Source organism: Neopelma chrysocephalum, unplaced genomic scaffold (assembly GCF_003984885.1).
Source record: "Neopelma chrysocephalum unplaced genomic scaffold, ASM398488v2 Primary Assembly neopelma1_97065, whole genome shotgun sequence".
NCBI classification, from domain to species: Eukaryota; Metazoa; Chordata; class Aves; order Passeriformes; family Pipridae; genus Neopelma; species Neopelma chrysocephalum.
The window spans coordinates 1,637,689-1,776,793 of record NW_020925707.1 but is presented as its reverse complement, the minus strand read 5'-3'; the positions used below and the strand labels follow the sequence as shown (position 1 = coordinate 1,776,793).

Below are 139,105 nucleotides of genomic sequence, written 5' to 3'. Positions count from 1 at the left end.
CCCCTCCTCTCATGTCATTTTGCGGGACTATGGCAGTGAGTGATGTATAAATAGAAATTTTGTATGTAAAAATATGACATACAGCTTAGGACAGTGACAAACAGATGGCATCTGAAGCCTTGTCAGCAGAAGAAAGAACCTGTTGTCTAAGGGATTACATCCTGACAATGAGGTTCATTTTTGGCCCTACAGACATAAAACAATCCCGCTTGATACTTGAACTTCCACATAGACAATGTAAACATATCTATATGGAAGTTTGTTACAGCCTTTCAGTTCTGAAAGTCTTTCTTTTTTTCTTCATAACAGAATATTTTAATCCTCCTTTTTAAATTTTGAGTCTGTTTGGGTTTTTTATATTCTTTCTTTTCCATTACCTAGAAAAAAAATCGTAGGAAAAAGATAAAATATGAGGAAAGTCCATTAATTTCAATAGTTTATTATAGGATTGAAGTAGATGTTAAATCATATTTCTTTGAAGTGTCCAAGTCCAAGAAATTGCCTGATAAGAAGCTCCTAGACACTTACATCACCTTGTGTATTTATTTTTATTTTTTAGTTTTATAAAATAATTCCATATGTGTTCTGCTCTTTCTTTTGACTTTCTTAGATCAGTGGAGTGTAGACATTTTTCCTTTTACCAGAGGGGTAAAAAATCCAAATTATTTGAGTACACAAGATTAAAAAACTGCATTGTTTCACTGACTTATTAAGTCATAAGTATGGATCCGGTTTGCATGGAAACCCTGAACGAAATCTTGCTATTTCCATTGAAATAAATACAGATGAATATACAGCTGTACTCCTTAAAGTTTAGTTATAAGCAAATTCTCTAGGAGAGACTGGGACCCTGATTTTAAGTTAAGATCACTGCTGATTAGAAAGCAACACTAGACTTTATTTCTTTCACAACTGTATCTCACTTTGGCAAAAGATGTTTTTTAAGATCTTACCCTGTACTGAACCACCATCCATCAAGCTGACCAATATTTTTTCAGACCTGGAGGAAACTTATCTATCGTCATCATTCTTCCACAAATTTGTTCTCTATGGCACAAAATACATTATGGAACTTACCTACTTTTAGCAAATAAATAGGGAACTTTTATGCTAACATTCAAACTGTAGGACATCAGTTTCTATCCAGCTAAAGACCATGATTTAAAAACATTTTATTCTGTGTGTTGTTGTCATGTGTTGCTTCTCACTTCAGAGGGATTAGTTTTCACAGTTTTCTGCATGTGCAAAATTTGGATGATAGGGTGAATCCTTTACCTCATAATTAATTAAATATCCTGAAGTCAGTAGGTGTAGCCATAGAATTATGTGATTTATTAACCACCAGTGAAAAAAATGCTACTAAAATCAAATCGTCATATTGAAGTTCAAGAAAAGAAATTTTAGAATGGCCCATGACACTTTCCAGAATAATACAAATGGCAGCTAGAGACAAAAACCACCTTTTATATTTTATTTTAAAACCTGTGGACTCTTGTGAAGAGAGGATTTGAGGTTCAGTGTAAAACGGCAGAAATACTTACTTTCTTCTGAAAATATAATTAGATGTCAACAAACATTGCTTTTATTGCTTTTGTTTCAGATGTTCCTAGAAGACATTTCAAACAGAAGTGAGGATACAGTATTATATACTTGGTGCTTAAATTTTTAGACAATTCAAATAAGGAGATTTGCATTTTGGAAAAATTCTGCTTCATAATTGTGAAAGCAAGATGAGATTCTATTGAAAAGCCCCTGTGTCTTCTGCTCCTTCTCATCTTTGACATTTATGAAATATTTTAGAGATATTCTTGTAGCTCAGTCTTTAACATATTTCAGGAATCGTATTTTTATGTATAGAAGTAGAATGTGAGAAACATAAACTGCTGAGATTTCAGCATGTAACTGATCCCATCCTAGTACAATTTAAAGACTGACAAAAAAAGACATGAATTAAGAACCAATGTTCCTTATAGCCTAACACAAATGTTACCTAAGCAGTGGGTGTAGAATCAGTATTTATTTATGAGATGCTTAAATTGCTGCTTATGAAACATTGTGCTATTAGGGGAAATTATAGAGATTAAGCAGTACGAGAGACTTATTTTTTGGAGAGGGTTTGTTCTTTCTGCTGTTGCAGCTGGTGGTGCTGGCTCTTACTCTTTTCCAGTTCAGCTATATTCTAGCTACTCACCAATATAGTTAACAACAAAGATATATTATAAAGGGTTGCAATGCAGACCAGGATTGAGAATTAGGCATCCAAGAAGAAGGGGAATTTAGTGGGATATTTCATTTCAGTCTCAGAAAGAAATGGGTTGTAGAACAAAAATGAAACTGAGAAAGAACTTTGAGAGTGAGAGAATTTATAAAACAACTGAGCCAGAAGCAGCCTGGTGTTTGGAAACAGCGGAAAGCAATTCCTCAACAGTGCATATGATGCTGCCCTAATGCTGAGATAAATGTGATAACCTTAAAGCTGCTTTTATTTGTAACATTTGGCCCTGCTTCTCTTTTCCTCAATGGACTTCTTTAACTCAGATGCATCAATTAGTTTTTAATATATTTTCTGACATGAATTCTTGTAAGAATTATAAATTTACATTTCTGAATAGACGAATAAGGTATTTGTAGCACTAACAAACCATTGCAGCATAACCTAGATCAGAAACATCAGAAACAATAAAAAATGAAAAATAGCTGGCAGGCCAGCCCCAGCTAGAACAAGAACTGACATTCAGATAGGTGAGATATGGTAAACCTCAGCTTGTTCCTGCTGCTCTACTTTTTGAAAATAATAGAAAACTACAAACATAAATAAATTTCCTGGAATTTCCTGGAATCTCCTATACTTGCTGGGTAATTTCACAGTAATTATAAAGTCTGCATCATCCACTTTGTTGATGTTGATGTCAGACAGTGGAGTAAAGGGATTTTTTAAAAATAATTCCTAAGTAGAAGTCTGTTGAAACTATCAGCTCTTCATTTCCATTTTCCTCTCTTTTTTTCCTATCTTTTAGTCACTGCTAGAAGGCACATATAAAGAAGACACATACCAACCAACTGTAGAAGTTTTTTATCAGGATAGTGAGTAAATCCGAGCTCATCCGGCATCTTCTTCCAATGCGGTCGCACAAAGAGCAAAAGACAAAGGCACACACCTGCCTCCAAAGGTGTACCTAAACTAACTCTAGCATGTTGGAACATCAGAACTATGCTCCATTCTGTGAATAGCGGACGTCCTGAGCGACGTTCTGCCCTAATTGCCCATGAACTGGCTCGTCTCAACATCGACATTGCTGCTCTCAGTGAAGTTTGCCTTCACGAGGAAGGCAGCCTCAGAGAACATGGTGCCGGTTACACACTCTTTTGGTCAGGTAAGCCCAGAACCGAAAAACACCTCTCAGGTGTCGGTTTCATGATCAAAAACTCTATTGTCCCTAAACTCGAAAATCTGCCGACAGGTCACTCTGACCGCATTATCTCCCTACGCCTTCCACTAAACAACAAGCATCACATTGTCATCTTTAGTATATATGCCCCAACTCTCCAAGCTGACCCTGCTGAAAAAGATAAATTCTACACTGACCTGCGCTGCCTTACCCAAAAGGTGCCCGCAGATGATAAGATCATTATCCTTGGTGATTTCAATGCCAGAGTAGGTAAGAATTTTGAAGCCTGGAAAGGAGTATTAGGCAAGCATGGTATTGGAAACTGCAATGATAATGGTCGACTTCTGCTAGAATTCTGTGCAGAGCAACAGTTTACCATAACTAATACTATCTTTCAGCAGAAAAATAGTCTGAAGACAACCTGGATGCACCCCAGGTCTAAGCATTGGCACCTCATTGATTATGTCTTGGTGCGTCGGAGAGATGTCCGCGATGTCCTCCACACCCGCGTGATGCCCAGCGCAGAATGCCAAACAGACCATCGGCTTGTGCGCTGTAAACTCAACTTCATTCTCAAATTCAAACGCAAAAGGGGCAGTATCCCAAGGAGAAGACTTCAAGTTAACGATCTCCAATCAGCCACAGTAAGAGAAAGATTCCAGACAAATCTTCAAACCAGGCTCGAAAACCATCCCACAAATCCTGCAGATTCCTCTCCTGAAACAATTTGGCATCATATTAAAAGCTGCATCCTGCAATCCTCTGAAGAATCCTTAGGGTTCTCCCTCAAGAAGAACAAGGACTGGTTTGATGAAAACAATCAAGAAATCCAGGACTTGTTGAGGAAGAAGAGAACTGCCCACCAAGCACACCTTGCACTGCCATCCTGTCACACAAGAAAAATAGCCTTTCGTCTTGCATGCAGCAAGCTTCAGCAGAAACTCCGTGACATCCAGAACAAGTGGTGGACCGATCTAGCTGCAAAAACAACTATGTGCAGATGCAGGGGATCACAAAGGTTTCTATGAGGCCCTGAAAACAGCATATGGGCCTACGTACCAAGTCCAAAGCCCACTACTCAGTGCAGATGGTCAAACGCTTCTGACAGATAAAACCTCCATTCTGAATCGATGGTCTGAACACTTTCAGACTCTTTTCAGCACCAACCGTGTAGTACAAGACTCAGCAATTCAGTCCATCACACAACAACCGGTGAAATTCGAATTGGATACTGCCCCCACTTTAGGAGAAACCCTCAAGGCCATACAGCAGGTGAAAATCGGTAAGGCAGCTGGGGTTGATGGAATTCCACCCGAAGTCTGGAAACATGGGGACCTTGCACTCCATGCTAAATTTCATGAGCTTGTGGTGCGCTGTTGGGAACTAGGCGAACTACCTTCAGACCTTCGTGATGCAGTCATCATCACCTTGTATAAGAAGAAAGGTACTAAATCTGACTGCTCAAATTACCGTGGTATTACTCTGCTCTCCATTGCTGGCAAAATCTTGGCAAGAATACTCCTGAACAGACTAATACCCGCTATAGCAGAAGAAATTCTACCTGAAAGTCAGTGTGGCTTCAGAGCCAACAGGAGCACCACAGACATGATATTTGTTCTCAGACAACTGCAAGAGAAGTGTAGGGAACAGAACAAAGGTCTCTATGTAACCTTTGTCGACCTCACCAAGGCTTTCGATACTGTGAGCAGAAAAGGTCTTTGGCAGATTTTGGAACGTTTAGGTTGTCCCCCCAAGTTCCTTAAAATGATCATCTCACTTCATGAGGATCAGCACGGCCAAGTCAGATATGGCAACACACTTTCTGAGCCCTTTCTAATAAAGAATGGTGTGAAACAAGGCTGCGTTCTCGCTCCTACCCTATTCACAATCTTTTTCAGCATGATGCTCCAAAGGGCCACGGCAGACCTCGATGATCAGGACGGTATCTACATTCGATATCGTACTGATGGAAGCCTATTCAACCTAAGGCGACTGAAGGCCCACACCAAGACCCTAAACCATCTTGTCCGGGAGCTGCTTTACGCTGATGACGCCACCCTTGTTGCCCACACAGAAGCAGCCCTGCAGCGTTTAACATCCTGCTTTGCAGATGCTGCTGAGCTCTTTGGGCTGGAAGTCAGCTTAAAGAAGACTGAAGTTCTCCATCAACCTGCACCTCAGGAAGTCCTCCATCATCCCCACATCACCATCGGCCAGTCAGAACTCAAATCAGTCCAACAGTTTAATTACTTAGGCAGCCTCATCTCCTCAGATGGTAAGATCGACGGGGAGATAGATAATAGGTTAGCGAAGGCATATAGTGCCTTTGGAAAACTCCATAAAAGAGTCTGGCGTAATAAACACTTGAAGAAAAGTACCAAGATCAGTGTTTACAGAGCCATAGTGCTGTCTACTCTTTTATATGGTTCCGAATCATGGGTCATCTACCGCCACCACCTGTGTCTCCTAGAACGCTTCCATCAACGCTGGCTCCGTACAATCCTAAACATCCGCTGGTCAGATTATGTGACCAATACATCTGTTCTTGAACAGGCAGCAATCACAAGTATTGAGGCCATGTTACTGAGAACACAGCTGCGATGGGCAGGGCACGTCTCCAGGATGAAGGACCACCGCCTCCCTAAGATCCTGCTTTATGGTGAACTTGCCTCCGGCTGCCGCAAGAGAGGAGCTCCGAAGAAAAGATACAAGGACTCCCTGAAGCAACAACTCAGCCTCGGGCATATTGATCACCATAACTGGTCTACTCTGGCCTCCAATCGGGAGGCCTGGAGACAGACCATTTATAACGCTGCTGATGCTTTTGAGAAGGCACGCAGGATCACTCTTGAGGAGAAAAGACAATGCAGAAAGAATCGAGCCTTGCAGAATATACCATCTAAGGAGTCTTTCTGCTGTGTCTTTTGCAACCGGACGTGTCTATCTCGTATTGGCCTTTTTAGCCACCAACGCGCTTGCATGAAAAATGGGTAGAGCCCTTCCCAAATCTTCGTTCGCGAAGCCTAGCCATGAGATGAGAAATAATGCTTTGCCTGGTCACCTAGGAAATCCTAGCTCTCTTTTGCATGTGTTATCCATGCCTCATACTTTCAAAATGCATACACATCTTGCATACAGAATTCTCTTGCACACAGGTAAAGCTATTTGAGAAAAGTGACCCAAAAAGGAAGGGTTAAACATAGTCTTAGATTTTTTACACAAAGCAGAAGTCTTCAGAACAGACTCAGATCTTTAAGGCTGAACAGAAGATATTTTAACTGAGCTGAAAAGAGTCACATGAGATGAAAACACAAATGAGGATAATAGATCATATATGTGGGACTCATCATATAATTAGGAACTGTAAGACTGATACAGTAAGTCTATAAATAGTAAACCCACCATCTCTCAGGACAGGTCTGTCAACTGGAGAATCAGGGGAGAAATGTTTTTCTAACTAGCCTTCAGAGCTTTAAATACAAGGATTTGCATCACTTCCCTTTTCTACAGCTAAAAGAAATATTACCAGTTAGGCTTTATTTCTACGTTTCATCCATTAACCTTAAGTATTCATCTATGCAAAAGACTAAGCACTCAATTTCAACTGATTCCATCCCTACTTTTTTCCATATTATGTATTAGCTGTTACCTATCTCTTTCATGGTTCTGGTAACTCCCATTGCATTTCTCAGCAGTTTGCTAACTTTGCTAGCTTAACCCTTTCTCTTACCTCATAAACCTTTCCTTATAATGGCCTTATCACTTCAGATTTTTCCTGGAAGTAAGTTTATTTCTAATATTCTAGTAATAAACATTGAACAGAATGTTCCAGACATTATCAAGAAGGTGGTTCAAAAAGTGATCTTATATAACTTATATAACTTATATATCTCCTTGCTTTATTTTGTAGATTAAATTACCATAAAATTCTATTGAATGTTCTTACTGACACAACTGTTTTGTAAAGCATTAAGGCAAGCCTACAGCTTGCATCTGTGTGACCATGTTAAAAATTACTTCTACCTCTTCTGCAGTAAATTCTGCCTACATTGCAGCTGAACCACATATTTTGAAGCCTTCTCTTCCATGTCTATGACGTGAAAAGTGATTTTGGTTGTAAGCACTAGGAAATATGACTGGACATAATTAATTATGTCTTTGAAAACTCATTTCTCATATGATGCTTAGTAGCTGAAGTCATGTTTCGCAGCTTCACGGTCTCATGCTTCAAACTCATCTTAAAATGTAGTGGAGTTTATTTTTATTAGTTGAAACACCAGTATATATTTTGAGGTCTTTATTCCTTCTAGGTTCCTTTGTGGTATTCCTCTTTTTAAAAAGCTCATCACTCCTCCTAGCTTAGAAAAAAAATCTGCATATTTCCTCAATGTGGTGCTTGTTCCCCTTTCTGGAAAACTAATGAAATCACTGAATAAGATCATACTTAGCCAGTTACTAGTCTCCCACAGCTTGCCTATCTGCAGAAATCAGTATGCTGTAAACATAGGTGTTAATTAACTTCTTGATAATTGTTTTATATCCTTCCCTAGATAGATGTCCTTCATGCAAAATAAGGATATATTATACTGATTTCTAAGTCAGGGCTTGGGTGTTATTCTGAACATATCCCCCCTTACATGCCCCACAGCTGGTATTTGACAGGAGCAGATTTGTATAGCAGGCCTTATAATAGAGCAAAAAGCATTTCTGAACTACAGCTATCATACTTTACAGCCTGATTTTTTTTTTAAATACCAAAAAGTGTTAATAGATTGGGCTAGACAGAAGTGAGGATACATTTAATTTTGTCCCTTCAGTTATGAAAGTGGTAACACTCAGCAAAGGAATGAAGTAGAGAGACGGATGTGGTAATATCTGAAACTGCCTCTGCTAAATGAGACAGACCTTGAGCAAAGGCTGAGGTTGGGCCTAGATCTGGTATTTAAGAGTAATTGTAGCCATAATAAATAAAAAATTAATAAGTACCCTTCTCTGATGTCTTCACTAGGCAGAGGTAGGTCAGTCTACTCTATGGGCCCACATTCCAATCAGAAAAGCTACAGCAGAGTTTAATAATCAGAATTAAAGTTGAACTGCCAAGGATTCAGTTGACTTCTCCATTGATTTGGGTTACTATTGTGTCTACATAAATAGGCTAAGATTAGGCTAAGACCCGGCAAGGATTGTGATAAAAGTGAAAGGCAACATTAGCTTAAAAGACACAATTAAGCTTCAGGGTCAAGGTAGCAAGTTTGTTAACTCAGCAGACTACTTAGGGCTGGTAAAAGTAACCAGGTGAATTTTAAGGCCGTGGTTGGTTTTAGGATCCTCAGCAGATGTCACTGAGCAGACACAGCTTTTGTGACAGACAGTGTTTTAGGATTGGTGCTGCCAGGGATTGCACTGCACAGGTATTGATAGCTTATAAATTCACTTCCAATCATTAGCAGCAAAACAGCTGTATGGCCAGTCTTCACGAATGAAGATTTTGGGAAAGGTCTTTTACCTCTTGAGCCTGCGCAATGGATTTTTTTAGGTGAGACACAGCATGTGCTGAACTGAGCCCACCCTTTAATCCTAAGGTTCATCTGCCGGGGCCAAGTGAGCTCGGACAATGGCAGTGAGGTCCTCAGGACATAGGTTTATTTAGAGTGACCTTCTCTTAGATGGATGGCCTTACAGGGCTGATGAGCTCCATCTGCCCGGGGGAGTATCCCTGACCGGGAAACGAACCCGGGCCGCGGCAATGAGAGCGCCGCATCCTAACCACTAGACCACCAGGGGTCCCCCAGCAAAACAGCTACCACTATGGGTTTTTTTACCTGTTTACCACATTTCCAAAATTGTAGGCTTAGAATGGGACAGACTCACACATTACCTCTCATATGACTAAGGGTAGCAGCATTATCAGCTAAGTGAGATATTTGACAAGGTTCTGGAGTTCAATGAACAGAGAGAAATTGTCTCTAAAAATGAATAAAGATACCAAAGAAACAATTTTTAAATTCTAGATTGGAATCTTTACAGTTTATCTGAACATATTTTATATATAAAATGATGCCAAATGTAAAAATGTGACTTGATCACAAAAGTTGGGTAGTGTGAGTGGGTCTGCAAACATGAGGTCACAGCAGGTTCTTGAAAAATACTTGGTGTGCTCCCTTGACCACTCACTTCACAGTCTAGGTAATGGTGGCATTTTAAATTCTGAGTCCTAGCCCACGTGAACAGGATTTGCTAAGAAACTGAAAATATTCTGCTATTAGATCTGAACTCCAAATGGTTGTGAGTGGCTCCAGTCCTCATCCAGTTAACACTTGCTGACATCCAGTGGAAGGGCTGCTCAGTTCTGGTTGTGGAGGATCAGGTTATTTGGTGCCTTGAGATCAGGCCCATCCATGTATGGTGAGTGTTTGCTCACTGAATGCTCTGTCTCACAGCAGAATTTTTCATTATCTGACACTGGTCTCAGTGATCTCAGGATGGACTCTACCAAAGAGGTGAAACTGGCAGAATTAGAATTAGACTATTGGAATAAGTCTCAGCCTGTGCGAGAAGGACACTGTAAGACTCTTCCCAACTGATAGTCTCTTAACTATATGTCTGTTTAAAGAATTTGCGTTCTGATGGAAAAATTAATGAGACAATTTCGCTTGCTCCAAGACCTTAGATATGATGTTAAACGTTGTTTTGTCAGTTTCTTAGTTCTTTGTCAGTTGTTGGCCCTTACCTGTCATTGTGATACCTTGTGTGCATTACATGAAAATCAAAACCTTCTATAATTCACAAGAAACCAAATAGAACGCATTTCAATTAACAGGTTGTCCTGGTTAGAACGGCTGGGACCAATTCATCACTGGATGGGTGTAGCCCAAAACTGTGTATTCTATAGCCTTCCATGCCATTTCCCAGAAACTGTTGTCAGTAGAGGCCTATGTTCCTGTCCTCATGCCCTTTTATGGAATTCCCTGCTCTGAGGGAGGGACTGAGCACTCCCGCCTGAACTGGAGAATATATAAACTGGGAGTTTCGGAACCTTTCCACCACTCGTGGGATCCAGAGGAAGACTGCAGACCACTGCTCTCAACTAGACTGCAGACCACCGCTCTCAACCAGACTGAGACCACCACCCTCGACTGGACTGCAATCACCACTTTTGACCAGACTGCAACAGCTCTCCCACCAGCAGGCTTTTCCCCTCTCCCTTTACTTTGGACTCGGCGGGGGGCAAGGTACACCACTTTTGTTTATACCCCAGGGTGCTGCGTTATACATTTGGGTTTTGTGGGTTAAAACCAATTCTCTGTCTGTCTTACTGTACTTCTTGTATTATTTTAATAAATTGTTATTCTGACTTCTAAATCTCTCTTTTGAATGGAGTTCATTTCCCCTGCTGGTTAACTTTTAAACCAGCACACAGGTAAACGCTACGATATCTCAAATAAACAAACTTTCAAGATGTGGTATCAACTTGCAATATAACAGAAATCAGTTACAACATTAAAAGATTGTTTAGTAAACTTTCCCAAGGCAATATGGATGGCAGTCAGTTCCAGAACCTGCACAGCTTTGGTTCGTGGTCTGCGTCTGTCTTTCCCTTGTTCTGTAGCAGGATTTTACCTGAGTTATTGCAGCCTTTTATGCTGTTCCCAGATGCAGGTGTGAAGGCCCTGAAGCCTTTCACTGGTCCGTGTTTGCATCTGGTCGTGGCTTTTAAAGGTAGATTAGTGACCTTTGCCCACAACCTGTGTTTTGAGAGATGCATGAAAATTTTACCATGAAAGCTTGTCAAGGCAGCTTGGAACCCTGTGTCCTCAGCTGGCATCCTATCCAAATTGTCCTTCATAGCTGGCATGTAGATGATGGCAGGGTCCTCTCCTTCCAGTTCCTGCAGTTGTCCTCTGCCTTTAATGACAAGCTTTGCATACATCTCATTAACAGTCCACACAGTGTCAGATGGTGTGTGGGGCAAAATTAGCCACACAGTATTTGCAGAGGGTCTTTTTCAGTCTGATCCCACTGTAACAAGACTGCTAATAGTCGATACCTGCTGGGAATGAAGGCTAGGCAGATTTGCAGTTCGGGATTTCTTCTTCTGCCTATCCCTCTCTCTATTGCCTTGGTACGAATGCCCAACACCCTTTTGGCTTCTGGTATCAGTAACCTGTTAGACATTAGACTGGAGTCTCCCTTTGGCAGCTGAAGCAGAGGGTGTAACTCCTCTGAGGTTATGCCTGAAATAGGCCTTGACCAATTGACAGTCCCCTGATGCTCCTGCAATTCGCGTAAATATAAAGTGTTTTTTACCTCGAGCTGCAGCAGCTGTGGAGAATCTTTTTGCTGCATGAATTCCTGTCCAAGCAAAGTCCAGGGTAGTGATTGCTGGATTTTCTCCGCTGCAAGCTGCAACCCTGCATCTTGGACAGTTTTGATTAGAGCAGTAAGAGTAAATGGCAGTTCATTTCCTGTGGTCGTGCTCATTGGTGTGTTATCTGTATAATGATGTGTCGTGGTTGTTTGATACCTTGTCGGGCTATTTTGCATCCCCTGAGGAAGGACAACCCAGCAATAGCCTTGCATGGGCCGTGCACTGTTCAAGGCCATGATGGGAAAGGCAAGCCTTGGCACATCCTCAGAGTGTAGGAAGGTGGTAGAGAAACAAATCTTTGAATCAGTTACCAATAGCGGCCAACTCGTTGGGAGCATTTTGGGTGAAGGCAGTCCATGCTGCGATGCTCCTGTAAGCTTTATGACTGCACTTACTGCTTTTGACTTTGGCAGCACTCTCCACCTGTCACCTTTCTTGGGGGTGCAGAATATAGGGGTATTGTCTGGGCTGTTTGTTGCCACTTTGGGGCTTGCTTCAAGCTGCTTCCTCTCTGGCACATGAAAGCTGGTGGCACAGAGGGCAGCAAGCAACACAGCAACAATCAGTGCGATGCTTGTGGTAAGGCATCTGCCTCGCCCTCGGTATCCCTGGTACAACTCAGCCCATTCCTTGCCATTAGAGTATTTTTGGGGCATTGCTGCTAAGGGTCTCCAGGGGTAATCTCTTTGAAAGTGGTCAGTGCTACTACACCTGACACAACTTGCTCCAAGTCTGGCCTCTTCTTGTATTCCTAGCTGGGCTTCTAGGGCCGCAGCTAGAGAGACAGACTGGTGCTCCTCAGAGCCAAATCTTTGGTAAGGTTGAACCAGCTCAGCAGTGCCGTGGTCAACCCCTTCAGGAAAGGTTTGCAAAGCTTTCTCACAGCTTATTTTTGTCTTTTCAAAAGCCAACTGCTTATAGAGCATCTCTCTGGCTTCATTGCATTCAATTTGCTTGTCTAAAGCAGACTGCAGCCGATTTAAATATTGGGGATTAGGTTCAGCACAACTTTGTAACACTTTTGTGCTGTGCAAATTGCTGTTTTGGTCTGTGGTGAGAAGCCTTCTCATGGCTTTCAGCGCCTGTTTGATTATTACTTTGTATATTTCTCGGGGGTGATTTAATTAAAAGGTACTGCTGTGCTGTATCTTCCCTCTCCGGTTAATTGGTTTATTGTTATGTCTGCTGGGGTGTTTGCATTGTGTTTGGCACAATTCTCCCGAAAGTCAGATAACCAGTCCGCATGTTCTGTGTCATGTGGGGTGGAAAAATGGATGGAATTCAATGTCTCCGAATACCCAAAGGCATTGTTTAAGGATATGCCATCATCTCTTACCAGATGCCTCGGCCTCTGAGCGGCCCCATACAGGAGCTCAGGCTGAGGGGAGTGGCTTTGGCTAAATTCATCTGAGTATGCCCGATTATCCTCCAGGCTACTCGCCCGAATTGCCTTATCCTTATATTGTTTCCACCTGTTATCTGACTTTCCCCGTTTGGTTCCTCACTACCTCTCGGCGAAACCATTCAGGCTCCCCTCCCTCCATTCCCCCACTCCCCTCCTTCTGTGATCCCAGCAGACCCGATTCTCGGTGGGGGGGTGGGGGGTGGAGGCTGAGAGGGGGCGGGGTTGCCTCCCCTCTCATGCCTGTGGGCAGGGTGGGGCGGGGTTTGGGGCGGAAGAGACAAGTCTTTGTTTGGGCTATATGGCGGGCAAGATGGCTGCACCCACGTAGATACAGGTGGCTGATCATTTGCAGGGACGGGGGGTAAGTACACTGGGTTACCACCCCATCGCTGTAACGGGGTTCTCTGCAAAGGTCCCATGGGCTGGGATCTTGCATCGGAGGTCTCGTTCCTTCCCAGCTGCTTGTGTTCCCTTGGCTGTCGGGTCCCGATAGTGAGTTCAGTTTACGAACTGCTTTTTTCCCTTCCCCCTGCATGTCTATGGGCTGTGCTGCTTGTAGCAGTGTGTGTGTGGGGGAAGGTGGGTTACTTGTTTCGTTTGGCCCTGTGCTATGGCTGAGAATGTGTCCCAGTTTTCTTACGTGTATCTTTGCAACGGCTAGCAATTGTGTTTTAAAAGTGTTTCAATGTGTTGCGAGGTTTCCATAGAGACAGAGCTCCAGTGTTACCTTGGTCCTGCGGCTGTGGCACGTGTTTCTTGGTTTGGCTGCAGTTTAGTTTCGGTTTGTCGGTCGGCTGCTTCTCCGCCGCTTTTTTTTTCTCCTGGCGTCTCCGTGGGGGTCTGGGGTGCAACGGGGCGTCCCCCGATGCAGAACAGAGTCTGGGGGTGGCTCTGCCGGCGGCGGGGGGGTGCTCTTGGCGCGGCGCGGTGGTGGCTCGGTGGCGGCTCGGTGCAGCGGCAGCGGCATGGCTCTTCGGTGTTTTTTCCTCTACGCAGAGGCTTCACGCAGTGGCTACAGGCATGCGTGGGTTGGCAGAAGGTGGCTGCGGGGCTCTCGCAGATCACTAGGCGATGCAGGGGGTCCGGGTGCCGGCGCGCGTTTGGCTCGGCTCCCTCGGTCCAGCATGGCTTCTGGGCGGGGCGCGGGGCCAGTGGAGACGGCAGCGAACGAGTGCAGGGGCGGCGGGCTGCGCGGGCAGTGGTGAGGCGGCGCTGGCTCGGTTTGTCAGGTAGACCCGGTGCGACCGGTATAGGTCCCTGCAGTGGCGGGGCAGGGCGGCCAGCGCACGTGCATAGCACGGTCGTTTCCCTGGCAGCTGCAAACTGTGGCTTTTTGCCGGGTCACCAGGCACCAGGCGCCGGTCCCGCAGCTGGTGGCAGTCGCCAGCGGCGTGCGCGGGGGAGGGGGGGGCGGCGAGGCGGCACACGGGGTCTTGGGGTCCCCGGGGCTCCGGGGTGGCAGCACGGGGCGGTTCAGCTGCTTCTGCCCAGGGTCTCCGCTGCTTTTAGCCGCAGAGCTCCCAGCAGCAACTTGCGGATAAAACACAGCAGCTCCGAGCCCCCTTTGGGGGGGGCCGGGGGCTGCAGCGTTAGTAACTCACTCAGCTTCGCTGTTTCGCTGCCCGCTCCCGCCTGCTGGTCCCTGACTCCGGTCTCTGCTGCCCACCGTTCTGTTTCTTCTTTTCTTCTTTTTTCTTCTTTCTGTGCACTTTTCCTATACTTTTTTGAAAAAAAACTTTCCGTTTCTCATATGCAACTGAGACAACAGTTTTACAGACGTCTAAGTTTTTTCGGGTAAAACGTTCCCGTCTCCTAGAATTGAGACGATCCCGGAACGTACCACTCTATTACCTGATCCAGGGTGTTTTAATCTCCCTAATTTAGAGTCTGGGCCCCACGGATGGGCGCCATATGTATCGTGCATGCTGCCTTTATATAATAAAGAAATCATGTATGCTCCCTGTGAGATGGTAAACAAAGAGATTTATTTGAACCCCCTTTTATCCCTGAACACCACGTCACCTTCTTATCCAATAGGGTTGATAATCTCGGCGCATGTCCCTAGGCTTGCCTGCCTTCGATGCCCTCCTCCTGCACTTCTGGGACACGCCTCCTACAAGTAAGTTTGTGTAAAAGTATTCTTAAAACCAAATATAAAGTCTTCCGTGGGGGTGGTTCACCACTTCCTTTGTCCTGCAGGAACTCACTTAAGCAGAGAAGATAAAAACAACAGCTACATGCAGAATAGTTTAATGTTAATAATTACTCTGGAAGGGGATTTCTTGACACTGTGTACTGGAGAATGACATTGTCAGTTGTTTGTGATGCATATATAGGATACTCCACATTTGCTATAATTCATTGTGGATTATTTATTTCTCTGTAGTATAATTTTGAGTTTATGATGTGCAAGGACAGTTTCCACTTAGGACTTATATAAACTGCAGCATAAAGAGAATATTTAAATAGAAGATCACCGAAATAGAAGTAAAACTCATAAATCAGTGATTATTTCTCCAAAAAGCCCTTTGTATTTGCATCACACCCAAACAAAACAGCAGAACTTAGAATGCTAATCATAAATGTCTTCACTATCTTTTCTGTTATTTTCATATTAATGAATTTCCTCTTCATGCTAGAAGCATAATTGAGGACCACAGACAAAGAGTCATTCAAATGGCATTCCTTTTCAGGCAAAAACTATGACATAATGTTTATTTTGAAGGCAGCCTAAGGTGATTATAGAGTTTTCAGTCCAGACACTCAACCAGAATGAAAATTGCCTGGTTCTCTTAAAAAGAATTCACTCAAATCCTATGAAAGGCCATAAAAACCAGGTGAAATAATTACTCTTTGGAGAACTAAAATGAAACCTGGCCCGTGAAATAGGGAGAAATCACTGTGCTAACGTAAGGTCTGAATACCTTTGAAGAGACAAATCACAACCACAACTAGGAGTTAAATCCCAGTAAAGAAAGGGCTGCTTGTTACCATTAATTCTATAGAGAATATTTAAACTAAGGGAATTTGAATACCACTTGGTGTGATGCTCAGAGAACTCTTACTTATGGGAAGTTGAGACACAGCCTAAATGAGAACATCACTCAATGTAATTTTCAGAATACACTTTGAGAAGACACCTTCAAAAGCTCGAAAACAATTTCCCATTCAGGAATTTTAAGAGAATTTCTTTTCTGAAATACATATGTTACCTGAAGGAGGGATATAAAGTTTTGGTTGGTAATATACGTAACCCTTCAACCTCATATGGCACTGATGTAAAATCGCTGCCATTCAAACTTATAAGCTATTTTAAATTTAAATGTTATAATTTATCATCCCATGACCTTCCATTGTCTTCATGGATACTCAAATCCAATTTAGATACATGATCTTTGGGGAGAAAAAAAATAAAGAAATGGTTATTTTGGGCACATTTCCCACAATCACAGTTGGTAGATAAACATTTAAGGGCATATCAAACCTCCACCACAAGCACACTAACACTAACACTGGCACTTCAAAAGGGCCAGCTATGAACCAAAACCACACTAATTTTAACAGTTTTTGAGTCTTAATGCCAGGGCAACTGTGCTAACCCCTTAAGTCGCAGACAACCTGCCCTCTCGAAGGAAACACTGTGAATTGTAATTACCACCTGGTATCTAAATAGATGTCCTTCTCCTTGAATACCACATGTACAGCAGGTGATTTAGAGTTGCTGCTGGAATGCACCATGCCAGGTACATCAGGTTTGTATTCTTTTAAATCTGAACTCTGTGAACACAGAAATTCCGAAAGCAACCTTCAACAACCTGTTCTGAAACAAAACAAACTGAGCCAAAAATATTGCAATACCCCACAAGAGATTTGGGGTTATTTAATAGAATTAAACAGAGAACAACATTGACATTTACCATCAAGGCCGTACAAGAGGCTTCTCTGTAATCATTTCCACCTTTATAAAGGTCATTGGGAAGAAGGAAGATGGCTACAGGCATCTTGAAAACACTGCTCCACTCAACATGTTACTAAGGATCACAGAACAGCTCCTGCTGGAGGGGACCTCAAGAGATCACCTGGTCCAACCTTTCATGGAAAAGGGAGCCTAGACATGATTATCTAGCACCCTTTCATTCACATCTGGAAAATCTGTTGTGATGGGGAATATTCAGTCTTTTCTCATTCTCCAGCCCTTTGATACATCATGGCTTAGGTCGTATGCATCAAGCAGAGCTGTAAAGACAAGCTTAGCATGTGTTACCATGGTGGCTGAAGGCAGGACAGTCCTTCTGGAAAAACAAATATCATCCCTGGATGCAAACCTGGGCATTTAGATACAAATCTTTGAAAATTAAATGTAAGGAATATTGCATGTTTTGATGCCTATAAAATTACTGAGACATGCTGTATATAGAGCTTTAAAGTTTTCACTTTTCACCCTCAAAATATGCTTCTAGAGTTGTTACCACATGGCTCTAGCGATTCTGTTCAGTGTACAGATGTCCAGAGGCTGCAAATATTCAATGCAAATTTTTTGAGCAGTAACTTTTAACAATGTAGGTACATCCTACCTGTCAGCTGGTTGAGGCTTCAGAAATGCACAAGGAAAAATGAAGGAATGCATTTCAAAGATGTGTGCATTAAGACAAAAAATTCACATCCCATTTTTTAATGAAACTAAGCAGATATTTGTGCATTCCTTGCAGATTACTTTGTTAATCCAGCTCTTATCATGTGAATGGATTCAATACTTACACTAGCATTGCTGTGTTCACATAACTCTGAGACCAAGTCCTACTGCACAGTTGCACTGTAATACACAATAAAGCATCAGAAACCACATTATTTCCTCTTCTTATGGAAAGAACTCCTCTTTTTTTTTTTTTTTTTTTTTTACTTTTGGATCTTGTGAGGTAATTTTTATGTTTCCAAAAAGAGTCAGAGTTTTCTATACTGAATTCAGACTTCAATTCTTCATCTCTCTTAAAAACAGCTTTGTAAATTGGGAAAGATCTTTCTGCCCACATATTAAACAAAACAAACAACAGATTATTTATCAATTATTGCAGTTTGTTGTAGCAGCAAGAACTGAGATTGTGAGTATTTAAATATACATGTTGTAGTGGTTTGAACCAGGTTTTCCCCCTGAAACTAAGAAAGTGGTAACCCCCAGGGGGTGGTGACCCTTGGGGCTTGACCAATCAGTGCTCCTGCAAAATATAAACATATCTCTGGAGACCGGAAAAGAAGCAGTGGTACTTGTTAGAAGAAGAGGTGGCCATGTTGTAGAGGCCACGAGGAGAAGGGGCTCCGGCCCCTTGGGGGCCTCTGCCCCCCCCCCCAGCCCCTGGTTGGGGGGCTGCAGGGACTCGGAACAGTGTCAGACTGGACTGAGTGCCTGTAGCTAGGAGCTGGGGGAGTTCCTCCCCTGTAAATAGAAGTGGGAGACGCTGGGAGCAGCGACGGAGCAGCAGCGGAGACAGCAGCGTCCGAAGAGCAGTGGCAAAGAGCCAACTGATAAGGACCAGAAGGAGCAACATAAGCCAGTATGCAGCTGGGGCAGACAGAGAGATGTCTGAGGAGAAGGAAAAGCAGCAGCAGGACAAGAGACCCGAGCCAGCAGCAGGAAGAGAGTTTCGGAGGGTAAGAACTGGACAAACCAAAACCTCCAAACTCGCTAGAGACCCCTCTGAGAAAGAGGAGGGGGTGGTGGACTGAGTGGAGTCCTAAAGTGCAGTATGCACTACAGAGAGGAGCTAAGAAGCTCCGGCCTCCTGAGAGCTCAGCCAGGATGGCCAAAGGAATGTGTGTGGAGGGGGTGACCTTGGGTTTTCCCCCCCTTGCTGCAGCTTCAGAGAAGCTGGCAGCCATCTTTGAGGCAGAGCATGGGAGCTCTGCATAGGGGCTTGATTTCCCCTGAGGATACCAGACCGTCACGAAGACCCCCGTGCTTCGTGATATGACCGTGGTGATGCGACCTTGTCTGGGGTTACGTAGTCCACGGAAAGACCCCCGTTTGAGGACGGAGGGCCGAGGGGCTTGGAGACCCCCTTGTGTGTGCTGGCAGAGAGCCAGCAACTGCTTCTGCTGCCTGGAAGAGAAGACACAAAGAGCCTGCTGCCTAGAGAGAGCCTGCTGCTGACAGACTGGAAGGGGTCTTTTCTTCTTCTTCTCTCCTGGACTTTTATTTGGAGGGAGAAGAGATTTGGCCCACTGTAAATATTATTGTCATGGTAGAGATAGATATAGAGTTAAGATTGTTTGTAATATATTATAGTATTTATTTATGTGTATAGTCTTTGTAATATATTCCTTCCCCCATATTGAGTCTCGTGTTTTTGTCTGGAAAACCCATCTCACATGGGGTTGAGATGTGGGTGGGGGGCTAGGAATCAGAATTGGATTTTGGGCCTGCTCAAACCATGACACATGTGAATGGATTTAACTTCAAAATTGCATTTTATTAGCAATTTACTAGCAAAGCAAACAGCCATGCTCTTATCAGGATAACAAACATGGATATAAAATGGTGTAATAATCTTTCATAGATGATAGCTTTGTCAGTTCTTAGAGGAAATAGAAAGAATTTATAACTTTTCGTCTCCTAAAGGCCATATTGACTTCATCCTTCAGGTAAGCAAACAGCTGGACAAAAAAAAAGGACATAAAAATCTGTTGGGTTTTTCCCTCAGATTTTCACAGGGTTCTAGATAGAATTAAACAAGGACTAAAAACTCTAAAAATTTAAAATATCCAACTCCTTCAAGCAAGGAAAACTGTAGGTTCAGATTTGAAAATCTACAGGTTGAATTAATAGTAATTAACAGTATCAGCTGTTTGTGTAGCAATGTTCTGTGATGATTTATTCAGGTTATTCCACTTTTAGTGTTTCCTTCTCCTGACTTGAAAATAAGTTCAACATCAACTCTTGTATTCACCTGGATTTTTCTCGTTTTAAAAAACAGATAATTCCAGATGTTTTTTTAATGAGCTCTATTTGTATTAAACTAGTGCTGGTATAGGAAATACCACATTGTACATTGGGGGTTTGAAGTGGCTTTCAGATCTTATACTTAAATTTTTCTTTATTTTCCATTCTCTTGAACCCAATTCTTCAAATTTCTGACACTCAGCACTGAAACATGCTTACCATTTACTGAGAAGCCATAATGTTGCTAGCTGGAATAAACTTAAGTGTATATATAACATCAGTAAAGCTGAATCAGATGGATTTTAATGAAAGTCTAAAATTTTAAACAATAAATTGTCCCCAAGTCAGCAATCAGGAGGTTGTTACAACATCCTTCAACTGTGACAGACATAGTCAGCTGGGAAGGGACACAGCCAGGTCAGCTGACCCAAACCAACCAAAGTGATACCCCCTGCCATATGACATCATGACAGCATTAAACTTGGGCAAGAAAGAACACTTTTTGAGAGAGTTGCATGTCTGAAAAGACTTAGGACTGATCCAAATGATCAGTTAGTCTTACTGATCCCCTTGAAGCAAACATTTTGTAGAAAGAAGACAGAGGGTAACAGACACTTGGGCCTACCAATTAATTATTCGACTGATTTATTTTTCTTAATATTCCCATGGCTATACTACACTATACTATATAAATTAATATAAAAGGGAGTAAGCTAAAGACAGCCTTACACTGAAAAGTGTTAAGATGTGGGGAATAATGTCCTTCAGCCAGCATTTTGGGTTTCCTCTTAAGAAGAATAACACCATGTTAAGTGTAAGAATTTATTTTTAACTGGTAGCTGTTTGATAGCTTCATGAATGTTTTCAGTGGCATCCTTAGAGGACAAGGACTGCATCAGAGAAACCACTAGAAGAGCCAGATATTTCTTGAGGTTACTAAATAAAAAATGGAAGCTAAAACTTGAGAGAAAATGATGGCTGAAATATCAGAAAAGCAAAGATCATCTTGTTCCAACCTTCTAACCCCCTTGTCATTGGCAGGGACACTTTCCACTAAGTGTCTGCTTACTTTCAGTGAGTATAAAATAAATAAAATCAGAATCACATCATAATTGTACATTATAGAAGACACTGAAAATGAGAGAATGAAACTAACAGCATTACTAAAAGGTATGTAAGGCTGCACGCCATGCTTGGAGCAAACGAAAATACTTTCACTTTAGAAAAAGATGAAACAAATTTGAAGAAATTGGGCTGCATTCCTATGGGGATGTTTGCTTCTGTTTCTTGACTTTGATTCTCTTTCAAATATAAGTATTTGTGACACTTTTACAAAACAAGTGAATGAAGGATGATCTGCTTTACATTTATTGCTGTACTCCACCCAGACAGCTCCTTGGTGACTAACACAGACACGAGTTGATTCACCCTCATCCAGAGCAATATTTTCTCATTTGCTGTAATATGACATTCTAATGTTCAAGCAATCTAACAATCCCCAAAACATAAGGTCTCAAAGACAAATGATCTTATGAGATAAAGCTTTGACCAATTTTGTATAGTGAGCGCTAGTACTTGACACTATCGATGAATCTATTCACATGATCTCTTGCTAACATTTGAAGACAAGATTCAAAGCCTGCTGAAGTCAATGTAGACTTCCTCTTTTTCTGCATTTCGGTGCAGCTATAAAATCCTAATTCACACTCCATTATAAAAAAAAGTGTTTTCTCTCTTTTCCTCTCATCAAAACATCATGACAATAAGTAGTTTAATAATAAAAAAGAAATAAAGTTCATATTAGGTCAAATGACAGATTTTATTTTAACATCAATTTCACGTTGCCTCCAGGGAATGAGATAAAACACATTTGCCACTACATCAGTGCAAGACAATTTTAATACATAGCTGTATCAGCAGAAAAATCTGATTTCTACCAGCATGGTGAGTCTGAATGTGTCAAAAATAACTACAAACTCTCTGACAGCATTTTGTAAAGGTGGTGCGAATGACGTGTCATTTCTAATGACTCACTATTAGGTACAGGGTAAAGCCATTATCATTGAAATGCATCACAATCTGAGGAAAAATTAGGTATTTTTGAAAGTTACTCAGAAATAGCTAGCACATCTAGACTAAAACCCAATACTATATCCCCCCAATGAAACGGGCTCTCAAGTTTTAGATACATTTCTTTTTTCATTTAACTGAATTTTGTTCCTTTGCCATGAACCCTGTCTTTCCTGTTAATATCCAAGAGTATTAAAGTGTGGCAATTCCTGTGGCCATATCCACGTGTTGGGCAACTTCTTCCTTCTGATACAGAAACAGCCCACCCCTACCCTCACGTGAACATGAGCAAACACCCAGGTATGCTTCACCCAACTTCCAGAGAAAGCCAAATGCATCTTCCTGCCTTTGCCACAGAGTGCTGGGCTGTTACTACATGTCTGTGTGGGTGGCAAACAAGGCTGTCAGCTGACATGACACCCCAATTTCCTGCTGGTTTTGGGAGCCACCATCCCCGGCCTTCATTAGCCAGACTTGCTGGTCACGACAGATGAATAATCCTAAGTGGACTTTCCAGAACACAGCTATAAAATGAAAAATTTACTGTGATTCCTGGGTTTTTAAACAAGAAAATGTAGATAGGGTAGATTATGGTAACATTCTATTTGTTGGCGGTGGCACTGGTGCTGTGTGTGTGTTCTGAAAAAACCAAGAGACCTCAATGAAAAGTCATGTGCAGCAAAGTTCTCATGGTTGATCTTTCTCTGATATCTTTTATTTAGCTGTTTCTATTTAAGTATTTTACATCACCGAAGTCCAAATGCACAATGTATACTGAAAGATTTAAAAGTATATCATTGGTTTAAAACTTGCAAGATCACCTACAGAACTATTTGCTTTACAGTGGCCGGAGTAACATTCCCATAAACTATTTGAGGGGAGTATCCAAGTTTTGTTCATCTCATACACTACATCAGAATGCCCAATTTTCAAGCATACCTTACTCTCTGAAGCAAAGATCAAATATTGTCATATATAAAATGTAACACTACAGACAGTAATGTAATTGATTTACAGAAAAGAGAAAACTGTTACAAAGCAGAAAAGGATGAACAGCAATAAACAGAGTTTGACTGTCATTGCCAAATCCACGCCAAGCAACAAAGGGTGGTTGCACAGCAAACATTTCTCCACAAGAATGTGTTACCTTGAGTACATAGAAAGTGGCACTATTTTAGCCTTCCACTGTGTTGCCTAAAAGAAATTCAGGGAGAAAAAACTCCGAGACAATTTAGTTTTGAAGGTGAGATAAGGAAAGGATTTAATTTGTGCCTACACATAAAGTTACAAGACGCACACTCTCTGTCTCAGATGTTACAATTTTATAATACTCTCCATCCAATCAATGGCCCCCTGGCCTTTGCCCCGATCCACCCCCATCCCATCCCCTGGGAATTGGGGCTGGGGGTTTTTTGAGACCCGTTCTTCATCAATCTTCATCTTCTTTGGGGTACACAGGGTACATGGTCACCCAGTTTCTGACCGTGTTCTGCGGTTTAGGCTAAGATACAAGCATTCTGCAAACAGAACAGGCCTATCTTAGAGTGAGGCTAAACATGTTCTAATGGAATCCAGGGGTAGAATTGATATGGGGAGCATAGAATGGGGTTAGAGGGTAATTTTTGTGCTAAGGGTAAGGGAATAAGTGCTGCTGCTTCTCAGTCTACTGCTACTATATAATTTCTTATAAAACTTATAAAAATTAGAAAAGTCAAAAAAACAAATGGATCTTAAGGCATAAACTGTGAAATAACTGAGGTTCATTGTAGGGGCGTCTGAGGTACGAGGGGACGTTCCAGGGCAGAGACACCCAAAGGAGCATGCGCCGAGATTTACAACCCTGTTGGATAAGGAGATCACATGGTTCAGGGATATAAAAGGGAGCGTGAGATTCAAATAAACACTCTCTGATTCCACCACCTCCGGACAGTGTACTGTATTTCTTTATCATATAAAGGCAGCGACACGTGTACGCTACAGTTAATCAGCATGGTGTGAGATATTGTACAGAAACTGGGGGAATTGTACAGAAATTCTACAGATATTAGGGAAAAAATCTTCTTTGTCCTGTTGCTGTGGAATCTCACAAAAAAATTAGTGCCTTTATGTAGGAGGTGTGTCTGGGGTACAGGGGATGTACCAGGGCAGAGAGGCCCAAAGAGCATGCGCTGAGGTTCACAGCCCCCATTGGATGAAGGGATCACATGGTTATGGGATATAAAAGTGAGCGCGGAATTCGGATAAAGGCTCTCTGATTCCACCAGCTCCGGAGAGTGTGTAGTTATTCTTTATCATATAAAGGCAGCATCAGACGTGACGCTACACCTTTAAGCGTAGGATTGCCTCAATCTTTATCCTCTTCCAGATAATATTCTTAGTTATGAACATCCATTTCTTTCAGATCTGCCTTGGTACTTACATAGCAATTAAACACTGGATATTATTGAGTCATGTATCTAATTTATTACCCTGCTTGTTAGGCTTAGATAAGCAAGCACACTTTTTTTTTCCACATGGGTGGATTTTTTTTCCCCCATGTACTCATTCTAAGTAGCTTTTTGAAGACCTAAAAATGAAATGAAGAAGTAATTTTTAAGAACTAGGTTCTATGTCCTCAGTGCATTTTTAATTATTAACCTGCTCTATCAGCCTTTTAATGTATATCAGTCTTTCTAGAGCACTGCTATATCATATAATCACAGAATCACAGAATGCTCTGGGTTGGAAGTGACCTCAAGGTCATCTAGTTCCAACACCCCTGCTATGGGCAGGAACACCATCCACTAGACCGAGTTGCTCCAAACCTCATCCAACCTGGTCTTGAACACTTCCAATATATCTCAATACGCTACTAATGCAAAATACTATGTCTGTAAAAAGGAGAAAGAAAAACATCAGTTATTGTACTCTTTTCACATAGGCTGGGGACATATCTAATTGCTTTACTGTTTTTAGCTATGCACTCAAAACGCATGAATAGTAGCCCAGGAGATGCTAATGATTACTGATGTCATGCATTATAAAAACTTAAAGGTTTGAGTTAGTAAATATTTTTCTTTCTTATGTCACAGCTGAACTGAAGCTCCAAATGAGTTGAGAGTAGTTAGAGCTGAAGGCATCTGACAGAAACTCAGGCAGATGCCCAGCTCACTGGAATTTGAATAAAAACAGCAAAACTTCCTTTTATCTGTAACAAAGAAAGAGACATCACCACTGAAGTATATGAGAGAAAAGAGGGGGTGGAGGGTGCCACATACAGCCCTGAAATAACTAACTAACTAAAAAAAAAAAAAAAGCAGGACTTCCAGATTATTTAATACAAATAAAAAGGGTAAACTAACTTCAATTCAGCACAAGTGGCAGGAAGAAATTATTTCTTTCTTCTTATTTATCTTTTCTGTTTCAGAAACATTAAATGAACTGAGAGCAAGTTATTTTGGCTTCAAGCTCTGACTCATTACCTGCAACAAAAAAATCTCAGATAATGGAAAATTAAAAATAAATAAATAGAACTGGGTGCATGTTACTTTTATAGATCTTAACCTGACAGTGGCAAGAAGGTGAACAATTAAATTAAATTTTTTGTTTATGTAATATATTCGGTCCCATTAATAAAGTAGCTTCACAGGAAAGGCTAAATATGAATGCCATAAATTATATTTATATAAAATCTCAGACTTCACATTGCACTGAACTCTACTTTGGTATTTACTAAAATGTAAAAGTAATATTTCTTTGACTCAAAAAAATCTCCCCAGAACAAAAACAAATTAATAAAAATACCCCACAAAACTCCACAACACCAAACTCAATTAATTTCAGGGAGTTATTGCTGATTATTTTTACCCAATATAATCAAATTCTACGCAAGGTCTTTTTTTTCTTCTCTCTGAATGCCACACATAGAAATTGAAATATGCTTTCATTGTGCAGCAGCTGTATCAGCTCTTTGTGCTTTTTCTTTTGGTCTACTGTTTCTTCATTTGAGGCTTGTAAGAAGAAGCACAAATGAAGAAGTAAGCAGAGTGCAATGTCTCATGCACATTCTTCCCCACAAAGAAATGTGCTGCTCTGTAACTCTTCTGTTCCTAGAATCTGTTGGGGGGGGCATACACCTCTGAAAATTGCTTCCATGGCTTTTCAGCACAGGGATCATGCTTAAGCTTATCTGCTTGTTTTAAGAAATACAGTACTATGTGTGGAGAATAATTTATTGATGGAGATTTAACACGTTTGTTTCACAATGGAATTATACTTTCACTGTTTAATGCACTGCACCACAGGGTCTGCCACCTTCAGGAATCTAATGAACTTCAGGTCCTGACTTAGATTTCTGGGTTTAGCTGCAAAATACCTGTCCCAAATCTCTAAGCAGAGTACATGGTCATGGGATATATACCTCAATGACAGCTGATCTACTCACACTTCTTACACCTTTAGGCTACAGCATTTAAAGCAATACTGTAACTACCTAGAAACACTTTCCTAGAAGAGGAAGTTATATGTCTATATGGAAGGTTGGGCAGAAAGTTATACAGAGAGAGGATTCAAAGGCTGCACTACTTCTTTGTTCAATTGTATAGGGCCTTTGATATAAAAAAAAAGACAGTTAAGATGCTGAAAACACTAAAAGAGAAGGGAGAGAAGGGGTACTGGATGAAATTAAAAGAAGTTTGGTACTACTATCACACCTGCCATGTTTTGTTTCTATTATTATTATTGTTATTGTTATCAGTGTTATAGTAAAGAAGATTAACTAGTAGTGGTAGTTCAGTCATTGCATCCTGAAATTATCCTACCTGATTAACTCAACAGGTTTCTTGTTGATTACTTTTACTACTGCTGTAAGGAACAGCCTCCTCCTGTCAAACAATTGGAGACAAAGTGCCAATTCCATCACTGACATAACCCCAGTAAGTCAGATAACAATATGGGGGGGTGGAGGGGAGGAACAAATATCTACAATAATTCATAATATATCATATTGAGTGAGGCCACATCTTGAATATTATGTTCAATTCTAGTCTCCATCGTGCAAGAAAGACAAGGAGTTACTGGAGGGGGTCCAGTGGAGGGCCACAAAGATGATGAGGGATTTGGAGCATGTCTCTTAGAAGAACAGATTGTTAGAGCTGGGCCTGTTTAGTCTGGAGAAGAGAAGACTGAGAGGATCTCATCAATGCATATAAATATCTCAAAGGTGTGTGTCAGGAGAATGGTGCCAGACACTTTTCAGTGATGCCCAGTGGTGGGATGAGGAGCAATGGCCATGAACTAAAACACAAGTGACACCTCAGCGTGAGGCAGAACTTCTTTACACTGAGGGTGGCAGAGCACTGGAACAGGCTGCCTAAGGAGGTTGTGGAATCTCCCTCTCTGAAGACATTCAAAACCCACTTGTGAACCTACCTTGGCAAGGGAGTTGGACTAGATGATCTCCAGAGCTTCCTTCCAACCCTAATGATTCTGAGATTTTGTGATATTTTGCTTCAAAATGTATCTCTTTTTTTTGTTTTGTTTTTCTCTAGAGGTGACAATGGCATGATTTGGAAACTGAAAAGTGTGGTGTAGATAACTCATGTGTTAAGCAAACCACAGAAACAGCATCATGGCAGAAATTACATTCTGAGACAGACCCTTAATGACTCAGATATTCTGAATTACTTTTCAAAAGGAAGTGGTTATTTCTGTAGGGGAGGAAAGGATATCAACTGTCACATGACACCTCACCATATTTGTACTCAGGTCTCTAATGAAATCACTTAAGGTTGCAAAAAACCTGCATGAAGTACTTAGCACATTTCTCAAAATTGCAATTGCAGGAGTGGGAGAAAAGAAATTTGTACCTTATGTTAGTTCTCCTGCAACAAAATATTATCTTTTCCCTTCTTTGCCTGGAACTAGCCCTCACAGTGAGAAAGTTCTAGCTTTAAAGGAGAAATTGCAGACTCTTCTGATAAGACTTGATTCCTTCCCCTAACCATTTGCTTGAATAAACACAGGATCAATGGAAACACCAATGGGACATGGCTTATGTTGTTTTGTTGAACCTGCAGCCTGGTCGGTTTCAAATGTTAGAGCTCACAGCTTTCATATGGATGGAGGACTTGCTGAATTCTGTCTTGCACATAGACTTGGAGAAGAAAAGTCAGACATTCATTCTCTATCATTTAGAAAGGCATTGGACTCTGGAGGAAGACCCTAGTAAGCTAACATTATTATAGAATTTTGTATGATACAAACATCTTAATTTAACCTCAAAATCAAATGACAAACCAGCCAGTTATTATTGGTCTTGTGAGATTGCATTTGTATACCTGAATTCTTACAAGAGGAGGTAATAACTCATTAATTCAGTGTTTGCCCACTCTCAAGTCACACGAAAGGAGTTAAGATCTTTGTGTGGTGGGAGAGAGTGCACCCTCAATTTGCTGCTGCTACTACACTGGGAGGGCGGCTGATATTCGGAGGAGTGCCTTATATGCCAGAGGGTTGTTTTGTCATCCAGAGGGATGGAGAAATGGGCTGACAGAAAGACTGTGTAGTTCAACAAATGCAAAATCCTGCACCTGGGAACAACCATCCCAGGCACCAGTATGTACTGGGAGACACCTAGTTGGAAAGCAGCTCTGCAGTGAAGGACCCAGGGGTCCTGTGGGACTAGAAGTTGACCATCAGTGAGATTGTTAAAGCAAGCACCCCAGAGTCATAAAAGGGTAGAATTGAGAATAATGGTCCAAACTTTATTTTTTCTTTAATTTTTTTTCTTTTTAGTGTGTATATATGTTATGAAGTTGGTTATTAACTAGTTTGTACATTTTCTTCCCTGTTCCTTCTGGGATTTTACATATAAAAATTACATTGGAGCATTTTGCTCCAGTTTGTAAAATCTGCTGGCGGCTCTTAGAACAAGGAAAAGTTTTTAATGATTAATTATAAATATATAGCTCAGAATACAAGAAATAGTAGACTTGTTCTTATAAACAGAACTAACATAACCTCCTTTAATGCTACAGCGCTTCATTTTTTATGCCCTTGACAGCTTTTTCCCTTTCAGGTTAATCTCCCAAAAGCCAGAAAAATAGGTTATCTGTATTCCACTAGAAGCATTAGGCATTCCCTTGCATTTGTTAAAAGCTGGGTATATTTCACTCAGAATGGCTAGATTTGCTCTTTGTAGGAACTGATATTTCAATTTTCAATATTGTAAAAAAAACCTAAAGGTTAAAAGACATACTTAGCAAAATAAATGTTATCCACATAATAAAGAACTTCAAGAGAGAAGAGAGGACCTTTATTTCCACTTACTTTTTGCTTTTCCTTTAAAGAGCAATGAGATAGACCAAACTAAACCCATGAAAGACAACAAATGGAAAGAGAAATCACTATCTTGTTTGATTAGCAATCAAACAGTTATTTTAAGAAGGATGTGTGTGAACAAACACCTCCCTTTTCTATAATGCTAGCTCTTATTGGACAAATGGAACACTAAATAATGACAATATACCCGTACTGCAGTAAATGTAAAATATAAACAAATAAACATGTAAAAGCTACAGTCTTTCACCTGCAAATATAAAACCTTTACTGTTACCTTTAAAACTGAGTGGGAGAGAAAATATAAAGAACACTAATTCTCTCATCAGTGAGACACAGTGGTATTCTTCTGGAAGATAAGCATAACAAAAAAAAGTTACTGAGGTTTTCAGTGAAAAATAATGCCGTTGTTCAGTGGCACAGTAGCTGATAAATGAAGGCTTTGGGTTTTTACTGAGAATTGCAAAGCTGATTTAAAAGCATTCCCAAATAAAGGAATGAGTTAACACAGTGGCTTTAGTCATGGTTTCCTCTAAAACTACAGATGGACAGTGTGGGATATGGTTCTGTCAGACAAATGACAGACAGTCAGCTGAAAAAAAATCCTAAAACAAATACTATACACAAGTCTCTGCTATTTTTTACTATCAGCCCATCCACCTTCTGAACATGAAAGCTTCACCTGCCTCCCCCTTTTTACTCCAATGGACAGCTGTATTGAAGTACAGCCAAGTATAACCATATATATGAAGTGTGTACATGCATATACACATATATATAAAGTGTAGCCAAGATCGAAAGAGAAGCAAATACACTCTTCCTTTGGTGGAGAGTGATATTGCCTGAGTGAGAATCCTTAAAACTAAATTTCATGTGTCTGTTATAACATATATTAAATAGTTGCAGTAACATTTACTAATTTGAAAAAAATTATTTCCACATTTCACATTGATTAAACATGAAGTATTGTTTTTTTAATAAAACCAGAATTAAGTTTTAACTGCCAAAGCAGAAAAATAACTCAACATTAGTCATCTAAGATATATAAGATCTTTTTTTTGTTGTTGTCCTAATAGCAGCATATAGATTTAAAGCAGTTTATCCAGTCTCCTCTTTGTCTTTCTCAGTTATCTCCTTTTCATGTACTTTCTCATCTCCTGTGCTTCAAATGTACTCACAGCTGTTCAAATAACCATACTTATTCAAGACCTATTACATATTGGTTTTAGGGAATCTAACCTGCCCCTAGATGCACATTTCAATAGATTTTAGCATTGTGTTTCACTGCAAAGGATTTGAATGTTTTCACATAAATAGTTTTGCTATTTTTTTGTAGTTCAGATATACCTCTATCCAGTAAGTGACTACAGATGTACAGATGCTTGCACTCAAAGAATTCAGTTTTTTGAAGAAAAGGCTGTGATATAGTATTTCAGATGGAACATTTGTACATATTTCTTTCAGACAATATTTTGGATTATTTCAATCCCCGCTCTCACAACCATCTCTTCTTTTATTTCCATGTAAATGTCAGCCAATTTGACATGTGTGGAGAAATATTCATGGCATACTTCCAAGCAGTTTGTGTTATCTGCATAAGAGACAAGCTGATCTTCATGCAAAGAAAAAAAAAAGGCATGATTATACATTCAGAGGGTATTAGCAATTGTGTAACATATCCTCTGTAACCATGAGCCAAATTATATGTGGTTTTCACTACAGCAGACAGAGAAGCCTGTAGTGGATCAGACCCCATTTGAACAAACATTTTGACACCAGCTTATGTGAGGGAGAGGCTACGATGCCGTTTTTATCTATATTGAGTGAAAATCTAAAAAGGTTGAAATATTTCTTAAAATACATAGAGGCTTTGACATTTGGCTTTGCTTGAAGTCAGAATGAAAATCTGGCTCCATCAAATTCTCTGAGAAAGAAAATTCAACGGACTGATCAAAACTTTTCATTATGATAATATATTGTATTTGCTATGCAATATGAAAATCGAAACAGAACCAAACTATTTCAAATGAACACAGACATTTCTTTTCAAAAGCAACAGAATTGTGAGCAGTCAAAACCAGGGTGAGTCAATATCCATCCTTGGTTCCAGAGCTTAAAGATTTGAAAGTGCTCCAAGAAGCTTTTAAAATGTTTTAGTATTACCCATTTTGCATAACTCTGAAATGACTCTTCTAAATTGAATGGGTCTGTACTGGAATGCTGTTAGAAGGCTTTGTTCCTTATCTTACCTAATAGGTTTTAAGGAATAACACATCCCACCTGGATCTCTTGGTCACCCTTCATCTTGCATTTCTATGAGTGGTGTGAAACAGTTCTAGAAAAAAGAGATTGCTTAGAATAGGTTAAAAAATTACATCTTAAAAATGCTGAGACAGTCTAGAAATGTGTTTAAATTGAAACATCTATTGTTTAATCCCACATCAAGTATATGATTTTAGTGAACTGTTTTTTCATAGCTGATTGGCCATCATCCCACATGAATTTCTTATACACATTACCACGCCTTTTATCTTTGGCACTGAATGGCATATGGTGGTGACAGAACTGAGTAAGGCAACACTTTATATGTTTTACTAGTTTGTGTATGTGTAAAGTATTGGTTATATCAGTGAAAAAATAAACCGCATTTGAAAAATAAGACATGAAAAGTATAAATAGCTTTTAAAAGTTACTATATGCTCATATCACTTTGTATTAGTTCATGCTCAAAATTAATCTATTCCAATTTGCTGTGTATTAGCATCTGAGAAATATTATATATAGCATTATAAGAATTGTCTTTTGGTCATTAAGTAATTTATACACAAACTTCTAAATTAGAGGAACCAAATTATTCAAACTCTAAGAATTGCACTATAGTTCTTTAACAATGATTGCTTCTCCTGTTGTGGAAGGAGTTATACAGGATTACATGTGACTTGAGAGGGTGACATTTTTTGTACATTTTTCTGTACTTTCAAGAAATGGGAAAAACAGTTGAGACTGGTGGTCGGTGCATTATTCGAATCAGTCCATTTACACATGGAAAGAGCTTTATTGAAAGCATTGTGCATAAACCTGAAGCATTGCACAGATTTTTACATAATTCTGTGAATTCTGCCTACATACTCATCTTTATATGTAATCCACAGTGAAGAGATCTTAATACTCTATCCAACTGCATGGCAGTGAAATTACTTTAATTGTCTATTTTCCAATCTGACAATTAAAAAGAGATTACAGGCATATATCAGCTGTGTCATGATAGTAAATTACACTACTAACTGAACCAAAACATTTATAGTATTTCTATGCAGTAAAAACTTCAATTTTTTTCCCTTCTTTTTCTCCCCATTTTTTCTTCCACTTACTATAGGTCTTACTATACTTGGAGGAATACTTAAAGATATGAACACTAATGCCAGCCTTTGATCCTAGCTATCCCAGTCCAACCAAACAGCTGAGTTTATATATGAACTCTTTTATACTAAGGTACTATTCTTCAGTGTGTTCTAAAGCCTCATTTCTTTTATAAGTTCCATTAGCATTATTGCTCGTCAGCCTAAAAGCTCTGTAATTTGAAATTTCACAGCATTCTCACCTGTTCACCATAATGGAAAAAGACTGGGTTGTCAGCAAAAGTTGTACTTTGGAAACAAATGGTGTTGGCATCCTTTCACTATTCCAGAGCTCTTTGCCTGTCCTCCAGTAGTATGGCAGATGGAACCTTTTAATCAGATTAGAAAAGAATTAACTGTCACAAAATGAGATGCAGGATGATAGAGGGGTATGCTCTTGGGAAACTGATGGGTAAACAGTAAGTGTGATCAGGAATCTCAAGGCAGCAAGCAATACCTGCTTTGAAAAATGAGAATGTGCATCATCAGTCCGACGTGACATCTGAGAAGAAAAGGAGAAAATTTTGCAGAGCGGAAATCTGTTTTCTATGGCAGTTCTCTCTTGGCTAGTCAGGAGCAGGTCTGTGTACCTGCTTCGGAAAATAAGCATGGTTTTTTCAAATGTATTCACAATTTTACACTATGATGTGCATTTATGGCATTTATTTCCTATGACGTTTTTCAGTAGAGTTAACATGCCTATCAGGCTGCTGTTACTGAATCAGAATTCCAGTGAGGAAAATGGTGGAATGTGGCCCCATGGACCACAAACACCAAAATCAGTATTTACCTGCATGTCACCAGTACCCTCGGCTAACATAGTCAGCATAGCTAACAATTTTATGAGACAAGCAGCCACTTTCTGTGACCGAATGGGTCACATATTCATTCCCTTCCCCTCATTATCAGGGCCTGAGGGTCCTGTGCACCAAGCAGACAAACCCCTCCTCACTAGCCTTCGACTCCCTACTCTGCTCTGGCAAGACCCCACCTGCAGTACAGTCCAGCTCTGAGGTCTCCATTGTAAGAATGATGTGGGCCTGTTGGAGCTAGTCCAGAGGAGACCACAAAGATGGTCAGAGGGCTGAAGCTCCTCTGCTATGGAGACAGGCTGAGACAGTTAGGATTGTAAAGCCTGAAGAAGAGAAGGCTCCAGGGAGACCTTAGAGCCAAAAGGGGCTCCAAAAGAGCTGGAGAGAGATTTTTGACAAGTGCATGGAGTGACAAGACAAGGGGCAATGGCTTTAGATTGTCAGTGAACAGGGTTAGATTAAATATTAAGAAAAAATTCTACCCTGTGAGGCTGGTGAGGTACTGGAACAGGTTGCCCAGGGAAGCCTTGGTTGCTTCATCCTTGGAAGTTTTCAAGGCCAGGTTGGACAGGGCAACCAGGTCTAGTGGAAGGTGTCCCTGCCCCACGGCATAGAATTGGAATGAGGTAGTCTTTGAGTTCCCTTTTAACCCCAACCATTCTGTGGGTCTATGATTCTATGAATTGCTGAGCTAACTTTTCACATTCTTCTAAGTTTTCAGTAGTTCTATTAGCCTTTATTATGCTGTTGCCTTTTTAAAAGAAATGAGCTGCAGCTCACATTAGTGCTTCTCAGGATTTGGACAACAGTCTGCAATATTAAATTTCCATAACACTAAAGACTGAAGAATGTTAGCACAACTTTTATCTTCCCAGAACCTTGCTTGTGTTGCTTGGTTCTTTTGTTTGTTTCATTTGTTTGTTTCTAAATATTGGAGGTAAACCCCTCTCTACGTCTCTTTCTGTGTACTTTAAAAGCACGCTGTGAAACCATCTATCTCAGGGATATTGCCATTAGCTGAGTACAGCCTATATGCCATATTGGACACATTTGATTACAGATGTGCTGTTCTGCATTTAAAATAATGATAACAGCAAAGGTGGCACAGATCTTGGGTGCCATCTTTCAATTCAAAAATAATTAGAGCATGGCATTGAGTTAAGGGTAGTTTTCCTTCTGAGGCTTGATTTTTTAATCATTCTACATAATTCTTAATGTTGAGATATTTTCCTAATCCATGCAATGAAACAGCAAAGGAAATAAATCACTCTTCATGAAGGCTAAGGAAGACATGACAAAAAAATACAAGCAAAGGTCGAAAAATAAAACTCAGGAAAATATGGTTCCCAGCTCCCTACTTCCCCCTCTGTTGACAATGAAAAAAGTGTTAATGGATTTCATGACACAGCTGAGCAACGCTCCTTCCAGGTGTGGGCCCGTGTTGGCCCTTTGTACGAATTGCTATCACCCAACAGAATGCTTATGTTCTGAGTTGCTGGAAGGCATATTTGCATATTTAGGAACATGAAGATAGGCAGTTCCTACAGCTTTAATATGGCATTTTTTACATCTAAAATATGATATCCTGTACCCTGTAAGTGTATGTTACCAGGATTGTTGTTTTTCAATGAGTCTCAGAAATTTAGGATCTTAAGCCATTGTTAACATTTAAAATTCTCCATGTGACACAACACTGATATGAATTTTTCATATTGCTCTGAAAGCTTTTTAGTAAGTTAAACAAATACAGATGGGAATTTCTTTTGATTAAAATACCCTAAATTGATGTTACTAAAAGGTAACTTACTAAAATTTTACTTATTGATAAAATGTTTTGGATAAGTTACAGCAAATAACTGGAGTAATTCCTTCTATGATTAAAACCTGCAGGTACTGCATAAGCCAATACTACTAACTATAACATTCGACGGGCAATCATTTTTAGCCTTGCTCCCTAAGAATATATGATCATGCTGTACATGTTTGTGAAAACGTATGACTTCTCCAATAGCTTTTGAACCTAATGGCCCAATGCTGACCCAAGTCTTCACCAGGACTTGGAAGTAATCACTTTTCCACAAGTTATAGAGAAGCTAAGGCAAGGTGAAAGGACTCCTAAAAGCCAATTCTCCTTCCTCCTGCCCCCGAGGGAAAAGACTCAAGTCCACATGAGGCTTTCAAACAGTTCACTAGTAGTCCAGAATCCCCTACATCTTATCCCTTCTCCTTTGCAGTCAGTATTTAGAGAAGAACAAAAGAGATGGTGATCTTGTGGAAGTTGCAGGAGGCAGAGATGCATAGAACTGTATGGCAGAGATTCATAAGAAATTGCTGTTTAAGGAATTAATTTGCTGGTACACTACTTTCACTATAGTGAAAGCAGCATAGCAATTCATCTGAGGCCTTGCTCCTCTGTGGACATGCTACTACTCTCAAATATGCCCTATTTTCTGTACCTGCAGGATTTGCTTTAATTTCTTCCTAGACTCTGATATGATTTATGGTCTTAACTTAGGTCAAGAGGTATAGTAAAGGTCTAATGAAAGTAGTTTATTTTCTAGCTATGCTGGTATCAAAACTGAGGGATAGAAAAAGGCAGAATATGGCCAGATTCTGGCATTCAGACAAGGAGGTCATCTCAGGCATTCCTGTTGTTCTGGTACTCTGTTCCCTGGAAAACAGAGGTGATGCTAATAGGTGGATTGGCTGGTTAGGACAGTAAACTGGTTGAAAGGGTGAGAAAGTAAAGGAGGAAGACAAATGCAGAATTGCTAGAAAGTTTGGCACAGATGTAACTAAACAAGTTTATGTCAATGCAAATTACTTTTCATTCCCACAGGAATAAATTATCCAAAAGAAATCTGAGTTACAGAAATGTGAGTTCAGTTGTAGAGTGGAACAGTATCTTTTGCACTGCCCATAACTTTTTCAATTATCATTTGCTTTAACTGAGGCATGGAATATCCAGACATTCAAAGGCAAGAGAATTAAGGGTAGGAGGCTACTGTAGTAGGTGATCTGCCAGTCCACAACTCCCCTGTTCATACACAAACCCTCAGAAGCACCAATGTTAAGAAGCATTCTTTGTCAGTGAGAAGGGACACTTTGACTTCTTGTGCAGATATAACACAAGCTGATCTGCTGCTAGAAAGAGATCTCTCCCTGCAGGAAAAATCAGATTTTAAATGACGGAGCAGTAGTCACAAAATCCTACATAGATATGTGTAGGGAACATGTCCCGAGGTGCAACAGGTAGGCACCGAAGCTAGGGGACATGCGCAGAGCCAGGCACTCCTATTGGTTAAGAGTCACGTGGGATCAAGGTATAAAAAGGCGTGCGTTGTTTGAATAAACGTCTTTGTTTACCACCTCACAGAGAGCGTGCCATGATTTCTTTATTATATAAAGGCAGCATGCCACGTGCATGCAACATATGGCGCCCCAACGGGACCGAATCTACATTAGATCAGATATTTTAAACCTGTACCAGGTATTATCGGTGGATTTGCGGTTATCACTTTAGTTTTATAAAGTGGTAGTCCTTTACCGAAAAAAACATAGACGTCTGTAAACGTTGCCTTGGGGTAGACCAAGGAACGAAGTTTAGTGAGCTCAAAAAAGTATAGGAAAGTGCACAGAAACAGGAAGAAAGAAGAAAAAGAAACCTAACGGCGGGCAGCGGACACCGGAGTCGGGGACCAGCAGGCGGGAACGGACAGCGAAACAGCGAAGCTGAGTGAGTTATTAGCTTTGCAGCCCCCAGCCCCTGCCAAAGGGGGCTTGGAGCTGCGGTGCTTTATCTCGCGAGCTGCTTCTGGGAACTCTACGGCTAAAAGCAGTGGAGACCCAGGCAGTAGCAGCTGAGCTGCCCCGCGCCGCCACCCCGGAGCCCCGGGGACCCCAGGACCACATCTGCTGCCCCGCCGCCCCACCCCTCTCCCCCGCGCATGTCTCTTAAGACTGCCGCCAGCTGCGGGACCGGCGCCTGGTGCCTGTCGACCCGGCAAAAAGCCCCAGTTGCAGCTGCCGGGGAAGCAACAGCACCACGCACGTGCGCTGGCCGCCCTGCCCCGGCACCACAGGGACCTATAACGGTCGCGCCGGCTCTACCCGGCGAACCGAGCCAGCGCCGCCTCACCACCGCCCATGCCGCCTGCCGCCCCTGCAAGCGTTCACTGCCCCTTTCTCCGGCCCCGCCCCCCGCCCAGAAGCCGCGCGGGACAGGGGAAGGCACACCGAACGCCCGCAGCCCCCGGACCCACCTCGCCTAGCGAGCCCCCGTTACCACCTTCTGCCGACCCACGCATGCCTGTAGCCACCGCGTGAAGCCTCAGCGTAGAGGAAAAACCCCCCCGCGGCGCCTAGTGAACCGCGGGACCCCCGGAGCCGCTCCCCACCGACCCCCGGCCGTCTGTAAGGACCGCACCGACCCTTAAAATCGGGAAAAACCGCTGAAAGCCGCCGCGAACCCACAGAGAACCTGTTGCCACTTTTGCCGCTTTTGCCACCGCTTCCCCACTGCTGCCGCCGCGCTGAGCTGCCACAGCCGCCGCCCCGAGCTGGCGCGGAGAGGAGAAGGACCCCGCGCACCGCCGCCGCAGCCGCTGCCGCAGCACCCCGAGCCCACCGTGCCACTGTTTGCAGCCACCGCCGCTGAGCCGGGAAACCAGCCGACCAGAACCAGCAGCCAGCAACTACACAAAGAACTTCCGCCCGCGCGCATCCAAACCGCCGCGAAAAGGTAAACTGAGGAACTTTTTCCTCACCGCAATTTCAAAAGACACAGATACACTACATACAGCCCACGAAAGGACAACGCAAGAGCATAACACCCACAAGCACCCCCTCAATAACACTGCCCGCAGCAGCCGCCCAACTTTTAGGCGTAGGGACACAAACGCCCGAAGTCTGGCGGGGGGGGGAATGGGAGATGTTCGTGAATTGAGCACTGAGTCAGAAGCCCAGAGCCAAAGGCACACGGGCCGTTGGGAGGGGACTGAGCCTGAGATGTGAGATCCCCACTCATGGGACCATCACAGAGGGCTCCGTCACGGCGACCGGGGGGGCAAGCCAGCAGAATCGCCTCCCCGTCCCGCGAATGACTGCCGGCCACGTGGTACCTCATGGGCATCGCCATCTTGCCCATTAAATGGCCCGGGTACTGAACTGTCTCTTGTGGTCCCTGAGCCGCCCCGCCCCACCCATAGGCGCAAGGGGGGAGGTAGCCCCGCCCTCTTGCCGCCTCCGACACCCGCCCACAACCCCCCACCGGGAACCGAGGCTGCCGCAGCCACGGGGAGGGGGGGATGGGGGGAGGAGGAGGAGGGACTACCAGTAGTTCCGTCGGGAAGCAGCGAGGAGGCAAACAGGGCAAAGTCGGATAACAGGTGGGAACAAAACAGGGGTAAGGCAATTCGACTGGGCAGCCTGGAGGTTAACCGGGCATACTCAAATGAATTTAGCCAAAGCCACGCCCCTCAGCCTGAGCTCCTGCACGGAGCTATTCAGAGGCTGAGGCATTTGGTAAGAGATTGTGGCATATCCCTAAATAATGCCTCCGGGCATCCGAAGGCATTGAATTCCATCCATTTTTCCACCTCACATGACACAGAACATGTGCACTGCTTATCTGACTTTCGGGAGAATGGTGCCAAAAACACAGCAAACACCTCAACTGGTATAACAGTAAATCCATTGACTGGAGAAGGGAGATATAGCACAGCAGGTGCCCAATTAAATCACTCCCGAGAAAAATACAAAGTAACAATCAAACAGGCGCTGAAAGCCATGAGAAGGCTTCTCACCACAGACAAAAACAGCAACCTGCCCAGCACAAGAGTGTTACAAAGTTGTGCTGAACCAAACTCACAACATTTAAATCAGCTGCGGACTGCTTTGCACAGGCAAATTGAATACAATGAGGCCAGAGAGATGCTGTATAAGCAGTTGGCTTCTGATAAGGTGAACGCAAGCTGTGAAAAGGCTTTGCAAACCCTCTCTGGAGGGGTTGAACACAGCACCGCTGAGCTGGTTCAACCTTACCAAGGAATTGGCTCTGAGGAGCACCAGTCTGCCTCTCTAGCTGTGGCCCTAAAAGCCCAGCTAGGAATACGAAAAGAGGCCAGACTCAGAGCAAGTAGTGTCAGATGCAGTAGCACTGACCACTTTCAAGGAGATTATATCTGGAGACCCCTTTGCAGCAATGCCCCAAAATACTCTAATGGCAAGGAATGGGCTGAGTTACACCCAGGGTGCCGAGGGCGAAACAGATGCTTTGCAGCCAGCATCGTCCTGCTTGTTGCCTTGCTGCTTGCTGCCTTCTGTGCCACAGGCTTTCATGTGCCAGAGAGGAAGCAGCTCGAAGCAGGCCCCAAAGTGACAACAAACAGCCCAGACAATGCCCCTATACACTGCACACCCAAGAAGGGTGACAGATGGAGAATGCTGCCAGACTCTAGAGCAGTAAGCGCAGTCATAAAGCATGTAGGAGCACAGCAGCATGGACTGCCTTTACCCAATGTGCTCCCAACGAGTTGGCCGCTATTGGTAACTGATTCAAAGACTTGTTCCTCTACCACCTTCCTACACCCTGAGAATGTTCCAAGGCTTGCCTGTCCTATCATGGCCTTGTGTACGGCCCGTGCAAGTATATTGCTGGGCTGTCTGTCCTCAGGGGATGCAAATAGCCCAGCAAGATATCGGACAACCACGATACATCCTTATACAGGTAGCATACCAATGAGCATGGCCACAGGAAATGAACTGCCATTTACTCTTACTGCTCTAATACAAAATGTCCAAGGCAGGGTTACAGCTTGCAGCAGAAGAAATTCAGCAATCGTTACCCTGGACTTTCCTTGGACAGGAATTCATGCAGCAAAAAGATTCTCCACAGCTGCTGCAGCTCGAGGTAAAAAACACTTTATATTTACACGAGTTGCAAAAGCTTCAAGGGGCCACAAACCGGTTAAGGCCTATTTTAGGCTTGACCACAGAGGAGCTACACCCTCTGCTTCAGCTGCCAAAGGGAGACTCCAGTCCAATGTCTAACAGGCTACTGATACCAGAAGCCGAAAGAGTGTTAGACATTCGTACCAAGGCAATAGAGAGAGGGATAGGCAGAGGGAGAAATCCTGAACTACAAATCTGCCTAACCCTCATTCCCAGCAGGTATCAACTATTAGCAGCCTTGTTACCGTGGGATCAGACTGAAAAAGACCCACTGCAACTTCTAAAGTGGCTAATTTTGCCCCATGTACCATCTAACACTGTGTGGACAGTTAATGAGATGTATGCAAAGCTTGTCATTCAAGGCAGAGAAGGACTGCAACAACTGGAAGGAGGGGACCCTGCCTTTGCCACCATCTACATGCCAGCTACGAAGGACAATTTGGATAGGATGCCAGCTGAGGACGCAAGGTTCCGAGCTGCCTTAGCAAGCTTTCATGGTAAAACTTTAATACATCTCTCAAAACACAGGTTGTGGGCAAAGATCACTAATCTACCTTCAAAAGCCACGACCAGATGCAAACACGGACCAGTGAAAGGCTTCAGGGCCTTCACACCTGCATCTGGAAACAGCATAAAAGGCTGTAATAACTCAGGTAAAATCCTGCTACAAAACAAGGGAAGGACAGACGCAGACCACGAACCACAGCTGTGCAGGTTCTGGAAATGACCTCGTCTGTATTGTCTTGGGAAAGTTTATTAAGCGATCTTTGAATGTTATAACTGATTTCTGTTATGTTGCAAGTTGATGCCCTATTTTGAAGGTTTGTTTGTTTGAGATGTCCTAGTATTTACTTGTTAATTGAAATGCGTTCTGTTTGGTTTCTTGTGAATTACAGAAGGTTTGGATTTTCATACACATGCATACAAAGTAACACAATGACAGGTAAGGGCCAACAACTGATAAAGAACTTAGTGACTGACAAATTAACAACGTTTAACATCATATCTAAGGTCTTGAAGCAAGCGAAATTGTCTAGTTCATTTTTCCATCAGAACGCAAGATCCTTAAACAGACAATTCAAATAACATTCAATTAGCTCAAGACTTCATCATGTCACGCCCAAACTGTCAAAAAAATCACAACAATGCCATCTCAGAATGCATTAACCCCACATGGTTAATTGCAAATGAGATTGAGCAAACAGATATCACACACATCTCTGAAATGGACATATTATAATATGTACATGTAACAGTAGGTATATACCAGCACCACGTAACCTACACAACACCCACTGCAGAAAAGGCCAAAAGTGTGAGACACTTTGGCTTAGTTGCCCAGCAACTCTTGGTCCATAATATTCACATTAAGACAGCTATATCTCCTATCAAATAGGAAAATTCTCATGTCACAAGTATTCCACACTCACTCATTACACAGGTAATTACACAAAGAGCACACAACACAACAAAACAGTGTCCACTAAACAAAAAAGGGGGGAGAGAACCTGTATAGCTAAAAGAATATCTGTGAAAAAACATGTATGTATTAATTTTCAAATTGTGACAAGCTGGAAACATGTGAGTATGAAAGGTAATACAAACCCCAGGCTAGTGTACCTCTCCCAAAACATGGGTCATGGTAAAGGATTTGGTATCTGGGCAGTGGACGGAACCACTGAATCTCATTTGGGAGAGAGGCTACGCTGGTGAGTCTGAAGAAAAAGAGTTAAAATGAACCCCTTCCAGGTCTGTTATACCCTACAAGGTACAAAATCACATCAGTAAGAACCAGAATGACGCAGAAGTTATAAGAAGGTTATGTTTATGTTTAAGGTTTACTTTAAGGACGACCAGTGTGGCAAAAAACAGTTTATAAAACCTCATGAATGTGTGTGTATGATGTGTGGAATGATGGCCATCAAAGCGAATGAGAGAATGAATGAACATGAGTGTTGTATGTCTGGACAAATATTGAAACACTAAAACACCTCACAAATAACAATACCTCCGCCACAGGGTCATTTAAAGGAATTTAGTTCTGCTAAGCTTAGCCCGTTTCTTAATAAAGTTGTACTCCCCAGTTATTTAAAACCCTCAGGTTAATAAAGCTTATAAGTTTGCACGGTTAGGCCAAGGCCTATAGATTAATAAAGGTATTTCTCCAAGTTGCACTACCCTATAGGAATATAAGAAAGTTTTAAAAGGTTCACAATAGGACTATAAGAGGCCAAGGCAAGCAGTATGCTGGATCATTGCAAGCCTTGGTAGTTTATAATGTACTGTTCTGGTTGTTTGCGCTGTTGCCTTTGTAATGTTCTCGTGACCTTCTTATACAATTAGGAAGGGGAAGATGTAGGGAACATGTCCCGAGGTGCAACAGGTAGGCACCGAAGCTAGGGGACATGCGCAGAGCCAGGCACTCCTATTGGTTAAGAGTCACGTGGGAACAGGGTATAAAGGACCGCGCGTTGTTTGAATAAACCTCTTTGTTTACCACCTCACAGAGAGTGTGCCATGATTTCTTTATTATATAAAGGCAGCATGCCACGTGCATGCAACAGATATGTATGCATCCCTGTTTCACAAACTTTTTTTTACTATGTACACTGAAATTTCTCATTAGTTAGAAGGATACTGGCATTTAGCCTTACCTAATTTTTTATTCAGTGTGCTAAACCCTGCTACTGTTATAAATTCTGTGTATATACTGCTGTTTACACAGCACAAATTCCAGAATAGAGCCAAAGCCTTGTGTATTCATATCATATACTGTGTGACTGACGTACCTCTCCAAACAGTTCACCTTTCACTGTTTCACGTAAATACAAATTGAAAAATGAATGTGTCATTGCTTATTTTGAGGAAATGGTTATCCTTGCAAATTGTGCTGTATCAATGAAGGTTGCAAAGCTATTCACGGGAGCTTAAAAAGCAGCAAATGAACTAACTACATAGAGCACATCCTGGAAAATCTTAGATTTTTTTTTTTTTTAAATTCTTTAAACTTTTTGTATAAATTATCATTTAAATGTCAAGTGAAACTAGTATTATTTATAATTAACTGATAACTGCTGCTACAATAATTGCCCCCATGTAGCAGATGCCATACATCAGATGCAATATTCAAACCTCCCATTTTCCTAATCATCCTGAATGTCATGCTGAAGCACATGTATCAGACTTCTTCCTCTTTCAAAGAAATTAGGTTCAGCAGTGATTCCCCTATCAACATTAAATCCTCAGGTATCTCTGACTTAAACAGAATAGTGAGATGACACCTAGTAGTTTCCTGTTTAATACCTTTTAGAATTTGATCCACAGTAAATTAAAATTGAGTAATCACTGTGTGAGTATGTTTAGGTTATTCTACAATGAGTTCCAGCATCCCTTAAAACTACAGTGAACTACAAATGTTCCTATTCCTAGTATTTTCTTTCTTTGGAATGGATGTCAAAGTCAACAACAAAGATACAACTAGCTTAAACAAATTGCTTCATACAAGTAAATTCTATCATAAAGTAATGGAAAGAGTAATAAGTGGACTATCTGAGAAGTATATGTTTAGATTAACATGTTAAAAGGTCAAGAAGTTTAGGAGTCTGGGCAACCACATAATATAAACCACAGCACTTCACTATTAAATTTTGCAGTTAGATTAATTCACTGTGTATTAAGTCATAGAATCCTATAACAAAAAGTAGCTAAGAATTGGTTTTAGCATATTGGATTTTAAAAATTTCCTTCTTCTTTTTTATTGAGAAACATATTAATGGAAAAATTCATTCTAGGATGGAGAATGTATACGAACTAACCTGTAAGTAGAAGAATATGACACCTAAACTATCCCAGCGTGACACCTGAAGGAACTTCTTCCATGGGAGTATACACATAAGAAAATAGGAATCTTCTTACACAGAATGGATGCTTTACATGTGTAAATATGATCTCAGACACAATTACTAAATTTGGAAATATATTTTATATATCTCTCATGCAAATACTAGTTTCTGTACAGTCAGTAAGTGTATACGGAAATTTTGTTGGCACTGTGTGAGCAGAAATTTTAAAACATCACTGGCTTCATACAGATCTGATGTTGATGAAATTAGATTCAGCTACATCTTAGATAAACAAACATCTGTTGCATGACACAGTTTTTTCTTTCCTGACTCTTCAGTTTTCAATGGCACAATTCATAAAGATATTAATTTAAAAATATAGGTAAAAAAGAGTTGATTATTTTTTTCTGGTAACTGGAAACTTACATGAAATTTTAAAATTCAAAATAATTTCCATTGTTATTATTTTATGAGTTCCATTACATAAATATTCATTGAGAAGACCATTATATAGCTACCTAATACCTATATTACAGCTACATCTAGAAATAGTCTTTAAATTTTACTCTTTAATTGTTCTGTTAAGTGGGGACATCAATTTTATTATCAATGCAGATTATGAGCCTGCTGAGTAATATATGCATTATGGATTTTTGTGGATTTTTATAGGTTATACATATGGCTATGCCTGACAGAAATATCCCTTATTTAAATACAAGATATAGGTAGGCGGTTTATATTAAGTCATTGGAACTAATAACCACAAACGGAGAAATTATTTTATTGAAATCAGTGAGAATTATGTATACCTCAACAGTGTGATTAACTGCTTAAAAATTTCAGAGTAAACAGCACAAAAAATTACCCAAGGTTGAAATGAAAGACAGTCCTCCATGCAATGGCTGAGATTATCCTGCATAGGTTACATCATGGGTCTCAGAGGAAGTTCTGTAGGTATTGAGAGTGTAATCACATTTTCCTGTTTGTTCATTCTTATTAGGCTTTTTTCCTTTCCCTAGCTCCTGTAGAGCACCTACATAAACACCCAAAGGACACCTAAACAGCTGAAAAAATACAAAGATGTTTGTCAACGTGTAAATTTTTGTCCATCAACAGCTACAGAAGCCCAAGGTCCTTCATTACTGAGAACTCTTATGGAAGTCAGTAGTAATTACCTAAGGGAGAATCATTACATGCACAGTATTTTCAAATTCAGAATTAAAAAAAAAAAATTGTTAATTCTTTGTAACTCATTTTTTAATTTCTTCTTCTGAAAAAAACTCAATAACTAACAAATCAGCTTCCAAAAATAAAGATACTTTTAGTGTTGCTTAAAAAGTAACATAATTTTCAGTGTATCTATACATGGAATCAATATTTACAGGCTCAGGGGAGAATCAGAAGGTACTTTTTGTGAAGGCATAAATTATAAATATAGGTAAGTATAAATAGTAAGGTTTCTCTCACATTTAAATATAGGCAATCATATGGAATTTTAATACAAGGATCACAGTCTTTAAGTAAGACAGACAGAGCACTTGTTTCCATGCTACTGAAGTTAAAGGGGTGTTGGCCTGACAGGGTCTCACGGTTCAACCAAGCCCTACAGAGCCTCTTTCTCAGTTCTCCAGCAAGGAGATTATGGAGAGAACCAAAAGGGTAAAAGCTGGAAAACTAGTGGGTTGAGATACAGACAGTTTAATAAGGAGAGCAAAAGCCATCAACATAAGCAAAGCAAAACAAGGAATTAATTCACTGCTTCCCATGGGCAGGCAGGTGTTCAGCTATCTCCAGGAGAGCAGGGCCCCATCACATGTAATGGTGACTTGGGAAGACAAGCACCATCACTTCAAATGTCCCCCCCTTTCTCCTTCTTTCCCCCACTTTATGTACTGAGCATGACATCATATGATCTGGAATATCCCTTTGGTCAGTTGGGATCACCTGTCTGGAATGCGTCTCCTCCCAGGCTCCCATGCACTTCCAACTTCTTGCCAGCATGGCAGTATGAGAAGCAGAAAAGGCCTTATCTCTGTGTAAGTGCTCCTCAGCACTTACAAAACATCTCTATATGCTCAGCACAAATGCAAAACATAGCCTCATATCAGCCACTGTGAAGAAAATTAACTCTACCCCAGCTGATACCAGCACACAGCAACATAAACTTCAGCTCTTATAAAAAAGAAAAATGCTGACGCTGCTTAATTAATGACTATGTACTAAAAAAGGCAGTAAATCTGTCAGATAAGACTGATAAGAACAAAGCCATCTGTGAAAAATCATGTAAGAGAAAATCACAAGCAGTTTTTCAAAGCAAATAAAATAAATATTCTTTTGTGTGTTCCCACTTGCCTCCTGTGTGCTAAGATAGTATGTCACCACCTCTGTGATTGAAACCTACCTCTTTATTGTTTTGGGGTTTTTTTAATCTACAACACACTAAAAGTTTATGGGTGGCAACTTGCAGTACCTTCCTCTGGAATGCCAGATCTATGAACTGCAGTTTGGGTTCCACTTTACTGACCAGTTTTATCAACTCTCTAGACTAGATTTTGAATTTTTAGGTTTGTCTGTAAATTAAGACACAACATTGACAACTACAAGTTAGCACCAACCCAGGGCTGTGCAACACCATATATTTTTGCAACTGCTTAAGAGACAAAAATGAAGGTATTGATCCATCAGCATTTTCTTAATGCATTTCAAATTTATAAACATACTGACTCTCAAGGTAAGATATAACTTCTATTAGTATAGTCTTTTATTTGTGCTTAACTCATCTCCAGCTTAAATATTTATTTGACAGGATACAAACTATGCAGGAGCAAAATGAATAGGGACAAAAGGTTATGGAAGAGTTTGGAGTTTGAGAGTGATGATTTCTCGTGTGATAAAAATGTTCTTGAAAACCAATAATAATAACAAAGTCATTAACCAAAAATACCATTTGAAAACTGTTTAACTTTTAAAATGAAGGCTAACATATTAAAAGTAACTTATTGTTGCTAATCTATTCAGAGATGCAATGCAAACAAAATATCCAATGCAAACAAAAGTTTCTAATTCTAATGAGCATGGGAGAACTGACACCACAGACACAAAATTAAATATGCAGACAGTGATGATGATTGTTCTATTATTACCTTAAAATAATCTGTCTGGGAACACAGCCAGATTTATTCAATAAAAAGAAAATATAAACATGATGGAAGTAAATAATTTGAGTCACAGGAAATAAAAATATCAGTATTCAAGTTCTTGCTCAAATTCTGCCCACCTTTCCACCTCTTCAGCAATACACATGGCATGACAGCTATGCAGGTAGGAAGAAACATCTCTCACTGTAACTGTTTATTATATAGCTGTGGGAGTATAAGGGGAAGAACTGGAATAGTTGGAGCATTCCAGGTTCTCCATTACAGGAAGGCTGCTTTCCTATCACTCCACCCTACAAAAGAAAGATTGAAAATTCCTCTGTTGCTATTTATTTCTGAGATAGGATAACACTTCAGAAAAGCGGAAATAAACTGTGCTCAGGTAGAGCAGAGATGTGGGTTTTTTAATAACTGAAATACTGGGTCACACTTTATGTGGCTTTTATCCTAATAAGCATTTATGCTTAATGGCTTTCAAATGTTGTAAAAAACCTAATTAATCCTCTGACACATCTGTGAAATAGCTTCTTACTCCACTGATGGAGAAAGTGTAACCTTGTTCAAATGACTTGCCTAAGGCCACGCACATCAGTGACAAACCCAGCCTGAAAACTTGAGTTCCTAATCATGTATTTATCTGCCTGGAACATCTGAACACTGTCAGTGTTCTTATGGTACGTAGTATTATATTAGCCTCAAACTAGGGAACATGCAAATAGACTTTTCAGAGAATCTAGGCTGACACCATTCACATAGAAGGGATGAAGAACTATCAATCATTTATACTAGGGATTTCAGAAAAAGACACATTTGCAAATGTCCAAGAAGCATCAAGAAAAACATTGTTATGCTTGCTCCTTCATCCAATATATTTATGCAAATAAGTCCCACAAAGGCTGTAGTTTTGGATAGTCCTGAGAGGAGCAGGCAGTTAGACTAGATCCTTATCACTCCCTTCCAACCCGAGATATTCTAGGATTCTAAAAAGGGAGTCAACTTTCAAGACTTAAGAGTTGATGCAGGGTGATGTTTACTACCTGCAGTGCCAAGGGACTCGGGATGGCAACTTTGCCTGAAAAGTGAACAGAAATGGTGTGTCAGGGGCAGAAAGGCAACAGCTTGGCTGATCTTTCTAGGAGGTCTCTTTCTGTGGAATCCTTGCCAAATTTAAAATTGTTCTCCCCAAAATAAACCTCCTGAAGAAGTGCTGAAGCCACATCACCCCCTCCTGTGTGAAATTCTTAGCACAGCTGTCCTAGTCTGCACGTCCTAATGCACACGCTGCTGCCCTGGAAGGCACTTAAAAAAGCTTGCCTCATAAAGGGAATCTTATAAATATTTACACTGCACTTCTATAATAATATAAATATAATAATGGCCCATCTTCGTGAACGAAGATTTGGGGAAAGGTCTTTTACCTTTCCAGCCTGCGCAATGGATTTTTTAGGTGAGACACAGCCTGCGCTGAACTGAGCCCACCCTTTAATCCTAAGGTTCATCTGCCGGGGCCAAGCAAGCTTGGACAATGGCAGTGAGGTCCTCAGGACGTAGGTTTGTTTAGAGTGTCCTTCTCATAGATGGATGGCCACACAGGGCTAACGACCTCCATCAGGCCAGGAGACCGGGATTCGAACCCGTGGTCGCAGCAGTGAAAGTCCTGCACGCTAACTACTAGGCCACCAGGGGTCTCTATATTTAGGTATACTGCTACTACAACAGTGACAAGGCTGTGTTAAAATTATTTTGTTTAGAAATCTGTAAGGGAAAGCAAACAGCAGTAAAGAGGAACCCACAGAGAGAGCAGGCTACAACATTCTTTGAAATTACAATTTCTTTAAACAGAAAAGTGGCAGCGAATGGATGTGTTTTGACTCCATAAACTTGTGGCTAGAGCCAACTTCTCCTTTCACTGGCCCTGGGCACAAACCCAGCATAATTCCACAGATCTCAGTAGTGTAACTGGAAGCGGAGCTTGCCTTTAGAAGGCAAGATATGAAACAATTTCAGCAGATAAACAGAGGTTGGCTGGAGAGCTGTGAAAGTGGGAGCAGTAGTTTGTTTCAGTGGCCTCAGGAAAAATTCACTTAATGCTTCTGGGTAATGCAAAGCTTTGAAAACCTGAATGTTTAGATGCCTTCTGAGAACTCTAGAGAGACATGCAAGCGTCAACATGCTGCTATTTGTCAGTTCTTTTAACAATAGGAAAAAAATAAAATCAAAATATATATACATATTGTATTACCTGGTAATGGCAATCCCATGATGTCTTCTTGACCCAAGAGGTACTTAGATGTGAGGTGAAGCTGATACATAAACCTACTTAAGGGAGAAAAATTACTGATGATGAAGATACATTTGGGGGAAGGGAGTGTGTAGTGAGAGCTTGCAGGCTTCAGTAACATGCAAAAAATTACAATTTCAGGAAAGTGCAGAGTAAGTACCATTTAATAGCAATGGAGTCACAGCTCTTACAAGGTAAGCAGTACCTTGTAGAGTCCAGGATGGATTTTTTTTTTTTCACTCTTACTGCTAGAATAGCACAATAGAATCAATTAAGGTTGGAAAGTACCACCAAGACCATGGGAGTCCAACCATTAACCTAACACTGACAGGTCCAGTATTAAAAGATGTCCCCAGGCACCACATTGACACAGTTTTTGAACACTTCTAGGGATGATGACTCCACCATTACCCTGGGCAGCCTGTTCCAGTGCTTGACCATGTTTTCAATGATGAAATTTTTCCTAATAGCCCGCCTGATCCTCCCCTGGTGCAAGCAGAGGCCGTTCCCTCTTGTCATATCAACAGCTGAACGGAGGCTGTGGTGAGGTGGGGGTCTCTCTCTCCTGCCGTGCCTGCAGTGAGGGGACCAGAGGAAATAGCCTCAAGCTGAAACAAGGTAGATTAAGATGATTAAGATTAAATATTAATTTTTTTCTGTTAGTGAGGTCAGGCATTGGAATAGGTTGCCCAGGTGGAGTCACTGGACTGGAGTCCTGGGGGTGTTCAGGAGGAGTCTGGATCTGGCGCTGGGTGATGTGGTTCAGTGGTTTAGGGGTTGCACTGGCAGTGCTGGGCTGACGTTGGGCGCGATGATCTCAAAGGAATTCCAGCCTTGATTATTCTGCGATTCTTTTTAAGACCACGAGCAGCTTGACCCCTACACGTAGGCAGCCGCTGCGCTGGTGAATCTCTCCACAGCCCCCTGCGTTCCCGTCCCTCAGCGGCGAGTGGCTCCCTTTGTTACCGGATGGCCCCGCAGCTCCCTCCGCTCCTGCTCCCGACCCCTCACGGCCCCGCCGGGGCCGCAGCCCGCGCGCAGGCGCGGAGGGGCCGCGCAGGCGCGGAGCTTCAGGGCGCGCGGGCGGCGCTTCCCCGGGGCGGGCGCGGGCCGAGGCACCGCGCGGGGCGCTCGGAGTGGCCCAGCCCCCGCCCAGCCGGGCATTGTTCCCGGCCCGACTCCGCCGGGAAGTTTTGGCCGCGTCCCGGCTCCGCTCCCCGCCGGGGCGGGGCGGGGGGCCGAGGCCCCTTTGTCGCCTCCTCCCCGGTGTGCGGCGGCCCGCGCGGGGGGCGAGGCTCACCATGATGGCGGCCGAGGCCGCGGGGGAGGAAGGCGGCTCTGGAGGTTCGGCCGGGACGGCGGTGGCCGGGGCGCCCGGGGAGCCGGGGCAGTGCCTCGCCGTGTGCCGGGGCAAGGCGCCGGGGCCGCAGGGCCCGTTCCCGGCCGGCGGCGGCCCCCCGGGCGGGCCGGCTTTGTGCTCCGTGCTGGGGCTGCTGGAGCTCGGCGCGGGGCCCGCCCCTACGGCCGCCGATCCTGGCACCGCCGGCTTCCCCCCACTGCCGCCGCCGCCGCCGCCGCCGCCGCCGCCGCCGCCCTTGGTCGGGGGGCTGGGGACAGTGGACGAAGGGGACTCGCTGGACGGGCCGGAGTACGAGGAGGAGGAGGTGGCCATCCCGCTCAACGCGCCCCCCACCAATCAGTGAGTACCCGCCGGGCCTGGGGAACGGGGGCTGCGCCGGGGAAAGTGTGTGTCAAGCGGCTGGAAGTCCCACAGAAGTTCTGCCTCCCACCCACCTCGCCTTCCCTCCCTCTCTCGGTTCCGCTTCAGCAGGAAGGCTGGTGCACCGGGACACTGCCCGGGGAGCCCCAGCCCGGGCGAGGGACACCCGCTGTCCGCAACCCCGGCGGCGAGCGGCGGCAGGAGAGGTCGGTCACCGAGAGTTGGTGTTCCAGTGGTGATTGGGATCAGCTCCTAGAAAAAAAGTGCGCTCGAGTTAGTTTTTTGCAAGTTTTCATTGCGATAGTGCAGGCTGCCAGGAAAAGTGAGCTATTCCGGTTGTGGATTAAACTACCTGTCGGGGAAACTTTTCTAATCTCTGGTAGCGCCTTTTCCGTAGAGCCATAAACTTCATTTTTTTTAATAAAAGGAAAAAAAGCTAAACACGGCATAGAATACTTAATATATCATGTAATCATGTTGTATTGCATTGTTTTCTACTCAAAAACGTAACGCTTTTCTTTTCCATTTCATATACGCACACAGCCAAAGTAATGCGCACGTTTGGTCTTTTAAACAATTTAGGCAGTCTGGAACAATGGATTTAAAATGGATTAAATTCAGTTCCGTATTTTAAAGTGTTGACAGGGGATATTTTTATAAATGGTGTCTAACTGTCTTGCTGCTCAACCAATTTAAAATAAAGTTATTTTCAATTAGGTGATGTTTGGAGAGAGGAGACAATTGGAATAAATTGTAAACCTATAGTTAGGTTTTATTGTATTTATCCATACATTAGATTAATCAGGATTCCTGCAGTTCTGGTAATAGAAGGGATCTTGCACTAGAGGCAGACTATTTCTTTGTTTATATTGTGTGAAATATAAGATCAGATAATGTTATGTAGAGTCCATGTAATTAGTAAGTACTCTAAAAGCAGTCTTTGGGTTTCACTATAGAAAATCTGCAGGTTTACACAAAGTACTTATAGAGCTTGTATCAGAACAAAAAATAGCTGTTTTCTCCAATAATCTTACCAATTCTCCCCAGAATGAAATTGCTTCAAAGGCTTACATTCTTTCATCAGTGTCTATAAACATGTTGTTCCTGAAGCTATGGCAAGTATACTGGATAATGTAGGGAGTTTAGATACAGTTATCTTTCAAGATATATATATATGTATAGAGATATATATATATATATATATATATAGGTCAGAAAGTTAATTTAAAAACCCATCTGAATTTTGGGGTCCTTCTTAAGTTCTCTCGTAACTCCACTGTCAGAGTCGTCTTCTGCATTGTCCCATACTTTCATGATTTCAGGAGCTAATGTCTTTGTATGTAGAACATAAACTGTAACATTGTAGTATTTTTTTAAATTAATCTCTCTAACCTTGATAGGCTTTCTGGCAGTCCATTATTTTTTTTTTAATTCCTGGACTTGTAGAAGTTTTTAATTATTAAGGCCTTGCTTTGTGAAGACAGTCTTTGAATAGTCTTAAACTTGTAGAATTCCTTAGTGAGCTAGAAATAGGATTAGGCAGATTTGACAGAAATGTGGGAAATAGAAGCATGTAAAAAGCAAATGCTTTTCAGTCTTGTGTTCCAAGCTGATGAGGTACAGGATTCTGCTTTTCTGGTTTTCTCTCTGAAAGTTCAGACTGCTTTTGTCAGACCTGGCTAAGTTCCTCAGCAAACTGAGGGAAAAGCCAAAAAGCAAGGTTATTGGCAATATTTTTGGAAAGCAGGGTAATTATTTATGACCAGTCACTTGTTTGATACTAAATAATTGTTACCACATTGACAATTTTGAATGGGTTTTGCAGTCAGAATATTGTCTTCTGAGTCATGTGCAAGCGTGATGGTTAACTTTCACAAAAGAGGATGTCAGGTTTCTGACAAGAAGGACAGGCTAGGGGAATACTGCAGCCCTGATTTTGTCTTGGCTCAGAAGGCTACTTACCTTATTTAAAGGGTCATTGATGTTTATAGAGCACCAGGGCTTAACTCTGTAGCTCTAAATGTTTTTCTTTTGAAGATTCTTAAATACAGAAATAGACAAGAAGTAAAATACACTTAAAAATTGATTCAGAAGTTTGTGCCTCCAAATATTTAGCCTTCTCCTTTGTAGTTTTTATCCTTGATGTGTGACTTTTCCATAAAAAAATTGAATTGGCTGATTATTTAGAAGCTTTTTTCCCTTTCATTCATCTCTTATTTATTCTATGCAGTGTCAGTTTTTACCATCCTCAGTTAAGTCATACAATTGGCATATGTCAGTAGTAAATTCTGTCTTTTCAGTCCTGCTTTTTTATTTTGGAAGTGCCATTTCTTTGTAGTTATACCATCTGCTTCTGTGGAGTTGAACTCTTGATTTAATACCAAAGCCACAGATCAGTATTATCCATCATCACATACAAGGAAAGCTCCAATGTAAGTCTTTAAGAATGGAAATTGATCTTGAAATTTAAACTTGTGTTCAATTTCTCCAGTTGGATGTGATTGCAAACTGCTGTTCCATTTGTTTAAATATGACTGCCAGCTCCACCCTTTCCCACTTCCTCCTAATTCATTCAGTTTTTATAGGAGGAATGCAGGGTGGCTTGATGGATAATTCCATGATTCAGTCACATGGTTTTGTCTTAGTTGCTTATAATGTGTTATGGTTACATCAGAAAATTAAGAGTGCTCTTCACTCCTGGCCTTGCTCTATGTGATACAAAATTACTGTTCTCCTCTATAGGAATGAAAAGGTGTTAATTCTTTTATAACTGTGACAACTCACTAGGCTTCTTTTGCTTCCCATGGACATACATCATGTTTCAGGATTTGCTGAATGATTGATTACTGACTCCAGGGAGAACTATCTGGTAAATGTCACTGCTGGTTTTTTCAGGTTCATACTACAGTCTTAGATTAGACTTTTAAGTATAAAATAAAAAAAATTAAAGCATTCTTCACAAACTTAGACACAGCTTTATCACTTCTTCTTCTCCTAGCTTGTTTTACAATTTAAAAAAAACAGACAAAGCAGACAAAAATGCCTGAACACAAAACAAAATATGAGTTCCCAGTCTCCAAGTTCTAGGCCATAAAGATGTTATAGACAAATGCATTTTTAAACATGAAAAAGCTTTTAAGTACCGTAATGTTGACATTCTGTCTTTCACAGTGAGTAACGTGAAGAGATGGGAAGCGAAGCAGATGCAAGTTCGGCACTTCCCATCAGGATGCTGTAAATATAGTTTGTTCTGGGAGGTCAGGATATGTCCATCTTTGCTAGCAAGCACCTAATGTGCTTAATTTCCTCTTGTCTTTTTCATGTATCTAAGGAACATGTTAATGTTAGTGCTTTCTTTAATTTTGGAGCAGTGGGAGAATGTGTTACATATGTTAGCATGTTACACATCCTCTTTATGCATGAACTCAAAATCTCCCAGTAGGGTTGATTTTTTTTTTTTTAAATCTTTGATCTGGAGTGAAACTGACTTAACTGTCTATTCACTGTGTGTGTGTTTTCATATTTTTCTGGAGCACAGCAGTGGTGTGTTTATGTTGCAGCTTAATGCTAGGTGGGAGGCACAGGATGCTAGGAAATAAAATGAGCAACTTCATGCTTGTTTAGGTCATTTTTTCCCCTGCTTTCTATCCCATTTGCAAAGCTTAGTGACAGAGGCTGAACTAGTGTAAGGAAATGCCCTTGGATTTAGTGAATGAGTGCTGGTTCAGTTATTTATATATTTGATTTAAAATCTTAGTTGACAATATTGATTTAGATCCTAGTGTAGCATTAAGGTGCTAGGAACAGTTCTAGTATTCTAGGAAAAATGGCATTTTCATGTGATGTTTTTTAAGCATTAGTTATCAGTTTGAAATGGAAATCGGTTGAACTGTGAAAGTGGTCAATCACACAAAATAAAATAGGCTGTCAAAATAACACCTGGTTAAAACAAATCTTGCCCAAAGCAGATGTACTCTTACAATCGCTCTTGGTGCCTCTTGAGGCAACATAATGAACAAAAGAGCTGAAGATAGAGGTGGGTAGAGAAATATTAAATAAGCATGGATTGCATGAAAATAGAACATTTTTCCACCTGAACGTAGAGTGAAGTTCTAGTATCTTCACATGAATGTTGGAAGTGTCAAGTCCAGAGTTCTGCACCATTTGTTTGTTTCAGAAGATCATGAAAAGAAATTTTGTTCTGAATAATGGTGAAAGGCCCTTTTAGAGACTGATGAATGAATCTGTTTCACTGGAAACTGAGGGGAAATAATGTTGGCGTGTTCAGTTAGGTACTGTATTAAAAAAAAATTGTAATGTGATATAAATTGATTTTGGTGTATGAGGTTTCTTCTCTTTTTAGCAGTTAATGTGGTTAGCAGTGAATATTTTCCTTTTTAGGTAATGAATTTCTTTATTAATTCCTGTTCTCTATGGCAGGGAAACACCTTATTTTTCTCAAGTTGGTGGATAATGTACTGTTGGGGCTACTTACAGAACAGACCTGAATATAAATCTGTTTTTAGTTCTGGCTGAATGTGTGGTATTAGAAGTGTGATCTTCAATGAGTGGTTAAACACAGTGGGGCAGCATCGTACCTAACCCCATACAGGAAGTGAAGCTGTAAGTAAACTGAGCATGTTGGTTACATAGGTAAATGAAAGCTTCAGATAAAGAAAACCAGAAGAGGGACAGCATTTGAAGCCAGAAAAAGTTTGAGGAGGATTTTTCGATAGTTTAGTCAGTATTTCTAGTTAACATCAGATGATGTCATTTTGTTTAAGCAGTGACGAGAGTCTCTTGACCTGCTCTTTATTTACGTTTTATTTTGTGTCATAAAGTGACTCCCAGAATATCATTGTGGGAGTTCCACACTTCATCAGTTGGCCTGCCCAATTGAGAAGCATAATATCATGCTGTATTTCTTGATCTTTTTCTTCTAAATATTTTATGGCTGTGGAAAAAGGAGGGACACAAATTTTACAGTGGGGGAGTGGGTCTCTTCAGCATTGGACTCCATCTGTTGATTCAGCCAGAATTCTCGAGACTCCCTTAGTCATTTTCCAGTTTCTTACATACCTATCTTTCTCCCTTAACAAAACCAAAAAAAACCTTGGTATTTGTCTTGCTGGTAGACACAATAGGAGAGAGGAGAAGAGATCTTGATTTAACATGGTCTTTGTGCTGCACTGAAGTATTGCAGTATGGATTTCTCAGTGTCCCTCCAGAGTACAGTCAGTACAAGTAAAATGTTATCAATGCTTGACAAGGTGTAGATACTTGACCAGGTTTATATAATTTTATATACTATATAAAGACTGAAGGTAGTCTTTAACAGTTTTTGTTTTTACGTAAAATACCTGCTTTATCACTCTGGATAGCGATAGAGCAGAAAGAAGTTTCTGTTATTACTTGAGTCTGTGTATAAATTTTGGTTTGTGCTGAAGGTGGTGAGGAGTCAGAAAGGATTTATGAGGGGAAAATTGTGCTTAACGAACCTAAGAGCCTTCTGTGATGAGGTTATTGGCTTGGGAGAAAGGGAGAGAGTTTAGCTTAACTTTAGTAAGGCTTTTGACACCTTCTCCCATAGCCTCCTCACAGACAAGCTGACAGTGTACAGGTTAGGTAAAAGGACAGGCATCTCACTGAAAACTTGTTGAATGACTGGGAACAGAGGGTGGTGATTACCAGCACAAAGTCCAGGTGGAGGCAAGTCACTGGAGGTATTCCCCAGGGTGCATCCAGGGGCCAATACTATATAACATTTTGATTAATGAACTGGATGCTGGGACAGAGTGCGTGCATCCTTAGCAAGTTCACAGACAATGCAAACCAGAGAGGAATAGCAGCTGCACCAGGTGGGTGTGCTGACATCCAGAATGATGTGGACAGGCTGGAGAATTGGGCTGCAAGGGATCTTGTGAAGTTAAACAAAGAAACTGCAAAGCTCTGGCACTGGGGAGTAGTAACCCCAAGCACTTGGTGGGGCAGAGCATTTGGAAAGCAACTCTGCAGAGAAGGATGTGGGCATCAGGACATGAGCAGAGCCACCAGTGTGCCCGCATGGCAAAGAAGGCTGATGTTGTCTTAGGCTGCACTGGGAGAAGCGTTGTCAGCAGCTTGAGGGGGATGATGCTTTCCCTCTGTAATGGTGAGACACATCTGGGCTGCTGTATCTGGTCCTGGGCTCATCAGTACAAGAGAGACATGGACCTACTAGAGAGAATCCAATGCAGGGCCATCCAGGTGATGAAGGGACTGAATCATCTGTTAGATTAAGAGAGGCTGAGAGAGCTGGGACTGTTCTGGTGGAGTCTTGAGTGGATCTTAAACATGAATATAAAGATCTTATGGGATGGGATGGGATGAGATGAGAGAGCCAGACTAACCTCAGTGGTTACTGTGACAGGTCAAGAGGCAATGGAGACAAATGAAAAAACTTGAATTTCCATCTAAATACAAAAGAATTTTTTTTTTTTTATGGTGGAGGTGGTCAAACAGTGACAGAAATTGCTGAGAGTGGTCATGGAGTCTCTGTCATTGGGAGATGTTCATAACTCAATGGAACAATGTCCCTGAGCAACTGAATGTAGCTGATCCTACCTGTGCAGGGTGTGGGGGGGCAGGGTTGAACTGGATGATCCCCGGTGCTTACCTGTGGTGATGCTATCTAGATGTATAAAAATACTGTTTATAGTTGAGGATCCATGTTACAGACGTATTTGATGAAAGTCGTTCCTTGAAGTAGTCAGGAATAAAGTCAGGACAGTAGCTAAGAGGGAAGATTTGTAACGAAAGTACAAGGAATATTTGGGTTGGCAAAAAGAGTATTTCATTACTTTCTATATAGGCATATGTCTTAATTTCTGCTGTAAAAGCACAAGAATTTGCCTTTTAAAAAGGGTCTTTCTAAGCCACCTAACAGTGCTATTTAAATATTTAATAACATGTTTCAGATAATGTCCTGGTTAGAACGGCTGGGACCAATTCATCCCTGGATGGGTGTAACCCAAAACTGTGTATTCTATAGCCTCCATGCCATTTCCCAAAAACTGCTGTCAGTAGAGGCCTGCAAGGTGGGAAGATGTTCCTGTACCCTTTTATGGAATTCCCCGCTCTGATATCCTTATATGGAATTCCCCGCTCTGATACCCTTATATGGAAGAGGGACTGAGCACTCCCGCCTGAACTGGAGAGTATATAACTGGGAGTTTCAGAGCCTTGCGACTCTCTCGTGGGATCCAGAGGAAGATTGCAGACCACTGCCTTCAACTAGATTGCAGACCACTGCCTTCAACTGGACTGCAATCACCACTTCTGACCAGACTGCAGCAGCTCTCCCACCAGCAGGTTTATCCCCTCTCCCTTTGCTTTGGACTTGGGGGTGGGCCAAGGTACACCACTTTTGTTCATACCCCAGGGTGCTGGGTATACATTTGGGTTTTGTGGGTTAAAACCAATTGTCTGTCTGTATAATTGTACTTATTGCATTATTTTAATAAATTGTTATTCTGACTTATAAATCTCTCTTTTGAATTGAGTTCATTTTCCCTTGCTGGTTAACTTTTAAACCAGCACAGTTACCTACCATTTCCTTCTAAGGTATGTTTTGATTACAATTGGCTAGCATGTAGAAATTAATGTATACAAACAAATGTTGCTAGATTAATTTTAAAGCTCCAGTTGTATTTCAGGAATGGAGTATTGAGGTCTCCAGGACACTTGGTGGATCCAGTGGGTGTAATGGTAAGGTAGCAATCTGGTTCTTATGATGATCAGACCCTAAAAAATTCATTTTCATGTTCAAATTTCGGTATTTTCAACTGCTTCTCAGGCCACCTTCTCACTGAATCAATTGTTTTGTTAGTGTTTTGGTTTTTTGCCAAACTGAAATAGCAATAGTTGTTCATCCTCAAGTGGTAATTGTTTGGGTTTTTTTGTGAGTATAAAGTTTCATCAGAGTTGGGATATATAGAACCAAAAAATGGCTGTGGTGGGGGAAAAAAATGTTTTTCCCCCTGGAGTTAAAAGAATGGTAACCCCCGAGGGGGTGGTGTCTCTTGGGGTTGATCCAATCAGCACCCCTGCAAAATTTAAACATATCACACCAGACTGGAAAAAAAGATTGATGAGGTAGTTGGAGAAGAAGTGGCCATGTTTTAGGCCACGAGGGGAGAAGGGGCAGGAGCCCTGCTGGGGGCCACGGCCCCCCCAGCCCCCGGCTGGGACTGCAGAAACTCAGAAAAAGTGTTAAACTGGACCAGGTTCTGTGGCAAAAGAGCTGAGGGAGTCTTTCTCCACTGTGAATGGGCAACAGAAGCAGCGGCAGAGCAGCAGTGAACGGAGAACTGTGGCAGAAAGCCAGGAAGATAAGAAACAAGCAGCAAAGATGGCATGCAGCTAAGCTGAGAGACGCAGAGCTATCTGACGGGGAGAGAGAGGACTAAGCTCAACAAAGACAGTTTTGGGATAAGAACTGAATCAGATCTCCCCAGACCCCTTTAAGACCCCTCCTAGGAGGAGGGAGTGAACTTCTCTTTGATGGAAGTCCTAAAATGCAGCATGCAACAGAGAGAGGAACTGAAAAGCTCATAGACGTCCTGGAAGCTGGACCGGGATGGCTGGACGGAATGCGGAGGAGGTGACCTTGTCCCGCCCCTCGCTGCTGCCACACTGGCAGTTTTGAGACAGAGCAAAGGAGCTCTGATAGAACACTTAGGGCAAGGACTGAACTAAAAGCTGCCCTAAACGTTCTGACCCAGGGGGAACTTAAATCCCCTGAGGGACTGTCACGAGGACCCCTGCACTTCGTGATATGATGTGGTGAAGCGAGCCTTGTCCCTGCTTCGCAGTCCACGGGAGAGAGAGACCTTCGATTGGAGTCAAAGGGCCGAGAGGGGTGAGAGGAGACCCCCTTGTGTGTAATGGAAAGAGATCCAGCTACAACAACTCCAGCTACGACTGCTGCACTGAAGAAGAAAGAGACTGCTGCCCTAAACGTGGAAAGGATCTTTCCTTCTTCCCATCTGGACTTTAATTGGAGGGAAAAGAGATTTGATCCCATGTAAATACTGCTTTATAGATAGTTAGAATTATATATATAATGTATTATAATATTTATTTGTGTAATAATTGTAATATAATTCCCTTCCCCCCATATTGAGTCTTCTGTTGTGTCTGGAAAAGCCCTCTCACACTGGGGTGAGTTGTGGGAGGGGGCTTGGACTCGGAAATTGGATTTTTGGGGGTCTCAAACCACCACAATGACCCAGATTGGGAGGGACCTTGGAAGATCCTGTGTCCCAGCCTTTTGTGGGAAAGGGAGTATAGCTGAGATTACCTATCATCCTGTCCAGTCACATCTTGAAAACCTCCAGTGAGGTTTTTCTTCCTCCTGAGGGAGTTTAAGTGAATAACTTTAACTACTGGAACACTGTGATGAGATGCCCCTGAGCCTTCTCTTGTTCAGAGAGAAGGGGCCAAGCTCATTCTTTTGTCACAGGGCAGGTTTTCCAGCCCTTTGTTCATCTTTTTGGACCCTCCTTTGGGCCCTCTCCAGTCTGTTCACATCTTTCTTGAGTTGTGTGGACCAGAACTGGACACAGTCCTCCAGTGGCAGCCTCACAGCTGCGTGGAGTGGGATGATCACCATCTAGGTTTAGCCAACCTTTAATGATCAATTCAGGAATCATATAGTAATTATGTGTAAATTTGTGTAAGATGTTTCTATGAAATTTTGATCTCCTTCTTTATTGTTACTATTTTTAGCCCACCTCTTGCTTTCCATAAAAATGTGCATATGTATGTAAATATTCAGCCATGTGTAGCACATGCACAATAGGATATTCAATCTATGCTGATTAGATTTTCTGTGGTTATTTTATAGATAAATTGCATCATTTTCTATATGTAAAATTCAAGAGTAACCATAAACCAATCAATGTCTTCTCAGTATTGCCATCTTAGAGTTAGCACCAGAGATGTTACGAGATTCAAGCTTGGATACTTGCATAATTAAAAGGGGTGGTAGAGAAGTGTCTTTATTCCTCTAGAAGCAAAATGTTACCAAGCCTCTGTAGTAATCATCTCAATTATTCAAGTCTAGAAACAGGGTTTTTTTCCTCTTCTTAGTTGTATACACAATTTTTTTATGTCATGCCATTAGATTTGTTGTGTATGGGTTGTACTCTTGATATAGTTTGGAGCTGGCTCCCTGCCAAGTCTCCAACCCTTACTACAAGAAGTTCCTCCCCTGCCACCCCAAACCAAGGGAGAAGAGGGAGAGGGAAAAAAACAACCGAGAAACCGAAACGAGAGAGAGACAGCTAAAGCAATATGTATAAATATCAATATATTTACACTTATATACAATTGAAATATATATACAATTTCACAGGGAAAAGGGAAAGGGGAAGGGAAGAACAAAAACCAAAATAATATATATATATATATATATCCCGATCAGTAGCCCAAGGTCTATCAACTAAAAGAATTAGCAAAGAATATCTTACTACTCTCCTCGGGACAACGGAGAGTCACGCTGGAGTGACTGCTGGCAGCCTCCGCTTCCCAAGGTCGACAAGGCCTTACCAGGCCTCACTCTCCAAGTCGACAGACTCAACAGCAGGGAGATCTGCACCTCCAAAGCCGCCGGAAGGAAAGAGAACGAAGGCCTTTCCTCCCTTCTTCTTATTCCCTGGCTTACGTAAAAATCGTAGGGAATACCGGGTAAATCTGGGCACTTCCTTGGTTACAAACTGGTCACCAAGGAAGGCCTAGGCCAAACTACCACAACTCTCCAGGTTATATTCCCCCACTGTTGTTCCTAGCGCATGTGGGAAGTTTTGGACAATGCAGTTCAGACACTGCATTCCTCTTTGATTTCTAGTATATAACTGTCAGGGTTTTCTCATTATAGAAGCAGTTATCTATCTGTGGGCGTGACACATCTCTAGAGAGGCAATCCAGCTTGCAGAAGGAGGTGAGACTGAAATACAAAACCAAAACCTGTGCTTTGTTAGTGAGAGTGAGGTGGAAGGAGGAGAGAAAGGTGAAGGAGCCTCTGGTAGATTTAATGAGGGTAATGGCTGACAAGTTAAACAACATCTTAGAATTTCCTTAATTATTGTAAAAAAGTATCTGCTTATTTGTGTAGTAGTATTAACATTATTTCTTTAGTAGTTACTCCCAGTTCAAACAGAAAAAGGTGCATTTTTGACTTGAGGCCCCAGTTAACATAGCATGTAAAAATGGGAAGTTTCTAGCTAAAACCTTTAATGAATTCCGGAATTCATTTCCTAATCTGATCCTTCAGTAGGAAAAATGCAAGCTGTTTCAAGAGCTATTTGTCATCAGGTTTAGCTGTATTTCAGTTGCTTATTGGTGGCTCCTGCAAAAAATGAGATAGGCAGTCAGTCTTTTCAGTGCTGGATATTATGCTGTTGTCACATCTCTGTCTCTTAAAATTATAGCATTGTTTGCTACAGCAATTGAAACTTTTAGAACCTTTCTGCCCTTTATAAAGTTATTTAAATATATTCTTCTTCTACTGTATGCTTATCTTGCTTTTTCATCTTTGTGTAGTCTCTTTGTTAAGACATACTGAGGTTTTTGGTTGATCTGTTTTGTTCATCTCAGAGCTCCTTTATCTTAGAGGTGCATCCATTTTAGTATATTTGCAGATCTTTTTCTGGTAGCAAGTCTTTTGTGATGTGGAGAGCTGCAAAGACTTGGTCAAAAATTGGTAACTACTGAATAGTAACTAACAAGACAGGAAGAGGAGGTGAATTTAGTAAAGTCTGACTGAAATTTAGTTTAAGCTCTACAAATTATGTGCATAAAGGCAGTAATCAACCTCAGATCTGATGGAGATGGGGGATAAAGTGCTAAAAGGCAGAGTCTGGATACAAATGGTAAAGCTAAGAATGCATTTTAGGCTGAGAGAAGCTGTAAGACTGAAATGAAACTTGAACAGTGAATAGGAGCATTGAATCTTCAGATGGAAGGCTTGAGGGGAGAATGGTTGATGTTAACAGAATAAGAAGACATTCAAGATGTTTTGTTGTGTAATTTTCTCCTTTGTCTTCATGAAATTGTCCTTGAGACTTCTGTGTGCCTTTTGAAATTGATGATTTTCACCAGTTCTAAGTAATCTTTGCTATTTTGCTTCTAATTGGAACAGAGCTCATAGTCTCAGATGGTGGTAACAAGAATCTGTAATGTGTGAAAGGCACTAAGGCAGTGTCTGAGTTGCTAAAAGGGGGGCTCTGACTGTGACTCCTTCAAGTTCTCCGTTGTTCTTAATGGGTTTTCTGGAAGCAGCAAGTTATGGCTGAGAAGAGCTGTGAGTGGAATGGATATGGCATTTAATGACTTTTTTTTCTGTGCACCCTAGCTTTTTCTAGATGGAAATAGAGAGGTCTGCAGCTGTTATCAACATCTGTATTTGTACTAAAATGCTGAAATTCACTTTTACTCCCCTTCTGCAATTTATCTTTTATTGTCTTGTCCCTAACCTACTGTGTTCCCAAGTAAAAATTGCAGTATCCTGTAAGAGCAGAATCCTTTAGTGGAACAGCAAAGCTTCATACTTGCGTTTCCCACATGTAAAAAGGAAATATGTAAGTAAAAGGACTTGGTTGTACAATGTGACATGCTTCCACGCACAATAGCAACTGACTCCTTCCACATGGTAAATTCACCATCTGCTACCTCTTTGTGAGCAGCCTGTGTCTTGCATGGGCCTTGTGTGTCCATGTTGGGGCCAGAAGCCCTGTTGCTGTACTATGGGCTTGCTGAAGGGATGCAGTGTAGCTGCAGTCCTGCTCACAGCAGAGAGTGCTGGCTGGACCTGATGGGACTGGTGTGGCTGGCTGTGTGGTACTCAGCATCTTCCTTGGAGCATACGAAAATTTAAGGATCTGTTATTTGCATGCAGACCAAAGGTAACATCTCTGACCAGTGCAGCTTATTCCATGAGGTTTATGATTTGGCATGTGGCTGTCAACCACTGGATGTGGCTGTGAATGTAGTGTAGGGACCATTCTCTTGCACAACTCTGTATTCCTCGGGTTGATGCATAAGCTGTTTGTGATATTGTTGTGTCTGTGTTCTGTCTGCTTGCTGTCATTAAGATCCTGATATATAGGGTTGGGGTTTTGAACATAGTGCTTTTGATTTAAACTGGCAGATGGAAGTATTTTCATGCACAGTTTTTGGCTGGTTTGTGAAACGTGGAAGCCTATTATTAGTATTCTCTTAGAAGCAAAATAAAAAACAATTATGCAAGTTTATTAAAGCAGATAGTTAAACAGGTGGTCAGAGAAACAACCACCGGAATTGTGATCTGTAGTTGGTAGGACATTTTATAGTTGAATCATTTCATAACATTCTCTTACAAGGCTACTTATGTTTTCTCTTTCAGTGCTTGTTGTAAAAGCAACTGTATTGTTAGAGCACTAGCTGTGATTCAGAATGTCATTGAATTGTTTGCTCAAAACACAGTGAAAATAGTGGATTGTCAGCATGTAAGAAGTTGCAAAGTTAATGTTAGAAATACACAAGTGTTCCTAGGTAGGACTAGGCAAGCAAGCAGAGGGAACTAGAAATTATAGGGATCTTTTCATTTGCAATGAGGGAGGATATACATCTAAGTGGTAGTGAATTATAGTTTTGAGTGCAGGCATTTGATAAGTCACAGCCACATGGCAAATTCATGTTTGAAGAGCAAGGCAAATTTTTTAAGTGATACCTTCCAATCTAAACCGTAATTCCTTTCATGAGACTTATAGTGCACTGTACATAGCACTTCCTTTTGCATCTCCTAAGAACCTGTATGGTTAAGCATTGCTTATGACTGTGAAAACATTAAACTTGAAGCTATTTTGGTTGAAAAATACTGAAGTTGTTGGTCTTGACTTACAAAACTCAGAGGGAGAGGTGGTTTCTTTTGGTGTATTTTTGCAGAAATAATGAGCTCAAGCTTCACTAATATACTTGATTGAAGGTTAAAACCAAAGAATCTGGGACTTTATTTCATTTCAGGAATTATGGTAGTGTGGTCATATCCTTCATAATGTTTGCAGTCTATTCTCTGATGAAATTACAAATATGGCAGGTTCTGTATGGCAGGTTCTCATTTCTGTTGTACTTTCTTTGGCACTGACTGTTGAATGGATCTTTCTGTGTAAGTGACAATACTGCATAAGTGTTCTTAACATTTTTCATCAGTGCTCAGTATGTTCATCAGTATTCACAGAAAAATTGATCTATGGATATATTTCAAAGCAAAAAAAAACCCCACAGCAGTTTAACAGAAGCATTAAGAAAATATATAATGCAACTCCTTAGCTCAGCACTTAATATCCTTAAATCAAATCAAATACTTCAGTTTTGTAAAACAGTCTTTACTGCTTGCATCATTACCCTCAAGAACTTTGATAGCAAAGTTGCAGAGTGCATCTTTCTAAAAAACTGAAAACAGGTGATAACTAGATGAATTATAAGACGTGCACTTCTGACTATGAAGTCTTTCAACACTCTTAGATTGTATATTGCTTGAATAAACTGGTTTTGTCTAGTGATAAAACTCTGCTGTCTGGAAAAATGTAGTTATTTCTTGACAAGCATTTTGCATGCTCTAATGGTATCATACATGCTTGCACTTGAGTGTGTATCCTGTTCTTTAAAGATGTGTGCTATCTACAGAGGCTTCCTGAGGATGATGTCACTTGAACTGTTCTCTGTTATCATTGCTCAACACTGACTGCTTTGCTGCAGTTTGTATTAAATTTAGGGTTAATATCTCTGTGGGTACTGCTATGTAGAGTAATTCGTGCATTACACTAATGCATAGTGAACTGTAAAATACGGTGTTTTTTCCATCAGAAGTTAATATTTCAATACCAACTCAGTGACACTGATTTTAGTTGCACTCAGAAGTTAACTTTATTTCAGAAAACAAACTTTTCCTTAAATGGGGGAGCAAATAATTTTTAACCTTGCTTTACCAGGTAATAAATGTTTTCTGGTAGGGTTGATATAAGATGGTTGAATGGGACAGAGTGCCTGTTCAGTGTTAGAGAAAGTGACCTCCCATATGTGGGCTATACCAATATATATATTGCTGTCACCAGCAAGGAGGGTGTTCTTCTTATTCAAAGCTTCTGGACTGAAAATTGGAGCACCCAATTTTGTGCTGTCGTTGTTCGAAATCCCAGTCCCTTACAGAAAAGTTGATTGTTTTGTTTGCGTATGATCCTGGCTTTTTTTTTTCTCAGTAAATTTTTTATTGGTAATTTCTGTTCTTACTAAGACTTCCACCTTCCTCATTTTGAAATTGTGCCTTTTTTTTTTTTTTTTTTAGTGTGGCACTGTAATACATGTGTTTCTCAAAAGAATTAAGATGATTTTTCTGAAGTGGGTGATAAATAGGAACAAATAAAAGCTCAGTAAACCTATTGTTAGTTTAAAATAGACTATATGGAATGTTGGTTTCCTTGAATTTCTTGATCAGGAAAGCTTCTTGGATCTCTGGGCAGTTTCATACTTCATGAAAGTCAGTCTATCCAGGAAAGCAGAGCCCAGTGGTGACATGTGCTGGGAACAAACTCATTCGAGTTTCACCTATGCTGTGCACACGGACAAGCAGAGTATTTTATCCTAGGTACTTCAAAATTGACAGTCTTGATTTTGTTTCATTTCCTAAAGGACCCTTCTGGGAGGGGAAGTATGATCCACTTTTTTGTGGACCATCTTTGAATGACAGGTTTCTGTTCACAAGGCTGCTGTAGCCTGGAATGGGATGACGCAGGATCTCAGTAACGTAACTTTGCCTGCAGCGGTCTTAAGTGCACATATACAACAGTGCTCTTTCTGGTTGAACTTGTTTTGATCAGGATGAGGAAGAGAGGCAAATGAGACCTGTATTAGCAAGCACATGGCTTTGCCAGGGTAAACAGTGTCTGTGCTGGTGCTGCTTCTACTGGTAAAATGATTTTTACTAGTTTAATCTATCTGATTTTTCTTTTGACAGAAGCTCTCAAAGCTTTGGCTTCCATTTTGTAGAAAAAAAATGCATCTGGACAGATTTTATCAACAGCTCAGCTATTAATTTTTTTTGGAACGGCAATCTGTGACATATTTGATATTCTTGCATATATTAGTTCAAAAGGTCATTTACATATCTCTTCCAAATTGCATTTTTGTGATTCTTGCAAGACATATGTGAAGTGTTAGAACTAAAAGGCGCATGATCTGAAATAGTGAAGTATTTAAATTGTCTAAAACAGTGGCTGTTTGGAAGGTGATGCTTTCTTGAATGTAAAAATTAAAGTTTGAATTAAGCATAGTTAGTTGGTGGAGCTAATGAATTATTACAGTATATAGCTCTGGAACATGCTGTGGCTTTGTGAAGGTGGTGAGAGCAATAGTTGGCCCTGTTTGAAAAGTACTCTCCATTGCTGCCTTTTTTTTTTTTTTTAAAGGAAGTAATATTTGATCATTTTGGGTAGAATGAGGGTTCTGACAAAGGCTTGTAAATGAGGTAAGGTGATTGAATGCTTGAATGATAACAGTAGATTGAAGTATTCTCTTGTACTTAGCAGTCTGTGATTTGCTATGCATAAGCACTTGTTTTCAATTGATAGGGTACACATTGTGATTAGGAAAGATGGCTTTGGGGCTGGATGGTGGTCTGGTGACTGCTGTCCCATTCACAGGCTTTGCTGCAGCAGTATCTCTGTCAGCTGATAAGCAGGCTGATACCATGCACTTCTCAGTTCGTGCTTTTGAAATATCCAGCCTGAACTAAAGCCTGTGTAGGCTTAAAATGCAGCAGTCTTCCAGGTCAGATCACTCACCTCTGTTCCTGTTTAAAATAAGCAAATTAGGGAGGAGAAAAAAACTGAGGATACATATAGACCCTCCACCTCTTAGGGTGGTTTCTTGGGAAAAGCAGGTTATCTGAAAAACTTTGCTGTGTTAAAAGTATTGTTTATTAGAAATAGGTAAACTTGGAGGTTAAACTTGTAGCAATGTAGTAACTTTGAAACAAAGCTTTGAAGTTACATCACTTTTGACTGAAATCTTTTGTTAGTTTCATAGGTCTGTTCTGTGAGAATAAACAAAACCCTTAAGTTCTAAGGATGCCCACTGTTACTCTTTTTCAGGTGGTATCATGGAAAACTTGACCGAACAATTGCAGAAGAACGTCTTCGACAAGCGGGAAAACCTGGAAGTTACCTTATTCGAGAGAGTGATCGGAGACCAGGTTCATTTGTGCTTTCATTCCTTAGTAAAACAAATGTCAATCATTTTAGGTGAGAAATAAATGTTTTATTTTGAATACTGTGATCCATTTATTTTTTGTTTCAGAACTTAGTAGGGTGCAAGCAGAAAACAATCATTGTATTATAATTCAATATTTTTTACTCTTTATGCTTATGTGGTACAGCTTTTTACTTATGTTTAATTGTTTTAAAATATGATGCTTAAAATTACTTTATAAAATAAAGAACAAAAGTGTCAGGAACCCGAAAATATCTATGCAGAAGCTAGTCTAAAGTGGTTTTGAATAGACTTTAAGCAACATACAGACTTCATTAGTCAGTCAAGGAGATCGTTTTGAGTCTGTTCCATAGTAGTCATTGTAGCTCGCATGGCATAGTTAAAGTGCTAGCACATCTGTTTGCTTCCTTAATTTGGAGAGGAAAAAATGTAAAAATAGAACCCAGGAAAAAAAAAGGAAGAAAAAGAAGAAACAAAAAGGTATTTAATAATCAAAACATTTTCTGGAAACAGCTTTCAGCATGTGTTAGAATTAGTTGTTCGTAATACAAGTAGCTCTTTATCCAGAGTGGTAACTTGGATTACTTTACCATTGTCAAACAAGTGTGCATTAGTAAGTTCAGTTATTCCTTGGTGTAAATGAAGTGTATTCTTAGAACAGCTTGAAGGTTAGTCAGCAAGTGGAGTGCTGCAGTGTAATGTTCCTCTTTACAAAATAATAAGGCAAACGCATTTCTTCAGCAGTAAAAGAAGTATTTGTCAGTTGTCTTGGACCTAACAAACAAGTCTGAAGCAAATACTTCTTATGAAGTTGGGAATTATCCAGAATACCAGTTTATGAGCCACTATGTGCATGGCTTGCAAATGTAGGGAGGTTTTGGTTGCATCTACTGTGTGATGAAGTGTGATTCAGAGGTCCTGATGTACTATTGCCATGAAGGCATAATTCTAGTAAGTGCAGACAGTGTGACACACAGATAGTACCTCATGTTTGCATCTTGCCGTCTGAGCTCTCAATTTCAGCTTCTCAGCTGTACTGATACACATAAGGGAACTGGTTCCTGTGTAGCAGTAGCAGAAAAGGAAACTCTGGCCGTACTTGCCTTCTAGCGTTGTTTTGGAGTCTTGGATTATTTTTAAGAGCTTCTCCTTTTGAAGTCAGTGTCAGGCAACTGACTGTTGGTTTATGCACCCCATAAAAGTGTTTCTAGCATCTTGGGTAGAAAATAATCTAATGATTTCCAGTTCCCTAAGAAAAATATTTTCAATCCTTGAAGAATCTTTCTTTCAGTTCTTTTGGTGTCCCTTGAAAGTTGTATACAGTCATATATGCAGCATGTTTTTGGTGAATCAGAGTGATACAATATACTTTGAGAGAATATATTTATTTTTAATTTTTTCCTTCAGAGTTTTTGATGATTACAGAAGTCTTTCTGTATTTGCTAACTCAGTGTTCTGAAGAAAGGTTTCATTTAAGCTTGATGAAATAATAATCCAAAACACTAAATTTCATTTGGAACCTAATCCCTATTGAATAATTTGCCAAGGAATCTTAGAGAAAATCTGCCAAAACACCTAGCTTGTGTCCTTAGAGTTGCATTGTTTTCTGACTCCTCTTGCAGTGCTATATGCTTATAAACTTTAGATTTAATCTCTGAAGGTTCATCTCTATGTACATTTTACGTCACTGTTTGGGAGAAATAATTTAGTTCAAACTATGCATTAAAGAATCTCTGCTTTAAGAAAAAACACCAACCTTAAATAATAATAAACAGTTCTTTAGGAAGTTAAGTTACTGAAATGATTGTGTAAGCTTTTTTCCATTAGTTATCAAATTTTTAATTTGAGAATAAAGGACATACTTTGATTATTCTGAAGTAATTTCTTAACGATTAATATGGATGCTAAGCTAACTGTAATGAAGGGACTAATTTTTGAAGGTATTAGTTTTCTGCATTATATAATCAAATGTAGTAATTTTTTGTTAAAATACTTTGCTACTTCATTAAATTTGTCTGTGATCATAATAGGTGTATGTCCTGTATGATACAAATAATAATATTGTTGTGTCTACCAGTGCATTGCTTCAGTTTTCCAGGACACTGAACACATTTTTCTCCTTTTAGTTTCAGTTAGTTCTGACAAATGTACTATCTTTTCTGTAAATCAGCACTTTCTTTAGATAGAAGACTGGTATATTATGCAATATATATCTGTAATTTTTGATTAAATATTCATTAGCTAAGGTTTAATTAAATGTTTATAGAGATCCTGTAATACTGCATTTTGCTGCATATAGGCACTGTTTTAAGAATCAAACATGATCCTAATCTCATTTTCTTTAAAAAAAAAAAAGGAAGCAAAAATTTTTCTAATGTCAAACTTCTTTTTTTTAATTAACAGGATTATTGCCATGTGTGGGGATTATTACATTGGTGGACGTCGTTTTGCTTCACTCTCAGACCTGATTGGTTATTACAGTCATGTGTCCTGTTTACTGAAAGGGGAAAAGCTGCTATTTCCAGTAGCACCTCCAGAGGCAAGTAGTAACATTTTATAGCAAAATTCTGAATTGTAACTTAACCTAAATGTTCTTAACTTTAATCACCATTCATAGTTATCTTTGGGAAAACCACTTTAGAAAGTTTCCTGTAGTTCTGCAAAGGCATGTGTGGAACTATAGGTAATATAAAATTGCATTTTTATTGATACAAAGTAGTGATTTAAAAAAACCCCACTATTTACTGAAAATATATAATAAGGAAGAAGCTAGAGGTGTTGCAGTTATCTCCAGATGTAGTAACAGCATTTTAAGTAGACAGAGATAAACAAGAAAGTGTGCAGATCTTGGCTAATAAAGAGCAGTGTTATAATGTAACCTTCACTGCTCTGTGGTATCAAGCGATGGTTTCAAAATATGCAGTCTGGAGATAACCAAGGTTTCTTTCACACGCCCATCCTTTAAACAATATAAGTAATTAAAATGAAACAAAACACTGCATAATATCCCCTGCAACAAAACCCAAAACCTAAATAAAGATGTTTCTAAATATTAAACCACTGGACATTTCTTCCAGTCTAAGTGAAAAAAAAGTTTAAAATGAGACCTCTCTTAGCTAAGTGTATGAATTATGCATTTCCAGCTCTCAGTGGTTTTGAACTTTGAAAATTCAAAACAGGCAGGGGAGATATAAGTGATGTTACCAGTCCTTTGCCTCAGAATAGCATAATGCTGGGGAGAAAGATTCTACACTATAGAGAAGAGTATTATCTTTGATCTCTCCTCTTACATTGTAGCCTGTGGAGGACAGAAGGAGAGTTCGAGCAATTCTACCTTACACCAAAGTGCCAGAAACTGATGAAATAAGGTATGTTTGAATAATAGTAGTAGCTGCAAAATTCTCAAGAGTGCTTACAAATACGGAGGATTTAAGTAGATGTTCACAGGCAGATACTGCCTAGCTGCATCTTTAAACTTAACACAGTTAGATTAAAGGATGATGCCTCTCTGTTCTTTCTTTGGAAATAACAATAAGACTTTTTTTTTCTCAGTATTTGTTTGTATTAGTTGTAAGGGAAGGTACATTAAGTTTATAGAAATAAAATTAGTAATGTTATAGTTTTGAAAAACCCTAGATTTTTACCAAAAAAGTAAGTTTGTGCGAAAAAATTCTGTGCGGAAATGCCTTATGTGAGTATGTGAAAGAAGTGAGCTAGGCTTTTTTCCTGAACTGCCACAGAACTGTTAGTAGATAAATAGTTCAAAGCAAACAATTCAAACCACTAGAAAGTGAACCTTGACTACTGATAAATTAAGAATAGGAAAAAAGGGCCTTTCAATAGAAGAGCATTTTCTGATTACTTAGAATTGGTACTGCTTTCTTTAAATAAAATATTTTAATATTTTATTTATGAAATTAGAATTCACTATAATTCGAGAAGCGCTGACATATTCTATACAGATGTTTCAGAAGCTTCCTTCTCAGTCTGCCGATGTACCTCAGCTCAGATCTGTGTGTCCTGCTACCCCATCTAAAGTTTCTTGCTAAGTACGGCCAGATAGAAATATAGGAGTATTTGAAAGAGATTTGTAGTGATTTCTAATCTAATTAAGGAGTAGTTCTAGTTTCTTAATTTGATGTAATACACCAGAATTGGGAATTGGCTTGGCTTTGGGACTATAAGCCTAAAATGTAATTAAAGGTATGAGAGCTTTAAATCCTCTTCAGAAAGGAAATGTATTCCAAGGGTTGCAGTCCAGTCCTGTGTGACCCTTTAAAAGATGATGTGAGGATATTTGGTTTTGCGATTATGCTCTTTAAGAAGGTGATAAGACAAGGAAGGGCCTCATCAATGGCATATTGAAATAAGGCTTCCTATTATATGTGAGAATAAGGGAGACTGAGTCCATTAAGTGCCTTATTGCACCTACCAACTTAAGAGGAAAAAGCATTTTATTACTTTACTATTATAACAAAAATTGTAGAAAATTAAACCTTTTCTTCTTCTTTTAGGATAGAGCTGAAATGCAAAGTTTCTGTTTGGGTTTTGAGTTTACATGGCTAAAATAGTTCTGTTCATGGCGTAGCTGGGACCAAAGTTCTCATTTTGTTCTAGATTGAATTAGTATGCCCTTGAAGACATTATGCATTTCAGAGAATCTTGACTTAGAATTTTAATATCATAGTTAATATTTAGCAAGTTTGAAGTATTACTGAGTTAGTGTCAGCCTGTGTTCTATGTAGTAACAGTACAGCTGATGGATTGTGTTCTTGTTGTCTGTCTTCTGTTAAGGTTCAATAGCAGCTGAATTTATTCTTTGTTTTCAATAGTGGTTTGTTGCTTTTTGTTCTGTAATTCTTGCTGTGTGCTTTTGTTGAAGTTAATGCCTTTTCTGTTAACCTGTTTCAAATAAGAGAAATACCATAGACATTTGCTATGTAATTTTGGACTGAAATAATAATTAATGAGCTTTGATCCTTTATTCCTTTTCCTGTACCCTGATGTGTCATGAAACTTGATTGAAAAATCTGTGCTGCAGTGAAAGGTTTTCATATGACCTGAGTTTGGGATAACACTTAAGGAGTAACCTACACTAACCTTCCAGAAATTAAACTCCTGTAGACTAGGTGCTGGGTCCTACAGTTTGGGCACAACAACACCATGCAGTGCTACTGGCAGGGGGAAGCAGCATGAGCCAGCAGTGTGCCCAGGTAGCCAAGAAGGCCAATGGCATCCTGGCCTATATCAGGAACAGTGTGGCCAACAGGACCAGAGAAGTGATTCTTCCTCTGTACTCAGCACTGGTGAGGCCACACCTGGAGTACTGTGTCCAGTTCTGGACTCCTCAGTTCAGGAAGGATATTGAGGTGCTGAGCAGGTCCAGAGAAGAGCAATGGGGCTGTTGAAGGGACTCGAACACAAGTCTTATGAGGAGAGGCTGAGGGAGCTGGGGCTGCTCAGCCTGGAGAAGAGGAGGCTCAGGGGAGACTTCATCACTCTCTACAACTCTGTGAAAGGAGGTTGTAGCCAGGTGGGGGTTGGTCTCTTCTCCCAGGCAACCAGCAGCAGGACAAGAGGGCATGGTCTTAAGCTCTGCCAGGGGAGGTTTAGGTTAGATATTAGGAAGAAATTCTTTACAAAGAGGATAATGGGCTGCCCAGAGATGTGGTGGATTCTCCGTCCCTGGAGGTTTTTAAGATGAGACTGGATGTGGCACTTAGTGCCATGGTCTAGTAACCACGGTGGTAGTGGATCAAGGGTTGGACTTGATGATCTCGGAAGTCCTTTCCAACCTGGCTGGTTCTATGATTCTAAGAGTGGCTGGAAAGTGGCCCAGCAGAGAAGGATGTGGGGGTGCTGCTCAACAGCTGTCTGAACATGAGCCAGGATTGTACCCAGGTGGCCAAGAACACCAAGGCATCCTGGCCCATATCAGCAACAGTGTGGCCAACAGGACCAGGAGTGTGATTGTCTCCCTGTACTCAGCACCGGTGAGGTCACACCTAGAGTACTGTGTCCAGTTTTGGAACTCTCAACTCAGAGAAGACATTGAGGTGCTGGAGCAGCTCCAGAGCAGGGTAACGGAGCTGGTGAAGGGTCTGGAGCACAAGTCCTATGAGGAGAGGCTGAGGCACCTGGAGAAAAGGAAGCTCATCACTCTCTACAACTCCCTGAAAGGAGGTTGTAGCTAGATGGGAGTCAGGCTGCTCTCCCAGGCAGCTAGTGACAAGATGAGAGGATCTAGTCTTAAGGTGTACCAGGGGAGCTTTAGGCTGGACATGAGGAGGAATTTCTTCACAGAAAGGGTGATGAGACATTGGAATGGACTGCCCAGGGAGCTGGTGGAGTCACCATCCTTGGAGGTGTTTGAGGAAAGACTGGATATGGCACGTAGTACCATAGTCTAGTTGACAAGGTGGTGTGCAATCATAGGTTGGACTTGATGATCTCAGGTTTTTTCTAGTCTAGTTGATTTTGTGATTCTGTATGTTAATGCTTCCTATGCATTTCATGAAATGAATTGTACGGCTTCTCTGGTAGCTGTTCTACGCTCTCTTTGTATCATTTGTCTTCATATGTAAGAACAGAAAGAACAGATATTCCACAGCTTCTATTATGCAAGATTATTTTTCAATTAAAGGAGTATTATTTTCTTATAGACTACTGAGGGTATTTTACTTGTGTTTAGTATTTGATCTCTCTTGATAAAAGAACAATGTTACTGTCTTTTAATATTGTTGTGGTGTTATTTTTGCTCTATACATCCTTAGCACACTTGGAAGTTGATAGAACCGAAGTATATATTAGATACCAAACATAAATAAAAAATACAAAAAGTAGTATAAAGCAGCCTCTTAACTGTGAGGAAAAATGCGCATGATATGCTTGGGGTATGAAATCATGCGTTTTTCACAAATAGGTTTTCCCAAATATTTTGTGGAAATTATACTCAAGAATTCACTGTGTTTATTAAACTTTTTATTACGATTGTATCTCTGACTGAAATCTTGCTGTAACTCTCTTCAGTTTCCTTAAAGGAGACATGTTTATTGTCCATAATGAATTGGAAGATGGCTGGATGTGGGTTACAAACCTTCGGACAGATGAACAAGGTCTTATTGTAGAAGACCTGGTAGAAGAAGTGGTAAGTAATTTTTGTATTCAAATTTCTTAAATGAATGAGTTGCTTTTTGTAAAATAATATTTAAATGAACAAAAACTAGTGACATTTAGTTGCTTGTTTTCTAATGATGTACTTTTCTAAACCAAGTCATTTGATCTAGTAGCTCTAGAATACTGCAACAAACCTTTAAGCCTAATTCAGTATCAAAAATGCCTATTCATGTGTTGTCCAAATACAAGTAGAAATTAATGGTACTGTAAATTTGCTGAGCACTTCCCTAAACTTGACTGTGCTGATGAAGAATCTGCTACTCATTTTAGTTGCATTTCTTTCTTACCATTGCCATGAAATGTCAAACTCTACAAAATGTAATTTTGCATTGTGGTAGGTCTTTCTCTTCATACAAGGGTGAAATTTGGCTTAAAAATTTATTGACGAGAGGAAAAAAAAGAAAGATATACTTTTTATAATATTTTCATGTACAGTACATGTGTTTTGCTAATAGCAGAGTGTTACCTGAGATGCTTCTCTCAGACCTGTGTCAGGATGTGAATGGCTAAATTGAAGTGGCAGTACTAGACTTGCTCTGTAGACTGATAGGTCAGTGGCTAATTTAAGCTTAGGAAGGTTGAGATTTTAGAAGGTTACCACCTCTAAAACAGGACTTGAAACATGAGAGAAACAATCCTCCGAAAGAACGTATTTTGGCTGAATTTCCACTTAATGAACAAAGAGGAAAACTTTTCACAGAATTGTAGTAAGCCCTTTAGTTCAAAAATGCCTCAGACTTTTAAGTGTTTTGTATATTTTCTACAGAAGGTCTTAACTTATGACATTTATTTTTTGAATTGAGCTGTACTGTTGTCATGCATTTAATATGTTAATTTTTTCATAGGGAAGAGAAGAAGATCCTCATGAAGGCAAAATGTAAGAGTGTTTGTTTTGTTATTAAAAGCAATTATAACTGTTTGTAAACTTCAACTATGAGATTTCCAAGCTTTTTTTTTTTTACCAAAGAGATTAATTTTTTCATTTCAAGACTTTTTTATGTATTACCTGCTGAAGATGCATGGATAATTAACATGAAAGGGTCCTGTGATAGGTGTACCTACTGCTAATGGATATTGCAGTGTTGAATTCTTGGACGAGTCCATGTATAATCACTTTCAGCCAAAATATGCACAATGGAGTATTTCTTGAACAGAGGTGCTGTAGAGTACTCTAAGTACTGGAGAGAGAGCAAAGTACTAGAAATACTAAAATACTAAAATACTAGAAATACGACAGTATTAGAAAAGTGTCTGTTAGCCTTGTGGATGGTAGAGTTGATCTGCTGGAGGATGGGAGTGTTCTGCAGGGGGATCTGGACAGTCTGGATTGATGGGTCAAGGCCAGTGGTAGGAGATTCCACAAGGTCAAGAGGTTGTTCCTACCCTTGGGTCACAGCAACCCCAGGCAGCAATACAGGCTGGAATAAGGGTGTCCAGAAAGCTGCATATGGGAAAAAGACATGGGGGTGCTGTTTGACAGTGGCTGAACATGAGGCAGTGTGTGCCCAGGTGGCCAAGAAGGCCAATGGCATCCTGGCTTGGATCAGCAGTAGTGTGGCCAGCAGGACCAAGGCAATGATTATCTCTCTGTACAGGGCACTGGTGAGGTTACACCTCAAATCCTGTGTTCAGTTCTTGGCCACTCATGGCAAGAAAGACATTGAGGTGTTCGGGCAAGTCCAGAAAAGGCCAACAGAACAGGACAAGGGTCTGGAGCACAAGTGTGATGAGGAGTGGCAGAGGGAGTTAGGGGGGCTCAGCCTGAAGAAAAGGAGGCTCAGGGGGCAACTTCTCACTCTACAACTACCTGAAAGGAGGTTGTAGCCATGTGGGGACCTGTCTCTGCTCCTAACAAGTGATAGGACAGAAGAAACAGCCTCAGATTACACCAGAAGAAGATTAGATTGGGTATCAGGGAAAATGTCTTCACTGAAAGGGTTGTCAAACCCAGGAATACACTGCCTAGGGCAGTGGTGGAATCATCATCCCTGGAGGGATTTAAAATGTGTGTAGGTGTGGCATTTGGAGACGTGATTTAGTGATGGACTTCACAGTGCAGGGTTAATGGTTGGACTTGATGAACTTAAAGGTCTCTTCCAACCCAAAGGATTCTAAGGTCCTACAAAGTGAAGATGATTTGCAAATAAAAAATTTCTAGTGGCTTGATTATTTAATCTGATGTCCTCATTTGTCAGTTTGCACTTGCTGCATTTTCACTGTTGCCCAGTTTTCAGTCTCCAAGAGGCTGGTGGCTGAAGGAGGCATTTCACTGGTATGTTTGTTGTGTACTGAGTTCTGCTAATCAATTTGGCAGTACGGAGCCCTTCAAATGTGGAATTTTTAATTTACTTTTCTGCAAAGTAGCTGGTAGCAGATATTTGGAACTTTGATACTGTCTTTCAGCATTTGTTTGCCTTTCAGAGAAATACAGAGGAGATTGCCTTGAGCATACCCTCTAAAGGTAGTATAGGAAGAAAGTTAGAAATTGGGCTCTTTTCTGATATATAAAGAAGCCATATTTTTAGCTTTCATTTGAATACAGAATATTAAGCTGCAACATGTAGCAGTTGTAGCAACTGAATAGTGCTAAGTATTAGGCTAAGACTAGGCAGAGGCTGCTGAACTTTTATGGAATACTGACACAGAACTCTGGGAAGGTACAAGGTGTGTGATCAAAGCAGTTTGTATTCATTAATCTAAAAAAGCTAGGTTTCATTTCCACAGCTCTGGCAAATTTGAGTTTGTGGTTTTCTGTGCAGTGTTTTAACTTCCTTCTTTGAGCTTTGGACTTCATGATTCAAGTAAACTGCTGTATTATACTGACTTCAAATAATGCTTATCAAATTATCTACTCTTTAGACAATTCATTTTAATGTCTAAACAGAGTTGGATTTGGACATCAGATCCAAGTGTTGGATATTTTTATTGAAATTATTTATATACCTGTTAATGTTACTTTTTTCATGCTGTTGGTGGAACAGAATAATTAAGTAGCATATTCATTGTCTCAGCTATATATTAGGTCTGTTTAAATAAAGATTAATTCATAGGTACTAGAGCCTTGAATGTCACCACAACCAAAACAGAGAGCTGGTAGTCTTGTTTTCTGATTTTTCTCTTCATCTTTGTTAAGATGGTTCCACGGGAAGATCTCCAAACAAGAGGCTTACAATTTGCTGATGACAGGTACATGTATTTCTGATTGAAACAGTGATAGTGAAATGGCACAAAGGGATCCTTTTAATATTAGAGTGTGGCATAACTTGCTTTTATGTCAGAGCATATGTAAATATCTTAAGAGTCTCAAATCCCTGTGGTTGTTACTTCAGTAGAAAACTACATTGGAGGAAAACTGTTGTGGCTATTAGTACTGTTAAAGTAATAATTTTTGCTTTAAATAATTTTTAAATAAATAAATGTGTAATCAATTATTTCACTTTTTGATGTCTTCTTCAAAATGCTGTGGAGACTATGCTTTTATATACCTAAAAGAAAATATATTATAAACATTCTTTGCGCTTTCTGAAGGAAATATTTCTTTAAAAGAAAACACCAGTATTTTTCAACCATATTGTTTAATAGCTTACTTTAAATATTGGAACAGAAATTCTTATTTTTTGAAAACATTATCAGCCCTTTTTAATGCTTTTTTAAAGAAGTGGAAAAGATGATGTGAGCTGCAACTAAACCATTTTTCATTAATTTTGGTGACTTAGTCCTAGTTCACCTAGTTGGAGATCACTGCTGGAATTTAACTTACAAGCTTTGTATTTCTTCAAGTGTGCGATTCTTCCTAATTTATATGGAAATGGATTTAACAGGGGTTTATAGAGAACACCTAAGAAAATTAACACTGTTACAATATCTTTTCAGTTGGTCAGGTGTGCAGTTTTCTTGTGAGGCCTTCAGATAATACCCCTGGGGATTATTCACTTTATTTTCGGACCAGTGAAAATATTCAGCGTTTTAAAATATGTCCAACATCAAACAATCAGTTTATGATGGGAGGCAGATACTATAATAGGTAAGTTTTGATGGCAAAAGGAATTGTTTGTATTTTATACTTGTATAACTTGATTCTGTTTATAATTACTGCTATGCTTTTAAGACTATGGTTTTCTTTATAGAAACTATTTTCCCTAACTTCCTTAGTAATTACTTGCAACTGAGAAAGTTCTTAAAGCTTAAAGAGCCCCAGTGTACCTTTTTTCTCTTGAAGTGTTAGTCCTTCTGCAGACCAGTTCATTCATACTGTAAATTGTGGATTGTAAGGCTCATGTGGATCCATAAACTGTGGATCTGTAATTAGGAGAATGCTCTGTTGGAAGTAGCTTGGAAACTACTCAGTGTGTTCTTGGCTATTTGAAAAGGGATAATAAAAATGTTAATTTTATCTGAGAAAATCAGTAGAGTTTTCTAATGATAGAAATGGCTATTCAAAAGAAAGGGGAAAAATATCTTCATTATTAGAAAAAGTTATTAAATTGCATTTTAATACGTGTGTTATACCTGGAACAGAAATACAGATCAGTTCAGAGAGCAAATTTGAGATGCATTTGTTTTGCCATTGGTGCAAAAATACAGTAATTTGTACAAAAAGAAAGAGAAATAATGAGATATGTGTCCCCTTTTGTGGAAGAAGCTATCAGTACACCTCCATCCTTGGTAGTCTTGTTTTTAGAGTTGTTGTAGGTGGAAGACTTCTCAGTAGTGAAAACTTGCCTTCCTCTTTTGACGGAGGTCATTGCCTGCCTCAAAAAATCAGCATTTTTCCAGTCTTGGTTGCTTAGAACCAGGGCATTCTTCATTCCAGTAGAGAACTTCTCTCACTTCCAGCTTGGCTTCTGAGTGGGTAGACATCCAGCAGCTGGTGTGTCTGAGAAAATGTCAAGGTCTCCTCACTAAGAAGTTCAGTGGACTTTGTCATATCACTTCACATGGACGATGGTTTGAGGCTAAACAGTTAAACCCTTATGAACCTATGCCTGTGCCACACCTAGGCTGCTTGAATACCTTCTTCATTAATCAGTCTGGCCTCCAGACATCCTCATTGAAAACCAGGCAAGCTGCAGTGTCAGCCTTTTGTGAAGGTAAACGCTCTTTTGCACATTCTCTAAATCATGGCTTATTAGGAGGATGATAGGCCAGGAGCCCTCACCCTAGGTGATGTCAAATTTATCAGCAAGTTAGTGGAACTCTTATTAGGCTCAAATGGTTTTGCAGCATTAAATAGTGTTACTTCAGAAAGTTACTATATGAAGTTATTACGATTCTGCTGGATTTACTTAAGGCATGGATTACATTTGTCTGAAGGAGATTCTATGGTGTTGAACAGAAAACTAAATTGTGAAGTTAAGTAGCAGTAAGTTATGACAGAATGCTTTAAGCATATTTTTTTTTTTTTTTTTTTTTAGTATTTTGGTACTTAGTTTCCAGAGATCTTCCTCACTGTGAAAGAGAATCTGACTCAGTTTTGTTGCATGTTTTGGAGAATTACTACTGTAATCACATTCAGTCCAACTTAGTATGTGTGGCAGGTTAGTAAATTTGCTGGAAATTCAAACGTGATGAAGAATGCAGTGCCAGATAAGGCCCCAAAATGAAGATGCTAACTTTCCCAAATTCTGTGATGTAAGATCTACTGCAAATGGCATGAATTAAGGAGCAGGAAAAAGTGAATAACTTTGTGGGCTTTTAAATTCTTGTACTAGTTCGATGATGTGGACACTGTAAGCAAGAAGTATTTTAGTGTGGGAATACTAACGTGGTTTTGTTGTATTGACTAATCAGAAGAGTCTGAAAAACGACAAATAGGTATTGAATCCGGAACAGAAATATGAAAAGCATGGATTTATGTGCAAAGTAATGAGACTACAAGCATTTCTTGGTGCAGTGAGTTCGTCGTGGATTCTGTAAAAATGTAGTGTTTTTCTTCAAGGTGAAAATTTTGGCTCTGAGAAGTGCTGCTTCTTGGTTACCTGCATCTGTTTGACAGTTTCCATTAACTATAAGCTTTTTTATACTAAGCTGTTTCATAAGTGCTCTCCAAGTATCTCCTTTGACATCTGATTAGATCTTTACAAAATCATCCTTGATAGTATTTTTCGTATTCTCTTACAGTTTGGCGATTGTAATTGGGACAAAAGATAAAATGAAAACAACCTGCTCTTTGTTTGCAGAGTACTGATTACAGTTATAGTATCAATAAAGGGTAGACTAAGATTTTCCATATAAAATTAAAAAGTAAGTATAGTAAAGAAACACAAACCAAAAGAAGTTGTTTTATTTTTTGGATATTTTGTATGTCAAAATATGAGACTGGAATCACAATAACCTATACAAGCAACAGTATATCTGCTTGTATTCCAGAAGAATTTATCTTGGGTGATCATCTCATATTCTTTGCTGCGTAGGCCGACTTCATTTCTTCCAGTAACCTGCTCCTTTTTTGTGTGCTCCCACCATTCTTTATGTAAACTCCTTTATAGAAGATAAGCATTTATTAGTGTTTCAATAATTTTTTCTAATTTTAGAACATGTGGTTAAGAAAAGCATACCAGACCCTTTTTCTGTCCTTTCATTTCCTCTATCTGCCTTTTTCCAAAATTTAACCTGTGTAACAGGTGGCATTCAGAAAAAGCTATAAAATTAGAGATGATTCTTTGTTTCTAGAGATTCTGTGTCAAAGGAAAACTTAAAAAACATTGACTCAATAGTTTATAGAGTGAACAAGCTTTCAAGTTACCTTGAATTTTGATAGACAGCACAATTTGAAAGTTTAATAGACAACTGGAAGATAATTTTGATTCAACTGGTAGATTGATTGTATTGTGATGAGCTGAATGATATGGGTTTAATGCTTTTTGTCTTTGTAATTTAACAGTGTATAGAATTGGTATCACTTAGTACTGCTTTCTGTATTCTTTGTTATTTGAAATGTTTGCTGTTGTAATAACTTTCAAATCATACTTAAAAAAAACATACTGTTCACGATGGTGAGATACTTTTCAAATCATGCAAGTAGCTGAGACCTGGGGAATGTAACAAGCCCTATGCTGAGCATTTTAAAATTACTGAAGTAACTTTAATGTAGTATTGAGATCCATTTCTATTTACATCTTATAAAACCAAGTCTAGCGGTTTTGTTGTTTTTTGGTTTTTTTGTTTTTGTTTTTTTTGAACCCAGGTTTATTTATGCCTTCCCTTATGTGGTTTGTGTAAGTAGGATTTCTGTTCCTGTCAAATGCTGAAGAAGGCTATGATTCATTTTCCCCTAGATAAGTTTTGTGGTCAGTATGATTTTATGCTTGATGTTTCACACGTTAGATAGCTCTGATCACTTGCAGATTCACATTCTATAGTGTACATGTCTGGAGATACCTGGTATCTTTGTTTCAGCATTCAGGCATTTGAGCTGTTGTAGTGATAAGGTAGGTAACCATCTGAGTTGAGTGGGAGCAGAGGCTGCAGAGCCTCCATCAAGGCATGGAGTCTTAGTCTATATGGTACTCTTAACTAGAAAAGGAGTTTTAAAATACAAGTGAGTTTGTCCTTCAGCCCATAGTAAAAAGTAGGAAGAAATTAGGCACCTGCTCCTTACACTGGCATTTTTAATCAAGGACGGAGAGGATGCATTGATGGTAAAGGCAGTCCTGATTAAATGAGAGATAAAAGTTATGCAGTGCTGTTTTATTGATTACAAAACGTTGGCAGTAGCTTTCAACTTGTTAAAAAAAATGACCAAGTCATTATTTTATGTTGTGTTACACAGTTTAAATTCTTATGCAGAAAACGGCTTATGCAGCTCAGATATAATTGAAATTAATTACTTGATTTCACTGAAACTGAAAGAGAAATTCATGTCATTCTGTATACCTGAAAACTAAAAGTACGTGTGGGAAGATTGTTATATCAAGCTTGCACTAGTTCATAGCTTCAGAATTAGAGGGAAAGAAAAGTGAACTAAGATGCCTTGATATAGCTTAATTTAGAAATTTTTGAGGTTATTTTTACAGTATCCGCTATTGTTCCTGTGTTGAATACATGCCTTGTTTGTTATCTTTGCACACACAGCCTAGAAGGAGATTGCACTTTCCAGGTCCTAGTTACTCTAGGACCTGGAAAATTATTGCCAATGAAATAGCAATTTTCAGCCTAGTTGGAAAGTGGGTAATGCACGTGTGCTACTTGAATGTGGAAAGTGCAGTGGCCTCATTTGGCATTTTAAGCAACTCATTAAAATATTTTGCAGAGTTTAGAATTAATATGTGCTGAATACAGTTTTGTGAACTTTCTTGACTTCAGTATATTAGCAAATTCTCATTGCTGCGGAGAAGATTATGATGATTAACACTTGATTTTATTAACACTCTGTGAGAAAGTTTTTTATGGTTATATGGAAAAGCAGACTATCAAACAGAGGAAAAATTAATGAGTTTAACATTTCAATCTTCTTTTTCTTATTGAAACAGTATTGCTGACATCATTGAGCACTATAGAAAAGAACAGATTGTTGAAGGATATTACCTAAAAGATCCTGTTCCAATGCAGGTAAGATTTCATCTCTGAGTGTTTAATGTTGAAATTACATACTGAATCATTACCAAATCAGTTTATGAACTGCATTACAGCAGAGATACAGGTAGTTAAACAGCTTCATCTCCAGTTTTAATGTTTTCAGCTGGTCTGTTTCTTTTTATTTTATCCTCAAATGCATTCATGTACCAAAGGTTGGCTTGTAGTCAGCAGAAAATATGGTAAGCTCACTCTGTCCTGTTAGGTGTTCAGCCTCTGCTCCATGCCCCTTGCTCTGGTCCCTGGCTCAATGTGCTGTGACTTAGTCCCACATTAGGGACTAAGGGAACCAGTCTGCCCTCCTTTCTTCTGTGTCTGGGTTTTTCCTCCTGTCAGAGGAAACCTGTACCCGCAGAAGAGCTTCAGGGATGATTTCAGGGCTGGGATTGCAGCATTTGTTCTGGAGCACCCTTGCCCCATAGCAGATGTTGATTCTGAGAGACCATCAGTAATAAACACACCACATCATGTAGGTTTTCATGAGCTTATATTTAGTTGTAACATTTACATGCATATTTTATTCCTCCTTTGTTCCCATGCTTTTCTGTTTCAATGGTTAGAAATTTGCCTTCCTGTCCTCCCTAAATAGAGTTACAGTCAGTTCATATCCCTTTGTGAGATCTTTCATATTAATATGAGAACATTTCTTCTGTTCACCAAGCTAAGCACACCAAAGCTGATCCTGTCACTTTTTGTAATGTTCTTGTAGCTGCCCTGCTGCCACCAGTTTTGGTGTGAACTTGCCTTTCTTGAACACAGTTGACCAGAATAGTTTAGAGTACCATGTCATGGGTAATTCCCTTTCTTGTTGAGGAAAGCACTTAACAAATATCCTAGAATACATGTCGTTTTCTGTGGTGGGTTGACCCTGGTGAGCAGCCAAGGACCCACACCTTCGTTTGCTCACTCCCTATTCCTGTGGGATAGGGGCAAAAGCAAAAGAACTCCTGGGTTGAGATAAATACAGTTTAATAAGCAAAGGAAGGGGTGGGTGGTGGGGTGATGCAAAGGCCATCACTCACCACCTCCCACAAGCAAACTGTGTTGTGTCCTCAGTGCTTCCCTATTGTTTGCTGATGTTAACTCATGCTTAATGTGGTTGGAACAGAAAGCAAATATGAATTCCAACACTGCTCCTTGAAAAACTTTACTAGTAACTTTCCTCATGCTCTATCATTCCTCTTGAATTATGGCAGTAACTCTTCATTTTAGCTTTTTGCATATGCGCTTACAGTTCTTGTATTAGTAAGCTTTGCACTGACTAATTCTCCATGTGAGAGTACTTCAGATCCTTTTAAACTAGCCAGATACACTTGTGACTGTTTCAAAATTTAGTGGTCAGTGGTGCAGTTAATGTTCTGCTTTGTGTTACCTCCCTTTCACATACCACTGCACTCCATTTTTGAGGGGAAAAAAATTCTCAAGTTTCGCTTTCTTTTAGGGTCAGTCTGATTGACTTCCCACGTCTAATATGAAATTTACTTAAAAATATTTGCTGCTAGATTTGTTTTGTGCACTGCTCCTTGTGTAGTTATGTTATGGACATTATCTTGGGCTCATAACATCTGGATGTTGCTTCCATTGTAGGTCCTGTAATTCCTGTTAGTATTACTAGATTATTTTTCATCTTGCTTTTGTTGTTTTCTTCTAAACATAGTTATTGTGTATATATACTGGCAGGGAGAAAAGTAGAGTATATATATCTAAGAATCAGTTCATATGTCTCTTTTCATCTCAGTTCTGTTCTCACTGCTTGACAGTCTTACTTTTCATGTTTTCTTATGGATAAAGAACTTCTGCTGATCAGCTTACTTGGTAAGGTCAGACTTGGCTTTGGTTTTGGCCATTCTTGTTTATTACTTGGTTTTCCAGATCCTGCCATTTTCTGTGTGAATTTATCCTTTTTCTGTTTTCTGTTTTCTGTTTCTGTTTTCTTCTCTTGTCTTGAGTTCTGCTCAGTTAGGACATGTGAGTTCTAATGAGATTAATGAAGGACTGTGCCGCTTTGAGTGAGTTGGTTCTGCACCATTTTTGTTGCTTCAGAGTTTATCCATGATTACTCGGGTCCGTGACTAGACATCTAGCTAGAAGCTAGATAAATCTTTAAAGACTTACATAAATAAATTTAACAGAAATCAGAGGGAAAGATCCTGCTTTTTCTGTCCATTCTGGAAATATGGAAATAGTTATATTACATTTCTAACAAGTGTTTAGTATGAAATATTATATTGCTTTACTAAAATACATGAGAGAACAATAGTACTGAGTTGGTAGCATTCAGTAAGATGATTCTGGTTGCAACTTCATAGTATACATTTTTTAATGGCAATTTCCAAGCTTAAAGTATGTTTTTCTTACATGTTTTCCAGCACCAAGAACAAGTGCTTAATGATACAGTGGAAGGAAGAGAAATCTACAATACAATTCGTCGGAAAACGAAGGATGCTTTTTACAAAAATATTGTCAAAAAAGGTTATCTTCTGAAAAAAAGTGAGTTATGTTTGCTTCTATTACTTTTTTATTCTTAAAAACATCAGATAAGAATCACAAAATCATAGAGTATTTTAAATGGGAAAGGACCCATAAGGATCATGCTCCTCATGGGTCTACTGAAAGCAAAACCACATGGCTAAGAGCATTGTCCAGATGCTCCTTGAACCCTGACAGGCATGTTGCTGCAAGGATTTCCTCGAGGAGCCTGTTCCAAGGATTAGCTGCCTTCTCAGTGAAGAACTTTTTCCAGCCTGAACTTCCCCTGCTGCAGCTTCATTCCATTTCCTTGTGCCCTATTGCTGGTCACCAGAGGGTGGAGATCAGCACCTCCTAGTTGAACATGCATACTTAGTGAGGTTAGTGTAGTAATGGTACTAGAAGGAGCAAAATTGAAGTGGACAAAAGGTTCTAGAAAGTGTGTGAGGAGGGTGAAAGATCTTTCCTTAAGTAGTACGAGAATAGAAGGACATGATACCTGAAATTATATACAGTATGAAAATATTTGTTGGCAGTTCTGAAAAAAAACAGACCACAGCACAAAAACTAGGCATCCTCATCAAGCCAGTGTTCAAACTCATTAAATAAAGTATATTTTCATAAAGTGTTTATATTTGTATATGTGGAACTAGCTAAATTCTTAGATATGGTTGTGTTTGGGGCTTGATTCTGATTTAAGTTTGCATACAATATATTCCCATTTCTGTTTTTCAGCCATTGTGCTTTAAGATACTGTAATGCAATCTGTTAAACATCGGTCAGAGTTTAGGAGTAACTTTCTCATATCAAGACTCTATTTTGTAATAAAAATATAATAAATTTGATCTACACTGTTATTTTTTGCAATCTGTGTAGATACAGTCAGAACAGTGACAGGAACTCACTGTTCAGGCACTGTTCACTCATAGGCACTTGCTTAATCCTGAAAATGTGTAAGGAACCTTTTGCAACTCTACCTGCATCTGCGAAGAGGGTCTGGTTTTTGTCATGTATGTAAAATTGAGTATGTATGCTGATTTTATAATTCACATGATTACCTGTACATTGCTCCTCTGTTTGGGATTTGGCAAAAACTGTACTGCCCTCTTTTCTTACAAAATTTACATGTTCTTTTAAAAAGTACTGTAACTTTTTTATTGACTTTTGTACAGGTAAAGGAAAAAGATGGAAAAACTTGTACTTTATATTAGAGGGGAATGATGCTCAGCTTATTTATTTTGAAAGTGAAAAACGAGCCACAAAACCCAAAGGACTAATAGACCTTAGTGTGTGTTCCGTCTATGGAGTACATGACAGTTTGTTTGGCAGGTAGGACACTGGCTTTTTTTAATCCTATTGAACCAAGAATCAATAAAGAATTTTGTCAATTCAAAAAGTTCTACATTCTTTTGGTAGGTATTTGAAAACTAACCCAGTTAGATGAAGTCTGTAAGTGCTTTTCTGTATGAGAACTAGTACTTTTGTTACATTTGACCAACTTAGTAGTAAACTAGATCATATAATTAAACATCCACAGGAAAATTTTTTTGCATAATTACTATATTCAGAGATAAGATTTGATGTGAAAATTATTTCCTGTAATATTTTGATGTTCAAAATATGCTGAGAATCAAAAGTATTTCAGATATTATTAGTAATTACCAAGAAAGAGTTTACATATTTGTTCATTAAAAACAACTCCACTGGCCTGTATTATAGTGTTTTATAGAAGAAATAAGTGCATTTACTTATATAATAAATGATAGAAATTAGAAATTCTGGTTATCCTAAGGATCTCAGTATTTATTAAAAATCATACATATTCAACTTCTGTTTATTTTTGCAAAAAAACTTCAAGACATGCTTAAAATTAGTGGCATTTCCTAAACTGCAAAGACTAGTGAGTTTCTTTATCTGTTTGGGTTCTTTTAAAATCTTTTCAATAATTTTGAAAAAAAACCTCCATCTAACTACTGGAATGAGGAGCATGTATGTAGATAAAGAGTATCTAAAAAATTACTGATATGTTCCTTATGTAGGTTGACAATTATGCAGGAAGCTTTGGTGTATATTGTAATATAGGAACATTTTGGTTATGTTTCTTGAACAGCTTTCAAGAAACCCTGTGTTGTGGCTTAGAGTGTAGTTGGGCACTAGGTGGTACTACAGGTGTGTAGGAGACCTGTGGTAGCAGCAACTTAGGAAGCTGTTAGTGACGAACTACAGTTGAGACAACTTCAGGTAACAGGTAAAAAACTGCCTTTGCTGTTTCCTCAGCAGTACAGTGAAGTCGGTACTTCTGTGACATTTAAGGTTGTATAGTTTTGTGCCACATACACTAATGTTTGGTGTGTGGTCTAGTACATACTTCATTCGTCATGAGAGCTATGGGACACATTCAGATAGGGGATTTTCTAAGTTAATATTGTTTCCTGAAAGAACAAATCCTTAATGTATGATGAACTGCTTGTGAACTAATGCTGAACCTCTGCTGCTTTTAAACTCTCTAGGAATAGTCCTTGTTGATAAGTTTTTTCAGATGGCTGTTTTTTTTTCCCTGACTGTAAGTTAGCATACATGCCTGTTCAGTACAGAACATTCCAAAAATTTATCAGTACTCTGAAGGAGTTTTGAAGGGCCTGAGGAATCTTTTCATTGGAGTTCTTTATCTTTTCATGTTGTGATGATGACATGTAGATGAACAAAAATTGATGGAATATTCAGTGTTCCTTACAGACAAACAGCAGTAATCTGTTAGTTCAGTGTAAACTTTGTTTTGGCACAGATCAAGGGAAGATGTCCGTTAATGTGTGAAGATTAATAAAACTTACATTTTTGTTTTGTTTATTTTTAAGGCCAAACTGTTTTCAGATAGTAGTTCAGCACTTTAGTGAAGAGCATTACATCTTTTACTTTGCAGGCGAAACTCCAGAACAAGCACAGGTGAGAGCTTTTGTTGCTAAGTGTAAAAAAGTAACTTTTTGTCTTGTGTTGTTTAATGATGTTGCCCTTCTGAAACAGGCAGCGTTATCACAAGTAGTTAGTGGTTATATTAGGAGGTCCTAAAATGGAGTAGTAGCAGACCTGCCAGGGAAGAGGTTGGTGCTGAGAATCCAGCATCTACATTACCTGCTCTTTAGGGTTTTGATTTGGACAAATTCTAGTCAGGTCCCATGGGCTGAACTTCTGTTATTTTCCATTCTGTGTTTTTGAAGAACAAATACATTTTTTGACATAGTTCAATTCAGAAAAAAAATTTACTCTCCAGGACTTTTCCAGCATAGTAAGTAAGACTTTTACTTTAGACTGAAATAAATAAAGTGAAATGAAACGCTAATGCATGCATGTGTGCTCAATGATCAAAGTATATTGAACAACTGTCTTTTGCAGTTATTTGTCCTGTTTATAAATTGGTAGTTGTTCATGATCTTGGGCCCTGATGGTGCATAAAACATAAAGTTTTCTGGTTTTATATGGTATCCTTTTGTTACTTGCTCTCTTAACAGTTATGTTCACCGATTAAGAATTGAGAGATAGGAACCTACTTCTCTGAAACTCATTTTCCAGCAGGAGAGGATATCTAAAATGACACGATGTTCTTATTTATTAAGTTTTAAGCTCTGAAAGCCCTCAGATCTGAAGTATACCTGTTGCATCAGAAGTTTAAGCTTTGCATTTGATTTTATTTGAATGGAATTAAAACTGTTTAGAGCACTTATAATAGACTGCTATTCACCAGAGCATGAAGTCTATATAAATACAGTATTTTTCTTGTGCTGTATGTAAAGTAAAGCACAAATTTTCCTGTTAAATGAATGCAAATTTGTGGAATTAGCTGAGATGCCATCAGAATCGTGTAGTCACATTTGTCACACAGCTTTCACTGTGCTGTCTTTGAGATGCAGTGTTCTGTATAGTAATTGAGAATATATAAATTAATGTCCATGCCCCTAACTACACATTAATTTTGTCACATCTGTAAAATCTTTTGTGTTCTAAAAAGTAGAAGAATTAAGAATGTGTTGAAGACAGAATATCCTGTCTTGTTTCCTGGATGTTTAGTATAATCTGCTTTTGGTTTTGATCTTCTTAACAGGCTGTTTCACTGTATTTATACAGAATGCAGTTGTTTCAGGTTTCTTTATAACATGGCTTTGGCCCAGGAAAGTTTACAGATATTTCTTTCAAGAAAGCTTAGCTTTCTTTACTGTGCAACATTTCATAGAAGAATAGAAACTTCATGGCGTGTAGCTGAAAGGTTTTCCTTGTGTGGAAGGATTTGAAAGCAGAAGCCTGACTCACAAAGTGGTCTAGCTGAGAATAGCTGCAGTACATATTGCTGTATTTTTAAAATGTGAAGGATATTGTGAGGGGTAAAGATTGAAGCAGGGTTGTGGGGGTTTTAATGACATTGTTAAATTGTACTATGAGAGTGGATAGCGGATCTTTGAGATACAGACTTAAGAAGGCTGTTGCTCAAAACCTGAATTTTGTGCTTCACAAGAGATATACAGAATTTAATGGTTGGGGGACAAAAACTAGAGAATGAAGCTATAACATAACATACCTTCCACCTTCCAAAGGCCCCTTGTAAAGCTTCCCTGTTAGCTTTTTCACACTGGGGTGACTTTTTCAGAGGTGGCCTGGCAAGCTGACAGTGCCTCTTAGCAGCTTATTTGTTTAAAAAAAAAATAAATAGACAAAGGTTCTGCAGGCAGTTTGGTGTTAGACAAACTGTTTATTTCTATGACCAGAATGGAATCCATCCATCCATCCACTCTGCTGTATGCATTTGTGGGAAAACTGGGGAATGTTGGATATATGCTCTGTGTTTCTCTGTTAATGTTTTAGTTTTTGTTTAAAGTATACACAGTGTTATGACTGCCATATAGGAGTACTGGAGAGAATAATCAGACCAGTTTGACTTGTTAAATGTAATTTTCTCAGAAGCAAAGAAGTTTTGCTTAATTTTTTATACAATTTGTAATGTCATGTAGTATCACTAGACTGGAAAATTGGTAAAGGTCACACCATATGTCCATTAGTAATGCTTCATAGTTATAAAAGAGAAAGTACAGATTTGCAAATCCTTTATGAGGTTTTGCTCAGTAAAGATAAGAAATTTGCTTTAATATTCAAATGTGTACTTTGGAATTTCACAGGAAACCTAGGTTTTGCTAAGCTAAAGTGAAATTTCAGATACTCTTTTTAAATATGTCTGTTCCACTGCAAGAAGCTGTGGCTAACTTGGTTCCATTTCATGATTCTGTGTCCTTCTCTCTTAGGACTGGATGAAAGCTCTGCAGATGTTTTGCAGTTTAAGAAAAACCAGTCCAGGAACATCAAATAAGCGCCTGCGTCAGGTGAAGCTGATATATGTGGGGTTGGTGGTGCACGTGGAGGAGTGTTTTGTCTCTTTGTTGCAAAATGATACGGATAAATCTCAGACTTTTCCTTTCTGTAGAAGTTAATCCTGAATAAAAGTGTAAAGATGTCAGCAACTTCAAAAATGTGCCTCATATGGGAAACTTCAAAAATCTATATGGCATGTGAACAAATTTTATAAAAATGTATATGACATGTAAATAAGGTACTCCTTTAAATAATGATTTAATTTTCAGTAACATGTACGTGCCTGAACATTCTTGAGCCTTAATTTCTCTCGGCCTTTGAAAGTGCTGGAATTTCCTCAGAGACAGAGGACAGCCAGTCTTATACATTTAAGTCTGTAATGATTGCAGAATAATGGGGAAATACTTCAAGAATTCCTCATATTTTTAAATCTTAGGAACATTGAATGTAGTTGTTTTTTATAGGTAGTAGAGAAAAGAATAAAATGTGGAATAAAGAAAAGGAATAAAAAGGAATAAAATACAACATTTAGTTGTGAACATTAAAAATGTTTGGATACTTCTAATAAATGAACTAAATTAGGTGAATTAACAGATGAAGTGGCAGGTGAAATTGGAATCTTCAGACTGCAAAAGCAAAGCAAAAGGACAATTCTTTTATTCAAAAGGCAAAGACGATGCTCATCTACATAAAGGAGTACAATGTAATGGGTTGCACAAGAGAATTTTACATAATCTGTTTGTGTTTGGAATTGTCCATGGCTCTTACTCAAAGTGCCAGTCCTTGATTTCAGTAAAATCTTCTGTGCCTAGAAAAGTTGTTATTTGAAAATCCTAATGCCCCAAAGATAATTTTAAAAGAACACACGATGCCTTAAAGACATGCGTCTTGATATTTGTTTTCAGAAATTGAGTTACTCTTATTTTGTGACTTGTGCCTCTTAAAAATGTTCAGTATTCACATATTAACAATGTCTCTGCACAAAGGATAAAAAATTCATTAATATGCTTTGTATTTGTACTTTAGCAACAAAAAATAAATTCCATTTGTTTTTTTTTCAGGTCAGCAGTCTCATTTTGCATGTAGAAGAAGCTCATACGCTCCCAGTAAAGCATTTTACAAATCCATATTGTAACATCTACCTGAACAGTGTCCAGGTAGCAAAAACACACATCAGGGAAGGGCAGAACCCTGTGTGGTCAGAAGAATTTGTCTTTGAGTAAGTCTTAATCATCTTGAATTATTGAATTTCACTTGTAATTTGCATTGCATTTAAGATTCTTAACACTGTATATTGTTTTACTGTATTTTTAAACATACTGTCTATGTGTTTATACTGCACCAACTTTTCAGCCAAATTCTGCATGGGCAGAATTTTTTATAGGCACCTAACTAAACCTTAACCTTTGTTAATATGTGTGTCTTTGGCTGATAGGGATAGCTGAGGATTGAAATGAAATTAGGAAAAGTGGAAATGCCAGCCAAGTATAGTACTAATTGAGGATCTCTGTCTTTTCTCCTAGTGATCTTTCATCTGATATTAATAGATTTGAGATAAGTCTTAGTAACAAAACAAAGAAAAGCAAAGATCCAGATATATGTAAGTATTTTTTCTGAAAAGATGTTTATATGTTTCAGCAATGGATACTCTGTGTGGGTTTTCTTTACTTTTGTCAAGCACTGTCACAAGAAATTTAGGCTGGTTTTTATTCTCTGTCTTTGTATATTTTGGATGTCTGAAGTAGTTTTCCATTAATAGTTTTATAATGAGAATCTGCATGGTGTTTAGTAATAAAATGCACAGTAAGCCAGTCCTGTATACCTGGCGCCTTTCCTAGCTCTGCTTTGGAGTAGCCATTGTCAGACAATGACTGTGCTTACCAAAAAGCAAGAGAAGCAAGAGGAAAGAGAAACTTTCAGTACTAGTCTACTCCATAAAATGGAGTTCCATGGAGTTTTAAGTCTGACTACATGGAATTCCTTTTGAGGTTTTTGGTTGCTTCCAGTGAGAAAGGGAATGATATGATTCTTTATTAAAAAAATAATCTTGGTTGTTTCTGAAGAAAATTTCCTTGTTTTCTTTCTATTTTAGCTCATCTGTCTGCTTCCCTTATTACCACTCATGCTTAAACCTGAAGTTACCTCAGTATTACCTTGATTAGGACAGGATCCATATTTTCTTCTGCCTTTTACGCAAGTTTCCAATAATTTCTTTTCCTCATGTTACCCAGACAGCTACTTCTGTGGTTTTGTTTCTGTTCCAGCAAATTAAGAGCAAGGTGGTAAAATCTGTCAGTTTCCTTGAAAAGAAGGGGTTTGAAGAATGTGAATTTGAAGCTCTTAGATAGAAAAAAATATATATTTTTTTTTAAGTTCAGGTCTCTACCACACAACATGTTTTTAGTTTTGTTTTTTTCTGTTCTTGTTTCCCACCATACTTGTTCTTGAGCAGCTTCAGTCCTGTGCTTCCTCTTTGATGCCTGCAGGGCAGGATGGCTTCTCTGTCCCCTTCAAATTTATTCCAAGATTGTCTTCTTTTCTGTTATGTTCAGAGCTGTCTGTTCTAAAGCCTATCAGAGTTGTTTTCAGTTTGGGTATATTTTGTTACTGACCTGTAACTTGTGCCGCAGTGCTAATTTATTGGTGGGGGGTTTATTTGGTGTTGGGGGTTTTTTGTGTGTGCGGTTTTGTTTGGTTTGGGTTTTTTTGTAAGATCTGTAGGGAAACTTTGACCAAAATAGATGATTTACAACTCATTTTGAATGGTCTTGCAGAACCTGATTCAGTTTGTGATTTTTTTGTTTGTCTTTCATGTGAGGAAATTAAAAGCAGATCTCATTGAGAGTCATGGAAAGAGAGGATGTTTGCTTGAGAGATGCAGACTAACAGGCTAAACTATTAGTGACACTAACTGTGGGTTCCTCTTGGAGGATGATGGGTGTTTCACAAGCACAGTGTTGCCTGTGAATGTACCTGGGCCCTTTCTCTGTGAAAAAAAAAATTCCATTCAGGAACACATGTACCTGCTCCAGATGAGCCCATGCTCCCAGCTGCTGTATCTTGCTTGGCAATTTGAAGTTACCAACACCACTGAGAGGCCGACTTTCATTATCAGGCAGCAAGTGCTTGAGACCAATTTTTTACGTAATATGCATAAAGAGTTACTTAGCCTCAGCATTAGTATATGGGAAATACACATGTAAGTGTTTGGGAAGGCCATACAACACTGTAATAATAAATAGTAAGAAGTAATAAAGCGATGGAGGAGCAGACCTGATGGTGGTGTCAGATGGAGGCTGGAAAGGGAATAGTCAATTATAGACATCACCTATTTTTATTTTCAGGCTGCTACCTGGATTTGCAGGGTAGCACTTTTTTACCTGCTTACTTGGGTGTTACAAGGGAAGCCATGTCAATAGTCATGTGGCATTTTTGAATTTATACATTCTCTACAGAATGCCTTATTTCTTCAATTTACAGGACTCTGATAAGCCACTGAAGTGAATTTGTTAATATATTGATGGCAAACTTGTTTACTCTTACTAGTATTTTTTTACTGAAATAAGACGACGTGCTGAAAATAAAATGGGCTTTTTATTCAATAGTAACACTGTTTTGGTGGAAATAACGTACTTGAACGATGCTTTTTTTTCTTAAGTGTTTATGCGTTGCCAATTAAGCCGACTACAAAAAGGACATGCAACAGATGAGTGGTTTCAACTCAGTTCCCATGTACCATTAAAGGGTATTGAGCCAGGATCTTTGCGTGTTCGAGCACGATATTCCATGGAGAAGATCATGCCAGAAGAGGAATACAGTGAATTTAAAGAGGTATGAATTTGTTTAACTTTCCTTGGTTTATCTGTCAAAACTCAGTTTGTTGGTAGAGATGGATCTCAGTAACACTGGTTGACATAATTAAATAATATTTACAGTAACACATATATATATGATATAATTTTTTTCAAAAGCTGTTATGTGTTAAGAGAAGCTTCTGAATATTTTAATTTTTTTTTTCTTTCAGCTTATACTCCAGAAAGAACTTCATGTAGTCTATGCCTTATCACATGTTTGTGGGCAGGACAGAACACTGTTGGCTGGCATTTTATTGAAGATTTTCCTTCACGAAAAGCTTGAGTCCCTGTTGTTACGAACACTAAATGACAGGGAGATAAGCATGGAAGGTACTGCACTAAATCACACTAAAGTTTACTGGAATTCTGGGCAGGTGGGGAAGGAAGGGCTCCAGTATCTTCCTTTTTTCTCCTCCTTTAGTTACAATTTATGTTGAATAGCTAACACGTTTTTCCTCTCATTTTGTTACCTCCTTTTCTCAACTTTTCTCTTTCCTGTCTCTTTTTTCAGATGAAGCTACTACCTTGTTCCGTGCCACCACTTTAGCAAGCACACTTATGGAGCAGTATATGAAAGCCACAGCAACGAGTTTTGTTCATCATGCGCTGAAAGACTCCATATTAAAGATAATGGAGAGCAAGCAGTCCTGTGAGGTGATACCTTGAACTGTGTTTGTAAACATCTTGGTTTGTTGACACAATTATCTACTGGTTGTTAACATTAAATATTAGTTTTAGAAACAGTTATTTATCTCTCAGAACTAAAATTTGTTTACATCAGAAAGGTAGGAACTGAATTCATTAAGACATTTTTTTCCCTGGATTTTGGCTTCAAACAATATTCATAGTAGAACTTTTAATTGAAAAGTTCCTGATATTAAATAATGGTTATTTATCCTGAAACCCTTTTGAAAATGGCTCTCCTGTGTTTCACTTCAGTTTCATTGTGGAAAGGATGGTAGTCATCAGAAATTTGGATTGAGAGAGTCAAAAAGGTCACACAGATGAATAGTGCTGAATATCTGAGCTGTTAAAAGCCAGATATGTGTATTAGAACTTAAAACTGTTGCTTCTTCACATTTCCTGACCAGCCATTGAAACAGGCTTGTGAGTTCTATAAGAGATGTGTACAGCAGCAAATACTTAATTTACTTTGAAGTAGCATTCAGTGCATAATATTATGAAACTATTTATGTAGTTCTTGAGGAGAAGAAACCTAATCTTTTTCTCTTTGTTTTAGTTAAATCCCTCAAAGTTAGAAAAAAATGAAGATGTAAACACTAATTTGGCACATCTACTCAGTATACTTTCAGAACTGGTGGAGAAAATTTTCATGGCTGCAGAGATATTGCCCCCGTAAGTGTGCACTTTTCTGCTCAGATTTATACTTGAAAATTCCTGTTTCTGTGAATTACATTGCACATCAAAATGATGTTCTTACTGATTTATATTAGGATTGCTGTATGGATACATAGGAATATAGATGAGGGGGAAAAAGTAACACTTCCAGCAGTGCTTTTTACAAAAGCCTCTTGCACACTTGCTTATCTTTTAAGGAAAAGCTACTAGACTCAAGAGGTCAGGGAAAAAAAAGAATAATAAAAATAATCAATCTCACATTTTCACAAAAAGTGAAACAGTACACAGGGTTTTTCCTCCAGTGTGTCGTTAGCTTTTAAGGTATAAAAAAATCCTCAATTTTGAGACATCAGTGTAGCAAGGAAGTTTCGTGTTACTGCTGGCAAGGTTAGCATTGAAAGGTGCACTGCTGTTAAGTATATGGTGCAGCACTCAACATTTTCTGAAATACGCCACAAATTGTTGTATTTCTTTTAATGGGAGAGGACTATTGCAGTGGTTGCTTAACTTCTAAACACTATCCCTCATTTATGGAAAGAATGGTTATTTAGTTAAGAGAAAAAAATTAAAACATCAAAATTGTCTTTTCTTTAAAAAGACAGGAACAGGAAACATATAATAAAACATTTAAAGCACATCTGAATGATCATTGAATGGCATATACAATGTGTAATTTATAAATTTACTTTTTAATATAAACTTCAGAAATAGAAAACTTATAAATTTGTTAACTTATAAATTAACTCTTAGGTAAAGGTAACTTAAAGCTTATGTCTAAGTTAGTAATGTAAAGTTGGTAATAGTTCTGCATGAAGTAGGAAGTTGCTCTAGGTCCTTTCTCACCAGCATTTTTGATTCTGTAAGTTTGATGGGTAATTACCTACTACTTCTACAGGACATTGAGGTATATTTATGGGTGCCTACAGAAGTCTGTTCAAAACAAGTGGCCAGCTAATACCACCATGAGAACTAGAGTTGTTAGGTAAGTTACTTGTCAACTTTATTCTGAAAATAAGCGATGTTAAAGATATACTGCAGTGTGCTTATCTGTGTTTCTTTCAGTCACAAAACTATGCATGCTTGCACATTTAAGATATTTATGATACTGAGGCACAATGTCCCAGTTAAGGATTATGAGCTTGCTAGATTCTTAGTCATGTTCTGAGAGTCTTGCCAGAATAAAACGAGGTAGTGTAGAGGTCAGTATAGCTTGACTTAATGGTTTTAACTTTGAATTTCTGGTGCTCCTGTCCAGTCATGTTGGAACATTTCAGAGCTCCTCTAAAAATGTTTCAGGATGTTACTGAACCTGGCTCTTCTGAACTCACACCAGCATCAAAACTCCAATCTACGTTATTAAACCAATGCAACACACAAGTTCTTCTCTGTTCATTGCCAGGGCAGGTCAAACAAAAATCTTTGCTGGTGTCAGGCAGTTAAATTATTGGCAGAGGTTAATCTCCCCTGGAGGGATCTTTCAGAGGATTTGTCTTTGGCTTGTATTTATCATTTTGTATTCCATACTGCTAAGGGACATTGCCTTCAAATGGAGACTGCTCTTACTGTTAGAGCCCTTTGTATTTTGAGGGTCTCACCTCTGCTGGAAGGCTGTAAAGCTCAGCAGTGAATTCCATATCTCTTTCTGTTTGTCCCCAGCAACAAAAAGGACCGTGTGCCTTTCCTTAGTGGATACACAGCTCACATTCAGGGTTTGCCCAAAGGCCTCCTCTGGATGCTAAAAATACTGGATCGCTTGCTTTTGTGGTGTTCTGTTTTCACAAGTGGATACTAGTGATTTCTCTCTAGAGTACAGAGTTTCACAGCCTTCAGTGATCCTGTTACCTTTTATTGCACTACTTTTCGTTTAAGAATGATTAAATATTGAGAGGTAGCTGGTCAGTGTTTTGATGTCTTGGTATCTTCCCTACTGTATCAGTCAGAAGGTGCTGCCATTTCTCTCTGGTCATAAAACGCCCATGTAGATATTTGCTCATTCTTCATTTAGGCAGGTTGACCAAGGTAAGAAGCATCAGATCTTCCCTATCAGCAGAGTCCCTGCTAGATTTGTACCTCATTGGCCCTCAACTTTGGGCACTTTAAAAGAGGGATTGGTGTATATGCCATGGCTTCAAAATTAATTACTTCTTCATAGCTTTAAATTCACACCACAGAAAATATTTTAGCTTAACCTATGGCCAGGAACTGTTTTCTTACCAGCCCTTAGTTTGTGTTTCTTATAGATGTAAAAAACCATCTATAACAGAGTATACTAGGTGTCTTGGACATATGGAAGATACATTAACCTCACTACCGTGTTTGTCATTTTCAAGAAATGAGGACATTTCCATCACTGTGTACTTATCGACAGGCAAGGTAGTGTAAGGTCCCCTTCCTCCTTTCATAAGTGGTCAGGCTCTGGTATTGCTGTAGTGAAAACCAGCCTGCTGGTGGTCCCCAAGGACAAAGTTACCGATATTACAGATTTACTCAGTTGGCTTGTATGTCACTTCATTGTACAGCAGTTAGCTGCAGTTGAGGTTAACTTGAGTGGATGGTTTTCACTTTTGCTATTAGCAGAAAGTTAGGTTTTTCTCATGCGGCTGAAGGCTATTCTGGCTTCAGCAAAACGAACTGAACTAGTTCTGCAGTTAAAACAGAGCACTTTTTTTTTTCCAGCTTTCTAGATGGCAGCAATTATTTCATGGAGGAAAGTAGCATATCCCTTTTTATTTTTCTACTGGACTGTATTGCCATCAGGATATGGACCACCCTAAGTTGACCTAAGGCTGTGTTGTGCCAAAAGAGATGTTCCCTTTGCCCACCCACTCCTGCACTCCTCTTTATGATGGCCTGGGGGAGTGAGTGGCTGTGGGATGGATGACACCCAGTAGCAGATAATGGAGAACCTTTGGGAGGTCAGAGACTAGGGGCTCCTCCTTTTTGAAGCCAGCATTTTTTGGGATTGGCTTCATTATCACTTCACAGTTAAGTTCTTCCCACATGATTTCAACAGTTCACCTGAAATCTGAGTGCCTGTTCTTTCAGCTTTCATTGTAGTTCATAGAATCATAGCATGATGATCTTAATTTGTTAATATTTTCACAGAGCGCAGTCTGGTTGCTTGGTGTTTGTCTCAGCAAGATTCCATGTTAACTTGAATCCTTGAAGACTAATTTTACATTAATTTTACATTAATTCTCTAATGCTATGGAACAAAATGCAATTTTCTTTCCATTTCAGTGGCTTTGTGTTTCTTCGATTGATTTGTCCTGCTATCCTGAACCCAAGGATGTTTAATATCATCTCAGGTGACTAAATGCTTCAGATTGAATCTATACTTTATACAGCAGGAGGCATGAAATCACTTGTAATGTCTAATGAAGCAAAATAGGAAGTTTCTTCAAATACTATGTTCAAAGTCGTGTTATCCATGTCACTTGGCTCACTTCTCCTTAAGACAGCCAGCGTATGCCTTTCTCCCTTAAGGTTTGATTGTAGTTATCTCCAATGTAATTTTAAAGTCCAGAAAAACATGCATTGTTGATATTTGATAATAACATTTTGAATTAAAGTCTAGCATTGCTTAATGTATTTAGCAATGTGAAAAATGGAATTTTGGGATCTTCATATGTTGCTTTTAATACAGTGCAGTGCCAAAGTTAATGGCTGAATTTAATGGTGTCTCTGAAATGAGCAAGATTTATAAAGTTCATGTGTTCCTGCAGAGCTTGGAATACATTTGTGCGCCTAGAAAATCATTCTTGAACAACTTGTTTGAATGTCCTGCTGACATGGCTTCCAGCCATTGGAGAGGTCTTTTGACTCATTAAATATAGTAAAATCTCAAATACAGAATCTTAAAGATGAGAGAGAGAGGGGCAGCATTCAGAAAGGGTGAAAAATAGAAGGAAATAAAAAATCTGGTTCAGAAAAGCTTGTTTTCTTTATTCATAGACAGTTTTTAAGACAATGTAGCATGTTTTCTATCATCAGTCTTTAAGGTGACTGAGAAGAACTGTGTTGAACAGAGTTTCTTTCTTTCTCTCACACAGTAATAATTTCTGTACATGCTTTGGAGAAAGCATTTGAGAAACATGGCCTGGATCCTTTCTTTAGCATTTTATTATCTTCGGGTAGTTTGCAAGTTAGGTACCTCCTAATTTGGGTTGCACTGTGACTGCAGGTGTAAAAAGTCAGATTAACAAGTTTTTTTTGGACATCACTAAAGCAACTTGTTTTATTTCATCAAGTGACATCTTTCACATGATGTTATACTATTAAAATTACTTTATATAATGTTAAAGATACGTAATTAAAAATATGAATGGGAAAAGAACTTTTTTTATATGGGACTGCTGTTAATTTTAAATGAATGGCCAGTAACTCTCTATTTTGCACTCTTGCCAGATTCTCCTTCCCCCACTGCTGCAAGAACGCTGACGCTGGTCGCCAAGTCTGTGCAGAATTTAGCAAATCTGGTTGAATTTGGAGCTAAGGTGAGTATAATTTTACGCAAAGAGGACAATGCGGAACTATGTTTCCAGTACATTTTTTACATGTACTTGTGTAATGCATGCAAAAATCTGTTGCTATTTTCTCACGCTGAACCTCTGACTTCTTCTCCTACCCCACTCTGACCTCAGATTTATCACTCCTTAGATTGGTGTTTTCTGTGGAAGAGCACCTCAAACTCTATTTGTATTTACTGTCATACTGCTAGACATAATTAATGCTGTAAGTCAAGTGTACATATTGCACTAAAAAGCCCAAGCTTTCAATAAAGTTTCAATTATAAGACTAAGAGAATGCCAGCAGTAACTGGTCTGTCTCAGTTCCCAGGCTGAAACATTGCTAAAAATAAATTTGTTGATGTAAGCATAATTAACATGACTTCAGGCTGGCATTATAGTTATTTCTCTGACACACAGAACTTGGAATGTAAGAGTTAATGAAAAAAAACAAGAAGGGGGACACTTATTCCTGATCATGCCTCTGAAAGTAGAGCATCTGTTCATTGCAGCCAGGTATTGAGAGACACTCATCTTAATGCAAATTCATATCGGTATCCATGTGTAAGAAAAATTCTGAATTGGAGATTCTCAATCTTCGGGATACAAGAAAATACTGAATTCTGTATTCTTTTGTCTGGTTGCACACCAGACATTAGAAATTCACTTGAAAAAAGATAACATTAATCCAGTTTACATACTTGTTTTGCAGTGTCATTTGCCTGACTGCGCTATGTTCCCTTCAGATGTGACAATTATCTTGGTATTACTTTGTTAATGAATGCTCTTTAAAATTACCAGGAGCCATATATGGAAGGGGTAAATCCATTCATCAAGAGCAACAAACATCGCATGATCATGTTCTTGGATGAACTTGGGGTAAGTGGTTAAAAAAAATATTTACTGAAGTTACATAGCAGCATTATAAATTAGAATTTTTTACACTTCTTATTAACTAGCTCAAAAGTGCATAAATTTTGAATGCTTATAACTGAATACACTTTTTTATGCACGTTTAGAGACTACAGATTGCTTGTCTCTTATATGGAACTAAACCCATCAAATATCTTCCTAGACTTTATTTGCCTCAGTAAATGTGAGAAGCTCAAAATAGATTTTATAGCCATGAGACTAGAAATTTTTGCCAGCAATACAAACCTTCAAAACATGTTTTAAACCAAAATTTTTTATGTATAATTTGTCACATGGTTTTGACCAGAGATGGAAATTAATTTTTGGTTTAAAAATTCCTAGGTCGAACCTTGGTTAGCATTGCCAAGAGTGTCACTGCATGCATTCTATATATTGTAGTTCACCACTCTGGGTGAAGAACCTCTTCTATTATCCAACCTAAACCTCCCGATACAACTTCAGACCATTCCCTCAGGTCCTGTCACTGGTCACCACAGAGAAGAGATCAGTGCCTGCCCCTCCTCTTCCCCTCATGAGGAAGCAGTAAGTGCAGTCAGGTCTCCCCTCAGTCTCCTCTTCTCCAGGCTGAATAGACCAAGTGACCTCAGCCGCTCCTCATAAGGCTTCCCCTCAAGGCCCTTCGCCATCTTCGGTGCCCTCCTTTGGATGCTCTCTAATAGCTTAATATCTTTCCTGTATTGAGGTACCCAAAACTGCCACAATATTCAAGGTGAGGCTTCCCCAGTTCAGAGCACAGCAGGACAATCCCCTCCCTCGCCCAGCTGGCAATGCTGTGCCTGATGCCCCCCAGGACACAGTTGGCTCCTGGCTGCCAGGGCACTGCTGAGTCATATGCAACTTGTCATCGACCAGGACCCTCAGGTCCCTTTCCATGGCACTGCTTTCCTGCATCTCATTCCCTATTCTTTACCTACACCCATGGCTGCCCCATCCCAGGTGCAGAATCCAGCACTTCCCCTTGTTGAACTTCATATGGTTGGTGATTGCCCAGTGCTCTACAATACACAACAGAAAGATGGACTGGAGATTTAGCTGGAAAGACCAAAATTGGTCTTGGCATCCTAAATCTGTGTTTTGTTCTGTTGAAGAATGTTCCCGAGCTCCCAGACACTACAGAGCACTCTCGGACTGACCTGTCCCGGGATCTGGCAGCCCTGCACGAGATCTGCGTGGCACACTCGGACGAGCTCCGGACGCTCAGCAATGAGCGAGGTGTGATGCAGGTAAGGTAACACCAGGCAGGATTAGCAAACACATCACAGGTACAGGTGGCATGTCCAGAGTAGCTCCTCAATGTTGGGATTCTTTTGTAGTATTTCTGTAGCAGTGTGACTGATAAACATCTTAAAATACTGGCATTTCACCTGGAGGTTATTAGCTGTGAAGGTAAATACTTAGTCCATAGTTTTGTTTCTTCATGCAGCAAAACCAAATTGGGGTATTTTTTTGAGTTTTCAGAGGAAGTTTTAGTTTCTAGCCTTAAACACACAAAATTACTATATCCTGACAGGCTCTCTGGGTCATTGGTTTTCAGATCTTGGTTTTTTTTCAGTTGAGAACTAAATTAGCTTTCTTTTAATACCTCATTTATCCTCATTAGTTTGCCAGTACACTTGTACACCTGTAAACGTGGCAAACACCTGTATGCTTTCTCTGCCTCCCTGTTAAAGCATGAAGCAGCAAGAAGATCCATGGGAGGAGAGGCAGAGTTCATAGTGCTGTTTTAGACTTCTCTTACTAAGGAATCAAGACACTTTTTTTAAAAATTAATAAACTACCTACTCGCAGGTCTGATGGGCTGATGCTGAAAATGCTGCTCAGGGAGGACAGTTCTGTTTCCAGTAGCTAATGTGTGGTTTACTGACTCTCTCTCTACAGCATGTTCTTAAGAAGCTTTTGGCCATTACTGAACTGCTACAACAAAAACAAAATCAGTATTCAGTGTCTAACAACATCAGGTAGCAGCCCTCTACCTGCATTCTGCATGGATCCAGCATGCCTGACATGGCAACTCAGACCAGTACCACTTTCTTCTTGCTCTTGCCAAAAACAGCACACCCTGTCACGTTCCCAGTGATGTGTGAACTATGCAAAAAGAAAACAAAGATCCTGTTGGTGAATAATTGTACCAGCAGCTTTTTTAAGCTATCTGTGCAGGACATTTGCACTTTTTTTTCCACTTGGAAACAGTTTTCACAACCTCTGAGCCTTGGTGTAGAGTTCACCCTCCGCAGTGAAAATGCTGTGACTGTGTCTTGGACTTTGAAAATTATTTTCAGCACCTCTGATTGCCAAAGTTTTTGCTGTCTGGTTGGAAAACAATTATCAACTGACATGAGAAGAAATGTGTCATTCTGACAACTACCTATAACTGGATAACATTTCTTACTGTAATTTCTGAGTGGTGACAATAATGATGACTTTTGACTGTTTCAACCACTTTTAACTTGTATTTACAGTTTTCAGAATCTGACGTTATGGTAGAAACAATCTTTACTGTACACTTTTTATACCATACTGTTTCTCTCGCTGGAATTATGTGGAAAGAGAATATGCAGAATGGGTCTTGTCAGCTTTATTTTTTTGATGTGCCACTGATTCAGTCTGAATAGTTCTTCCATCAAGAACTGTATATCTGGATAAATCACAATGCTTTTGTAAAATGTTTACAACAGTAAATAATTTGAATTCAGTAAATTTATTGATCATTGTATCAGACATGCATGCGTTCATTAAACCATTTTATAAAATAGGTATTGTTTGGTCTTTTGTGTACTGTAAGTCTAGCATAAATATTATTTTTATAAGTGAAAAACAAGTTTTTAAAATAAATCAAGCTGCATATCAACTGTATGGAAACTTGCTAACTTTGGCTGCTGTGGAAATTTTTTAGTGTCTCTACATGCGGTGTACTTTAAAATGTTCACACTGTCACTTTTTCAGCATAAATCCTCAGAACAGCATTACCTTCTCCATATGCCTTAATTTGTACATCACAAGGTGAGAAAGTAGATGTTAAAACATCCTGGGTGGGCTGAGATTTAATAAAAAGAAATTCTTCCCTCTGAGTGGGGTGATGCACGGGCACAGTGCCAGGGAAGCTGGGGATGCCCTATCCCTGGAAGCCTTCAAGGCCAAGCTGGATGGGGCTTGGAGCAGCCTGATCTAGTAGAAGGTGTCCTTGCCCATGGCACTGCCACAGAGTGTTTAAAAAAATGAAAAGTAAAATGTGCTGTTGATTCAGAGGGCATTGCAGCATCACCATGTGCTACTTTTCTAGACAGTGGTCTAATAATAGGGAATAAAAGGATGCTGAGATTCAATTACAAGACTGAGATAATCAAGTAATTTTTATCACATGAATGTTGTTGATACACCATTAGAACACCTACACTGCTGCTTCTCCTGTCTATCAGAACTGCTTTTTCAATTCACTGTCACATGAAATCACAGAGACTTTACTTTTGGGTCTTTGCTGTAGTATTATAGTGGCTCTGCCAGTGGCACAGCTGCCCTGGTGTCCAGCTGGAACTGTTTCCTTGAAATGAGAGTCCAGTGCTACAGCTGAGAGCTCCCAAGTGTCGCAAGTACTGCACTCAGCAAGCACAGGTGATGCTCTCCATAGTGACAACACACCTGTTTGCAAGACCTTGGTACCACAGAAGTCTTTTTTTAGATTGTCCCATAACCCTGTGAAGTCTGTATTAAACTGCATCTGAGAGGAGTAAGTAATTAACAATGTCTTATTCTGCCATACTTAGATCTTAACAGAGTGTATAAAATGGATTATTTTGTGGATTGAGGTGGCTGGGTGTAGGCAGTACAACATGGTAAAAAAAAAATTGTCGAGCACAGAGATACCTGGGTAATCTACCAATTACACACAAAATGCAGCAAAGAAAATGAAACTGGGCAATGCCCAAAGCTGCATTTAAGTCTGTGTATTATAGAACTGTTTATGTTTCAATGGGGTATATGAAAATGAAACAAGTTAGTGGCTGCACTTCACGCACAGCAAACTGTTCCCAAACCACAGATGAGTGCCATATTTCTAAAAGCAAGTATTTCTTGCTAATATTTGACCTTTCATGGATGAGGGTTTAATGGAACCACAACTAATTTTATTTTAGCAAAGTAATAGGGTTTATTGCCAAGATAAACACTAAAAGCATAAAAACTGTATGACACAATATAAGGAACCTGTGGCAGGTAGGGTCACACCTGGCACCAAATTTGTTCCTGGAGGGGTAGGAGTCCCTCTTCCTTTAAGGTAATGCAGAATCCACAAGATCATCATCAGTCCACTCTTCCTAATGGAAGGGAAAAACACAATACCTTGAGCAATGTGTGCATGTAGTGTCCTGTGTGTTCTTTACGGTCAGAATTTAAGAACTCACAGAAGGATTCCACGAACAGAGGAAAGACTAAAAAAATATTATAAATTGTGGCAAGTCAGGCCTATAAACTTAAAGCTAGTTATCCATACCTACTCTTACATGGAGACAGTCATGGAGCAGCCCCTTGCAGCACCAGTCTGAGGTTTAGCTCATGCTTCTTACAGCTATGTAGAGATTTCCACCACAGCTCATACTGCAACCTCTTACCATTATCTTGTTTTATGGCCTTATCACCTTGGAAGCTGAGTCACCAGTGTTTAACCACTACCTTGTCTGTTTCCTCTATCTTTCAGTCTGATGAGCTCTCCATACCAGTTCTGGCCTTCCTATTGATACTAACCTTCAGCTGCAAACAAATCATTTGAAACAATGTGTAGATTAAAACTGACTGTGCACCTGTATACTACAGTCTAACAACAGGATTAATGAAACCTCAAGGTCTGAGCAGTTTGCACCCACTATATGCTTTCAAAAAGTTAAGAACACTTTCTCTTTTAGGTCCTGGCCAGCTCAGATCTGCTCTTGCATGTGACAGTTACTCAGAACTGAAACTACACAAGTACAAACCCTTGGCAGTTCAGATACATCAGTAATGAAAAGTCCTGAGTTTAGGACCTGTTGGAACTGCGCAAGAGCCTATCATGAAATGCTGTAGGCTACGTGAATTTATCCAATCAGGTTACTCCTTTGGAAAAAGAATTATGAATTAATAACAAGCTCCAAAAATCAAAAATGCCTCAAACCATAGAGCATAACTAATTCACATTAAACTGGGGGAGGGAACAAGTGAAATCTCTAGAGCTCATTTAGAGCTGTTCTCTATGTGTCAGAAAGTGAAAAGTTTTGCCAGTACCTGTTTTATGGAGTTGCCTGTTTCAATATGCTTTTTAAGACTGGCATCTGGAGTAAACACTAGTCAAAGGTTTTATGGCATAGTTATAAAATATGTTCAAGGTTCCACATTTACTTAGAACATACCTTCAATGCTGGTTTTATTATAATCTTGTTTAAATAATTTTTTAGATTCTAGTTTGACACTGTAGCATCAACCTACTATGATAATCTATAATAGCAAGACTCCTTGAATTATAAAAAGACACAAATTTTGCATTTTATCCTCAGATTTTGGCAGACAACCCTCTTCAGCCTTTAGCACATTTTTCTAAATGCCATACTCAAAGACTGTCAGGATGCAGTGTCTTTAGTAACAAGAGAAGTCCAGTTAAACACGGTTCTTCACCCCTTCCAGTACGGACTCTCTACAATTTCCAGTCCATGGTTACAAACAAAAGCTCTGGAAGGTGGTCAGATCAGATGTGAAGGACTGCCTTAATTCTGTTTTCATTTGTTGAGTCACACTCATCAGTTTATCTCCACCTTTTTTACACTTGGTCTTATAACCCGAAGTAGTAGCTACCAATCTGTAATTCATGCAAGCCTTGCTGGCAAAGTGGCTGATGTAGAAATTTAGTCCAGAATCTGGCTTCTGCTTTGAGCAAGAAGCCAAATAAAGTAAATAAAAACTTTCAGAGCACAAGAAACAGCAGAAAGGATGGCCTGCGTGTTCTTCCCCCTCCCCACAAAAGACTGAGATAATATAAGAACACTTGCAAGCACAGGCTAGTAGGAAATCTGGCTCATTTGAAAAAAAAAAAAGTTGAAAAAGATTTGGTTTGAGCAACAAGCAAAAGAGTAGTACAGATGCATAAGTTTATCTCAGTAGCTGTGTCATTTTTATCTTGGCAGTTCAGAGAGGAAAAACAAGTACCTGTACAAAAGGTTTACTGACCTCATCCATTTTGGATTTCTTTGCAACATATTCATCATTTTCATAACCTTTCCTCTTCTTCCTAACCCAGATGAGAAGTGAAATGTTTAGATATTTTTATAAGTTAGACTCTTTCTATTTGACCACAAGATTAGATTATGGGCACACTTGTCACATAAAAAACTACAAAAGCCTCAACAAGAAGCTTGCTCGAAGTCCACTGTCTACTGAAGTGAAAAGGGCAGAAAAGAAAAATCAGCAAGTTCTTTGCCCTCCACATAATTCTTAAGAAAACATTAACCCTTTACACAATTCGTTTTAATCACATGGTTTTAAAGGCCTTAGTTCTCATTGCATACAACATCAAGTCACCAGATCTTAGAAGCCACCCAGGATTCTAGTTTTTTTTAATCAGCTTGCAGTGCAAATCAGCACAAAAGAAGGTATTTATGTATTTCTGAAAGCACTATGTTGAGTCTTGGTTCTCAGCTCCCAGTAGACACTCACACAGCAAGCATGTGAACGTTGTGTGCACATTTAGAGGTTTTCATTTTCAATCACTCATATAGATAAAAAATTCATGTTCTTATACCAATAAAATCAGCAGAATTTTAACACAAAGATCTACTTACGGGTTTGTATTAAGTGCAAGCTCAAAGGTATGACACTTCTCTAATTTCTGTTTTAGAGCAGCAACCTCTTCAGCCCTCGGCAGTTCATATTTCTTGATGAGATTTTTCATGCCTACAATGGCAACAACGCAGCTCTAAGCACATAAGTAATTTCTGCTCTGCCTTCTTGTGTTGGGTCTGCATAGCCAGGTGTGTTGGTAGTGGGGGGGCTACAGGGGTGGCTTCTGTGAGAAGATGCTGGAAGCTTCCCCTGTGTCCAACAGAGCCAGTGCCAGCCAGCTCCAGGAAGTACCTACAACTGGCCAAGGCTGAGCCCATCAGCAATGGGCTAACAGATTTAAGGGGGGGGTGAAAACCCACGTGTGCAACAGTAAGTGCTGCTGGAAAGAGGAATGAGAATATGTGAGAAGAACAGCCCTGCAGGCAGCAGGGTCAGTGAGGAAGGAGGGGGAGGAGGTGCTCCAGGCACCAAAAGGGATTACCCTGCTGATGAAGCTCCTGATGAAGCCTACGGTGAGACAGCTGTGCCCCTGCAGCTCATGAAAGTCAACAGTATGGAGATCCACCTGCAGCCTGTGGAGGAGTCCACTCTGGAGCAGGTGGATGTGCCTGAAGGAGGCTGTGATCCTCTAGAAATATCATACTACAGCAGGCTTCTGGCAGGGACCTGCAGACCCATGGATAGAGGAGGTTTGCTGGCAGGACTTGGGACCCCATGGGGTAGCCACACTGGAGCAGTGCATTTCCAAAGGACTGCACCCCATGGAATGGTCCCATGCTGGAGCAATTCATGAAGAACTGCAGCACGTGGGAAGGACCAACGTTAGATAAGTTCATGAATGATTGTCTCCTACAGAGGGACACCACACCAGAGCAAGGGAAGAGTGTAAGGAGTCCTCTCCCTGAGGAGGAAGGAGTGGCAGAAACAAGCTGACTACAGTCCTCCTGTGCTGGAGGGAGAGAATTCAGGAGTGAAGCCTAGCCCAGGAAAAAGGGAGTGGCAGGAGAAAGGTCTTTGAAAATCTGGGTTTCATTTCTCATTATCCTGCTCTGATTTGACTGGCAGTTAATTAAACTAATGTCCCCCAGCTGTGTCTGTTTTGCGCACAACTGTGACTGGTCAGTGACCTCTCCCTGCCCTTATCTCAGCACCCAAGCTTTTTATTATATTTTTTCTCCCCTGCCCAGCTACGGAGGTCACTGATAGAGTCGCTTTGGTAGGTACCTGGTGTCCAGCTGGGGTCAGCCCATGACAAGCTTATCAGCAGCATGGCTGCTGCTACTGCTTACCCCTCATAGCCAGGCTTGAGCCAACACTTTTTCCTTTCTTCCCTCATTATAACTCCACTGAAACAAGTCACTAGCATCACTTCACTCTGGATTTCCTCAAGGTAAACTCTAATAATATAGAGTTCATGTTACTGTGCTAACAAGCTTCAAAATACACAGGGTTTTTTTGCATTCAGCATTGTACCTCTGTCTTAAAAAAAGACTGGTTTCTGTCTGGTTAATAATGCAAGTAACATTTACAGCTACCTTTCAAGAAACAAGAATTTTTTCTCTATGACCAGCTTTTTGTAAAAGTCATTTACAAATGCTTCATAAATTCCCTTCCAACCATCATATGTTTACGGAAGAGCTGCCTTTGGGCTAAAGCTCCCTTCCAGAATAATGGAAGAGACGACTAAGTGATCCAAGTGTTCCCTTTGATCTCAGCAATGGAAACCTGAAGACTGGATTTGTTAGAAGAGAAAGGGAAGGGCACCTTAAGTTCTGTAAATTCAATTTAAATTGAATTTGTAGACCCTGATGACTTGTATGGTGCATTCACTACTTAAGTCAGCGTTGCCAAAGACTGAAGCTTCAATGCTACCACTCTCATTTTAAATGCATGCATTAGCCTAAAGCATCAAATAACTGATTACTTACGGGAATTTCATATCCCAGCCTTTTCACTTAATTAAAAAAGGTAATAATCAGCAGACTATATTCCCTATTAGCTAAACTATGGTAGTATTCTTGATATTTGTAAAATATATACATATACACACACACACACACATATTTCTCTCACACTAGTGAAGCTAAGCATCTTTTGAAATATGTTGATAGCTGCAAAACAGAAGTCCAGTAGAAATCCTGGCATATCACTTCACATCAATCATTCAGCTTACAAAAGGTACCCTCTGGTGGTAGTAGTAGTAATGTGCAGGCTTTGCCTGAAGCCACAATTTTTAAGACACAGTGACTTGAAAAGTCATTTAATCCTGTCTTACAAAAAACATTATCTAGTTCCCAAAATATATTTCTAACTTTTAAGTCAGCTGCTAGTCTGAAAGCATCAGGCAGGCCACTTCTCTTTTCATTTATTTCATTTTCATTTGCTTAATTTGTTCATTGTGTCTCAGTGTTTCTCCCCTTCCATCCACATGATCCATCCACACTGCCCATGTTTTACTTACCTTATGCATGCCCTGAGGTGAAGAAAACCACTTGAAGCACAGACCCTTTTGTCTAAAGCTTTTGTTATTTGGAAAAACTTGGTTTTTCCTTCTTTAGATACTCTTTATCATACTTTTCCAATGTTTACTTACATTTCATGTCATCTAGTAGTCTGGATAAGGTTGATCTGTTCTCTTTCAGCATAAGACTTTCTGATAAATAGCTTCAAAGAGACACAGAAGAATAAATTTTTAAAGTGCATAATTATTCGTGGCAGTTACTATCTGTTAATAAAAAGTGTATTATTTATTATTTATACCTGCTAGAGGTTTATGATTAGACTAAGTAAGAACACTTCGGTTATGTAAGTGCTTTAAAGTGATAAAAAAGCAAATCTGTCATTATAAGAACTTGACAAAAGTATTCCCCAGCCATGTGAGAAACTGAAGTTCCAACACTGCAGAATTCAACATTTCTAAATAACCCTCACAGAGCTAAGACAAATTAGGTATAAGATTCTATGGTAACATCACACTGTTGCAGAGTATGACTATGGGACAAGCCAAAACTACAGAAGAGTGTTTTTCAGACTGACCAACAGACAACAGAGCTTGCAAGACAGGCCTGCTTCTTTTGGCAGCTAAAAGCCATTCCTAAATGCTGTCTTGTAAGAGCCTGTGGGTTCCTTCTTCTTCCTACTGAGATTCAAACTTCCTTTCAGTAAGAACACTAATACATGCACATACTGCCTGGGTAAAACCCCAACAGACATGAGCAAAACTCCTCATCAAGACCCACAACAACCAAGTAGTTTTATCCCTTCCATTGTGGGAACGACAGCTCCAGTGTTCTCTCCCACCTCTGCAGGTGCACCTGCTGACAGGTCCACAGACCCAGCATTTGCTTCTCTCATATCCAGCAGCAAAAACTCAAGTAAAATAATAAATAACAAGGTTGTAACGACTGCATAGTGCAGACAGGTCACTAAGACTTGAGTTCTTCCTGAACATGCAAACGAAGTTCAGATACCTCATTTCCCATGCTATCTACAAATTATTTTAGTACTTTTTGCAAACACGCTTTTCTTAATTTTTGCACTAGCAGTACAGAATTACAGATCTAGGAAGGAGATCAAGTTTCAAGTTAAAGTAAGCACCTGAATGCTTTTATAAAATTTTGAAAGGACAGTGAACCCTGTAGATAATACTCTTTCTTTTTGAACAAGAGAGATCTGAGATTCATTTAGAGGAGGTTTATTTAAAAGTAACTAGTTTATTTAAAAAGAACTGTTTGCATTTTGCCTGCAGGTGTTACACTCCAGATGCAAAATGCTCACAGGCATGTGATTTTAACATGCCAGGTACAGCTCCTTTCAGGAACCACCTGAGCTGTTTTTCTGAAGAAAAGCATATGTTTTGTCTTTAAGAGAACCAAACCAAACAAACTACACATTTCAGCAAAAGTACGGAAGTGTTTGATAATGCCTGTGCAAACACCAGTGGCTAGGGCACAGAATGGAAAGCGGGGACTGATTTAAAACAGCACCTTAGCATTAGTTTGTTTCCATGGAAAATGAACAGTTGTACCAGCCAAATATAGCACTTAAGTTTCAGCATAGTAGCTGTCAGTTCAGTGTCATTTCAGTTGACTCTGGAACTAAAAATCTTACTTTTTCTTTAAGTGGTTCTTAAGAAACTCAGTTGCTACTGTATTTCCACTTTCTTCATCATAATCTTTAAGATGAGTCTGAAAATCCTATACTGTTCTAACTGAGGCAAAGTTGTCAGGTTTCTTTTTTTTTTGTTCTTCTAAAGGCATATAATAACCAGACACCAACTAACCACATTTATCACCTACTTTTTGAAAGTGAAACCAACAGTACCACTACAATTCTGAAACATACCTAAAGAACATAACAGTGCTAACAATCAGTAAATACACAATTCTACTAGTTAAGAATGCCTGGAGCAAAATAATTTTATACAGGAACCAAATAAACTGTTTAAATCATACCTCTACAAAGAAAACATTACCTTTCCATATTAATTCCTGCTCTTGAACCACTAGATAATACGGCAGTGAGAGCTATCAGTGAGGGAGTAAAGAGCAGATATGCATCTGTCAGAGCCACTCGACTGAGGAAGTCATCAGCTGTTTTCCTCAAAACTTCAGGATTTTCCAGCACTGGGTATCGAGTCTAAAAAGTAATCATTTAGGAAAGTAAGTGGCTGCTCCTCCTTCTTGTTTGTGAGCTCAGAACACAAAAAACAACAACATTTTACAAAGCTAAAATGTAGCAGGCCTTCCTCTTTTTCCAAAAATAGCCTAAAAAGCTTAAAGATCAAAAATAAACAACCATCTTTAAGGTATTTGTTTATCACTTTAGTAATTAGATCTTTTAAGATCACAGGCACAAAAGGAAATAAAGTTTTCTAACATGACACATGACAGACTTGTATTACTTTACTACACAGAGCATGAAGCACATCAAACAGTTTTTTATTACCTTCAAATCGATTAGAAATCCCTCAAATGGCCGGTATGGATTGTGGACGATGAGATGGAAGTTCAGTTGCTGAATAAGCAGCAGTTCATATTCCAGTATTTGTTCAAGAGCTTTTTCCTGTCCAAGAGGGCTTTCTCGAAGGTTACCAACGAACTGTGCACTGGATACATTAAATTCATCTACTTTACAGGCCAAAAATGCACACGTTAGCCTTGAGGAGGGGAAAAAAAACAAAAAGCCAACAACTGACTTAGGGAGTATCGATTCTTTTATCAAGAGTTCTGTTCACAAAATTTGCATCTTCAAAACACCATGTTCTGAAGACAATAAATTTTTCCAAATGGAAAGTGAAACAGACCATACTTTGTCTTAATGCCTATTTAAGCTCTCAGATTTCCTTTCTCCTTTTTTTCAGGTCTTTACACATATAAAAGATTATACCTCCAATGTTCCACTTGGCAGAATAAGTCTAGAAGTGTTGATAACTCACATTATTATCCGAGGATGATACTCCATCACTGAGTTATTGAGGTAAAAGCGTTTAAAATACATGCAAGCTGTTCCCTAAATTGAAAAAAATGGGGAGGGAAGAAACAAAGATGGATAAAGAAAAAATAAATACATTAGAAAAAAGTCACAGATCAGGCAAGTTTGAATATATACTACAGGCATACAGGATACACTAAGGCATTAAGACACACACAAAGCCACATCATTAAATATTTCATTTATGCCGGCAATATGACAGCCTTACAAAATCTTCTCTTTTATTTTTAGACATATTTTGCAAGACAATGCTCAAAAACCCTACAGTATCTTCATGAGAAAAATCTGGTATTCAAATGAAATTTAAAAACCAAAGACTGAAAAAATATTACACCAGAAGTTGCAAGCAATCCTAACCATTTGAATTTTTAGATCAGTAATTTCTGCAACATATTTATCAACATGAAAGCAGGTGTTTTCCAAAATCACTGCTTGAGGAGACTCTACAGGGGCCACCTCTCAAATATAAGTCTGGCTTCACAGAATGTGCCATGGCAGCTACTGCCACCTTTCAAAGGATCCTCAAGGGGGGCACTCTTCACCACACCTGCCAGAAGAAGGGAGGACTAACAGGGCACAAATACAAGCTATTCATCTTAATGGCTCGGCTTCAGCTGTAGGTCCCCACGCTCCCTTCTGAAACGCTCGCCTACATTCAAGGCAAGTCAGTTCAACGTAATTTTCTTTCTCCTTTGTAGGTTAGTTAACTGCCAGTACAAACGCTGATCCAGCTTATTCTGTGGTCAGACAAGCAATAGTGCTTGAGAAACAAGCGCTTGAGAACGACAGTCCAAACGCAGGACTGCCTTCTTTAGCTTCTCTGAGACTGCTTTACTGTATCATCGTCGTTTTATTGTAACATCAATCGTTACCATCGACCACCGACCATTACTTTGTTTCTACCCTTTGCTAAAGAGTACAAACCACAACAGTTCAGTCAAACAAAGCAGTCCAGTCACCCACGCAAGTGTAAGAGCCACAAGCAGAAGATCACGTTGAGAACAACTCGTTTTGAAATGGCTGCACGGCTCAGAAAACAAACAAAAAATATAAGAAGCGGGCACAGACTGCAATGCTGAAAGAGAGAAATGAGCTCTAAAGACATCCGCGGTTTCAAGAACAAGCCAAGCAAACAGCAGCAGGCGAAAGAAGGAGGGGGCCGAGGTGGACTGGTCCCAGCGCCGCTCACTCACCACCACAGACCGCGGCATCGCGGGCTTGAACACGGCGCAGAAGTCCAACAGCCGCTTCTCATAGTACTTGCATATCGCCAGCTCTTCGTGCGGCTCCAGGAGCACCAAGTCGCCCTGCGGCACCTGGGGAGAGGCAGAGCGGCGCCTCACTCGGGCTGCCCCGCCCGCTCAGCTCCCGCCCCGCGGCCCTGCTCCTCTGCCCCGCGCCCGCGTTCCCTGCCCGCCCCGCGGGCCCCGCGCACCTTCCCGGTGGCTGCAGCCCTGCCCCGGGCCCGGCGGTTCGCCTCGGCCCGGCGCCGAGACAGCTCCTCCTCACCGCAGAAGGTCCAGTGCCGGCGCTGGGTGCTGCTGTGGAACATGGCTGCATAACATGGCTACGCCCGCGCAGGGCTCGCCGGGAGTCGCCTCAGCGCCCGCCAAGGGAGGCGGGACGGGGAGAGTTCCTGCGGGAATGATAAGAACTGTGGCAAAAAATCCAAACCAAATCAAAACAAAAACAAAATTAAAACAAACAAAAAAAACCCCGTCAACGTGATAAACTTCTGCGGAATAGCAGCTCTGTTTTTCTTTCAGTTTTAGCCGTGTAAACTTGCTCCCTTAGATTCCTTCACTAGTCATTTACTCTCTCCCAAAGAACCATTGTGTATAAGATCTAATTATGATTGAAGGAAGCAGCATTTCATAGCCTCTTCTTTGTGCTTCAGCCAACAAATTTTAGATATTACTGCGCTTGTACTTGAAGTGTGTGAAAAAAGTGTGTAGAGCACATGTGGACTGTCACGGGATTTGTAGTTAAAATGGTTCCTGGTGGGCGGACATGTAAAAGGTTCTTTTCTTAAACTACACAGAAAATAATTTTATTGCCTGTGTAGTCTAAATCTATCATTCCTTTGCCTTAAATTACAGGAACTTAACATATCCAGCTTGAAGTCAGACCAAACTTCAGTTTCAAGAACCACAGATACAAAAATACCAAAATGAGTTTGTTGTCCATCTAACACTAACAGTTCCATCACAAATTAGAAATGATAAAACCCCACATGTTAGAATAATGAGTGACAATGTGTCACTTCACATCATCAGTCTTAGGGTACAATGTGTAAGAATAAGAATGACAATTCCTGAAAAGGACAAGAGCAGTATACGAGATAAAGCAGGATTTTTTTCTTTTTAAGTCTCCATTGATTTTATACCTTTCACTATTCAGAATCTGTATTTCAAAGGCTTGCGAGTTTAAGTTTTATGGATACCAACCAACTATTGACTTCACTGATTTTAGTCCTACATTAACTTTGGCTGGTATCATGCTGTCAGAGACTGAAATGGTTAATGATTTATGCATTCCAGGAGTTTGCAGGCTTTTGACTTTTGCCTTACACCTCTGATGGGCAATTGGGCCCATCCCCCCCTCTGCCAATCTTGAAAGGCAGGAACCAGGCCAGACTCAGAAGCTCTACGCAGGCCCAGAGAGAGGTTGGAGGCTCGAGACATGGCCCATGACACTGACCATGGATATAATAACTCATAACTTCTTCGAGTGTGGGGGCTTCCCTCCTTCACCCCCAGCAGATCAAGGCCACCACTTCAGCTGACGGACATGGAAGCGGCAACTACCAAGTGTCATCGCTGGACCCCGTGGGCGGTGACTATATGCATCTTTCCACTCTCATATTTTCTTTCCCTTACTCTCCCTTATCCTTACCCTGTCTTTCCTTTCTCTCCCTTATGCATTTTCCCCCCCGAAGTTATCCCTTTGCCATATTGCTATAAATGATATAGATGACAACACCCAAAATGCTAACATACCTGTTGAAACAAAATTGTTAAAATGAACCCTATCTATATATGTCTAAAATAAACCTTACCAATATATGTTTTCAGACACCGATTATTTAGTGTCGTTTCACTTTAATCCACCCCAAGGGAATTATTGATAAAAACCTGAGTTACCTCCCCTCCCCTTTTCCTGGGGCGGGTCATAACACATGCACTATTAGTGATTCCAAAATTCAATCTGAAAATGGAGAAAGGCAGATTTAGATAACACGTTTGGAAATGTAATCATAAAATGCTTTTGGCAGACTTTGGCAAGTCTGTGACCCAGTTATGTGCAGAACCAAGAATTTACTGTTTCTAGTGTTTCTATTGTTTTTCTCACAATAGCACTTCTCATCTCTTTACCCACAACACAATTTCAATATATTATCTCATAACCAAAGCAGTTAATAAAAAGTACAAATACTCAGTGTGATTTTTGTGCAAATAACAAAATCTACAAAGAATATAGAATAGAATATCATGTCATGGCTAGGCTTCGCGAACGAAGATTTGGGAAGGACTCTACCCACGTTTCTTGCAAGCGCGTTGGTGGCTAAAAAGGCCAGTACGAGATAGACACGTCCGGTTGCAAAAGACACAGCAGAAAGACTCCTTAGATGGTATATTCTGCAAGGCTCGATTCTTTCTGCGTTGTCTTTTCTCCTCAAGAGTGATCCTGCGTGCTTTCTCAAAAGCATCAGCAGCGTTATAAATGGTCTGTCTCCAGGCCTCCCGATTAGAGGCCAGAGTAGACCAGTTATGGTGATCAATATGCCCGAGGCTGAGTTGTTGCTTCAGGGAGTCCTTGTATCTTTTCTTCGGAGCTCCTCTCTTGCGACAGCCAGTGGCAAGTTCACCATAGAGCAGGATCTTAGGGAGGCGGTGGTCCTTCATCCTGGAGACGTGCCCTGCCCAGCGCAGTTGCGTTCTCAGTAGCATGACCTCAATACTTGTGATTGCTGCCTGTTCAAGAACAGATGTATTGGTCACGTAGTCTGACCAGTGGATGTTTAGGATTGTGCGGAGGCAGCGTTGATGGAAGCGTTCTAGGAGACGCAGGTGGTGGCGGTAGATGACCCATGATTCGGAACCATATAGAAGAGTAGACAGCACTATGGCTCTGTAAACACTGATCTTGGTACTTTTCTTCAAGTGTTTATTACGCCAGACTCTTTTATGGAGCTTTCCAAAGGCACTATATGCCTTTGCTAACCTGTTGTCTATCTCCCCGTCGATCTTACCATCTGAGGAGATGAGGCTGCCTAAGTAATTAAACTGTTGGACTGATTTGAGTTCTGACTGGCCGATGGTGATGTGGGGATGATGGAGGACTTCCTGAGGTGCAGGTTGATGGAGAACTTCAGTCTTCTTTAAGCTGACTTCCAGCCCAAAGAGCTCAGCAGCCTCTGCGAAGCAGGATGTTAAACGCTGCAGAGCTGCTTCTGTGTGGGCAACAAGGGCGGCGTCATCAGCATAAAGCAGCTCCCGGACAAGATGGTTTAGGGTCTTGGTGTGGGCCTTCAGTCGCCTTAGGTTGAATAGGCTTCCATCAGTACGATATCGAATGTAAATACCGTCCTGATCATCGAGGTCTGCCGTGGCCCTTTGGAGCATCATGCTGAAAAAGACTGTGAATAAGGTAGGAGCGAGAACGCAGCCTTGTTTCACGCCATTCTTTATTAGAAAGGGCTCAGAAAGTGTGTTGCCATATCTGACTTGGCCGTGCTGATCCTCATGAAGTGAGATGATCATTTTAAGGAACTTGGGGGGACAACCTAAACGTTCCAAAATCTGCCAAAGACCTTTTCTGCTCACAGTATCGAAAGCCTTGGTGAGGTCGACAAAGGTTACATAGAGACCTTTGTTCTGTTCCCTACACTTCTCTTGCAGTTGTCTGAGAACAAATATCATGTCTGTGGTGCTCCTGTTGGCTCTGAAGCCACACTGACTTTCAGGTAGAATTTCTTCTGCTATAGCGGGTATTAGTCTGTTCAGGAGTATTCTTGCCAAGATTTTGCCAGCAATGGAGAGCAGAGTAATACCACGGTAATTTGAGCAGTCTGATTTAGTACCTTTCTTCTTATACAAGGTGATGATGACTGCATCACGAAGGTCTGAAGGTAGTTCGCCTAGTTCCCAACAGCGCACCACAAGCTCATGAAATTTAGCATGGAGTGCAAGGCCCCCATGTTTCCAGACTTCGGGTGGAATTCCATCAACCCCAGCTGCCTTGCCGACTTTCACCTGCTGTTATGGCCTTAAGGGTTTCTCCTAAAGTGGGGGCAGTATCCAATTCGAATTTCACCGGTTGTTGTGTGATGGACTGAATTGCTGAGTCTTGGACTACACGGTTGGTGCTGAAAAGAGTCTGAAAGTGTTCAGACCATCTATTCAGAATGGAGGTTTTATCTGTCAGAAGTGTTTGACCATCTGCACTGAGTAGTGGGCTTTGGACTTGGTACGTAGGCCCGTATGCTGTTTTCAGGGCCTCATAGAATCCTTTGTGATCCCCTGTATCTGCACATAGTTGAGTTTTTGCAGCTAGATCGGTCCACCACTTGTTCTGGATGTCGCGGAGTTTCTGCTGAAGCTTGCTGCATGCAAGACGAAAGGCTATTTTTCTTGCGTGACAGGATGGCAGTGCAAGGTATGCTTGGTGGGCAGTTCTCTTATTCCTCAACAAGTCCTGGATTTCTTGATTGTTTTCATCAAACCAGTCCTTGTTCTTCTTGAGGGAGAACCCTAAGGATTCTTCAGAGGATTGCAGGATGCAGCTTTTAATATGATACCAAATTGTTTCAGGAGAGGAATCTGCAGGATTTGTGGGATGGTTTTCGAGCCTGGTTTGAAGATTTGTCTGGAATCTTTCTCTTACTGTGGCTGATTGGAGATCGTTAACTTGAAGTCTTCTCCTTGGGATACTGCCCCTTTTGCGTTTGAATTTGAGAATGAAGTTGAGTTTACAGCGCACAAGCCGATGGTCTGTTTGGCATTCTGCGCTGGGCATCACGCGGGTATGGAGGACATCGCGGACATCTCTCCGACGCACCAAGACATAATCAATGAGGTGCCAATGCTTAGACCTGGGGTGCATCCAGGTTGTCTTCAGACTATTTTTCTGCTGAAAGATAGTGTTAGTTATGGTAAGCTGTTGCTCTGCACAGAATTCTAGCAGAAGTCGACCATTATCATTGCAGTTTCCGACACCATGCTTGCCTAGTATTCCTTTCCAAGCCTCAAAATTCTTACCTACTCTGGCATTGAAATCACCAAGGATAATGATCTTATCATCTGCAGGCACCTTTTGTGTAAGGCAGCGCAGGTCAGTGTAAAATTTATCTTTTTCAGCAGGGTCAGCTTGGAGAGTTGGGGCATATATACTAAAGATGACAACGTGTTGCTTGTTGTTTAGTGGAAGGCGTAGGGAGATAATGCGGTCAGAGTGACCTGTCGGCAGATTTTTGAGTTTAGGGACAATAGAGTTTTTGATCATGAAACCGACACCTGAGAGATGTTTTTCGGTTCTGGGCTTACCTGACCAAAAGAGTGTGTAACCGGCACCATGTTCTCTGAGGCTGCCTTCCTCGTGAAGGCGAACTTCGCTGAGAGCAGCAATGTCGATGTTGAGACGAGCCAGTTCATGGGCAATTAGGGCAGAACGTCACTCAGGACGTCCACTATTCGTAGAATCGAGCATGGTTCTGATGTTCCAACATGCTAGAGTTAATTTGGGTACACCTTTGGAGGCAGGTGCATGCCTTTGTCTTTTGCTCTTTGTGCGACCGCATTGGAAGAAGATGCCCGTTGGTCTGCGGTTAACCAACCGGGTGAAGGTGGAGATGAGCTTTGTTTAGGCCACCTTTTCTAGGCCCCTCTCCGAGTGGAGCAAGCAGTGCTGTCCTTGAAAAGGCTGCTTGGTCGTTCAGGGTGCTGCCCCAAGAGACTCTCATCTCCGTCAGTCTCAAATGACCAATATCCTGAACCGCCTGCATGCAGGGTTGAGTCTGCGGCTCCCAGTGCACCTTTCACCTACCGTTTCGACCCTCGCCCGTCGCTGCAGGACTTTTTGCATGTGGGTAAAGCCTTCAAGCCTGCGCAATGGATTTTTTAGGTGAGATGCAGTATGCGCGGAACTGAACCCACCCTTTAATCCTGAGGTTCATCTGCCAGGGCCAAGCGAGCTTGGACGGTGGCAGCGAGGTCCTCGGGACGTAGGTTTGATTAGAGTGACCTTCTCTTAGATGGATGGCCTTACAGGGCTAAGCGAGCTCCATCTGCCCGGGTTTGAGATTAGAGTTGTCCTTCTCCTAGGATGATTGCCAGAAGGCTAACGAGCTCATCCTGCCCAAGAATGTAATGTATCTGACCCTACGGTTTTGACCTGTCTGGCATGGGCGACCCTACCGAAGGCATGTACCATCGCCAGCATAGCTCGCAACCACATATGGGCACACATGGTCTGTGCCTGTCAGAGCGATCTGGGCAAGTCCCTCACTTCCCACCCCACTATCACCTAACTATACACAATCTCAAGGAGACACCCAGAAACAACCCCCGCCCTGTCCACCCCTTCAGGACGCAACAGAGCAAAGCAGACACATCCAGAACATGCCGAAGCTGTGCAGCAGCCGCAGGTGAGCCAAAACCAAACAGACAAACAAAGCAACCAACCAACCCCCAGAATAGAATATATAGAATACCATTAAGGTGCAGAGTAAGTATAATTTTTTTTCTAAAATCAGAAAGATAACTGCAAGAGCTGCAAGGTTTTTGGAAAACTGAAGTCTAAACCTTTAAAACACACCAACTTAATTGTGAAATATAGAACTGTGTTGGGCAAAGTATCCATAAGCAGCCATGAAATTAGAGATACACTCTGATTTTGCATGAGTAGCTATATGAGTTATTAGTCAGTTGCTCAATTCAGTCAAATGTGAATGTTTGCAGTCTGTCTTTTGTTCTGATTTTAAACATGACGTGCAGGGATATTTGTTCAGAATTATGCAAGTAACAAGGTAACAGAGTAAACCTTAAGATCTAATAAAAGCTATCCAGTTGCCTAGGCATTTTAAAATTTAGCCATTTCTCAGAAAAATTGTCTGAAAGTGTAAATAATATCCACCACCTAAATATGATAAACAGAGCATACTTTGCCTGCTTGTGCCACAGAGGTCTTTTTCCTAATGTTTTTGTGACAGCTGTGGCTGCTGTAAATGTTTTGGGGTTTTTTTCTCTATTTGGGGAATACAGGGAACCAGAATCTCTTGGAACATCTAGAGGAGACTGAGAAGGACTGAAAAGCACTGCACACACCACCTAAGAAGAGAAAGATACCTAAATCTCAAACGCTTCCCCTGTAGATTTTACTGTTGAAAACACTAGTAAACATTCATAAAATAATTCAACTTTGATATTGATAGTGCTCTCTTAAAAGAATATGGGGGAAAGAGGATTGTGAACACAAGTGCATAGCCCTTCAGTTGAGTTGTCATTCATTCAGCTAAATTAACATAATTATTTTCCTGATTTATATTATTATTAAAATCATTATTATGATTATTATTAAGCCTAACTGCAAACTGCAGATACTAACTGGCCTAAAACATGGTAGTTTTAGAGAAGCAGTCACCCTTGTTAAAAATCCTGGAGAGAATTAAAAGCTTTAGAGGAGAAAACACATCAATTTATTACCACATGATGTTCATATTTGCTATATTTAATGCTACTGAGAATTTGTCAGTAGTCCTAAATTTAATGTTTAAGTATTATGTTTTAGTCCTCACTTTTTGAATGTTTTAATATCCTAGGACTTCTTAGTTTTGCAGTGTTTGGCTATCAATTTTCCTAACATTGAAACTAGTTTAAATCAATTCTTACCTTTCTTGCTTGTGCTAACTAGTACTTCATTTTTTTTTCATCTCACTGACACCAGTGAGATTATTTCATCTAAGGAGCCTTTTTCTCTAGTCCCAAAATGTGCTTGTCTTTCCAAGCAGTACAAAAATGTATACATATATAGCTATAATTCACTTATATTGAATATGCAATACAAAGACATAAACTTTAAGATTCTCAGCAGAAACAGAGACTTTAAATAAGCGAAAAAGGACCAAAACCAAGCAGATTAGAATTTCTGACCTTTACATTTTTAAATATTAAGGAAAGCCTTTTGCATTTAATACTGTACAACTTCAAAAGCACATTAAGTATGCAGTCTCAAAAAAACAACAAATCATGGTAGCAAAACTGAAATATGCTGAGGCAGAGATGTTTGTTTATTCTTAAATTCAGGCATCCAATTCATTCAGTAGGGAGGGCTGAATTCCTGCTGGGCAATCAGAACTGCATGTTCCTTTTGATACCATGCGGGATGTCTGTTGGAATCAGCACAAGATTTGCTTAAAGCCTAAGAGCCAAAGCTGGCTTTTGTGCAGGACAGTGGTTATTTTTGCCATTTTTCACTGATGTGTCCTGAATCATTCACTGAGAAAGTTCTCTTGCTTCCATCCTTTGTTTCGTGCTTTTCCTTCTCTATTTCTCCCTTCCTGACCTTGCTTTGGTGTTCCTTGTTTTTAATTTCTTCACAACTTCATTCTTACCATCCCACTTCACTCCCAGTATATCATCTTATAAGAATATAATGAAATTATTGATACTGATGCTGAAAAGTCATCACTGGATTTCTGGATGGATGATACCCTGTAGTTAAGAAGAAACTGAGAATGTGGACTTCTGAGTCATTCATGCAACTGTATTCATAATCAGAAAGTGCAGCTGTGGCATATTTGCAAAGATTTCTTTGGAATCAAGTGTTCCTGAAGTGTACTTTAAAAGTGAGAGCACTTAGCCACTGAAGGATAAGAAAATAGCTTGAAGGCCACTTCCAACCTAGACGTGTGTTGAATACATCTGGTTTAGGTTTCTGAGCACTTAAAACACTCTCTTCAAGGTGTTAAGGAAACTTCCCTGCCCAACCATCCAGAGGAGCCACTCTAGCACTCGCACTCACACCACCTGAGCTGGGACCGAGGCCCCTTCACCACTACCCATCCCATACTCACACTGACAAACAGGGTTTCCTCACTGGCTCAATCCCAGGTTTCCTATAGCAGTCTCAGGTGTCCAGATCTTTAAAATAATGTAATTGCAGTGCAATAACTAGATAACAAAATAACAGCTTGAGCTGATGCCTCCAAGGAGGAACCTCGAACAAAGGACCCCTGAACTTTTATAGCCTTACAGGCTAAGGGTGGGAAGGTCTGGGGATTGTCGGCTGCTGCTATGTCTCTGAGTGTCCAGTCCCTTGGCTGAGCCACAGGTCCCCATGCCATTTGTTGTGCAAAGGGTCAGCCATGATTATTAGAATTATTAGAGTAATGCCTCTGCCTGAATTAAGGTGCAAACAAGACCATATGCCAAAGCCAATAGTATGGATTTTATTTAACAGTAAATGTGAGATGGAGAGAGAAAGAAATAGGAAAAAGACAGTGGGGAGTGGGGGGTGGGAGGAGAAAGAGAGTGACAGAGACACAGAGTAAGTAGAAAGATATCACCACTCGTGGATCCTGATGGCGTCCCATTGGTCTTCTTCTGGTCTTCTTGGTGGGGGGGGTCTCACAAAACACAGAGTTCAACGGATGAGTATATGTTCAGGTATACATGAGAATGCCTAAGCACCTCCCCTGCAAGGGGGAATTTTACACTGTCTTTTGCAACACTGTAGATCTGTTGCAACACTGTGGATCACATGCAGTCATCTGGTGGAAGGCCCCAGCCGTCCCCCAGTGGACCCAGCCAGAGCTGATTTTCAGCACGGCTGCTAGGTTGGCTTTCCTTGTGGATACATTCTTCTCCCCCAGCCTGGTTTACTTCTTCTTAGACCTGAGATAACTGGACAATAGTTATCTTTATCTTATCTTAATTCCCATCAGCTGGCTTAGCTCATGGTACAAATTCCTGGAATTCAGTGATCTTAACAGTTATGACAGTTATGACATTTAAGTGTCTTATGATCATGAAAAGCCAAAGTAACATGTAAACAAATCTGAGATGCAATTTGAGATGCAGGTCTGGACCTGAATTGTACCAGAATGTAGTGCTCAGAGCTGGGGCTTTGGTTCACTTTAACATGAAGAAAAAAGGTTCTTGCAAAGGTAAGGTTTGATGTGAATTCCCCAAAATTTCAGGGTTATTTTTGGCTGGACCTTACTTCAAATTGCTACATCATTGCACAGTGATTGGAAAGTATGAAGATGAGTTGCTTTTACTAAAGATCTCTCAGTCACATTGACTCTGTACCTACAGCCTGCAGAGATCCATGAGCTCTCTCTCCTGTCCTAAGGCATAAAAATACTAAAATTAAAGTTACTTTGTGTGATTACAGTATGTGCATTTGGCCATGGCATACTAAGAAGCCTTTACATGTGAGCACTGCACATACGAAAGTGTGGTATGCCAATCTCATCCTTTCTCTCATGTGACTTTTTGTCCTCTGGTCTAAACGCCGCAGATAATGGAGTTTGATGCTATGCATCTGATTCTGAATCTTTAGCACCTGATGGAATTGCAGTAAGCCATGGCAACTGGAGACATCTGAAAATTGAAAAGTGGATCTTAGACCATAATAGGAAAAGTTCTCTTTTTTGTATGAAGAAGTTGCTGTTTTCACTAAGCTATGGGACAAAGTAGACTTAGAGACAGAGATAGGAATTCATCGTCTCTTCTGCTAGCTATTCTTACAGAGGAAAGTGATTCTTTATAATTTTAAATAAATGAAATAAAATTATATCCAGATAAGAAAGTTCTCTGTGCTGACTATGGACCCAGGAGAATCGAAACTCCTTTTTAAATGCATACAGTTTGGCAGTCTGTATTTCGAATTTGTGAAATTTACTCTTTTTACATTGTTCCTTATTATCTAGGTCATCTGTGTGTTGTGTAGGAATTACATCATTTCTATTCTACTCTGTGGCACTGTGGAACTTGTTCTTTGTTGGATTTATGGAAGTTGCTCTTCAAAGAGTTCAGTGTTGTATAAGTGTGTTTAGCTATGGGGTTTTTTCTTACATTTAGATTTCTTCATTGCATTAAATTTGACAGAACATTTTCTTCTTTCTTGTCTGTAGGATATACTGAAAAGAAGGAACTGGATCTCTGTTAAACTAAAGTGCCTGAAATAAGTACAACATGAAGGAATCTGAAGAAGGCTGGCAAATGCTTTTATAGCTTCATTGTAAAGATATGAAGAAAATGAATGAGAAATTTTGAGAAATAGATGCACCAAAATTGTCAGGCAAATTGGATGATATGAAATCTCACATGAAGAGGATGGTTCTGATGCATTAGTCAGAATACACTGTTATTTTTGCCCATCAGGGAGTAATTTTCTGATGGTTAAATAACTACTAGCTGTGCATATAAGATTTCCTGACCTAACCACTGACCTGAGAACATAGGAGGCTGCAAGAAATGGAATAGATCTTCCTTCTTGTTACTCAAAAATATCTTTAATGATGGAAAGAGGGCTTGGGTTGCAGAAAGACTGCCTTATGAAAATGCCTTTGCAAATCTTGAAATTGAACTGTGCTGCCTCATGTTCGCTGTCACTTTTTGTAATGCTAAGCTCTTCTTTGGTGACAAGGAGGAAGAGAAGTTTAGAGGGGCAAGCAGGGCAAAGGGCTTCAGCAGCCTGTACCATGACATTCCTAGAGAACTCTTGGATTGCAATGAATATTGTGGAATAGATTCTCCTCATTCTAGAGTTTTCGTCGGAAAAAAAAAGGCCTTGGCTCTGTCTTCCTTTTCTGTCCCAGATGTCCTTACACTTCACTTTCTTCAGTCCTGCATCCGACCAAAATAAACAAATCCACTCCAATGGCCCTTTTCCTCATAGTCATTCCTCAGCCATTCCTCACAGTGCTGTCTGAAACTTTCCCTGTTTCCTCTACTCTCATGTGCTGAATTTCTGATGTTTGGTGATGAACCAACTTGCAACCTTGCTATTTTTCCACAGCCAGGAACAGGTAGTTTGGTGGTGCCTTTCTCTCTGGGGGGGCAGCAGAGACTTCTGTAGAGGACAGCCTCCACTTGCAGTGTTTTCCCAAGAGCTGCAGGGGTTGGACTTCCCACTGTGACATCATTGGGTGGTGGAGGTGATAGCAATCCTAATAACCCTAGTAATAATCATAATCCTGGCAGTGGATTATGGAGTTACTGGGAGATGGACTGTGACCTCACATCCCTCAGTCTATAAACTCAGGTGCTGTCAGAGCCTGGGCCAGCCTGTGGGAACAAGCAGACATGGCCACAGGGAAGGAGTGGAGCTGCCCCATCTGCTGTGATGCTCCAGATGATGTTGCTCACGCAATGCCCTGTGGCCACCGGTTCTGCCTGGGCTGCATCCTGCGCTGGGCAGAAAGAAATCCTGCCTGCCCACTCTGCAGAAGATCCATCTTGACTGTCAAGTTTTCTGACCATGGCGGAGACAACTACCTACACTGTGTCATCACACCTCCCAGAGAGTCACCAGTGACCAACAGCCGGGCAGGAGAAGCTCCTGGAGGCCTGGCTGAAAACAACACCCATGGCCCTCCAGCATCCCCTGCCTCTTCTCCACAGGGGATAACAGCCCCCACTGAGCAGGAGGCTGCAGGGCCAGAGGCCGTGGGTGGCATCCTGCCCGAGCTCTGGGCAGAACTTTTCCGAAGGCGGCGGAACCTCCTGGACCCTGTGCGGCCCTGGCTGTGCCAGGGACTGGAGATGATATATGGGGGCGAGTGGTGGCAGGTAAAGAGTGCAGAGAGTGGCATCCTGCTTGCCCTCTGTGTCTATGGTCCAGACAGAGAGGTCTTGATCCAAAGACTGGAGCCTCGCCTCCAGCAATACACTGCACCACTGGTCCATGGCATCCTCAATATCATTGCGACCCAGTGCAGTGAGGAGGTCCGGAGGCTACGGCACTCCCGCTCTGCCAGGGAGGAGGATGAGATCCCTGTGGCCATCTCTGGCCCTACGGCTTCCCAGGGGGCTAATCCCACCCTCAGCCAGGCCCCCACCAGTGGCATCACGGATTCCAGCATGGAGGAGGAAGCTGGCACACTGGAGGCTGCCATTGAGGGGCAACCCAGCTGCCCCCCATCTGAGTCCATTCCTGCACAGCAGCTGCAGCCCCAGGAGGAGCAGGGGGAGACAACAGCAACCACAGGTCCCTCTGCCCAGGAGAGCAGCCAGAGCCCCTCTGCTTCTGGCCAGGGCAGGGACCACTTGCCCACAACGTCCCGGCATCTCCGAAAGAGGAGGAGCCCTGGGTCCCCAGACAGCACCCACTGCGGCAAGAGGCCTCACCCCAATCAGCAGTAACAGGGCTGCAGCAAGTCTTTATGCAAGGAAAAGAAAATAAATTACTATTTCCATGACACAGTCTCTGGGTGCTGCTTCCTCCCCCTTCTCCTGGGGTATTTCCCTTTCTCAAAATGCCAAAGTGTCAGCCAAGGACCCCTGGAGCCCCAGGGCCATCTTGGTAGCACTGCTTCCCCCAGGTAATGCTGCTGCAGCCATGACGATGGAAAAACTTCTGAGAAAGTACTGGGATGATGCTTAGAGAGGACTCACGAGTGAAAGGCTGACCAGGCATTACTGAAGCAAGAAAGGGAAAGTCTTTTTATCATATTTTCAAAAGAAAAAAATGTGAAAAACCTAGTCAGCGTCTTGCATATCCTCCATGTCTGTCACAAGGAGGATTTAAAAAAGCTGTGTTTTGTCATGGTTTTATTACAGAATTTATGTTTTACTGGTCCTGTGAGTCATCATCATCACCATCACGGCTAGGCTTCACAAACAAAGGTTTAGGAAGGGCTCAACCCACGTTTGTTACAAGCGCGTTGGTGGCTAAAAAGGCCAATACGAGATAGGCATGTCTGGTTGCAAAAGGCACAGCAGAAAGACTCCTTAGGTGGTATATTCTGCAAGACACGATTCTTTCTGCATTGTCTTTCCTCCTCAAGAGTGATCCTGCCTGTGTTCTCAAAAGCATCAGCAGCATTATAGATAGTGTGTCTCCAGACCTCCCAATTGGAGGCCAGAGTAGACCAATTATGTTGATCAGTATGGCCAAGGCTGAGATGTTGTTTCAGGGAGTCCTTGTATCTTCTCTTCGAGGCTCCTCTCTTGCGGAGGCTGGTGGCAAGTTCACCATAAAGCAAGATCTTAGGGAGGCGGTGGTCCTTCATCCCTGAGACATGCCCTGCCCAGCGCAGCTGTGTTCTCAGCAACATGGCCTCAATACTTGTGAATGCTGCTTGTTCTAGAACAGATGTATTGGTCACATAATCTGACCAGTGGATGTTTAGGATTGTACGGAGCCAGCGTTGATGGAAGCGTTCTAGGAGTCGCAGGTGGTGGCGGTAAATGACCCATGATTCAGACCCATATAAGAGAGTAGACAGCACTATGGCTCTGTAAACACTGATCTTGGTACTTTTCTTCAAGTGTTTATTTCGCCAAACTCTTTTATGAAGCTTTCCGAAGGCACTGTATGCCTTTGCTAACCTGTTGTCTATCTCTCCGTCAATCTTACCATCCAAGGAGATGAGGCTGCCTAGGTAATTAAACTGCTGGACTGATTTGAACTCTGATTCGCCAATGGTGATATGGGGATGATGGAAGACTTCCTGAGGTGCCAGTTGATAGAGAACTTCTGTCTTCTTTAAGCCGACTTCCAGCCCAAAGAGCTTAGCAGCGTCTGCAAAGCAGGATGTTAAACGCTGCAGAGCTGCTTCTGTGTGGGCAACAAGGGCAGCGTCATCAGCATAAAGCAGCTCCCAGACAAGATGGCTTAAAGTCTTAGTGTGGGCCTTCAGTCACCTTAGGTTGAATAGGCTTCCATCAGTACGGTATCGAATGTAGATACCATCTTCATCATCGAGGTCTGCCGTGGCCCTTTGGAGCATCATGCTGAAAAAGACTGTGAATGGGATTGGGTCCTGTGAATAAAGCACAGCTTAGTGGAATTTAAGTTCTATATAACAAAGTGTTGGCTGATACAAACCTAATTCAAATCAAAGAAAAGGTGTGATTTCTGCTGCCATGCAATCATTCTGTGTTTTAATGTGATTGACATAACTGCTGACATAGTGTTTTGGTAATTAAATATGCTAAAAACACTTTCTTTAGATACAATGAACTCAGTTTAGCCATGCCTGGAGCTTTTTCCAGGAGCATTTCTATAACTGCACTGTGGACTGCAGTAATTATTCCCAGACTCCCCAGACTGCAAGATTTCCTTACAGATTCACTATACATGACCAGATTTTATCCCTGCCCCTCCTTGAAGGGATCTCAGTAGCAACTCTGTCCCATCCAGAGACAAGGATGAAACAGGTTTCCCTAGAACCTGCCACCAGTTTCCATCTGCTGGGTTGGTGTGGTGGTTTGAAAAACCTTTTCTCTGGGGTAGTAATGGTTTGCCCCAGAGATAATACTGGACCAATCAAAAGTTCATATGCGCCTATGGAAATTACATACCGACAGAAATGGAAGAGAAGGTGGTGAAGATAGTTTAGAAGGTAGGTAGCCGTGATCTGAGTTAGAAGGAAGCAGGGGGCCAGTGAGCCCCTCTGGGGGCCAAGGGCCCCCAGCCCCCAGCTGAGGCTACGGGAGACCCGGTATAGTGTCAAAGCTGGACTGGGTCCCGTAATCAAGAGCTGGAAGAGTTTCCTTACTGTCAGCAGCAGCAGAAGACATTGAAAAGCGGCAGCAGAGCAGTCCTGAACAGAGATAGTGATGGCTGAAAGCCAAAAAGATAGCCAGGAGCAGCAAGATAACGTGAAGCCAGCTGAGAGATGCAGAGATGTTCCTGCAGGAGGGAGAGCTGGCAACAAAACAGAGGAAAACTCAACAGAGCTGGTTTGGGGTAAGACTGTATTACTTTCCCAAAACCCAGAGACCTCCTGAAGAGGAGAGGTGGACTTCCAAACCTTTAGGGAGTCCCAAAATGCAGCAGCAGCTATTGAGAGAGAGAGAGAGAGAGAGAGGGAGAGAGAGAGAGAGAGAGAGAAAGGAGCTGAAAAACCCAGAGTCATCCTGAGAGCTGAGCCAGGACGGAATGCAGAGGAGGTGGCCGTGCCCTCTGCTGCTGCTGCTTCTATCATGCTGGCGAGCTGAAACAGAGCAAAAGAGCTTTGCTAAGACTGAACTGAAAACTGCCTTCAATGTTCTAACCCAAGAGGAGTGAAGATCTACAAGGAGATCCCCCGAAGGCTCAGGCTTGGGGTTGGAATTTCCACAAAGTAAGAACAAAAATCCTGACTGCCATACTTAAATCTGCTGCCTTAGGAAAATGAAAGACACTAACCAGTGCCACAGAAAACTGAAATGAGGAAACTGTGGCCTGAGGAGTGACAGAAGGACTTTTCTCTTTTTCTTCTTGGACTTTTATTGAAGGAAAAGAGGAATTTAATTCAATGTAAATATACATATATGTGTGTATAAATAAACCTTTGTAAATATTTTCCCCTTCCCCCAATAATGAATGGCTGTGTTTTGTCTGAAAACTTTCCACATGTGGTGGAAAAGATATCAAGTCCATACCATCATTAAACCCTCTCATAGGAGCAAATTGTGGGAGGGGGACTTGAATTTAGAAATTGGATTCTTGGGAGTTTCAAACCACCACAGTTGGGATAACCTACAGCATCTTATATGGCACTGGACACCAATATTCAGCAGATTTCAACCAAATCCATGTCAAATTTGTTTGACCCGTCCATGCCAGTTCTATCATTTGGAGTGGCTGGAGTCAGGAGTATTGATATTGTTAATCAGTATCACATCTCTGTTAAAATATGTTTGAAAACAAATGGATAAAACACCCTTCAAAATAAATGAGACAAGAAAAGGGAAGCAATTATTTCTCCTTGGATAGAAGTAACATTGTCTGAATTGTTTATGGTATTGCAGATTGCTTCTATTGAAGCTACTGTTCTTTATCCCCGAATTAAAACAGACTTATGTGAAATGAAGGCACAAGGTTACCTCTTATATGTTGAAAGACAGGACAGCAGTGTTCCTGGTCATTCCACTCTTCCAGATACAGTTGTGTGCATGTTAATAAAGTACTCATATTCAGGAGATACTGTAAGGAATAACATTCTTTAATAGAGAGCTGTGATAGATGCCATCTCTGTATTCAAAATTAATCCCTGAAACATGGAATTGTGAAGACTCATTGTCAAAGTTGGTAATAGTCTATATAATCCAGGAGGAATAAATTTTAGTCTCCAAAATTATTTTCAGTTTATCCCTGAGGAAAAAGCACATGTCCTTAAAGCACTGTTGGGATCCTCTGGCTGAAAATGACTGTGTTCCCTAATTTTTGCTGGGTTCCTGCATAACACCATTGCCTACCTCTTTCATCATCAGAAGTGGTGGTTGTGGCAGCCAGAAGGGCATAGCTATCCTTTCCAAGTTTGTCCTTCCTCCTCAAAGGACCACAAACATTTTTCTGCTCCATCCTTGCTGGTTTTGTCCCTGTCGATACAAAATGAGACTGTGAATATTTAGCAACCAGGACACCTGGGTCATTTACTTGGGGAAATTAGGAAGATTTGGCCCTGGCAAAATCTAGAAGTAGCTTTTTAATTTATTTTATATTCACAGTTCTCCCATCCGTCTTGACTATTGCTAGAAGCAGAATTATTGATCTCTGTAGTCTCAGTTCTATATGCAATACTAACACCTTTTTGCTATCAAATATAAGCCAACAAATATCATCTAGTATCCACATTCCATTCAGATGCACGTAACAAATTGTGTCTCAGATTTCTGTGCCCATGGTATCCAGTATCATGCTCTCGTTTAGTCTGTTTTGTTTATCTTCCTTGAAATACCCAGTTGCTCTGAATTTAACTTAGCAATCATAGAGTAATATCTGCATCTACCATGGATTTATTCTGTATTTTAAAAGGCAAATTTTGTATGTTTTTCTTGATGTAGCATCAGTGTTACTGCATCCAAGGATGCTTTCCCAAATATGATTTGAAATAGTCAGTGTTTTGTAAAAAATATAATCAGATTTCAGACAGGATATTTCTGTACAGAAACTTGGAAGTGATTTCTTCACAACGTTTCAGTGCAGGCAGAGGCAGTTACTATGTTAATATTGTTTACATAACAAGATTCATGTACATATTGTTTGCTCAGAATATCAAGTCCCTGAAGACTTTTATCCCTTCACTGCACAATTTCTCATTCCACAAAATCCTGGAAGTCTGATTGAAAATATGGGCTTCTTCATATCATAAACTGAAAATATGTTCCTTTAGTTTATTTGATGAACTATTGTTTTGTGATCTTGAAGTTCCTAGTCCTAATCCCATTAAAAAGAAAACCAATTATTTTTAGAATTTTACAATGAACACATAACAGTTGCAATGCTGCCTTTGATCTATAAGTGACAGCATTTATTTGTCAGAGCCAGTAAAATTTGTAGCAGGAATGTCTGATGTTTGTGAAGTCCTATGTTTGGGACTTCATTTCCATATCAGGAGTTCATTGCTTTATTTTCAACTATGCTGTATAAAAATCAGCTGCAGCTTCATGCCCATGGAAGCACAATTTGCACAATATTTGCTGGCATTTTGCAGTAGTTCCATTTTTATGTTACCACTTAGTATACATCTGAGAAAGACATTTTCATGAACAATCTCACAAATCATTTCTAACCACCCTGATAATTTTAGGTATTTTTGTCTTTCTCAGTGTTTAGAAACACCTTTTCATTGTTTTATCATTCTTTCAGTCAATGGCTGTGCAGCAAGTGCATACATTGTTGTAGTACCATTGCTCATGTGGTTTGACCTACCAACATCCTCCAATTTTGGCTAAGCTACTGTATCTGGCTCTAACTCTCCCAAGTCTTATGGTAGGACTTGGAATATGAGCCCTAGTCTGTCCTTCAGTTGCTATCTCACCAAGTGTTTACTGACCACAACTTAAGTTGCTTGAGTTGCCTGGGTCATCAACAGTCTTTATTGACAGGTGCGAAGTGCTGTCCCATTGTTTGGCATTTGCATTGTTTCAGCATGTTGTTTTGCCACTCTATCTGGGCACCTGAAAAAGCAGCATTGAGATTCCACAGTCATCCAGCACCAAGAGTGTATCTTTGAGTGGTCCAAATAAAACCTCCAAGACTGGGACTTCTACAGACTTTTTGTAAATGAGGATGTGAAACTGTGTATAGAATACCTGCCCAGGTACTTTTAGATTACATCACTCCCTAGTGAGTATGGATGTAATTTACTGGCGATTTGCTGAGCCCCACGATCTGCCTTGTACTCATAACCATTTGTGGGTGTAGTGGTTTGAGCCAGGTTTTCCCCCTGAAACTAAGAAAGTGGTAACCCCCAGGGGGTGGTGACCCTTGGGGCTTGACCCAATCAGTGCTCCTGCAAAATATAAACATATCTCGGGAGACCGGAAAAGAAGCAGTGGTACTTGTTGTTAGAAGAAGAGGTGGCCATGTTGTAGAAGCCACGAAGAAGGGGCTCAGGGCCCCTGGGGGCTTTGCCCCCCCCCAGCCCCCGGTTGGGGGCTGCAGGGACTCGGAACAGTGTCAGACTGGACTGAGTGCCTGTAGCTAGGAGCTGGGGGAGTTCCTCCCCTGTAAATAGAAGTGGGAGACGCTGGGAGCAGCGACGGAGCAGCAGCAGAACAGCAGTGTCCGAAGAGCAGTGGCAAAGAGCCAACTGATAAGAACCAAGAGAAGCAGCAGATGCCGGTATGCAACTGAAGCAGACACAGAGTTGTCTGAGGAAACGAAAAGAGCCAGCAGCAGAAAGCAGGACAAGAGACCCGAGCCAGCAGCAGGAAGAGAGTTTCGGAGGGTAAGAACTGGACAAACCAAAACCCCCAAACTCGCTAGAGACCCCTCTGAGAAAGAGGAGGGGGTGGTGGACTGAGTGGAGTCCTAAAGTGCAGTATGCACTACAGAGAGGAGCTAAGAAGCTCCGGCCTCCTGAGAGCTCAGCCAGGATGGCCAAAGGAATGTGTGTGGAGAGGGTGACCTTGGGCTTCCCCCCCCCCTCCTTGCTGCAGCTTCAGAGAAGCTGGCAGCCATCTTTGAGGCAGAGCACAGAAGCTCTGTGAAGGGGCTTGATTTCCCCTGAAGATACCAGACTGTCACGAAGACCCCCGTGCTTCGTGATATGACCGTGGTGGAACGACCTTGTCTGGGGTTACGTAGTCCACGGAAAGACCCCCGTTTTGAAGACGGAGGGCCGAGAGGGGCTTGGAGACCCCCCTCGTGTGTATTGGCAAGGATCCAGCTGCAACTGCTGCCTGAAAGAGAAGAAGAAAGCCTGCTGCCTAGAGAGAAACCTGTTGCTCAGAGACTGGAAGGGGTCTTTTCTTCTTCTTCTCTCCTGGACTTTTATTTGGAGGGAGAAGAGATTTGGCCCATTGTAAATATTACTGTCATGGTAGAGATAGATATAGAGTTAAGATTGTATGCAGTGTATTATAGTATTTATTTATGTGTATAGTCTTTGTAATATATTCCTTTCCCCCATATTGAGTCTCGTGTTTTTGTCTGGAAAACCCATCTCACATGGGGTTGAGACTGTGGGAGGGGGGCTAGGAATCAGAATTGGATTTTGGGCCTGCTCAAACCATGACAGTGGGATGTCTGCTTCTGAGGGGTATTCACTGGAACTGTACTCACCGTAAACTGAAGGAGGACCACTGTATAGTAGGTGTTAAAGTATTTCTGTACTAATTGCCACTAATTTAAATGTCTCTGTTATGTAGTCAGCTCTTGCAATATTCTCAAGCTACAGATTGGATACCAATGAGATCTTTCTGAAAGAACAGAATTTCTCTTTTTAGTTTGACAGGTCATAGTAATTTTCAGTGATGGCATTCAGCACTAGGAAGGTTGTTATGTTTGAAGGCTGACAGCTACCCTCTTGAACCATGATAAGTATGTTAATGTTGCTGCTCGAGAAATTATTTTTAGAAACATACAAGTAACACACTCATTAACTAAAGTGCCTGAGTAAGAAGAACAAATGCTGAAAAATTCTAGGATATCAGTATGGATTTTAACCCTTTTAAGGATTACATTGGTAATTGTTTTCAAAAAAACCTTGTACACTCTAGTCAAAGCAAAATGTTTACTGTGTTTGTTTTTCTTAGTTCAGTCCCAGCAGCAGATTAAATATCCATGTTGCTTCCTAAAAATCCATATAATGTAGTTTGATCTCTATACTTAATAGTGTCTCAGTCTTTTCTCAGTCACAATATTATCAGAAAGGTATATAGGTTAATCTTTCTGATATTACACATTTATCTGATATAGATAGATTTGATATGTGTGTGTTTGTGTATATATAGATAGATAGATAGATAGATAGATATGTGCAGGAAATATCAGGTAAACCTTGCACAGGTTTGGCCAATGTAGCCAACCATTCCATTCCCTGGTACAGAGGTGTCGAATAATGTATCACTGAAATACTGTAAGATGCTTGCATCAAATAGTTGGTGTCTGAGATTTACTGAGTTGTTTGTACAACATATTCCTCAAAGACACAAAGTCTTTTTAGAAAGGTCTGAATGCAGAAGGTTCTTCTCTGAAATGGTCTTTTGAGTGGATCTTCTTATTCTTGGGTTAACAGTAAAAACTAATTACAGTGCTCTATTCTCAGACTTTATGGCATTGAGTGTTTCTGACTACAGCCTTGAGACACGAAAATTGACATCGTGATATAGGTCCTCAGCTTCTTGCCCTGAGGGATTTTTTACACTGATTGTGCAGATACAACAACTAGGCATTCCCAAATGATCTCTGTGCTACACTTGTAGGAAGATAGGGATGGAGAGGTTCTTCATCCATAAGTACATGTAGGAAAAATAAAGTAGGAATTGATGTTTTGGAAGGATATGTTTGGTATCAGAAGTCAGTTATTCACTGGGTGTTTTTTGGCCATGTAGGATTATGGGTCCAATCACCTCCCAGAGTATTTTCTTCACCCTAAAACAGGCTCATCAATGGAGTTTCTGAGATATTTTTACATTACAATCCTGGTATTAACTTTCAAAAATCAGCATTCTGGTAGAGTGGAAAAATGGCTTGCAAAACCCTGGCTTCCTGTCTGTCACCTTGAGCCCAAGTTTCCTCTGTTTCTGTCTGTCTCAGTCTGAAGGGACTGGAAGGTCTGCTAAAGAGAATGAGTTATGGGACAAAACAAAACTCCTCTCTCTCTGCAATTGTGGGTTTAAAATTTACGGGGCTTTACTTGAGGAAAGTGTGGAAAACAGAAGAGATAACAACCCTTTACAACCCTTTATTAAAAGATATATGTATGTTAGAAAAAAAATTAAAAACAACAGTAACTGAACACAACAAAACTATGCAGTGGTCCTAGGGAAAAAAAAAACAAAGTCTGGAAAATACTTCTCTGTCCTATTAGCGCAGTCCTAATCATGGCCTGCAGGGGGCGCTGTTGGATCGCAGAGGCGCAGAGCCTGCAGTTCGCTGATGTGGTCGGTAGGGGGTGCTGCCGAGTCGCTGAAAAGTGCAGAGCATGCAGTTCGCTGGTGTGGTCGGTAGGGGGCGCTGCCGAGTCGCTGAAAAGTGCAGGGCCTGCAGTTCGCT

At 40.4% G+C, this 139,105-nt stretch overlaps 3 protein-coding genes across 6 annotated transcripts; 2 read left to right on the top strand and 1 right to left on the bottom strand.

Annotated features, from left to right (window-relative positions):
- The first annotated feature begins 51,223 nt into the window (after nt 1-51,223).
- RASA1 (RAS p21 protein activator 1) lies at nt 51,224-106,012 on the top strand. Its single transcript, XM_027671325.1, has 25 exons — nt 51,224-51,621; nt 68,811-68,960; nt 71,332-71,467; nt 72,226-72,296; nt 75,958-76,075; nt 76,950-76,981; nt 79,238-79,290; nt 79,978-80,128; nt 84,576-84,654; nt 87,048-87,168; nt 88,320-88,476; nt 90,003-90,090; nt 92,433-92,510; nt 93,561-93,718; nt 94,023-94,099; nt 96,158-96,330; nt 96,524-96,683; nt 96,865-97,007; nt 97,594-97,709; nt 98,608-98,694; nt 100,953-101,020; nt 102,120-102,208; nt 103,022-103,099; nt 104,242-104,376; nt 105,032-106,012. Exons 1-25 carry the CDS (start codon nt 51,224-51,226, stop codon nt 105,113-105,115), a joined length of 3,000 nt encoding a protein of 999 aa, XP_027527126.1. The 3' UTR covers nt 105,116-106,012.
- A 468-nt stretch (nt 106,013-106,480) lies between these two features.
- On the bottom strand, nt 106,481-117,014 carry CCNH (cyclin H). Of its 4 annotated transcripts, XM_027671330.1 has the most exons (9): nt 116,880-117,011; nt 116,638-116,760; nt 115,389-115,462; nt 114,899-115,109; nt 114,426-114,589; nt 112,545-112,615; nt 109,951-110,062; nt 109,340-109,400; nt 106,481-107,463 (listed from the first exon to the last, which is right to left on the bottom strand). In XM_027671330.1, the coding sequence occupies exons 1-9, from the start codon at nt 116,994-116,996 to the stop codon at nt 107,419-107,421; spliced, it is 978 nt and encodes a 325-aa protein (XP_027527131.1). In that variant the 5' UTR covers nt 116,997-117,011; the 3' UTR covers nt 106,481-107,418. The 4 variants fall into 4 exon arrangements, with proteins under 4 accessions (XP_027527131.1, XP_027527128.1, XP_027527127.1 ...); XM_027671327.1 differs by lacking the exon at nt 109,340-109,400 and having other exon boundaries at nt 116,638-116,751; nt 116,880-117,014; XM_027671326.1 differs by lacking the exon at nt 109,340-109,400.
- Nucleotides 117,015-128,646: 11,632 nt separating this feature from the next.
- On the top strand, nt 128,647-129,869 carry LOC113961197 (E3 ubiquitin-protein ligase Topors-like). The gene has a single exon (XM_027671332.1). The coding sequence runs from the start codon at nt 128,755-128,757 to the stop codon at nt 129,811-129,813; it is 1,059 nt and encodes a 352-aa protein (XP_027527133.1). The 5' UTR covers nt 128,647-128,754; the 3' UTR covers nt 129,814-129,869.
- Nucleotides 129,870-139,105: the final 9,236 nt, after the last annotated feature.

What these genes read in the sequence shown, in the direction of transcription:
- RASA1 (XM_027671325.1), top strand. Translation starts at nt 51,224, where the DNA reads ATGATGGCGGCCGAGGCCGCGGGGGAGGAAGGCGGCTCTGGAGGTTCG. An exon ending in AGAGCAAGCAGTCCTGTGAG is followed by an intron (nt 97,008 to 97,593) that starts GTGATACCTTGA and finishes TCTTTGTTTTAG; the next exon opens with TTAAATCCCTCAAAGTTAGA. An exon ending in GATGTTTAATATCATCTCAG is followed by an intron (nt 101,021 to 102,119) that starts GTGACTAAATGC and finishes CACTCTTGCCAG; the next exon opens with ATTCTCCTTCCCCCACTGCT.
- CCNH (XM_027671326.1), bottom strand. Translation starts at nt 116,996, where the DNA reads ATGTTCCACAGCAGCACCCAGCGCCGGCACTGGACCTTCTGCGGTGAG. An exon ending in CGATGCCGCGGTCTGTGGTG is followed by an intron (nt 115,463 to 116,637) that starts GTGAGTGAGCGG and finishes TTTTCAATTTAG; the next exon opens with GGAACAGCTTGCATGTATTT. An exon ending in ACTACTAGATGACATGAAAT is followed by an intron (nt 110,063 to 112,544) that starts GTAAGTAAACAT and finishes TTGCCATTGTAG; the next exon opens with GCATGAAAAATCTCATCAAG.
- LOC113961197 (XM_027671332.1), top strand. Translation starts at nt 128,755, where the DNA reads ATGGCCACAGGGAAGGAGTGGAGCTGCCCCATCTGCTGTGATGCTCCA.